The sequence below is a fragment of the Lepidochelys olivacea genome (genome assembly GCF_965140295.1).
Source record: "Lepidochelys olivacea isolate rLepOli2 genome assembly, chromosome: 27".
Taxonomy (NCBI): Eukaryota; Metazoa; Chordata; order Testudines; family Cheloniidae; genus Lepidochelys; species Lepidochelys olivacea.
Genome location: NC_140437.1, coordinates 15,344,703 through 15,481,618, shown reverse-complemented (window position 1 = coordinate 15,481,618; position 136,916 = coordinate 15,344,703). Strand labels below are relative to the sequence as shown.

General features: G+C 57.3%; 5 protein-coding genes across 6 annotated transcripts; 3 read left to right on the top strand and 2 right to left on the bottom strand.

Annotated features, from left to right (window-relative positions):
- The first annotated feature begins 940 nt into the window (after window positions 1–940).
- Window positions 941–24,408, top strand: STAC2 (SH3 and cysteine rich domain 2). Its single transcript, XM_084615554.1, has 11 exons — window positions 941–1,109; window positions 14,349–14,652; window positions 15,715–15,812; window positions 16,264–16,348; window positions 16,887–16,999; window positions 17,312–17,375; window positions 17,504–17,565; window positions 18,123–18,220; window positions 18,644–18,695; window positions 20,759–20,896; window positions 22,537–24,408. Exons 1-11 carry the CDS (start codon window positions 1,020–1,022, stop codon window positions 22,639–22,641), a joined length of 1,209 nt encoding a protein of 402 aa, XP_084471680.1. The 5' UTR covers window positions 941–1,019; the 3' UTR covers window positions 22,642–24,408.
- Window positions 24,409–30,346: 5,938 nt separating this feature from the next.
- Window positions 30,347–43,741, bottom strand: LOC311513572 (transcription factor IIIA-like; the record flags this gene model as incomplete). Its single annotated transcript, XM_084615493.1, is given in 10 exon segments — window positions 30,347–30,459; window positions 38,174–38,412; window positions 38,414–38,568; window positions 38,958–39,011; window positions 39,600–39,844; window positions 40,914–40,994; window positions 41,155–41,270; window positions 42,241–42,366; window positions 43,015–43,115; window positions 43,583–43,741. Coding segments are annotated over 10 exon segments (1,389 nt in total).
- Window positions 43,742–53,563: 9,822 nt separating this feature from the next.
- RPL19 (ribosomal protein L19) lies at window positions 53,564–58,328 on the bottom strand. Its single transcript, XM_084615936.1, has 6 exons — window positions 58,177–58,328; window positions 57,018–57,124; window positions 56,012–56,134; window positions 55,647–55,767; window positions 54,969–55,079; window positions 53,564–53,756 (listed from the first exon to the last, which is right to left on the bottom strand). The coding sequence occupies exons 1-6, from the start codon at window positions 58,179–58,181 to the stop codon at window positions 53,633–53,635; spliced, it is 591 nt and encodes a 196-aa protein (XP_084472062.1). The 5' UTR covers window positions 58,182–58,328; the 3' UTR covers window positions 53,564–53,632.
- Window positions 58,329–66,687: 8,359 nt separating this feature from the next.
- On the top strand, window positions 66,688–96,681 carry CACNB1 (calcium voltage-gated channel auxiliary subunit beta 1). 2 transcript variants are annotated; one of them, XM_084615855.1, is made up of 14 exons: window positions 66,688–66,851; window positions 71,066–71,152; window positions 80,269–80,388; window positions 82,593–82,715; window positions 82,914–83,050; window positions 83,842–83,918; window positions 84,745–84,902; window positions 86,972–87,052; window positions 87,522–87,580; window positions 88,133–88,242; window positions 90,130–90,281; window positions 90,769–90,864; window positions 91,511–91,696; window positions 93,664–96,681. In XM_084615855.1, exons 1-14 carry the CDS (start codon window positions 66,765–66,767, stop codon window positions 94,126–94,128), a joined length of 1,938 nt encoding a protein of 645 aa, XP_084471981.1. In that variant the 5' UTR covers window positions 66,688–66,764; the 3' UTR covers window positions 94,129–96,681. The 2 variants fall into 2 exon arrangements, with proteins under 2 accessions (XP_084471981.1, XP_084471980.1); XM_084615854.1 differs by lacking the exon at window positions 84,745–84,902 and adding an exon at window positions 86,552–86,571 and having other exon boundaries at window positions 66,690–66,851.
- Window positions 96,682–103,669: 6,988 nt separating this feature from the next.
- Window positions 103,670–116,002, top strand: ARL5C (ARF like GTPase 5C). The gene is made up of 6 exons (XM_084616096.1): window positions 103,670–103,768; window positions 107,169–107,229; window positions 108,185–108,332; window positions 110,459–110,542; window positions 111,607–111,758; window positions 114,238–116,002. The coding sequence occupies exons 1-6, from the start codon at window positions 103,723–103,725 to the stop codon at window positions 114,284–114,286; spliced, it is 540 nt and encodes a 179-aa protein (XP_084472222.1). The 5' UTR covers window positions 103,670–103,722; the 3' UTR covers window positions 114,287–116,002.
- Window positions 116,003–136,916: the final 20,914 nt, after the last annotated feature.

Below are 136,916 nucleotides of genomic sequence, written 5' to 3'. Positions count from 1 at the left end.
CCCAGGGGGATTGTAGATCTTGCTGACAGCAGGCAGGGAGGAAAACTCCACCTTAAAGAAGGGAAAATGCTTCCACATATCCCTCCCCCACCCCCCAAATCCATCCAACATGAAGGATCCCGGTTTGCTGCCTTTGCACTATTCCGCCGTGCAAGGCCGGGAGAGTCCAACGGTGCGAGGCTGCAGGAGGACCCACGAGCACCCTGGCTGAGGGGAGATGGCGGTGGGGGGGGGGCGCAGGATAGAATTGGGGAAACCCCCGAAAAACCACCTGATCCCACAGAAGATACTGGCATCCCCCGGGGGCAGGGGAGCTGGTACAATTTGTTTGGGGGGGGGGGTGGCTGAGAGCCATTGAAGCCCAAACTGTAAGCCCTGGATAGGGACCACTTCAAGCCAGGGGGTGCGGCAGCGGGGCAGCCCCCCCCCCTTAGAGTCCCGCACCTCCGCCCCCCAGCTCCCGCAGCAGCCCCGCTGCCCAGGTAACTTCAGAGCGGGGCTGGGGGGCTGAGGGGCAGCCCCGCCCCCTGCCGGGGAGCCAATGGGCGGCCGGCAATCGGCCCCCCCCCTCCCTCATTAGCATAGCCAAAGCCCCAGCGCGGTTAATGAACTTCTGGCGAAGCGAAGGGGGCGGAGCCGGAGCCGGAGCCGGAGCCGGGCAGCCTCCGAACTCAAACGTGTAACCCCAGCCCGGGCACTTCGCAGCCAGCCGGGTCCCGGAGCGGGGCGCGTCCCGGGGGCACCGGGGGACGGGATCGGGACCGGGGGTGCCCGGGACCAGCCAGGGGCCGGGGTTTGCTACGCGTCTTGCGGGGGGGGGGGCGGAGGTTATTGTAGGCGAGTTAATATAAGGGGCGAGCAAGAAGTTTTATTTCCAAGTGTGGACGGGGGAGCCGGGGCTGTTCCCCCTCCCCGGGAGCAGCCAGGCGGGCTTCACTCTTTTCTTGAAAACCAGAGAGGTGGGGGGGGATCTTTCTCTCCCCCCCCCCCCCGCATCTTGACCTATTTGTACCAGCATCATGACGGAGCTAAGCGAAAAGGAGAATGACCCCCAAAACCCAGACGCCCAGCGGTCCCCGGGCACCATCTCCAGCCTTCACGAAACGAAGGTAACTCCCCGACCCATAGCCCCGGGGGCACGTATCTTCCCCACCCTGCTTTTAAAACATTAACTTAAAAGTCTCCCCCCCCCACACACACACACACAACGTGTCATCGCTAGACGCGTCTTGAAGAAGGTGGGGGGGGGGGGTTTCAATGCGCTCCCCCCCCCCACCCCCGGCTCGATTTCCAAATGATGGATCTGATGCCTCCCCGGTGTCAGCCTGCCCCAGACAAGTCGCTGGCTGCCCGGTTGGGGTTGCTGGGGTCAGCCGCCCCGAGCCGGTTGTGGGGACGAGCCCCCCTTCTCTGGGCTTTCCCCGGCCAGACGTGAGCGCAGCCTTGGAATGGGGCTAAACCCGTGTTGTACAGCCCAAGGTCCAAGGAAATCAGATCAAAGCCAAGGAGGGCTGGTTGATCCCCCCCCCCCCCATGCTCTTACTGCATAATTTGATGGCTTAAACTCTTCGCCTGGAAGGGCGGGGGGGGGGGGTTGTTTTGCTTGAAATACAACTAGGTTGTAAAAACGGCCCGTGCATCCGGGCTGGAGCCTGGCTTCCCCCCTGACCTCAGCGATTTGAAAGGCTGATGGGATTCAAAAAGAAACCAGCTCTGGATGTTTGTGGTTCTCTGCTTCCCCCTGGATCCTACGTGGGCGGGTGGGTGCATGGGAGGGGCGGGGGGGGGGGTCTCGCGTCACACATTTGGGGCTGGGGGGCGGGTTCCAAAGGGTTGGTGCGGGCTTGCGTGGGGAGGGCTGGGGAGAGGCCGTGGGGCTGGGTGTGGATCTGGAGCAATGTCACTTGCTCTCCCACCAGTTTAATTGCAGGCTTTGCTGGCATCATCTCCGCACCCGCAGCAGCCGGAGCAGAGCGGGGGGGGGGCCCTTCCTTCCCTTGGGAGCAGAAGCCTTTGGAGGGGGGGGAAGATGACGATGAATTCACTGGGGGATTGAAATGTGGGGGGTTGGGGTTCACGCAGCTTCAAATCAAATCAATTCAAGCAAATGCAGCCACAGGGCAAGACCCGGAGCACAAACCGGGCCTCCGGATTCCCACGCTGACCCCCTTTCTACTACCCCAGATTTACTCGACATAACTCCCTGGAGTTCAGTGCAGTTCCCCGGGCGTAACACCGGCGTGAAGTAATGGTCAGTTGACCCCTCGGGCTTACATCTGAGCTGCAGGGGAAAAGGGGGGTGCAGATTTTACAATGGCCCTTGGCTAGGGGAGCCCCATTGCCGCCCTGGCCCGAGCAGAGGATCCTAATGGGGAAAAGTTTGGGGTGGGATTTGTTTATTTTGCTCTCGCACTGGTATAAATCAGGAATAGCTTCGTTGATGCCAGTGGAGTGACGCTGGTTTTACAGCCGTGTAAATGCGAACAGAATCCGGTCTCGTTTCCCTTTTGCAAAGGGGGCTGTTGCGCCGTCCGTGGAGCTGCTCCACGCTGCAGGTTACGCTCGGCTCTGGACTCTGGTCAGAGTAAAATGGATCGCGTGGGTTTGTGACTTGTAAGGGAGGCTGGGCACACAGCCTAGAGGCAGGGGATTTGGGAGGGGGGCTGGGCATGCAAGCCAGAGGCAGTGGATTTTGTGGCAGGGGAGAGACAGACTCTAAAGCATAATTTTCATCTCTCAACACAGCAAAATAAGAGTTGTGAAGAGATTAGATGCCACAGAGATGGGCACATTGTTTGCGTGGGGCAGGTGGATTCTGGAGCACTAGTCTGGGGGTCTCCCTAGCGGAGTGTTAAAACTCCCCAGAGGAACCGTGTTTGGAAGCCAGACTTGATGGAATGATCCTGGCAAGCGTAGGTGGGAGCACGTTGGGGCAGGGACTGTCTCGCCACTCCGGGGCTGGGTGGGCCCTGGGGCAGCCGGAGTGTTCCCCGTGCCACGCATGCCACTATCTGGGGGCAGGCGGCAGCTGCAGCTGGCTCTGGGCATGTTCCTCATCCCAGCAGGGACTGAACTGGGGCGTCTGGGGGCTGGGTGCAGTAAAGTGTCTCTGGTGTGTAATGAACAGAGGGAGAAGGTGGCTCTTCGGGGGCTTTCTGTGAATCCAGCTGCTGGCATCCGCAGAGGGCTCTGGAGGGGCGATTCCCACACCAGGGCGCTGTTCCTGCCCTCCCTGCCTTGGCCCGTGTTTCCATCTGCTCCGCCTGCCCCCCACATCCCCTCGAGCCAGGGACAGCCCCATTTAAATACCTGGGAAGGGCCGAGGCTGAGAACCCGCTGGCCTAAGCATTTATACCACGTCCGTCACCGTGGTATCTGACCCGAGGCCACCACGCTCCCCATCCCTATCCCTAGGCCTTGGAGGGCAGGTGGGGGGATTTCTCCCGGCCCAGGGCAGGGACAGACCCCTGAGGGCTGACCATTCCCGCGGCATGGGGCACAAGCCGGGGGAGGATGAAATGAACTGGGAGAGGTGCTTTCGTTCTGCCCTCTCCAGGCATCCAGCTGCCCCTGTCCTGAGTACCCAGCTCTGCCTCCCCCACCTGCCCATCAGCAGGGACCCTCCTGCCGTTCCTTGCTCTGGGTGTGTGTGGGGGGAGCAGCTGGTTCCCCTCTCCAATTATTATCCCCTACAGCTCACGAAAGCTTATGCTCAAATAAATTGGTTAGTCTCTAAGGTGCCACAAGTCCTCCTTTTCTTTTTGCGAATACAGACTAACACGGCTGCTACTCTGAAACCTGTCCCCTCCTTGCCATCCCACCGGTTGGGCAGCAGACCCCACCCTCTGCCCCCTCAGTGTTTGTGCCAGGGTAGGCTGGCATTGTGCTGGAGGGGGCTGGGATCCGTCTCAGCCCCCTCGTGCCTCCAATCAGCGCTAATTCCCTAGCTAAAGCCTTTCAGACTCCCTCCTGGGAACAGGGAGCATGGGGCCCGGAGCCACACAGCGCCTGGCACTCCCCAAAACCATGGGAGTGGGGGACAGGGAAGGGGGCTTGAGTGAAGAATCCCAGCACATCTAGTTATTGCCACAATGCTCTGTGGGGTGGGGGTGAGGTTGCCCCACTGCCCAGCAGGGGACCCCCAAATAAATGCTGGATCAGTGCTGAATAAATTCCCACCCCCCAACTTCAGCCTGGCATAAAATGGTGAACAGCATGGGGGAGCTGCTCTGGGGGGTTGGTTTTGGGGTGGCCTGCCGGGTGAGGGGCTGCAGCGCTGATGTCCCACGCTACATTGTGCATAGGGCAGGGAATGGGGTGAGGGACACACGATGCTAAGGCCGGATCTGGGGAGCCTGGCTCCGTGCGGTGGTGGGAACTCCAGGAAGCTGACCCCACAGTCCCATTGATTCTGCCTGGTCCTTTCCCCCAAGGAGATGGGGGAGGGGAGGAAGGCCAAGGGATCCATTGGGATGGGAGGCTGGCAGGAAGTGGGTCCCCAGTGTAAATCCAGAGTAACCCCCTCCCCCCCACATTGGACCCCAATGTTACTGGGAGCAGAGTTTCACCAAAGGAGGGCAACTGGGAAGAGGATCCAGGGATCTGGAGGCCAGTCAGGGGATGGGTCTGTGGGTGGGGGCCTGATGGTGTTGCTTAGAGACCCCAAATTGGTGGGAACCCGTCCCGGCAGCTGGCCCCAGCAGAGACCCCTGGCACGTTCCTTGGGGGCTGCTGGGCTCCCGCTCCCGCAAAGGGCCGGGTGCCTCCACGGGACTCTGATGAACTGGGTTCAATGGGCCCTGAAATTCCCGGCCCTTGTCCCCAGGATCTTCCTCTTGGGTCTCTCCCAGGTCTGCTGCAGCCCTAGGGCCCAGCCGCCCCCTCTCCAGGCCTGGAGCCCCCTGACTCCTCCAGGCTGCTAATCAGCTCACACAATAGCTGATCAGTCCTGGGATCTCTGCCCTGGTTGTCTCTCCCTTTAAAAATCTTTATCTCCCCAGGGACCCAGACAGGGGGGTGGAGATCCCAGCATGGGGGTGGGGGGACTTCCGCAGCTGCTGCAGAAGGGGCAGATGAAAGCAGGGTGTGGCAAGGAGTCCGAATAACCAGCTTGCCCCAGGCTTGAACCTGCTGACCCCTGCGGGGTGGGCGGGGGAGATTTCTGTAGCTCATCCCACTGCAGGCCCCCGGGTCCAGGTGGGGTGTCAGACTCAGGGCAGTGGGGAATTGGGCCCTGAAATCAGGAAGGCCCAGTGACAATGGGGGATTTCAAGCAGAACCTTCGCTTGTGCCCTCCGAACTCAGGAGCTCTTAGCCGGGCAGGCTCACGCTGAGCCCCAACCTGGTGCCCTCTGCCAGCCGGGCGGCTCTGACTGGCCCCATGCGCTGCAGAACGATGGGGACCCCTTGGCAAAATCCCTGCCCACGTTCCCCCCTCCTGGGAGCGGGGTTGGCAGCTCGATGCATGTGTCCATCTCCCCTCGTAGTTACAGCCCCCTTGGCGTGGTGGGTCTGTGGCCTGAGGGTCCTGGGGCCAATACCCCCCGCGTGGGCCGCAGCGCGTTCCAGGATCCCTGGAGGGTAACGCCTGCAAATTCCACCAGCAGCCCGTGGAGCAGTTCTCTGCAGGGTGGGGGGCAGGCTCTGTGCCCGGGGGAGGGGGAAATGGGAGAGGGAGCGAGCACCCAATGGGGGGGCTAGAGGGAAGGTGATATTGCCAGAGCCCTGTCATGGGATGGGGCGGTGCAGTGGCATTAGGGTCCTGGGATCCTGGCAGGATGGGGCGGGGAGGAGGAGGCCACTGACACTAGGGAGGGGCAGGGCCAGGATCAGCCTCTTGGGGCCGGCTGGTGTCTCGGCCCCAGGATCCCTCTCCTCTCTGGGAAAGGAAAAGTTCCTGGTGCTGGTTCTGACCCAGATCAAACTAGGCAGCAAAGCTCAGTGGCTGGAGGTGCTACACTCCCTCTTTCTCTCCCTTTAAAATTCAGGGGCCTGATCCTTCCGGCATCCGGTGCTGCCCTCTCCCTCCCTACCGCTGCCAGCTACCCCTGCCCTGCAGTGGGCGAATCTGCCCCAGGAGGGACTGATGAGCCCTCTCTGATCCAGGTGGTAAATGTCACGATGCAAAATCAGGTGCCCTGGCACATGGGGAGTCGCAGAGGGGCATCCACCCCTTCCCCTGAGCGGAGGTAGCATGCAAGGAGGGCTGCCCTGGTTCATGCTTCTCTGGAGGAACTGGGGCTCTGTGGTTGCGGGGCGGGAGGGGGGGGGAATGACAGGATGCCACGATGCAGCAAGTCACGTCAGTCTCAGTGATCGAGAGGGGACCCAATCCGCAAAGCTGGGAGCAGGAGCCGGGTTTTGAACGTCTCTCGACGTTTGGATCCGGGGGTATTAGTCCATTCTGGGGTTGGGCGCCCAGCAGTGGAGTTTGGATCTAGAACGTCCCAAAGTTGGGATCCATGGCAGGGGGGCTGATCCCGGCCTCATCTGGGCCAGGGCAGAGCGGCCGCCTGGGGTTGGGTCTTGCTCCCCACAGCGCATCCAATGCCCCAGAAATGAGCCAAGCCGCCTGGAGACAATTGGCCACTGAAGGCTGCTGTTAAGGATTTTCAGGGTTAACAGCTATTCACCTGTCTCCTCCCCAACCCCAGCTAGCCAAGAATCCAGTTACTATCTCGACATCGTGCATCGCTGGCTGGCTTGGGGCAGCTCCCTCTCCCCCTCTGCTGGCTGCCCCAGAAACTACAGCGAACTCCTACTTCCTCCCAGACCATGGGTTCCTCTTCCAGCTCCAGGGGATGCTGGTTCGAGTCCCGCTGGCACCCGGCTCCCTGAAAGAACCATGGGATGGGTTGGGTGACGCCAGGTCTCTCAGAGGTGGGGCGTTCCCCCCTCGCACCCCCACCAGCCCCTTGGGGGAGCATCGACTCCATCCCGGTGTACTGATGGGCCAGGGCTCATTGGCCCCCTCTAGTGGCAGGTTTGCGTCTCTGCTCCTCCCTCCAGCTCCCGCAGGGACGCTTCGTACACCAAGGGCTAGGGGCAGCCCCTGCAAGGGGCGCCTGCCAGGTGTGGGGGGCAGTTACATTTCCCGGGGTGGGGAGAGGTTTTGGGAAGGCGTTTGAGGGAGCTCTGGACTCATCCTGTCTCTGAGCTGTGGCAGCTGCTGCCATTTCAGCCGCTCTGTGCAGCGGCATCTAGGGCAGGTTAAAAATAGACCTTAGGGTAGGGCCGGGTGTCAAAGAATATCGGGCTTTATAGCAGCCGCGGCGCGGGCAGGCTCAGGGGAGCGGCTGAGGGATAACAGCGAGAGCTGTGGATGGCTCCCGGCCCTCTCGCCACGGCCTCGTGAACGTCTCTTGCATCCTCGGATGGCAGCTTTGATTCTGGCTTGGCCAGCTCTTTTTGCGAGCACCCAATTAAAGGGGCGAGGGAGGAATCATCTCTGGGGCGGGGTCTGCGTCCTCGCTGTCATTTGCCGTCCTACTGAGACACCCACCTTCCCAGCATGGCACCCATGAGAGCAGCCCGGCACGAAGCAGCCCAGCACTCAGGAGCAACCCTACAATAAACAAAGCAGGGAACTGCGCCCAGCCCGCCCCAGCACCCGCTACAATCGCAAACCGCCCTGCCACACTGCGCCCCCCCCCCCCGTAACAAACCAGCACCTGCAGCTCTAGGGATCGCCGGAGACTGAAACCCAACCCCCAAAGCACAGCCCAGCTCTGGGGGCGACCCGGCACCAACACCCCAGCGCTGAGGGTGGGGCAGCTGGGACTGGAAGGGACGCAGGGAGATTTCACCGGCCCAAGGCACAGCGCCGGGGAGAAGCTGGGGGGGACCCACAGAGAGTCCCAGCCTCACAACCAGCCAGCTGTAGACGCCCACATGCCCACGCAGACGTTAGGCGATTTAAGAAAGACTCTGGGGATTAGGGTTTTAACCAGGCTGTGGGGGGGGATGGGGACGGAGGATCAATTTAGTGCTCGTGAAGGAGTTAAATTGGCCAGTTACCTGAGCATCATGTAGGGGAGTGATTGGCTAACCCCCCCACCCCACATACACCAGCTCTCTCTACCCTGTCCCCCTGCAGCTCTGCTGGTGCCCCTCAACCCTGACTTGCAGCCCCCGATATCCCAGCCCTGCCCCAGCAAGCTCTGCTGATGGCCCCCGAATCCCAACCTGCAGGGGAAGGGTTGTTGGGGGATGGGGGGGGCTTTGGAAAGGGGGGGCAGATCCTGACTGGTGAGCTGCTGTTCCCCTTCCATCTAGGTGGAAATTGTGTAGGAAAGCTGAAGCTAGGGGAAGTTGTCACTGTTTATGACAACGTCTGTTGGGAAGGTATGGGGCAAGGAACCACCCTGATGGGACACCTGCTCTTCCAAGCAAATGATAGCTCTGTAAATGTTAAGGCCACCACCTTGCAAGATACACATTTTAACCTTACCACTGCTGCGAGAAATTATATTATTTATTGGCTTGCAGACAGGATCCTAGAGTTGGCCCTTGGGTTTCAAGTCCCCTTTAATTGGACTATCTTAATACCCGACCGATTCCAAAGCCTACTCTCCCTCCTGCCAGAGGTTCAGAAAATCTCCGAATTGCGAAATCAAATTCATGAGCTTCAAAATATATATATCAAATTGAAAAGCAGCTTCCCATGCTCCTGGAGAGTGCCCACCGTCTGCACTCATTTTGATGTTCTGTGTTACGTAAGGAAGGCTCTGAAACAATCCCAGCGTTGCGGGTGTTGGCCTTTGCATGGCTTTTGTTTAGCTTAGGAATATGTTATTGTTGCTGTAAGAAACGTAATGACAAAAATCCCTTTCGTGGCCACACTAACCGCGCGTTGACACGGCATCCAGCCAAAGCTTCTGAGGCTGATCCACCTGATGTGGAATCAGGAATACAAGGTCTGATGAAATTGGAGGGTTAAGGAGGATGGCTGTGCTAGGAGCACAGAAGGGGGGATTGTGGAAGTGTGAAAGGGAAAAGAGGATTTGTACGCCGCCGCGTAGGTCGGTTCGGAGACAGAGCAAGAGACAAGCTAACCCTAATCCTAATAACGCGAGATTTCTCGAAGCGGGGTGTGAGCGAGGCGGATGGGAAATGACTAGCGAAGCTGCTTCAGCCTTGCCTTGATGCAGCGCCGGCTCCTGAGAGACGCAGTCCTGGAGCTTCTGGGGGTGCTCTAAGAGGGGGCACAGGGTGGCTGGATGGGGGGGGGATTGAGGATCTGGGCTGTGTGTGGGGATCCGGGCTGGGATGGATGCCCTATGATGGAGGGAGGGGGCGTGGAGTAAGGGCCGTGAGCAGGGGGTGGAATCCTGCTTGGGTGCCCGTGACCGGCTGCTGGGGGGGTGGGAATGAGCCGGACTCCAGCAGGGTCTGTTCACACCAGCTGAGGATCCAGTCCATGGTCCCATCAAACGGGCAGGCCCCTAAGGGGAACAGGAAGGGGGGGTACACGAGGGGTCCCTGAGTTTAGAGGGGATAAAGTGTGTGGGGGGGAATATGGCCTCACCATCTCCTTGGATGGATCCAGGTCCCATTTTAGTCAGATCACCCCCCACCCCCTGCCCGTGCTACGTCCCAGTTTGGGGCTGTGTGTGTCCTGTCTGTGGGGCCTGAGCTGCAGGCTGGGATCTGAGCAGCAGAGCTGGTGGGGGGGGGGGAGTGGCAGGTTGGGATTGAGGGGGGAGTCACTGAGCTCTGGGGGGAGCCCAAGGCTCTGCTAGCAGGGGGATGGGGGTTGAGCCCAGGGTTGTGGGGGGAAGGAGAATTTCACCCCTCCCCTTCCCAGGCTGGCATCTACCCCCGCTCCAGTCTAATTAAGATCTCTTGACGAGTCCCCGTGCTTGGTTAATCACCTTTCGTTCCCCGAGGAGGGACTGGGATGCCAGCCAAGCGACATGCCATTATTCTGCCTGAGAGCATCCTCCTGGGCACCCTGCCCGCTGCTGCCAATGCCCCCCCCGAGTTGGGACCGGGTCCGTCTGCAGACAGTGACGGAGCAGACCTTCGGGCCTGCCCACCCACCTCCCGGGGGCTGGCAGTGCCCTCTGAGTCAGCTGGCACACAGGCTGCCTGCCCACCCTGCTTTGCCCGAGGGGGAGGGGGGCGGATAGCATGGAGCACAGAGCTCCAGCTAGCAGAGAGGGAGGGGGATGGGGAGAGTGGGGGGGGTCACTGCAATGGAAAGAGAGACATCCGCCCCCCCCCCCGTGTAAGCCAAGAGCTGCCCCTTACCTTGTGCCCTTGCTGAGCTCCTGATCTGACTCCAAAGCACATTGCCCTGGGGGGAGGGGTGCCCCTGTCCTCCCCCCTCCCCCCAGCATCCTGTAATCTCTCGGCGTGTGAGCCCCGCCAGGATGCACCCCAGGGCTGAGGGAGCTGTGAGGGGGTCTGGGAGTGCTGGGTGACCGGGACGGGGGCATGGCTTCCAGGTCTCTGTATCGCTGTGATGGCGGAGGGGGCTCAGGCCTAGGCTGGGGGTCTCTATGTACCCTCCACGCCTTCCATTTCCCCCTTCCCACCCATGCCAGGAGCTCTGTCTGCCCCCCTCTTCCATACCAGGATCCCCCAATCTTTCCCCCCCCATGGCAGGGGCCCTTTGTGCATGCCCCCAATCCCTCCCCTCATGTCCCCCATTATGATTTGGGGGAGGGGTAAATCATTCGGCGTGTCAACTCTTGCTAGACTCTTGGGAGGATAAGCAGAGCTGAGGTGGGTTATTAGCCTTTAACAGCATCATCAACCAGTTCTTTGAGCCACAGAACCACAGAGGTGCTTGCGGCTTTGCTCATCAGGCGGCAGGAGCTCCATGTGTCCCCCACAGTCCCCCTTTTGGTTTTCTTCTGCCCCCCCTCCCCCCCAAACCAATAGGGGACTGGCCACAGGAGCCTAAAGCGTTGCCTGCCGTTTTGGAATTGACCAGATGCAGCCGTCAAGAACTATTGTGTGGCAGACGGAGAAACTCCATCAAGCTGAGTGCATGGCCCTGCAAACTCAGTCAATTGTTCCCATCTGCGTGCTGGGTTCTGGGCCTCCCCGCACTGCCCCCCAGAGGGCTGTGCCAGGGTGGGGGTATGAGGTATGGGGTACATTGGCTGTAACTCTCGTCAGGTCTCGAGGGTGCTTTGCAAGGCTCCTCACTCTCATCTCATGGATGGGGAAACTGAGGCACTGAGTGGGGGAAGCCATGGAGTTGGGAAGTGAACCCAGGAGTCCTGCTGCCCTTTGTCTTGCTTTGACCAGGTGTGACAGCCCCTTAGGTGGCTCTGGTGGTCGTGGGAGGTGAGAGGGGACCCTCCCTCGGATGCTCCCGGCATAGCTGAGATTGGGTGAGCTGGGCGGGGGACTCTGGAATAGGCCAGAAGTCGTGGGCTATGCTAAGTTAGCCTGGTGGTTCCCCGTCCCCCTGGGCATCCTGCGATCCTCGCGCTTTCCTGTCCCAAAACCTGGCCCCGCAGCTCCTTTGCAGTGGTGATCACCGGCCTCCCCCTTGTTCCCAGTGCGATTCCCCCACCGAGCAGAGCACCCTGCCTTGCAGCCCCATGCTGGCCATGGTGGGCAGAGAACAGCCCTGGGCCTGCCCATGACGGGCGCTGGGACCCCCGGCCCAAACCTTGGAGCTCCCGCCCCTCCTCTGCAGCAGCCCTGGGGTCCCTGGGTGGGACAGAGGTGGGAGCGGGTACAGCCGAGGCAGACGTGGGCTCTGGCATCCACGGGGGCCGTTGCAGCAGGGCTGCCAAGCCCATGCCGGGGACTGCGCCAGACCTTGAATAAATGAAGGGCGAGATACCGCTCCGAGCCGGTGGAGGGATGGATCTGGGTGCCAGGCTCATTCGGAGCTGGTCTGAAACCTCAGCCCCAGCAAGTGGTTATTTCATGCTACTCTCGCGTCAGCCGCTGTGGCTGTGTCTGGCTTGTTATCCTGTGGCAGTTGTGTCTGTGCCCCCAATAACCCCCCCGCCCGACAGGATCAGCCCTGCTCAGCTGTGTGTCACGAGCCCTGTACTGGCAGCAGCTCATGGGGATTCCCCCTTAGCTCAAATGGCGCAGGGCTCGGCTCATGGAAAGGTCTCCCCCGGCACAGCCAGCAGCAAGGCCCGGATCTGTGCCGACAGCGACGTGATGCCCCACGTGGCGCCTGCCTTGGGGTGCGGCGAGGGGTTCAAAGCGCTGAACAGACACAGGTTCGCTCTTCATGCTGGCAGCTCCTTGGGCACCAGCGCAGCTGAGGTTGGACCCCAGGCGTCCTGACTCCCAGGCCTGCGCCTCCCCCCTCGCTGGCTGCTTGCACCCCAGATCCCGTGACGCTGCGGGCGAGCGGGTGATCTCCACGCCGGGTCCCTCGATCCCCGCTCAGACAGGGCCTCGGGGAGCGAGGCCTCAGCCAGAATTAGAACGGCTGGATTCCTGGCAATTAGCTCCGGAGCTGGGGCCTCGGCCGGCTGCCGGCCGCCCCGGGCTCTGTGTGTGTGTCAGGTCCTGGCCATGGCTAATCGCCTTGTGCTTGGTGTCTCTCCTGGTTTATTACCCCAGCCGGGCGGCTGGGGGAGTTGGGGACCCACGTGCAGCAGTGCTGAACTTACCATATGTTCCCTCTCCCTGCGCCGGGGGGGGAGAGACAGGAGACTCGGGGCCTGTGGGAAGCAGGGAGGGGCAGTCACTGGGCTGGGGAGATCCTGCACCCCAAGGGATGTCGGGGGGAGGGAGGCTGTCATAGTGGGGCTGGAGAAAGGCATATGGAAAAGGGAGGGGCCGTGAATGTGGGTGTGGCTAAGGGGTGGAGGCGGGGCCATGGGAAGTGGGCGTGGCTAAGGGGTGGAGGTGGAGCTATGGGCCCAGCCTTGTCCCAAAGGGTTTTAACCCTTGGTTGAGATGAAAAAGGGAGGCGCCAGTGGAAGCGATGGGGGTGTGGCTATGGGATGTGGGGGTGGGGCCATGGGTGGGGGTGGGGGTGGGGCTGTCGGTGGGATTGCCTTGTCCCTGGCAGGTACAGCTGGTCTCCTAAAGGTTCAGAGCTGGATCCTGGCTCTGCTCGTGCCTCAGCTCCCAGAGAGGTGAGAGCCCCAGCCCCAGCCCAATCCGGGGTGGAAAATGCGTGGGGCTGAGTCCCTGGCCTGCTCTGGGGTGCTGCAAGCGCTAAGATCCCGGCTGGCCCGTGGGCACATGCTGGGGGGGGGGCGTCCCTGCAGCTCCTAATTTCTGACGTAGATCAGGCTGTACCTCGCAAGCAGGGGGCTGAGGAGGACAGGGATGGGGTGTGGGGTGCAAGCAGGGGGTGCAAGCGACTGAGGGGTGCAAACAGGGGGTGCAAGGGACCTGCTAACCCATTCCTCTGTGGAGGGGGGAAGGGAGAGGCCTTTGCAGTGGAGGGAGGGCTGGCGCCTCCCCAACGTCACCACGTGGGGTTTATTTTGCCCCCCAGCCCACAGCCCCCTGCCCTCACGCTGGCTTTGCGGGGAGGGGGATTAACAGATTAAACAAAACCATCTTCAAACCCAGATTACGGCTTTTGCTGGCGGAGGCTGGCGGGGGGGATTCCGGGCCGGAGAGCAGGATTCAGAGCCATGGCTGATAGTGGGTCTCCCCGCCCTGGGGTTACTGGATCAGTAGCTCAAAGAGGTCGGGGGGGCAGGGGGGGGACACTCTGCGTAGCCCTGGCGGGCTCCATGGCCTGGTGCCTGGGGCTGGCACATCTCACACACCCCCCCCCCGGCACCCGCCTATTTGCCTCAGTGCAAGGACCCCCCCCAGGATGAGAAGGGAGCTTGGCCTCCATGGCTCATTTGGTCCCCAGGCAACAAGGGGGGCAGCTGGCACCGGCTGTGGTGCTGGTGGGAGGCTCCATGGCTCATTTCCATCCCCCCCGCCTTCCCCCACAAATTGCTCCAGGCCATTCACCACCGCCCCCCCCCACCATGAACGCTTGAAGGCTGGATTTCCCAGCTGGGCACTGATGCCCCTGGGGCCTGTTCCTGGGGGATCCTGGCAGGATGCAGCCCCGGGAGGAGGTCGCAGAGAGAGGGAGCTGGGCTCATGGGGGAGGGATAATCTGAGGGGTCTGGGTGGCTCCCCCCCCCAATACACACTTCCCCAAGGCTCTGCGGAAGGGAGCCTGGCACCTGAGATGGACCCATGGGGAATGGTGCCACGCTGGATGGCGAGGGGAAGAAAATGGGGTGGGGGGGCACTCAGGATCACTCCAGATTGGACCCACTTCTGTGTGCAGGGTGGGGTAGGGGGCCAGCAGTCAGAGCCCCCGTGCCTGGTGCTGGCTCCCCTCCACACACCCCCGTGACGCTCCTCGGGTCTCTGCTCTGCTCCCCCCCCGGCAGATGCAGAGGCTTAAGCGCTCACTGTCCCTCAAGACCATCCTGCGTAGCAAGAGCGTGGAGAACTTCTTCCTGCGATCCAACAGCGAGCTCAACCCCTGCGAGGTGCTGCTCAGCCCCCCGACGCCCTTGCCGCCCCCGTCCCCCCCGCCGATGCCCACCGAGGCCGTCCTGCCCCGGGCCGAGCAGTCGCCCATCGCCTGCCACCAGACCCTGGCGCCCCTCAAGCCCCTGCGAACACACAGCTTCCAGGAGCACGTCTTCAAGAAGCACAACCCGTGCGAGATATGCCACCAGCTTATCGTAGGTGGGTGCCGCGGGCCCCTCGCTCCCAGGGGAAGGGACGTGGTGCTACTCCGGCCCCCGGGTTCCCCCCTCCGCCGATGCCCCGCGATCCCAGCCCCCCTGCTTTCTCAGCCTGGGCTCCCCCATCCCCACCCAGCTCCGCCCCTCAATCCCAGCCCACAGCCCCCCAGCTTTCCCAGCCTGGGCTCCCCCATCCAGCTCGGCCTCCGCTCCTCAATCTCAGCCCAGCCCCTTGCTTTCCCAGCCTGGGCTCCCCCATCCCCACCCAGCTCCGCCCCTCAATCCCAGCCCTCAGCCCCCCAGCTTTCCCAGCCTGGGCTCCCCCATCCAGCTCGGCCTCCGCCCCTCGATCTCAGCCCAGCCCCCTGCTTTCCCAGCCTGGGCTCCCCCATCCCCACCCAGCTCTGCTCCTCAATCTCAGCCCAGCCCCTTGCTTTCCCAGCCTGGGCTCCCCCATCCCCACCCAGCTCCGCCCCTCAATCCCAGCCCTCAGCCCCCCAGCTTTCCCAGCCTGGGCTCCCACCTCCAGCTCGGCCTCCGCCCCTCGATCTCAGCTCAGCCCCCTGCTTTCCCAGCCTGGGCTCCCCCATCCCCACCCAGCTCCGCCCCTCAATCCCAGCCCTCAGCCCCCCAGCTTTCCCAGCCTGGGCTCCCCCCTCCAGCTCGGCCTCCGCCCCTCGATCTCAGCTCAGCCCCCTGCTTTCCCAGCCTGGGCTCCCCCATCCCCACCCAGCTCTGCTGATGCCCCTTAATCCTGCCCTGAAGCCCCCCTGCCATTCCAGCTCTGAGCTTCATTCCTCTCCCTCCTTGACCTTGCAGAGAGGGTGCCCTCTGGGTGGGGCTCTTTCTGACAACCCCCTCCCCACAAGGCACACAGGAAAGCCTAACAGACTGCGATCCTGCCCTTTCCTTCCCAGCAAGGTCCGTCTCTGCTCCGAATCCTGGTCGCCCTCGTGCCCCTCCCACAGCGAGACCCCGCGGGGAGTTTTCTAAATGCTTCCCCTGCCCCATGCCCACCCCCGGCCTCTCTCACCGCCCCCTCTGCGTGCTCGGTGTCTTGCAGGCAATTCGAAGCAAGGCCTGCGGTGTAAAACGTGCAAGGTTAGCGTGCACCTGTGGTGCTCGGAGGAGGTCTCGCACCAGCACTGTCCCGGCAAGACGGTAAGCGCCCCCCGAGCTGTCCCGGGGCGGGGGGGGGCATCACCCTCCTCTGCCGTGCCCCACTCCCTGGCGGGAGGGTAGGCGGGTGCAGGCCACTGCTGTCCGGAGCATCACGCACACGCGTGCCCTTCCGCAGACCTGGAACGCTACCGCCCCCTGCTGGCAGCAGCGCTTGCCAAGTGCAGGGTGCTGCCGTGGCTCAGCTGGGCCAGGGTTTGCGCTCTGGGAGCTCGAGTCCTGACTCCTAGTCCTGCAGTCACCCCCGTGTGCCTGGTGGTATCTGTAGGGCCCCTTGGGGGGCAGGGGTAAGTGAGGCTGCTCTGGAGGTGCCTCTGAGTCTGGGCTACCACAGCAGTGGGGTGGGTGACCCGCTGGCTATGGGGTCACAGGCGGACCGAGGGGCTTGTCCCCCACCCCCATTTCTCTCCCTCTTTCCTTCCTCTCCTGCCAGGCCACCTCCTTCCGACGCAACTTCAGCTCCCCTCTCCTGGTGCAGGAGCATCAGCAGGGCAGCTCCAAGGAGTCACCCCCTGCAGGTGAGATCCCCCTGCCCCTGTCCCACTGGATAGTGTGTGGGGGGGAGGGGGGGGTCTCAGCCATATGAATCCTCAGAGTCCCTTTATCCGGATCCACCAAATGCCAGCTGCAGCAGGGGGGGCGTGACTGGCCCTGGGGCGGGGTCTCTGGGCGTGGTGCTGAAGCAGTAGGGGGACCCCAGGAATGTTCTTGGGGTACTGATCCCTTCGGGGGGAAGGGAGGGGGATTACAGATAGAGTGACAAGAGAGCAAGCGTAAAAAATCAAGATGGGGATGGAGGGGTAATAGGCACTGATATAAGACAAAGCCCCAGATATTGGCCCTATAAAATCGGGACATTGGTCACCCTACCTGCAGCCCTTGCAAGGAAAGAGGGTTAAGCGGATCCTGGGACCATCTGTGGAAAGCTCCTCCCCCTTATGTAGCAAGCTCCTCCCCCTCGTGCAGGGTCTCCCAGCACATGGTTGGGTTACAGGCTGGCTCGGGGTCCCTGACCCTTCCCCATCCCATTCCCCCCCCCCCCCCCCGTCTCCACAGGCCCCAGCGGGAAGGTGGATCCCATCTACGAGACGCTGCGTTATGGCACCTCGCTGGCCCACCTGAACCGCTCCAGCTTCAGCAGCACCTCGGAGTCACCCACCAGGAGCCTGGTATGTGCCAGGGCAGGATGGGGACACTGAGCCGAGCCCAGCCCAGGCATGTCACGGGACCCTGCACCGGTTGATCATCCCAGCCCCCATCTTGGGCCCGGGTTGCAAGCCCCAGCCGCACGCCACGGCCAGGAGACTCTGGGGTGGGCGAGGGCTACATGCATTCGGCTGGACCCCCTAGAGGAGGGAGGGGACGGCACGCGGGGGTGGGGGTAGGGAGATTGCTGCGGGAGGGGTGCAGCTGGTGCTGGGGAGGAGCGGGGGCAGTGCTGGAACAGCCCATCCAGCCCCAGGTGTCTCTGTCTTGCCTAGAACGAGAAAGAGGAGGCCGGGGAGGACGCAGACGGCAGCACGGAGGAGAGCCACGGTGACAGCAGTAAGCGTGGGGAGGGGGACGGGGCAGGGGTGGAGCTGCCCGTTTAATAGAGCCCATGCCCGCTCCCCCACAGGGCCCTGGCCCCGGGGCGACATGGACGTGGGGCTGATTCTCTCCCTCTCTCTCAGTGTTCACGGCCTGCCCCGAGGGTGAAGGTCCCGGCTCAGAGGAGAAGAGCCCTGAGCAGCAGGTGAGCTGTCCCCCAGGTCCCCCCACAGTTGCTCCCCAGGCACCTACTGGCTCCTGTGTCCCTGCCAGCCCATCCCCCATCCTCCCACTGCCCCGAGCTGGCTCCCATGTCGCCAGAGACCCCTCCCTTAAATCCTGCCAGCTGCATGGAGCTGCCCCCCAGGCCCACCCCAGGGCCATGGCTGGCTCCTTCCCCCAACTCTGCGTCGGCTCTGCTCCTGTTCCTTGCAGCCCTGATTCCTTCCACTTGCCCCTGGGGTGGGGATCCCCTGGCTCCTTGAGGAGCCCTTGTACGCCAAGGGACGGCCCAACCAGCTCCCTGCACCAGGCGTGTGGGTGGGGATGGGGTGCATGCCCTAGGCAATGGAGCTGGAGTGCATGTGTGTAGGGGATGGGGATGGGGCATGGGGGGCATGAGCCGTGGGGCGCAGGCCATGGGCAATGGGGCGTGGGCTGTGGGTGATGGGGCGCGGGTTGTGGGGAACATGAGTCCAGCTCGGGCCCGTCCCTGGCCAGCAGTGACTCTGGGCTTGGGGCCCTCGCTCTCTGTCGCTGCAGGCTGCCGGGGGCTCCTTGCGGAAGGATGTCTCCCCCATGTACTCCTATGTGGCTCTCTACAAGTTCCTGCCCCAGGAGCACAACGACCTGCCCTTGCAGTAAGTGCCCGTCCCCTAGGGGGCAGCCATGAGCATGGGGGCAGAGCGCGCTAGCAGTGGTTCCTGCAAAGCTGGCATGTTGGAGCCAGGGGGAAGGGGGCTGCCCTGAGTCCCCGTGGGGCAGCCCCAGGAGGGAGCTGTGGGCAGGTGTTGGCCCCTCACTGACTCTGAATGGGCTAGCTGGGAAGTGGGGAGTGGGGGGTTGCGCCAGGCAGATGTGCCAGGGTCTCGGCTTAGTGTGGCCCTGGGGGTGGTGCTGGTAGGGCACCCCCGGGCACGGGGCAGAGAATGGGGGGCAGCCCTCTCCTCGCCGGCTGCCCTGTGGTGGACAGTGATGCGGAGCATGGGAGGCTGTACGGGGCTGGCATATCCCGCCCCCTCCAGGTTAACACCACCCTGTCCCCGTATCTCTGTCCCCCCCAGACCCGGAGACAGGATCATGCTGGTCGATGACTCCAATGAAGACTGGTGGAAGGTCAGTGAGAGCGCCTGGGGGCTGTAAGGAGGGGGTGGGAGTCGGGGAGGGTGCACAGGGCTGGGGGACAGTGGGGGGCTGGGCAGGGAGGGCTCAGGGGTTCTGGGGTCTTGGAGAAAGAGGCCAGAGATTCCAAAGAGGGGGGCCCCCCAAGCCCACATCAGCCCCCCCCAAGCAACTGCCCGCCCTGCCCCACTCCCCCGGGCTGGGGGGCAGGGCTACTGCATTTCCTGCGGGCAGTGAGGGGCCGCTGGGAAGGAAATAAATGGCGCCATAAACCTATCGAGGAAGCCAGCCAGCGAGATGCTGCAGCAGCCGCCCAGTGCCAGGGGCGGTGGCTGGAAGGGGGGGGCTGCAACAGCCTCACATGCAGCCCCCCTGGCACAGGGCAGATGGGGGGGCAGATCGAGTGGTGGGAGGTGGGCATGATGGGGAGGGTGGAGGGACAGATCAAGCCGGGCTGGGGCAGGAGGAAGGGTTAACTCAGCACATGGTGACTGGGAACCGGGGTCTACACGCCCTTCACCCTGGTGTCGCCCCCTGGGGTCCCTGCCCCCCCTGGGCTTCACTGGCGACCCCCCCGTCCTGGGTGGGGTGCCCCCCCCGTCGCCGTGGCAGGGCTGGGTCCTGACTGGCGAGTCCCCCGTGCTGTGCCACGTCCGGACGCCACCCTCTGCCCTCGGAGCAGGTGGGCAGGCTCCACACACGCCCCGGTGCACGTACACCCCGCAGCCCCCGGCCAGGCGGACCCACATCGGGCTCCCTCTCCCGGTTGCCATGGGGACGGACCCCCCCAGCTGACGCGGCAGCTCGGAGAGCGTGGGTGCCATGCTGCGCGGCTGGCCCTGGCCGCCTGCCAGCAGGGTGGGGTCGGGGGCAAACCCTGCCCTGTCCGTCCCCCCTCCCCAGGGACCCCCGTGGGCCTCAGCTGTCCGTCCTCCCCCCCCAGGGACCCCCGCGGGCCTCAGCTGTCCGTCCCTCCCTCCCCAGGGACCCCCGCGGGCCTCAGCTGGGTGCGCTGGTTTCCTGCCCTTCCGTCCCTACAGCCCACGGGCCCTGTTAACGTGTTACTGGGGGGGGGGGCAGGTGTCAGGCAGCTCCCTGTGGGTGTGTGATGGGCAATGCTGTGGGGGGGTGTTGGGCAGTGTGTGTGTGTGTGTGTGTGTGCGTGCGTTGGGCTCTGTGTGTGTGTGTGTTGGGCAGTGCTGTGTGGTGTGGGTGTGTGTGTTGGGGTGTGTGTGTGTGTTGGGCTGTGGTGTGCGTTGTGTGTGTGTGGGTGGGTGTGGGTGTGTGGTGTGTGTGTGTGTGTGGTAGGCAGCGCTGTGTGTGTGTGTGGTAGGCAGCGCTGTGTGGTGTGTGTGTGTGTGTTGGGCTGTGGTGTGTGGTGTGGGGGTGTGTGTGTGCGTTGTGTGTGTGTGTGTGTGTGGGTGGGTGTGGTGTGGGTGTGTGTGTGCATTGTGTGGGTGGGTGGGTGTGTGGTAGGCAGCGCTAGTGTTGCGGTGTGCGTGTGACACACAGCTGAACTCTCCCAGGCAATGGAGCTGCAGTCTAATAACCACACCTGCCCCCCCGCCCCCCCCCGCACACCTGGGAAGCTCCTTCTCTGGGGCCTGCCCTCCGCAGTTGCCCCCCTCCCAGCTCCTCCTCCCCTGGTTAAACTGGCCACATGTCCCCCTTGGCAGGGGATGCCAAGAGGGACCCGCCAGCGTGACCAGGCCATGGGGGGCGGATAATGGGCCATGGAGTTGCTGAGCGTGGGGGCTGGGTTCACGGCCTGGCTGGGAATTGGATCTCAAGCCCTTGCCCTCAAGGCAGTGCCAGCTGGGGGCACCGGGCTGGGCTGGAGCCCTGCCCCTTAGAGGCACCGCCCCAGCCGCCCCCCCTGGTTCTGGAGCCCGGAGCCCCCTTCTCCCAGCCCAGCCCAGCCACAAGCTGCCATCGTCCTGGGGCTCTGCGGTGCGTCGGCCCTGGGCCCAGCGCAGGGGTCTCCATGTGGCGGGGCAGCAGGGGCCAGGTGCGGTCTGGTGGGCCGTCGACCTCACGGCCCCAACTTGCCCTTACAGGGCAAGATTGGCGACCGGGTGGGCTTCTTCCCGGCCAACTTCGTGCAGAGAGTGCGCCCGGGCGAGAGCGTCTGGAAGTGCTGTCGGCCCTTCTACGGGAACAAGGAGCAGGGACAGATGAGCCTCAAGGAGAGCCAGGTATGGGGGGGTCAGTGTTAGGGGGCAGAACAGGGGAGGTCTCGGCGGGGCAGTCTGTGCTGGCAGAGCGGGGCTGGGCTGGGCTGCAGAATAAGGAAGCCGGGGGGGGGTCTGTGCTGGGGGTGGAAGGAGGTGGGAGGGTCTGTGATGGGGGACAGAGTGGGATGGGGGTGTCTGTGCTGGTGGGGGTCTGTGCTGGGGGCATTAGGGGGGTCTGTGCTGGGGGGCGGAGTGGTGGGGATCTGTGCTGGTGGGGAGCATCGGGCGTGCGCTGCGGGGCTGCGGGTGACCCCAGTGGGGAGGCCAGCGACGTGTCGAGATGTCCCCGTGGCCAGTGGGTCTAGTCTAGCTTCCCACCCCCACCCCCCGGGGCGCTGTGGGAGGTTGCTGTGGAACTGGGACCGGGACGCTCTGTGTGCTCCGGCCCCTCCAGCTCCCGGGGCCACGCGGGCGGTCCTCCTCCTCTTCTCCGGGGGGCTATTGGAGCCAACCCCAAGCCGTGGCAGATCCCTAAGCCTCCCCAAAGGAGGGTGTCGGCTGTCCCCATGCTCCGCCTCCTGCTGCCCCCCAGTCCCGGCCACCCACCGTCCTGCCGCCCAGAGACAACAGCCAGCGGGCCTGGGCCCTGGAGATCAGCGCATCTCTGGCCGAGGCGCCTGCTCGGATGCACGCCGGGGTCAGATACTTTGGGCTGGAGACTTGGCCGAGAGATGCCAGGGGGACAAACCCTTCGGAGCAACCCCTGGGCTGCCCTCCCGCTCAGTGGCAGCTTCCCAGCTGATCCGCTGTGGTGGGGGGCAGCAGCAGGGCTGAACTCCAAGCACCCAGGGCTCTTCCGGGCCCGACGGCCGGGACCCGGGTAAGGATCCTGAGCTCTCCCCCTGGAACACAAGAGCCTGGTACTGGGGAAGTTTCTGTCTCTGACCAGCCCCCGCAGCCCAGGGGTGGGCGATAGCCCAAGGCAGGATGTTTGCTGGGCTTTGAGAGCGAGCCAGGCCTAGGCCTTGAGCCCCGGGTCGGAAGCTGTTACTTGGCAGCGGGGACCAGGGCTTTGGGGGCACAAAGAGCTCCTCACTGGCGTCAGCCCCCGGCTCGCACTCTTGCTGCAACTGAATGAGTCAATCTTGCCAGGCCGGGGTGGGCGAGGGACAGAGAGAGTGGTGGGGGCGGCGGGGAGTGTTCAAAAGACAGCTCAGAGTTCAAAGCGTTTCTTCTAGCTGGTTCACGTTATTGCGATGCCTTCCTCCATTTACCCCAAGAGCAGAATTGGGCCCCTCGTTCTCTCGCTAAGCCCTGGTTACTCCAGTTCCCTCCCTGGCATCTGATTGTAAATCCTGCCCCTGGGGAAGTGAACGCCCGCCCTGCGGCACTCAGAACAGCAATTAGCCTTTGCCGCTTTATCTAGGGTCCAGCCCTTGCTGCTGGCTCCCGATCTCTGGATCAGGCACAGGTGGGCCGGGGGGAGGAGGCTGCATGCTAGTGACCAGTAGTGTGCATGGGCCCTGATCTAGCGCCCTTCCCCCCACACCAGGCTATAGCCTCATTGCTCTGGCATGTGTCGAGCGTGTCCTGTTCTCAGCTGGCTTGTGCCGGATGCCTGGGTCCTGCTGGCATCATGCCCGACTCTCTCTCTCTCTCAGATCTGCGTTGGTGTGGGGAAGAGCAAGGAGACTGAGGGCTTCCTCAAGGTGACCAGCGGCAAGAAACGAGGCCTGGTGCCCGCCGACACCCTGACGGAGATCTGAAGGGAGCAACTGAGCCGTCTGACCCTCTTTCTCCTGGCAGCGGGGACAGGGCCTCTGTAGCCCGCCCCAGCCCAACACTCACTAGCCTGCCCTTCACCGCTTCCCTGTGCTAGGAGCACCTCGGCTAATATTGTTTCCACACTGGACTCAGAGGGGTTTCTTCTGAGGCTGACTACTCCCAGGTTGGCACCAATGCCATCTTGCTGGCCAGCAGAGGGCAGAAGCGGGGTGGGGGATTAATTCCCACCCTCCTGTCTAGGCTGAGCCTGCCTGATCCTACCCCCTCCGGCTTTGTTTTTGTAGCAGGGGTGACAGATTCCCCAGCAGCACACGTGTCAATAGCCCCGCAGCGCAGCAAATGGCAGGAGATTCCCCCGGCTGCATCTAATCTTTCTCCCCATCCCCGCCTCTGTCTTTTGCCTGGTGGGCAGCACTCCCTGGACTGAGCCATGAGCCGGCTGCAGGAAGATGACTCCAGATCCAGCTGGCCGAGATGCCACAGGGAGGGGGCCTCAATCGCTCATAGTGCCCCCCGGCTCCCAGTAGAAGGACACTGCTGCCCACGCCGTCCCGCATGCGTATAATGTGTGGAAACCCAACGGCTCCTGGTTGGCCTTGTGGCTCCGAGGGGCATGTGGACTGTGTGTCGCGTCCGTCTGTCTGTCTGTGCGTGTATCCGTGTGTTAGTTTAATCGCGAGACCTCTTGGAAACCACGCGAATTTGTCCGTTAACCACTCAGGGCCGGGATCGTCCGTGTCAAAGCAAGGGGGCAGGCCTGCGTCTTTGGTGTGACCGAGGGGGAGGCGGGGGGCTTTCTCATGACTCGGCTCTTCCTCCCTGGAGGTTTCTTCGGCACTGGTGGCTCCTCCGTGGACTCATTTACCCGACCTCAGGAATCTTCGGCCAGACCCACGGGAGACTCAGAGCGCAAGGCTTTCCCGGGCCCCTGTTATCCTTGGGGACCCATCCCTCTCTCCAGGGCGTTCCCTGCCCATGCAGGGTCACTGCCAGCTCCTCCTCCCTCACCCCATGGGCTTTGCCATCCCTTCCCTTGGCAGGCTGTGAACACCATCAGCCATTTCCCTGGCCTGCTCCAGGCCAGCTCTCTGGGCTTGCCCGCTGGTCGTTCAGAGGGGGCGGGCACCGGGAGGGGGAGGGGTGGTGCATTGCTTCCCCTCCCCTGTTCGAGCTCTTTAGGATGCCAGTCCTCGTCTCTTCTCTGCACTCCCCCCTTCAATACAGCCCCCCACCCCCGGATCATCTATGCAGCCCCTCCCTGTGGCCGTGGTTCAGGTGGGTCAACAGCCCAGCCTCACCCTCCCACTGCCTCTGTCTGGTTGTCACTGGAGCACCGGAGGGGTGCTACGGAGCACGGATGTGGGGCAGAGCTCGTCTCCTGGGAGGGGTGACCCCTTCCCCAACTCGGGGCCATTCAGCGCTAGATTGCTGGGGAAGGGTTCCCAGGAACACACTATGGGCAGATCCCTGGGATTCCCTCCGTCCTGGTGCCCTGCAGCACCCACACACAGGGGTCACCTCGTCAACATTCCCCTGGCACCAGCCACAAACCCCCCCCCCCAATGTGCAGACACAATCACTGCAGCCTGACAGGGGGAATTGAGGCAAAGCTGCCCCACTCCCAGATCAACTCACCTAAGCAATAATGTCCGGTGCCGGTCTGGACCCAGGGTTGTGGCACGTCACCTGTACATAGAGGATGCATGAGAGCTCGGCCATCGGCCTGGCTGACCTAGTTCCACATTAAATGTTACTATGTCGCATTCATGACCGCGTTGGGTGGTTTGTCTCTGGGCCAATGGGGATGGCTTGCTGATGAGGGACCCCACTCTGCCCTGTCGCTAGCCCATGAGCGTGTGACTCGTCCTTTGCCCGCGTACGGCATCTGAGGCCCGTCAGATACCCTCCCCTCACCAGGGCACACAGGCTTTTCCAGCCCCCTTCTGGGTGGGGAAACTGAGGCATGGAGCGGCAAGAAGGACTTCGGTGGCCATTGGAGCTGAGAAAGGTCACTAGGGCTGGCTTGCCTTGCCTAAGAGTGTCAGCCTCAGGAATAGAACCCAGGAGTCCTGGTTTATAGTCCCCTAGTCTGACCCCAGAGCAATGCACCTTCCTAGCCCTGGGAAAAGATGGATTTTCCTGCTTTAATCATTGCACCATGCTTTTCCCTGGAGCTGGGCCTAGAATCCAGGAGTCCTGGCTCCCAGCAGCCTGCTATATCCACTAGATCACATGCCCCTCAGAGCATCCCATGCCTCCTGTTCTAACCGCTAGACTGTCCTGCTGCCCTGGTCCTGTGCGACAAGCACCTGGCACTGCCTGGCCCTGGGAACTCTGTTGCACAGCGGGGGGGAGGGGGAGCACTGGGTGCTTCAAACCAGGATCAAGGGAACCCAGGGCAGGACTGGCCCAGTGTGGAGGGGGGGGGCTGTGGGGTGGGACTGGAGGGGGCAGCAGCAGAGCTGGGGGTAGGGGACAAGGTTGCGGAGCATTGGGCCAAGCTGAGTTGGGAGGGTGGGAAGAGCTCAGCACTGGAATGGGGGGACAGTGGGGAGGCTTGGGGGGCAGCAGCAGAGCTGGGGAGTGAGCAGCCTGGGGCTGGACTAGCAGGGGACTCCAGGGTGGGATCGAGGGGCATTGCCAGGAGTGCATGGCACCCTGGATGGGACTGGCTCGTGTGGCGGGTCTCGGATGGGAGGGGGGCGGTCAGACAGAGGGGCGTCGATCAGTAGCGGGGTGGGACTTAGCAGACCACCTGCCTGCACCATCCCAGCCTCACGGAGTCGGGCGCTCGGTGCTGAGCTAAGAGCAGACAACCCCAGGAGCCCGTGCGTGAGGACGGGGGGGGGGGGCGCAGAAAGGCCTCACAGCCTGGTGCTAAGAGCCTGGGAGGGCTGCCCGGTCGCTGTCTTTCACGAGTCCCCGGCCTCAGGCAGCACAGGGTGGCAGTCTGGCTCCTGGCCACACCGCGGGAGCCCCCCAGCCTGGCACACGGCAGAACTAGGGCGTCTTCCGAGGAAATTTCGGGGGGGGGGGGAGGGGCATGCGTCGCTCCATCATCCATTGAGCATCCCGGGCCGTGCAGACAGGCTGGCCTGCGGGGAGCCTTTGTCTGAGCGATTTCGAGAGCGTGGCGGGATTGGAAGGTTGCTGGGCCTGCACCCTCCTCTTGCAGCATCACGGCCCTGCTCTGGCAGGATGCCTGGGTTCGTTCCCAGTCTTCGGCTGGGAAGGTGGTGGCAGGGTTAGGGTACGGGCGTGGACGAGCAGGATGCCTGGGTTCTAGCCCCACAGCTCGATAGGAGTGGGGTTTTGGATTAGGGCAAGGGGTTTAGGCATCAGGACTCCTGGATTCTGACCCTGGCTCCCTGGATGACCTTGGCCAAGTCACTTGACCTCGCAGTGTTGTGGAGAGGCTACAGGGTCCCAGGCACGAGCAAGGTTAGCTCCCGCTCAGCTTGGCCTTGCCCCCGCTGCTTTGTCCCAGCTTGATGAGAGGATTACAAAAAAGCCCCCACAATGTCTCTGCCCAGCACGTCCGCCTCAGCGCTGACTGGGACCCGGGGGGGTGGGCGGGGGGGCAGGGGGTTGGGGGGTAGTAGCCTGGCAAGGCTCAGCATTCGTCCTAATACCCTGCTGCATATCCATAGCAGGCATTTTACAGATGAGGAAACTGAGGAACGGGGGGGGGCATCCCCTAATTTGCCCAAGGTTCCACAGGTAATAAGTAGCAAAGCTAGGAATAAAACCCAGGAGTCCTGGCAAGCAGGTGCCTGCTCTAGTCCCTATCTAGCTTATATGGCCTCTGTTACCCTGAGCACCGCACGTGCTTTAATGCCGCACTGCTGGGCCGCAGGACAGGGCTAGGAGTGCCTTCATACAGATGGGAAACTGAGGCACAAAGAAGCTAAGTGACTTGGCCAAGGTCATACAGGGAGTTTGTGGCAGAGCAGGGACTTGATCCTGGGTCCCAGGCTAGGCCTCTAACCACTAGACCCACTCCCCTCCTGGAGCTGCAACTAGACCCCAGGAGGCCTGAGTCCCAGCCACCTGCTCTAAACAGAAGATCCTGGGGTGGGGGTGGGGCCCTGGGCTGTGGGGTGAGTGAGGGGCCCAGGATAGCTGTGGGGGGCGGGGGGGGGGGGGTGCAGAGAGACCTGAGCTCCTTGGATGGGGCCCAGGATAGCGGCTCAGCCAGGAAGGAACTGAACTGTCCCGTAACAAAGCCTTGCCGAGGAAGGGAGAGCGAGGCAGGCGGCTGGTGACAGCAGAGCGATAACTTAATTAGCCCGGGTAATTGGATCTGTTCCGGCAGGGACAGGCCAGCAATGCTAGAGCCAGCCTGGGGGCTGCAGATGGGGCCGTGGGGACACCGGACTCCTTAATGGCCTTTGCCAGAGCCGCTGGGCAGCAGCAGAAGCCAGCGCCGGCTCTGCCTGTGGGATGGAGGGGGGGGCGGTGTCTGCAGGTTACTGTGACTGAGCGGAGACATCCCCCAGCCCCCCAAGGCCTCAGCCAAAGGCCCCCAGCCCCCCCTTCTCCACCATGGGCTGAGCCTTGTCCCCTGGGGACGCTTGGCTCAGACTCAGTGGCCCAACCCTAGGCTGGGTGAGACGCACTTTCTAGGCTCTGGGGCTTGGCAGTTCACAGAGCTTTGGTCCCAGCGATCCATCATTCTGCTATCACACCATCCCGTCCACACCTGTTGCTCTATCCAGCCCTAGATCTACCCTGCTAGCTAATCTAACCTGGCCACCCAGCCCCATACACACTCTCTAACCTGCCCATCACCCTGGTCTCTGCCTGGCTTGAGCTCTCACTCATTAGCCGCCCCCACACTGCTCTGGCACGATGGTGTTTGCGCTGGCCCCCAGTGGCAGGGCAGGTGTTGGCAAGCAAACCCTAGCTCCCGCCCCGTCCTTCGCAAGTGACCTCTCCCTTTGGAATGGCCTGGCTCGCTCCTGCCTGCCCAGACCTCTTATGACCTGGATGGCAGGGCAGGGGGTTGAAACCCACCTTTGACATTTACAGTTTGAATTTTCCAGGTGGGGAAACTGAGGCAGCATGCGGCCAGAGCCCCTGTGACCTCGGGGCCAGGGGATGTTCCAGTGATGCGTGATGATGCGCGAGCACAGGAAGGCCATTGGAGCCAGACTGGGGCTTGCGCCCTGTCCCAGTCGCAGTGGGGATCTCTTCCCTAAATGCCCCGTGCCCCACTGAAACCAGCCAACCGCTGAGCCATGGGGTAGGGACTGGGGGTGGGGAAGCTGTGTGACGAAGTGGGACTGTTCTTAATGTTTCCTCTGAATAGTGTGGGGGTGCCTCAGTTTCCCCTAAACAGTTCTTAAGTATCTAGGTGGTGGGGTAAGGGTGTATGATCATTGCAGAGCCCTAGAGGGCATGTGTGTGCAGGAGTCTGGACACAGAGAATGGCCAACACCCTGTTTCCTGGGAACTGATGGCCTGGGCCCTTCCCCCCTGCAAGGTGAGAGCTAAAGGGTTGGAGCACAAAGGAATCCAGTGACCTCCTGGCCCGGGAAAGGAACAAAGCCCAGAGAAGGAGGGGCTGGAGGGAGTTTCAGTTGGGGGCTGGCTGGGACATGGAGTGAAGGGCAGATGTGGTTGTCTGGCTCACTGCCCCCCAAAATGGACCCAGCTGAGGGGTCCTGTTCTCTGCACCTGCAAGCTCTGTTTTGGACCATGTTCCTGTCATCTAATAAACCTCTGTTTTACTGGCTGGCTGAGAGTCACGTCTGACTGCGAAGTTGTGGTGCAGGACCCTCTGGCTTCCCCAGGAGCCCTGCCTGAGGGGACTCGGGGAAGCGCACGGAGGGGCAGAGGATGCTGAATGCTCCGAGGTCAGACCCAGGAAGCTCTGTGTGAGCTTTGTGTCCTGAAGACAGGCTGCTCACAGAAAGGAGACTTCCCCAGAGTCCTGACTGGCTTCATGGGGAGCAGTTCCAGAGCATTGCCCAGGGACTCCGTGACAAGCTGATTAGCATTTGGGACCAGCATGCTCTTCCCCACATTGCCCTTCTCGGACCCCCCCCCCCACTTGCATCCCAGAAAACCCACTGCCACAGCTGGGTGGAAAGGCCAAGGTGTGAATGGGTCGTGGTGCCTGGAACACCTCCCAGAGACCAGTGTGGGGCACTGCCTTGCCCTATGGAGAAGAAGAGCCCTTGGAGGCTGGCAATCCAGCCCCTGTGCTAGATTGCCTCAGCGAGGGCTGCAGCCATACAAAACTCCTGGAATATTTCATAGCCCCGGCCCACCCCGAGCAAAAGCCCTCCTGGATCCCGCGCTGAGAGGCCCAGTCTGGCTCCCTGACAGCAAAGCACTCGTCTCTCTGCGCTGTGCCATGAGCAGCGGAAAGCGGTGTAGGACCAGGTATGGGCAGCTCCTCTGGGCCGCGAGATAAAAGGGGTTGGGGGGTAGCTGGCACGAGGCCAGGTGTGCGCTGAGTGGCACGGGCCTGCGTTCTCTGCCCACTGGGTGTCTGGATGTTTGCCTGATCTGGTCATGCAAGTGTCCCAGCCTGGAGGCCAGCTATGCATGTCTGGTAATCCTTGGCATTCCAGCGGTGCACATCTGATAATCCTGGGCGTTCCAGCTGTGCACGTCTGGTAATCCCGGGCGTTCCAGATGTGTGTCTGGCACTCCTGGAGGTTCCAGATGTCTGTCTGCCCCAGCTAGGTGTGTGACGCACACATGGAGATTCTGGCCTCCGGCCCGGCGTGCATGGTGTCGCAAAGTCTGGATCCCATTTGTGTAGGTGGCCTTGGGTAGGTGCCGGAGCCCAGCTGGGCGTGGATTATAGTCCTGGGGATTCTGGCTCCCAGCTGTGGGTCTGGCACCCCACTGCAGCTTGTGTCAGTCTCTGACCGCTGCTGTGAGGAACACCCGGCTCAGCACATCCTTTGGGGTAAGACTAACGCACACACATGTGCAAATGTCCATGTACAGACATGCCCACGGACAGCCACTCACACAGAAATACACCCCCTCCACACACTCAGACGCCCCCAGAAGCAGAGAGACACCTCACCCCCCAACAAACACACGCACACATGCGATTTGTTTGCACTCAACATGTCTGTGGCGAGGCCCCCAGCGTTCCTGTCCCCGTTTCCGAAAGCCGGGCAATACACTGTATTCCAGGGTTAATAATTCATCATTCATTCCAGTGGGTTGATTTGTCTGTTAGGTCGCCAGAGGCCCGAACCCCAAATTCAGATCCGGGTTCAGATTCCAGCCTCCCCCTGGGGTTCTGATCCAGGCCTTGGACTGGGTCCCATTTCTAGGATTACTGGGATTGTTATGAACCTCTCTCTAACCCAATGAAAGCCGCAGGATCGGCTCCATTTCCCAGCCATCAAAGCCGCGAATGCTGTGAATCACAGCAGGGAAATGCGCTCGGAGCAACGGACATCACATTAAATCCATCTCCGGGGAGTTCAGACGCCACGTCCGCAACATGCCTCGAAGGTTTGCAGCACAGGGCAGCGAGCACAGGGCAACAGGGGCACTGCCTGGGGTGGATGGGGCTGGAGCGTGACCTGACCCCACAGCTCCTTTTCCTCTACCCCCGGCAGCTGTTGGAGCAGACGTGAGACTCAGAGAGCAGGTGCTGTGTTTGCCATGGCCCAATCCTTCCCCACTGGAGTCAATGAGATGGGAGCCAGCTCACAGCCCAGGCAGCTGCTTGGCAATTACACGGCACGTCTTCCCCGCTAACGAGGCCGACAGGTGCTGGGTAAACCCCTGAGAGGCTGACTGCCCTGAGAACAGCCACAGTCCTGCAATGAAGGAGAAACCCCAATAGAGGAGACAGCTCCCCCCTACAACAGCGAGTGACAGGCATGTGACAGCAACAAAGCACCAACCAACCGTTAGCTCACCCTTGGAGGCAAGTCGGCATCAACAGCCACAGATGGGGAAACTGAGGCACAAAGGTGCACACAGACACTTAGGGTGGCAGGGTGAGAAGTCAGGGAGTCCTGGCTCCCAGGCCATATGCAGTCCACTGGTGCTGATCAGTGCTAGGGCAAGCCAGTCCCAGGCACCACCCGGTCGGGAGATCCCAGAGCTCTGCATACATGTGTCAGAGCAGGCCATATCTTCGTGCCGGTGTCATGGTGCCCACCTTCCCCCTGAGGTGGTGAAGCAGGGGCATTGCTTGGCTGCCCAGGAAGGGGGGGGGGCGCTGCTGCGTGGCACCAACCCTTTCATGCCAAGCGGAGTGGGGACAGAGTCTGGAACTGCCTGTGTGGAAGTGCATTTTGCTGTCCAGAGAGCCAGCCTAAGGCAGGCCTCTGGGGATCCCCAGCATCTTGGCCCCCAGGCTAGGTGATGACATTCCTCCAGCAGCTGCTTTCCCAGTCCCCTGGCTTGCTGCCCAGGGCTGCTCGGAGGACAGCGTTCCCAGCGCCTGGCTGCAGCCAGCCAAGATCTGCCCTGGCCCCATTACACCCCACGCCCCGCCTCTGAGCCCTCCTGCTGGCTTTTCTTCACCAGGGGCTGCAGCTGAGCCTGGGGCAGGGGACTTGTGGCCGTTCCCACGGGCTCGCCCAGCCCAAACTCCTGGGGAGACTCGGCTCGGGGGCAGCACCCAAGCCCTGTGCTTTGGCTAAATCAAGAGCCCCCAGCACAGAGGCCACAATGCCTCATCGCCCTCCACAGTGCCTCAGTTTCCCCAGGAGGCAGCACACCCACCTTGCTCTCTTTGGCCATGCAGCAGGTTTCCCGCTTGGCTTCCCTGCCTGCTCCTGCTTTCTCCTGGCTCTGGGGCTGGCTTGGCCCCTGACCGGGCAGTCAGCCCACCCCCTGCCCTGTCTCCGCACTGGCTCTCGGCTCTGCTCACAGAAGCCAGGTGGCCCCTCTTCCCGAGCAACTGGCACATGGGCACCATTCCCGGGAGCGCAGGGCCTGTTGGGTTGGCACATGGAGAACGTTTGTGGCTCCAGGCTGAGCCCAGCCACCCTCCCACCCCTTGGGAGTGGCTGCGTGGCTTCAGGAGTTGGGGGGGCCCACGGGAGGAGGAGCTGAGGTGGGTAAACAGGAGCGAGAGGCCAAGAGCAGGTCTGGCAGTGCCCGGGTGGCCCCTCAGAGCCGGGTGTGGCTCGTGTTTCTGCTGGGAAAGGCTGGTTCCCATGGGTGGAGCTGAGTCAGGGCTGGGTTACGGAAAAGTACCAGGAGCCAGGAGGCAGCAAGGGCCCATCAGGCTGCGTTAGCATCTCCAGCCTGGGCTGGGAATTTTCCATCATCTCATGTCACATCGCATTGATATTTACTTCCACTCATAGGACAGGGGAAGCAAAGCCACAGGGAGGCTCGTTCGGTCTCAGCAGCTGCTTGGAGGGCGGCTCCCGGAGGGGCTGGCGTGACGGGTGCAGCAGGTCTGTGGCCGGGGTCTGGAGCTGGGCTGGAGCTCGGAAGCCACTCACCAGGCTGGAGCATCCCTTGGTCGGCCATCGACCTCATGGAGCCAGGTGATCTTGGTAACGGGGACGGGGGTGGGAGGCTGGTCAGAGTCACTGGGCATGATATGCACTGCGCTGGGCGCCATCAATGTCCCTCCAGGAACACCGGGCCCCGTACGCACTGGGTGTGATACATCCCCTGCCAGTGTCTCTCCAGTGCACGCCCCGGCCTGAGGCCAGAGGCACTGGGCACTCTGCCTGGGGTACCCCACTGGGCACCGCAGCCAACCACTGCAGAATAACCTGACAGATCTCCAGCCCCTTGCACCCTCCCTTCCCCCCTATAACTCCAGCCAGACAAAGCGGGAAGCCCTGAAACCAATCCATTTGGAGCTCTCTTTCTTTTTTCCAATTGTCATGCAAATGATCCCAGTTAGTGCTGGCCAATCCCAGCCAGAGCCTAGGAAAACCCATCCTGAGACAGAGAAATCAGAAAAGCCCTGCGGACTGCTAGCGTGGTGAAGGCCTGTGTGGGGCAGAACCGGGGTGAGAAGTTTAAGGGAGAGATCCCAGCGCTGCAAAAAGAAGCAGGACCAAGCGAGTGTGTGTCCCCCCCCATTAATGGTGCAGATCACGAGGGATCTAGGGCTCTCGGTTTCCAGCCACACCACACAGCGTGGGGGGCTAGGATTTCAGGCCAATACATTGAGCACCAACAAAAGAAAGCACGGCTCTGTTCTGTGCACTCCGCTGCAGGGAGAGGTCACTGACACAGATCCCAACCAGCGGCTCTCCAGCTATTAATAACATCTATCGCCCCACAAGACAGGGCCAGCTCACAGGGAAGCAGATCTCAGGCTTCAGGACACAAGGGGTCAGGAAGGAACTGATGCTCCAGCCATGTGCCCCGCTGTGCCTTTGGCCAGGTGCATTGTGGGTTGTTGGGGCAGAGGGAAGGGCTGCCTTCCACAGCAACAGCACTCGCCGACTGCTAGCGTCTGGGGGAAGCAGGAGATGGGCCCATTGGTCTGATCCAGAGCAGCAGGGACGGGGGGATACCAGGGTAAATGGGCCCTTGGTTGGCTCCAGGGGAGCAGGGGTGGGATCCTGGGGTAGATGGGCCCAGTGGTTGGCTCTGGGCAGTAGGGGTGGGATACCGGGGTAGATGGGCCCATTAGTTGGCTCTGGGGCAGCAGGTGCACGGCCCTTTGGATCTTGCAAGGGCAGCGCTATGAGGCAGCATAGGGATTCCTCCGTTTGCAGCACCGAGCACACACCTGCCCACCCACCTCACCGGCACCCACCCACAAGCCCCCTGTGGTTTGGGCCCCTCTCCTCCCCAGCCACCCTGGCTGACAGATTGGGAGCAGCTGTGGCTGGAGCTGGCCCCTGGCCAGGGCTCTGGGCTGCGCTGGGGCCCTCCTCTCACCTGGGGGCAGCTGGGAAGCGTCCCGACCTGTCAGGATGCATCACACTCAGGGCTCCGGCCAGGCAGGGACAAGCACGTCTCTGCCCGGCTACAGCCAGGGGCTGGGAACAGAGACCTCAGCCTCGTGCTGGGCTCAGAGTGGGGAGCGCTGGGAGTGGAGACAGCCCCTGCCCTCACAGGGGGGCTTATCCACAGGGCAGGGCTGTACCCCCTCCTCCCAGCTCCAGCCTGGAACGTGCCCCAGCTGGAGACGCAGCCCCCCGGCTCTTCTGCACCTGGGCACCACAAGCCAGCACTGACTGGGAGGGGAGTAGGGTGGGGTGGGACAGGGCCCTAACCTGCTCTCTAGCACCCCACTGGGGCAAGTGCTGATGCCGAGAGGAGAGCACCTCCTCTGGCTCCCCCTTTCCCTCAGCACAGCACTGGCTAAAGCTGCACTGGGGCATTAGGGCCCGCACTGACTGCCAGGGGAGAGCGCCCCCTACTGAGCCCACAGTGCCCCCCTGCACTGCGCTGGGGCAGTGGGGCCAGCACTGGCTGCAAGGAGAGGTTTTCCTTGGAGCTCTCCCCACTCAAGGACTCTCCGTGGCCCGGCCTGCTTGCGAGTTCAGCCCAGATCCCAGCCCCCCAAGAGCAAACACCAGGAGCTGGGCAAAACCAGCTTAAAAAGCATGACAACCTGAAAGCATTTCAGTTCCTAGCATGAGCCGCCTTTAAAAGGGAAAAGAATCCGACCATGGAAGCAAACAAAGGCTGGAATAATGGCAGCATGTTCACTGGGTGATCTCCACTCCCTATGGTGCAGAGGGGCCATGCCGGACCACCTGCAGTTGCATAAGGGGGCTGGGGAGCGAATTTCCTTCTGCCCAGAGCCACTCCGTTTGCTCACCAAGGGCTTCTGAGAAGGAAGATGGGGAGGGGTGGGTGTTGTCAGTGAATGTTGTTACCCTTTGTATTATTGTAGGGCCTACAGGACCCTTGCAGGTCCAGCCTCCCTGTGCGCCAGGCACTGTACATGGCCACAGGAAGGGTCTGAGGGTTGTTTGGAGTTATGCACTTGCCCTACAGGTTTGGCTCTTCGGAGCCATTGACACTGGGTAGACACGCAGCAGAACCATGGGTGGCAGGTTGGGCTAGCTACCTGCATACGTACCCAGGGGTCTGGGGAAGGTTTGTTCTCGGGTGCACCTGGCTAGGCCAGCTAGGACACATGCTCCCAGCTGCTGTGTAGACGTGCCCTTAGAGGCACAAGTAGAGCGAAGCCAGTGGCCTCAGCCCCGTTTCCTCACACCAACCCTGCAGGGCTGTGCAGCTGTCCCTCAGGGCGACAGGGATGAGGGGCTAGGGGGAGACACCCTGCTACCTGCCCGTGCCACCCCCGGCCCCGCTCAGCCAACGCACCTCGCTCCTCGCCGGGCTGGAGCGTGGCACCAGCGAAGGGTTAAACGGCCAAGCCAGCCCCTGCAGCCCGAGCTGGGAAGGTGCCAGAGCAAGGGAGGACAGGACCGTTTCCAAACCACTAAGCAAATGCCAGGCCCATTTGCATTAGCCGCAAAGTGCGGCCCCCCTCAGAGCTGCCCGTTACAGGAGAGCGGAGCACTTCCCTGACACATGGGGGGGGGGTTTACATGCGTGGATGTGCCCAGAAAGCCGCTCCAGCCTTTGCCTCTCCCCACACGATTGCCTGGTGGAGCTGCTGAGACCAGAGACCCCCAGCTCCCCATGCACCCCTCCAGACGCACATCTCACCCCCCCTGCCCCTATGCCTAGCCCACCTCCACACACCCCAGCCTCACCACATCCTCCAGCCCTGCACCCTCCCATCTCCTCCCCACGCCCCTATGCACCCCCCCACCTCACATGCCCACCATACACACTGACAGACAAGTGTTCCCCTCTCTCTCACACCCACCCCATGATCCCAGCCCTAGCCCCCACCCCCTTGCCTTATCTCCACCCCCCCACAGTATTCTTGTCCCCATAACCCCCCCACCCCAGGCCCCCATCCTCCTCCCCTCATCACTGGCTACTTCTGCTCATTCACATCCAGGCTTTAAGAAGAGTTGCTTGGCATTAACCCTTTCCCCACACTGACACTACCAGTTCTGGGGGAAGCGGCCAGCAAGGCATTCGTTAATGTTAACCCTTACCCCCACCCCTAATCCAGCCTCATTCATCTCAAAGCCCCTTCCACCCTGGCAAGCCCCACTCCACCAGAGGCCCCACATTGCCCTGCCCCCAAACCCCCACCCACCAGATATAGCCATCCTTCACTTCCTGTCCCAAACAGCCAAGCACCATTGCTGTGCACTGTTTGCGAGCTGCCCTGTTCCACACCAGAGAAGGCTGCATTTCAACCCTGGGGGAAGCAATTCCTGCATATCCAGCCCCATATGCAGTATTGGGAGGCTGGAGCACGCAACGTCCTCCCAGGTACTGCCTCTCGGGCTGGGCAATGCCCTGGAGAATACCTCCCTGCCACTGGCCCACATGCAAATTGACAGCTGGCCAAAGCCCTGAGGCCCTCACTTGAAGCAGACCGCTGGGGGTAGGGGACAGCCCCGGTCTGGGATGATAGAGGGCACGGCTGTGGGTCAGGCTGGAGGAGCATCAGCTCTGCACTTCTGCATCTGTACCAGGGGGCAGGAGGTAGTCTTCCCTCCAAGGGTGACCAGACAGCCTACTAGAGCCTATGACTTATATAGGCACCTATACCACCCCCACAAAAGAAAAGTGTCCTGATTTTTCACACTTGCTGTCTGCTCACCCTATGCTGGCCCACGGGTGGAGAATTCACACCCTAGGGGTAGCACTTTATCCCCTGCCAGCACTGAGCCAGGGCTGCTCATTTTCCCCTGCCAAAGGGGGCAGGGGGGACGGACAAGCCCTGCCTAGGGGAAGGGGGGCTGGGAAGAAGAGCAGGGCCCAGAAAGATGAGAGCAGCTGGGGCTGGGAGGCTGGTACAGCACAAGGCCCAGATTAAGGGCAGGTCCCCTCCCTGTGACAGCTGAGTCAGAGGCAGCCGCCCCCACGGCACTGAGTCACCTGCCTGGGGAACGCTGGAGGGGGTAGGCAGGGGGAGGAAACAGACAATGCCCCCACTACCTCTTGCTCCTGCTCTGGGCAGGGAGGGGGGGGGGGGAAGGAGAAGAGAACTTGGCCTACACCTACTGCCCCCCTGGAGACAGACCCCTCATCCCTGGAGGGGGCAGGAGGCTGCAGCTAGCAGGGCCCTGCAGCCAGCTCAGCCTGGGCAGCGTGAGCTGATCGCAGACCCTTGCTACATGGGGGGCAACAACGCCCGCACCAGTCCCACAATGGCCCCTTCAAGGCAGCTCAGAGTCCTTCCATGGGCCCCTCAGCTGCCCTTTGGGGCTGAACACAGCAGAGCCCCAGCTTAATGGGGGCTCCCTGTTTGCACCAAGGCTTCCTCTGAGTGCCAGCCTGGCCCACCCCCTCACATTGCTCAGTGAGGAGGAGTCCCGGGCTAGCCCCTGCAATGCACGTGGCCCTCCTAAGGTGGGGAGCAATGCTGGGCACCTCACCCCCCCTCCACTAACCCTGCACTCACTGCTCAGCAAATGAGCATTCAGGGCAGCGCTGTTTGCTGGGCACTCCCAGGACTACCCCCCTCAACTCCCCCCACCCCACACTCAGGGTCTGAGCCAGCCGGCTCCATGCACCAGCCCAGAGAGGGCACAGGAGGGGGCATGAGACAGCTCACCCACGCTGTGAGCAGGGGCTGTTCCCCACCCTGACAAAAAAGTCCCACCCCCCCAGGGCCTGTCCCCGGGGCTGGACAGTGAGGAGAGGCCTTGCTTGGTGGAGGGCCAGAGCTGGATCAACCACAGTCCACATCCCCCCCCACCCCACTGTGAATGCACCAGCAAGGCACCAGGCTGCCAGCCCCTCCCTACCCATAGAGCCCCTGCCATGGGGGGGGGCAGGGGGGGAGGCTACCTCCCACCCACACAGGGTCCCACTTCCCATGGGTGACCTACAGGGGGCTCTACCTGTGCAGCCTGCCCCCTCAGAGGCAGGAACTGGAGATCCCCAGAGGCTCAGGGGGTGGCAGGAGATGACCGGTCCCTGTACCATGGGCTCAGGAATGGCTGGAGGGGGAAGCGGATTCTAGCTCTGCTCCGTGACCGCCCCGCTCCCCAGTGCTTGGGGCTGGCTCTGGCCACAGCAGCCCCAGCGCCTGGTAACAGTTCCCAGGAAGAGCCCAAGGCAACCCCCCAGCCCTAGGAACACAGCGGGGGGGGCCCCCCCACAGTTAGCACCTCATGCCCCCTCCACCCCCAGCGGGCCCTGCGAGCCTACAGACCGGGTGGGGAAGAGGAGGAAAGGCCAGAGGAGACAAGGGCTCAGCTTTCCAGCAAGTGTTTATTGCTCAGTGTTTGGCCCACTTGTCACACCTGCAGGTGGGCACAGGCCAGGCATCCCCCAAACCCCGCCTGTCCTTGGAACACAACCCCCCTACAGACTTGCTGGGGTCAGGGACAGCCCTGCCCCCTGCTTAAACTCAATAGACACCCTCTGCTTGGCAGGAAAAAAACCCCAACGTAAAAGGGAGGTTCATTTGCCTGGACCAACCTCTTCCTGCCCCAGGGAGCTTCCCCTTCCACCCATTCCAGGGGGAAAAAGAATTAAAGCAAATACCAGCTGAAAGCCATGGACAGCCCAGCCTCTGAGCTCTGGGGGCCCCCCGCCTGGCACCAGGCAGCATCTCCCCGGGCTGGATGTTGTCTCTAGGCCACCTCCTGGGGCCCGGTGGCAGCTGGAAGAGGGCGCTGAGGTTCACCTCGGGCTCCACAGCGTGGCGGCAGGGGCGCTCGTTGAAGAGCCCCGACAGGTCGCTCTCCAGCTTGGCCTTGGCACGCAGGAGCGGCAAGGGGCCCAGGGCCGTTCTCGCCTGCCGGGAAGCCCAACCGGCTGCGCTTGAGCCGCACGTAGAGCTTCTGGCTGAAGAGCGGGCTCAGGTTCTCTTCCACCAGCACCTGCCGCTGGGTGCCCAGCCGCTGCTGGCTTTTCCTGCTGGGCCAGCAGCGCTGCGGCTGCAGAGAGGCCTGGGGGCTTATTCCCCCTCAGGGGCTCCCCCAGCACCCTGCCACCCCAAGCCCTATGCAGCCTTGCCTCGTTATAAGGCCCCCCGTGCTCCCCCAGCCTCTCCCCAACAAGCTTCTATTGCAACCACTGCCAGCAGAGAGCCGCACCCCCGGAGCGCTCAGGGCAGATGCCTCCCATGGCAGCCCCTGTGGTGGTTTGATGTTAGAGGGTCTTTCCTAGCTAACCCTGGGTTTGAGCCATTGGGGAGGGTCACACCCTACTTCCCACTGCAGTAGAAGACCCCCCTCCAGTTTGGGACCAGACCCCAGCTTCAGTGACAGATTTTGCTACTTCAGGAAGGGCCCGTGACTCACCCACTCCAGCATGGGCCAATTACCTTCAGTTTCTTCTTTGTGGGGTCATGGACCGTCAGGTGCCGGATTAGACTCTCCTGCCAAGGAAAGAGGAGTAAGTCACCGAGCACAAACCCCTGCCAGAGGGCCCCCCCCCCCAAATCCCTCTTATTCAAATATTTTAGGGTTGACTGGGTATTCTAGTGCAGTGCCTCATGGGGGTTTAGTTTCTCCTGATTCCTGTCTCATCTATGGGCCACGATCACCTGCTGGACTACATCTCTCATGATGCAACTGCTCCCCCAAACATGAGGGGGAAGATGGTGCATCATGGGAAATTTAGTCCACCCAGGGACCCCTGCCTGGAGAGGCCAATAGGAGCATGAGGAAATGGAACTACAACTCCCATGAGGCACTGTGACAGCATTTCCCAAGTTAAATATTTGGGGGGGGCGAGGGGGGGGGAATTGATTTTTTGCCAAATCAAAAAAATTGATCAAGTTAAAAAAGCTTCCTAGAACTTTCCCAGGGAAAAAAAAAGCCCATTTTCAGCCAGCTCCCTGCACAAACCCTTCTGCTACTGCTAGTAAAGATGCCTAGAGCCAGCTCTATGCCCCACAGCCCCCCCGCCGTTCAGCTCTATGCCCCCCCTTTCCCAGTGCCTAAAGACCCTGCTGCTTCCTCACCCGCATGGCGAAGGCCTTCTCGCAGCCAGCGAAGTAGCAATGATATTTCAGCAGCTTCAGATGCGCCGTCCGGATGTGGCTCTCCAGGTTGAAGACGGTGGTGAAAGAGGCCTGGCAGTCAGCTTTGGGGCACAGCCACCTGGGCTTCGGCAGCGCCCGCTTCTGCCAGCTGCGGAAGGACTTGTGCTGCCGCAGGCCGCCTGGCTTCTTGAAGAGCTTTGGACACAGCTGGGACTTGTACTCCGCTGGGCGGGAGAACACAGGCTGAGCCCCCAGACAGAACCAACACCCCAGCGCCCGGCTGCTTCCCAGGAGTTCTGGGGGATTCATACCCCTGCCCCAGAGAGGATGTGGAAACAGAGGAGGGCCACTTCCAAGTAACTTCTGTGGTGTGAGCTGGGAGCGGAGGGGTGGTTGGAGCCGGTCTCTGATGGGACAGGTTCTACTGGCTGGAGGGACACAGGACTAGCCCCAGACCAGTGTAACCAGTATCCGATGGCCCCCACAGAATCCAGAGCCCCAAGGAAGGGCAGAGGCAGCTGCGGAAAGCCCTCAAGAACCCCAGGAGGGCCATCAGTCAGAGGAGGAGGGGCAGGTTATGAAGAATCATAGAAGGTTAGTGTTGGAAGGGACCTCAGGAGGTCATCTAGTCCAACCCCCTGCTTGAAGCAGGACCAATCCCCAATTTTTGCACCAGATCCCTAAATGGCCCCCTCAAGGATTGAACTCACAACCCTGGGTTTAGCAGGCCAATGCTCAAACCACTGAGCCCATCTGGAGTACAGCAGGGGCAGGAGAAGAGGTAGGGCAGCCTTAGGACACAATTGTCTCCACTTGCCTGGGGGAGGAGGCCGATCCCACTCTTCGCTCCAGCCTCCCAAGCAAGGTGGAAGCACCACCAGGGGGGCATGGTGCAAGGATGCCAGGTGTGGCCAGGCTGGCCTGGACTGAAGGTCAGCAGGACACTGGGGTTTGACCTACCCCCAGGTCCTCCATCATTTGACTCCACTCTGAGTCACCCCCACAAGCCATTCGTGGCCCCCCCCCACCCCTACTGGTGATGCCCAGAGAAAGGGAGACCCTGACTAGGAGAGAAAGGAAGCCCTGGGCTTCTCAAGTCACATTTCCTCCCTAGCCACAGCCTGGAGAAGGAAGACCTCTCCACCACCACCTGCTGGGGCTGATAACGTGACCTCCCAGCCTGCCGATATTACAAGCTAGCCATGTTTGATTTGGGATGCCACCCATTCAGTGCTGGCCCAGCGAAATGCAGGCAGACTGGAGGGGAGGGGCTCCCCTACACCCCTGCCTTACCGGGGTGCTGCTGTAGGTGTTTCTGACGCTCCGTCCAGGTGGGCAAGACAGTTCCGCAGTCTGGCTTGGGGCACCAGTATCCTAGAAGAGGACACTGAGGGGGATCAGCAGGTGCAGAGATGCTGAACTGGGCTGGAAGGAGCCACCCCAGGACAACAGGAGTCTCCAGGTGGCTGCTGAGCCCGGCCTGCAGTACCGGTGCCCTGTGCTCAGAGCCGCTCTCCAGCGGGGCGCCTCCCACCACGGAGGTGCTGGTTCGCCTCCAGGCACTGGCATGCTGCGTCCGGGGGCGGCTGTGCCAGTGAGAAGCAGGAGCTCCAAAGGATGTCCCCATCCCAGCCTGGGGGCAAAGGTCCACTGCAGATGGGGAGCCAGAGACAGTCAAGTCAGCAGCCTCAGCTTCCCATTCAGCAGAGAGCTCCCAGCAGTTTAACAGGAGCCTGTCGACACCTGCGTCAGGGAATCAAACATCTGCTGGTGCCGTTTAGAGCATCCCGCATGGAAGGGAAAGTTTCTCTCTCATGCTAGCCATTTTCGGGCAGTTTGAACTGACCAGCGGCCCTGCAAACCCCAACCAGCTCCAGGGCTGCAAGGCCAGGCAGGGTCTGGGAACGCCCACGCTGGCTAGGCGGGGGTAACAAACCAGGCTCGGGGTCCCTGTAAGGGCAGAGGGGGAAATCGCTTCTGCGGGCCCATTGCACGGCCTCTGGGGAGGATCATTTCACACTTGTGCCAGGGGCTTTGCCGGGCCCTTTGCTAGTCTCCCCCCACTTCTTGCCATCTTACAAGCACAACCAGAGCCGTGACCTCTGGCGCCCTCATGTGTTCACGGAAGGAACAGACTCCCCCAGCTTCAGGAGACCCAGAATCTGGTCCTGCCCCCCAAGTCCCACTGTTCACAGCTTGGCTAACACTGAGTTGCCCCCCGCCCCATGCACCAAGAGAGGGGCACTGGGACGATCCCCACCCCCTCTCCCCTAGCCGTAGCTCCTGCTGCCAAGGCTCACCCCCCCCCCCCAAAATCAGGGTCACCGAACAGATGAAGACCCCGCCCCACAGAGGTGCTGCTCCAAGTCACTGTTCAGAGAAAGGGAGAGTCAGCCCAGAGAAGGGACTCTGTTGGCATCACACCCTATGCCTAGGGGGCTATCTGGGCTACCAGAGCGATGGCCCACCAGGCCCCCAGATTGAAAGGGGTGGCCCAGGCATCAGACCCAACAGGAGTCAGAGTCCAAGAGCCCATTCAAGCCAGTTGTGACCAGACCCCTATCTGCCCCCCTCCACCCCCCATCACGCACCAGCTGTTCTGCCTCACCCAACACCCCACCTCATTAACTCCTTGCCACCAGCAGGCACTACCTGGAAGGACTTCTCCGCACCATGCTGGGCCCTGCAGTGCTTGGGCAGGTGGTTCTCAGGCACAAAGGCAGATTTGCAGTCAGCATCCAAGCAGCTGGAGAAACGTGGAGACACGGCTGATAGACAGGGGTTAGCGCCAAGCCAAGCCCGATGGGGCCCAGGCTCAGCACAGCCCAGGCCAGTTAGCCAAAGGAAAGGGGTGTGTAGTCAAGAACATAAGGCAGGGACAGGTGCCCGGGGGGGGGGGGGGGAAGGAGAGAAGAGAAGCGGGGGCGTCTGGATACTTGACCTGCCCACAGCCTGGCCAGTTCAGTGGCAGGCAGCACAGCCTAGTGGGTAGGGTACTGGACTGGGAGTCAGGAGACCATGTTCTACTCCCAGCTCTGCCACTAGGCTGCTGTGTGGCCTCATGCAACTCCCTTCCCCTCTGTGTGCCTCAGTTTCCCTCTCCCTTGGTCAGTGGTGTCATTTACACTTATCTCCTCCAGGGCAGGGATTCTCACTGTGTTCGTGCAGCACCTGTCACAATGGGGCCCAGAGCTCAGTTTGGCACCAGGGCACTCCTACCTCCTGCTTCCCTCCCCAGAGGGCTCACCAGCCATGATGGGCTCATTGCTTCCCCGAGAGACCCGCTAGGGACCACCAAGGCCCATTAGACACCAGGGGAATTAGGGGGCCTGAGCAACAGGAGGGGAAGAGAGAGAAAGAAGACAAGCCACTTTCCCCAAGCCCCCCACCCTACCTGTTCAGCCTGGCATCACCCTGCTGCAGCTTGGGCATCTGCAGGGAGCTTCTGCGGTGGAATCGCTTGCCACAGCCGTCCTGGTCACCCAGCTGAGCCATCTGCAGAGACGTGCCTTTGTGAAGGACTGGCCACCCTCCCAGGCCCCTTCACACTCAGGGATGGGCCATGTACAATAATCAAGGAGGTAGGGGCAGAAGGATTAAAGGAGTCCCAAACAAACAAACAGCTTGTACGAGACACCCAATGCAGGAGGGCTGGTAGCCAGGCACTCAGTAGTCATGAGGTACATGCCACTCAAGAGTGACACAGCCCAGGCTCACAAAGGGTTAATCAGCATGTCTCCCCCCTGAGACAGCTCCACCTTATTAGATCTGTTACTTCTAGGATCAAGAGAAGTAGCCAACCCACCTGCTTTCAACCCCTGCTCAGGCAGGTCAGCCATAGGCTGACACAGGCAGCTCCGGTGCGCCTTTCCCCATGGAGAGCAGGTAACAGGCTCTTTGGAGCCATGGAGCAGGGCAGCCCTCTCCCCACCTTCCTAGAGGGGTGCAGGTCCCCTTCTTACCTCCCCCATGTGCACAGAAAGAGGATTCTGCAGCCTCCTCTCCTTGCTGAGCACAGCATCACACTCCTCATGGGGGCAGGCAAAGAGGTCAGAGGCCAAAACACCCCCCAGGGAGGTGCTGCGTCCCCCAGCCTCCTCCTGCAGCTTTGCCTCAGCCATAGGGGTTGGAGTTTTGCAGCACCCCTCTCTCTACCTGGAATACTCTATAGCCCCTCAGTTTGCTGCTGAGCTGCCATCTTTATACTCTCTGCCTCCCACGGGGGCTGCAGCTGACTCCCATCCCATCAATCAGGGGCTGAGGGGGGGAGCAGGGTTAATGTATCCACATCATTAGTGGAAAGCTGCCAGGGGTGGACCTGGGCTCAGCATCCCTAGGGCATTCTCCCTGCAGTAGGCTTGAAAGCAGAGGGCCTTGGGGGAAGCAGGTGTTTAGGTGGCTTGTTCTTATTAGCTTCAAGGGGAGTTAGGTGCTTTGCCTGCTTTTGAAACCCCCCCTAGGGACCACTCTGCACCTGTAGAAGCCCTAGCCCCAAGCTCCTGTGGGGGGAGAAGGGTCCAAAGCAGCATCCCTCCAAAACTGGCTCTGAGCAGCCCCACTGCTACACATAATCCAAACTCAGCCGGGGATCTAAATGGATCAAACCAACCCCAAGCACCTCCTGGTTCAAGGGGCTGGATTCTGAGTCAGGAATTCTCAGCTTGGGCCCATTTGTCATGATAAGGCAGCATGGTTAGTGGTGAAGGTGACTCAGGACAGCTGGGTCTAACCCTAGCTTTGCCACTGGCCTGCTTGGTGACCGCAGGCACGTTCCTTCCCTGCTGTGTGCCTCAGTTTCACTCCCCATAAAATGATGCTGACTTCCTTTGTAAAGGGCTCCCAGCTGTTGGCATGACAAGCCCTGCAGGTGTTGGGTAAATCCTCCTTCTGCTGTTTCTCTTCCTATCCGTTATCCACCTGGATGGTAAGGCCCTGATCCTCAAAGGTATTTAGGTGCCCAACTCCTATGGATTGATGGGAGTTAGGCACCTAAATACCTTCAAGGATCTCTGCTTGAGCTCTTGGGGGTACAGCTGGGCTCTCCCTGCAGTACCTAGCTCGACAGAGCTCCAGGTGCTACTGTAATATACATCATAGAGAGCAACCCTGGTAAACCTGCCAGCCCTGCACTCGTTTTGCTATGGAGACAGCGCCCTATGGGGAGGCTCGCCTGCCCCTTTGTGACATCAGGCTGGAGGGAGGGGGGGAGGTTGTATCCTGCTCTGCTGGCTGAGGATGAAGGAAGGGGCTGGGAAGCAGGTGCTTGGCAGTGAGATTGGGAGAGGGACAGAGAATCTGATCTACAGCAGCCCAGGGGTTAAAGGGACACATGGATTACAGTGCCTGGCGTTCCTCCCACCCTAGTGATCTGAGCACAGGCCCGGGAGCCAGGAATGCCTGGGTTCCATTCCTCCCTCTGACACTGATGCGCTGAGCGACTTGGGGGCTAGTAACACTGTGCCTCAGTTTCCCCACAGGGCTAGTAACTCTGGTTTGCTGTGGGCATTAATTAGTTCATTAACGGACAGAGGTTTACAGGTGCAAATGGCAGCACAAGTTGTCTTTCGGCATTGAAAACATGCCAGTTATTAGTGGGAGGAGATGGCTCAGGCACTAATGGAATCGGGAGATTATTTGCCGCTGGATCACCAGCGTGGAACCAGGCCCGGACCCTGCAAGCCGCTTCCTGTGGGTGGATTCCCATGCCCACACTCAGCCCTATTCAAGGCGTGATATTCCCAGGGATCCTGCTGTCCACGATCAATATCAGCCTCCAGCAGCTGCTTGGCCATCAGTGAGTTGGGGGCATGCTGGCCCAGTGGGCCAGCAGGCCCCCCCCCCACCAAAGCTGCCATCACAATAGCCGCTGACTGGCCACCACCTCGGGACCCTCCGCAGGGAGCCCCAACTTGGAATGAGCCTTGGGGACGGGGGCATGCTGCCCCCAAGGCTCGGGGGATGGTGCCCCGGCCCCTTTCACTGATGCCTAGTCCCTTCTGCAGGGCAAGGACATCTTTGCACTCCCAGAGCGGAGCTGGGAGTCCCGAGCACGCCACACCGGACCTCGTCACGGCTGGAACCCGGCGTAGTGATACGGCCACCATGGAAGGGAAGCTGGTGAGGAGCTGTTTGGGCCAAGCTGTACAGTGGCCATGGAGCCACAGAGGATCCTCGGAGGGAGGGAGGGAAGCCGGGGAGCCGTTTCCTGACTAGGCCGAAGCCTGAGACTCAGCCACGGGTCGTGAGTCTCCTTTTGTTGGCCCCGCTGCGCTGCAGGGCCTGGGGCCAGACTCCTCAGAAGTCCCGTCAGGCACTGTGCTGGCTACTTTCCTGGCGCCAGCTCCATGCACCCACCTCCCAGGATTTCCAGTAAGGCCAGGGTCAGGGGGAAGAGCGGAGGAGCAGCAGCTGGAGCTCGCCCTTGTCCTACAGATGGGGAAACTGAGGAAAAGACCCGCCCAGGCTGAGTCAGCGCTGGAGGTGGGGACGGAACCCTTGTCGCGGCTCCCGCTTCTGACCTCGCCCCCGAGCCACCCCGGCATCTCTGATGTCAGAGGGCAAAGGTCATGGCACTCAGTTCTGAAGCGTGGCCGCCCACGTATCAGAGCGAAGTTCCCAGCTGGCTCCACTGCTAATTCCTCGCCCATTCGGTCTCTCCAGAGCCCCCTTCTCCATCGGCTTTGCCCCAGCTGAGGTGGAGTGACCAGGACTAACCAGACGGCTCCAGCTCAGGCCACCCCATCGATCCCCATCTGGGCTTTAGGATATTCTCCGAGCTATTTCCTAGCCTGTTCCTCATGCCCCTTCACATCCTGTTTGCATCCCCAACTGCTGCTGTGTTTCCACTGAGTGATGTCCAGGTCACAGCCCAGCAATGCGTATGAACGGCTCAGACTGGTCCTTCCAAGGCTGAAGGTCACCCAGTCGGCTGGGCATTGCTCTTGCACTGGGTCTCAGATCCTCCAAGTCCCAGCGGACGATGCACTTGTGCACACACGCCCCTTGTGATCAGTCACGGGGGAAAGCAGCCATTTAACACACACACACCTTGTGACACAATTGGGCCTTTAGTTGAGTTTATTTTCCTTGGCGTTCTCCAGGGAAGGCCTTTTCCTTGTATTTCATTGGCCTATCTGTGTAGCTTGGCTGGGTCCTGGAGTCCCCCCTCCACTGCCCCACTGGCCTAGAGAGGTTGGAAGCCCTAATGCTATCTCAGTTAACAGAGGTAAAGTCCTTTGTCTTTGGAGTGATAGATTCACTTGTGACTGGGATGTCTCCAGCCTGTAGCACAGACATCCCCATCCCCTGACCTGTGCTACACACTTGACCCCCTCCTGCTTCTCCAAGCCCCATATCTCCTGTTCTGGAGCTCTGCTCTGGTTTGTTCCTCTCCCTCAGGTCGTAGAAGATATCGAAGAGCTGGATACAGAAGAGGACAAGCGCATGGAAATGACATCAACTGACAGCCATGACGACAGCACTGGGGTGCTGGTGCTAAACCTCAGCGGAGAGGAGGAGGAGGAGGCCTCGCTCGGAGCAGGCCAGCCCATGGGGATAACCATGGTCCCAAAGGCTCCAGGGGAACATCTGCCCTGGGTCCAGAACAACGACAGCCAGGAGCGCCTCGTGAAGCTGATGTGCCACCTCTTGAAGGCCGCCCCAGTGGACATGGTGTGGACTTCGGGGGAGCAGATCAAAATTGTGGCCGCCAAGCAGAACGCTGGCTCCGACTCGCCCGCCAGCCACCGGGGCTCGGAAGGGGGAGTCCCCGAGGCAAAGGGTGCAGAACTGGCCACACGCTCGCCATCTGTGACCTCAACCAAAGAGGCCCTGGTGGCCACAGAGGATGAACTGCAAGCCAGCCTGGGGAAGACCCTAGAGCCCAGGATCAGGGACCAGAGTGGCTACAACATCATCAGGTGCCTGATAGGGGGAAAGAGCCCTTCCAGAGGTGAAGATGACACAGAGAGTGGGTATGAGCGGGACCAGGAGGGGGCGACTCCACAGCAGGGCCCAGCATCACTCGGCGCGGATAAGATTTTGCCTGAGAACGATTTCAATCAGTCGAGAGAGGACGGGGACCTTCTGCTGCAGGAGGGATGGGGCAGCCCGGGAGTTAGAGTGGAGGAAGTGCCACCCTCATCAGGCAGGGCTTCCCGGTCCTTCTCTCCAGAAAGCATCACCCTCTCCCGGCTGACCGGCTCTCCCAGCTTGGATTCCCCTGGAGCACTGCAGTGCAATCCCTCGCCTGAAACCTCTCATGAGACAAGGACAGAGCCTGGGCCCAGCTGGTGGCTTCATCCCAACCCTGCCTGTCAGCTCTGCAGGGGGGGCCTCAGGATCTTCAGACCCCCTGACTTGAAGGGGCCGGAGGAGGAGCTAAGGCAGAAGCTCAGCCGCTGTCACAAATGGGGAGCAGACGCACACGGGGCCATCTTCTCCAAGGCAAAGAGGCTGTTTTCCAATTACCGCCTCTGCCCTCCTGAGGACTCCAGGGCACAGGCCTCAGCAAGAGAGGTAAGGAAGCCACTACGAAGGCTTTTCGGCATCCGCATTTCGAATACGGCCATCACCATAGAGTCTGGGCACCCTGTACAAACGTAGAGGGACATCATTCTCTCTCTACAAAGAAAACCCCTCCCTCCAGCTGTGTCAGGCCTTGGCTGTTGGCAGTTCTCATCCCTGACCAGTAAGAAGAGGAGGGGAAAGGCTGGATTAGACAGGAATGATGGCCTTGTGGTATAGGCTGGGGATCTGGATTTAATTCTTGGCTCTGCCCCAAATTCCCTGTATGAGCTTGGCCAAATTGCTCAAGCTCACTCTGTGCCTCAGTTTCCGCACTTGTAAAATGGGGACAATAATCCTGCCTTTCATCCACCCTTTGTCTTGTCTATTTAGCTTGTGAGCTCTTCAGGGCAGGCACTTTCTCTTATTCTATTTACGTACTGCGCCCAGCACAATAGGATCCCCAGTCTGTGTGCGTGCGTGGAGGGCTTTTGTGCCTCAGTTTCCCTATCTGTAAAATTGGGATAACAACTCTTCCTTTGTCTGTCTTGTCTGTTTAGGTTGCGAGCTCTTCAGGGCAGAGAATGACTCATAGTCTATGTCTGTGTGGCACCCCGCACAACAGGGCCCCAGTCCCTGCTGCTGCTGCATATAAACAATAATAATTCCCACAGCAGGCTGAAGAAGAGGGACTAGGAATAACATTTAGTGCTTTCAGCCCATCCAACAGTCTGTGAGCCCTTTGCAAACACAAATGGATTTCACCATGGGGTCGGGGCTCAGTGATCACCCCCATTGTATCCAGGGGGAATTCGAGTGCCTCACATAGAAAGTCAGTGATGGGACCAAAAATACAACCTAGAAGTCCCTGCTCTGTCTTGCCGCTTCCAAAGTGAATTAAGCTAAATCCAGAAAAGGCATTTTTACTCCAGAATAGGTGTCCCACATGGGGAGCTATTGCAGAATAGTTATTCTGGAGTAACTATGCCAGTGAATTTCCCCATGTAGACAAGTCCTAAGGAGTCTGACTTTCACAGAGTCCCAGACTTTAAGGCCAGGAGGGACCATTCTGATCATCTAGCCCAACCTCCAGCCTAGCAACAGGCACCTCCCACAGTGCATCACGCTTGTGGTTGAGCTACAGCATAATGATTGAAAAGGCATCCGGTTTTGGTGTGAAGGCTCCAAGTGATGGGGAAACCCCCACATCTCTAGGTAAATTGTTCCAATGGTTAACTCCCCTCATTGTTAAAAATGTCTTCTTTTTAGCCCAAATTTATCAGCTCCCAGAACCGGTTATGTCTCCTCTGCTAAAGAGTCTATTGGATATCTTCTCCCCCTGTAGGTGCTTGAGCCACCTCTTAACCTCCTCTGGGACAAAGTAAAATAGTCTGATCTCCTTTGGGCTTGTGAGCAATTCAGCCTTCCGAGCTGTAATTGTCTTTCCTTTGGGACTTCTAGGCTGTTCTCCAGGAGAGCGCAGCGGCTGCCCTTCAGAAGACGACGCTGGTCAGCACCAGGCCCTCAGCCCACCTGAGATGCACACCCACCCTCCAGGCTATGACCTCTCAGCACAAGCATGGTGATTTCTCTTCATCGTTCCTCCAATGGGCTCTCCGGAAGCTGAAGATGTTGGTTAAAAAGACAGCCCCCAAATCCTAGCTGAGACTCTCCTCCCCACAGATGGCTGCCACCTCTATTAAAAGATCAGCCCTACCATTAAAGTGAATGATCTCCTGTAGCACAGGGCTTTGAAGTCTTGGCTGCACTGATCACAGCAGCTGCGACACCAGATGAAACGTTCTCATTGGCTTTTTGCCTCCGGGCCACTAATGGGGGCAGAAGAAATCATTATGACCCACCCTACGCATGGTGCTTCAGGGCACACAGAGCACCTAAGGGAGCTGAAGAAAAGCTGCTTTCATGTAGGCAACCTGAAATGTTATTGTATTGCCTTAGAAAAGAACCTGACCTGGTCAGTGGAAATCTCCTGTGCAGGATGCAGAGGGGTGGAGGAGGAGTTCCCATAAGCTTTCAGCGAGGGGAAGAATCTGTACTCACATATAACTTTCCTCCAATGCTTCAGAGTTGAATGTTTAAAAACCTAACGCTGGGGTGCCGAACTCCCACAGCTTAGGAGTTGTAGGTGCTGATCCTCCTCTGAAAAACAGGCCCAGAGTTTTATGGGCTGGAAAAAAAAAAAATCACTTCCTCCCCAGTCATGTTTCACTGTTGCTCTGTTTCTGTAATACAATAATCTCCATAGTCTTAGCAGACACATGACCTGAATATTTAGTGGCAGGAAAACAGGCAGATTTGAAACACCTTTCCACCATTCTTTCCCTGAGCTGGTCACCCCCAGGGGCCATCTCTAGCAAGCCCAGAGCAACACCCTGATCTTTGCCGCACCTGCTTAGTCTCTAAAATGAAGGTCTCCGACCCTGAAGCTCCCACAAGAGGCACTCCCATGAGTTTGCAGGATCAGACCTATGTTTATACTGTACACACCTTAATGGCTGTTCTAGTTACCATTAAATCTAGGCCATCAAGTGCTTACAAAATGGATCCAGCCACAGCGGACTGCTGCCCCTAGTAAGTGCTATAAAGAGACCCTGATGCATGTTGTCATACCAGGCTGCATTGCAGAAAGAGGCAAAGATGGTTAATTATATTTGATCTCACCACACGCCCACTTGGCTTTTCCTAGGGAGAAGTCTTGCTACTTTGAATTCTCAGGGAAAACTCTGGTTGAAACTGAACAGTTGTAGTTTTGAAGACCAACATTTGGGATGCATAATATGGAAATCAAGGCAGGTGCACTGGGAAGCGCATCCACTGCCTTCCCCAAGAACGTTCCTAGGCCCTTTCACTTTCTTCCCAGGGTAGAGGCGTACCAACCACGCAGTCATTGCAAGGAGGAGCTTGGCTAGCATGTCCCATCTGCTCTGCCTGGATAGCAGTGATCTCATGTGTTACTTGGGACTTTGCCCTAGTACCTTTTCCCAGCATTCCCTCCCCCACAGTGAGACAAGGGAAACACCACTCGGTGCCATGTAGCCACTGCCCCCTTTTCTGAGACACTTGGGATTCTACAGTGTGGAACATAGACTTTCCAGATGCCTGTGAAAGAGCATCGCACACTGCACAGGTCAGAAATATGCAGAGCTTTTAAAAAGGAAAAAAACCCATGAGTACCAGACTGCAGAAGTGGTGTCATCTGACTAGAGAGCTGGGCTGAGCTCAGACCCAGCTGGAATGGGTACTCTGCACATTTAAAGCTCCTTACTCAAAACTATACCTCTGATTTCTGTCTCCCTCACACTGCCATGCTTTCAAGGTCCGGTTAGGGTCCAGAGAGAAAAGTTACATCCTTTGCATTGAAAGTTCTAACCATGGCAGGCTGGGATTTCTAAAGCTGTATTACTCTCGTGCTCACTAGATGGGCTACAGACAGCCCTGCCGACTGATGTGCTCCATTTATGCATAAAACAAGTTTCCACATGCTGCCCTACTACCTAGGGCCTAGAAGACATGAGAAGAGATTGTCCCTGGCCTCTAATGAGATTGTCAATTGGGGCAATTTTTGATGTGGACACTTCTCCATAGATCAAGACCTGATTTCATACGGATCTCTCACCCAGGAGAGGGGGAGGTACTTGCTAAAACTTTCAGGAATGTTTTAAACATTAGGGTACTTGCTTGGACCTTTCTCCCCTCCTCCCACAGAAACCAGCTCTCCCCACCTTTCCTCCCTGTATATGGCCAAGGGGGCCACTGCCCCCCATTGCACCTATAACACCCATCCCCAAACAGGGAGAAGGGAAGGATCAACCCCAGGAAAGTTGCCCTCCTTTGCCATATAGAGCCCTTAATTACTGTGGCTTGTCATTGGCCTGGCCCTCCTTCCCAGGATGCTCTTTCCTCCTCCGCTGCCTCCTCCTGCCCCTCTGGCTTCTCCTCCCCTGCAGCATGAGGGTCCGACAGGAGACAAGCTGCAGCGATAATTAGTGGGGCACTGGATTCCCTGACCAAGCCTCAGGCTGCAGGTTAGAATCATAGAATATCAGGGTTGGAAGGGACCCCAGAAGGTCATCTAGTCCAACCCCCTGCTCGAAGCAGGACCAATTCCCAGTTAAATCATCCCAGCCAAGGCTTTGTCAAGCCTGACCTTAAAAACCTCTAAGGAAGGAGATTCTACCACCTCCCTAGGTAACGCATTTTAGTGTTTCACCACCCTCTTAGTGAAAAAGTTTTTCCTAATATCCAATCTAAACCTCCCCCACTAGGTTGTCCACTAGCTGCCCTGCACGGACCATGCCGGTGCACTCTAGGTACCCAGAGCATGTTAACACAGCCCAGCAGGGTCTACAAGGGAACTGAATCTTGGGCAGGGAATTCAGCAGCACCCCAACCCCTATAGGCAATTGCTGCAGCTGGCCTCCTATCAGACCCTCACTGCACAGTCTGAGCATGTGTCACAGGGGTGGTGGAAAAAGAACAGCCCCCCATGGCCAGTGCTATATGGGGTGTTCAGCGGATCCAAGCAGTGGTGTGACACTTTTGTGTGCGCACACACACACAAAATTAGCTTTGCTTGAAGCCTGAATTAGTAATTTTGGAATTACATGTAAACAAGCAGGAGGATTACTGAAAATGTAGGGAGGCATCTCTGCATGTGTGGTCACGTCTGGAGCGGGGTGGTTTCACCTAGATGTGTCCTGCTGCTTACTGAACACCAAATGCTCACAGGCCAAGTACATGTCTGAAGCAAGCCCGTTGCCCCCCGTTCCTCAAGACAATCAGGCCTGTAACACTGTGGGTACAGATTCTTAACACTTTCCTTTTCTGTGTGTCCTTTACCAAAGTTTGGGGCTGTTACAGGTACCCATTCCCAGGCTTTGGACAAGCTGCCTATGTTCAATGAAACGTTTATCCCCTTGGATCATGCCATGGATAATGAATAGCTGCTTCCCCCTGCCCCCCAAACAGGATTTCCACACACAAAATCCCAGACTGACCTTTGCTTATGAAGGTGCCACTTGGCTCTAACTTTTCTACCTGGTCTGAGATACTACACTGCAGGGATGCAACACTTCCATGGAGGGATTGCTCACACGGGTGGTTTCTACTGCATCTTGCCCCCAGGGTGATCTACAAAGACTTCTCCTTTGCTTTCACCCCCAGCTCAATGATCTTCCTCTGGCTGTGAGTCCCTTTGCCCTGCTCCTAATCCAGAACGAGTCGCTGTACGGACAAGATGCACCCCACAGCGTCCCAACGTTCAGTGCAAGTTACGAGTAACCTGTCCCCAGACCTGTCAAATAGAAAGTCTGTGTCAGAAGTTTTACTGTATCGCAGGAGGCACTTGTATCCAGATGGCAAAACGACCTCAGCGCCCTGAGACCCTCAACTAAACCCGATGTAGGCCAAAGACTAGGTTTGGCTGTGGAACGTTTATTAATTCCCTTTGATGGAGAGCACTATGTACACAGAACAGCCACAGAAGGTTACTTCTTGGTTTCCTCCTCCTTGGAGAGAGTCTTGATGATCTCTTCCTTCTTGGCTTGCAGACGTTCTTCACGGCGCTTGCGAGCTTCCTTGGTCTTGGACCTGCGAGCTTCCGCCTGGTCACTGAAGATGAAAACAGTTTTCATGAACATGGCCTCAGCCTCAAGCAACCCAGATAAACCCACCCAGCTTTTACCCCCACCTCTATTTTTCTCCAGCCGTAGGAAGCTGTGGTAGAGAGATGAGGTGTGAACACACATTTCACAAACACCTCATGCACCATCAACTGCTTTACAGCTGCTGTTTATCAGGTTACTAAGCCCATTCACTTCCTCACTAGCGCTTTGCAATGTAACAGAGACATAAGTGCAATTTAGTATCTTGTTCAGTAACACCCCACTGGCCTACTAAGTAATATAGGCAGGCATGAATGGGATCTACCCTTGGCCAGGATTTGGACTGAAACAGGTCCTTGGACCAAACGACAGCACATGGGCTTGCTGTTGTCTTTACTCCTTCTCCAAGGACACCACACAGCAAACTTGTTTGTTAGACAGTGCCCTTGAGATCTTGACAAAACTGGTCAGACCAGTGATTGAAGTTAGAAAGGAAAAGTAATGCATGATCTGCCAGAACCCATTTGTCCTTCAATTGTCTTAACTTTGCCTCTTCTTGAGAATGGATCCTTCAATGGCAGGGTCTTTGGACAACATTCTGCAAGGGAACTTGCCCATCCCCTGAAGATGTGTGTTATTTCCTGGGTGTTTAAGTCACACAGAAGGGCAAAGCTTGTATAAAGGGGGCATTCAGGTCACACTTGGATTTATTTACACCATTAAAACCAAGCCATTAATATCCAGATCTGTCAACATTTATGAAGTATTATTTTGTATTCCACTGAGCCTTAGGCCTTGTCTACGTTAGAAAGTTTTGCTGCTCTAACCATACTGGTATAGTAGAACACTCCTAATGTGAATGCAGTTATACTGATATAAGAGGGCTTATACTGTTATAAGTTAAGATAGTTTGCACCCATACCAAACCTTAAACCAGTATAGCTATAGGAGTAAATAATCCCCTAATTGACAGAGCTATAGCAACATAACTATGACCAGGCTTGGATAGTGAAGAGATGTTAGTGAATTTCATTTGTTTCCAGTCAGTTTCACTTTACAGGATGCCACAATAAGAGAATCAATGTCTTTGTAACCCAGGTGCTGAAAGCTCATGGAATCACTTGAACTAGTACTGAGCACTTTTAAAAGCTCACTTGTGCAAAACTTAAGTCTCAGACCTGTACTGAGCTCTAAATCGCTTTAATAATCAAACACTTACGCCAGGAGCTTCTTGCGAGCCTTGTCTGCTTTGAGTTTGTGAATGTGCTCCATCAGAATCCGCTTGTTCTTGAACACGTTACCCTTGACCTTCAGATACAGGCTGTGATACCTAACAAAAGAGAAGGGACCAGGTGAGGTGAGAGAGCTCACTGTGTTGCAGGAAGCAACACTCATTTGTTTGATGGTGCAAAAGAGGAAATACGAACTGTGCAGCTTCCAAGACATCTTGAGTGACTCAAGATAAACAGCAGTTGTGTCTTGTCTGCAGTGGACCACACAGTGACCTCTGTGTCCCAGAGTTTTAAAATTAATTTAACCCTTCTTCAGCATCTTAATCTACCACCACACACGACTCCCTTGTCCTGCCCTCCAGTTTCAGCAGAGGAGCTAGTCCTGAGAAGCACTCGCTAACATCAAGACCATTCTGCAGCAGCTTTCCAGTGCCCTTATCCACTGCAAGGGATTTATCATTTACGTAAAAGGTGTGTTTAATCTCTCTTAGCTTTCCCCTCTGGCATCTGTTGGTTCAGGTCTAAGGTTATGGAGCCTGCTGCAAAAGCCTTGAAGAGCAGAGGCTGGTGTATCCAGGCGGATGGGGACCCTGTTCCCCACCCACCCACCCACACCCACCAGCAAAGCAGCAGCAAGGCAGGATTCATTTGGCTCTCAGACTTACATATGGCGGTCGATCTTCTTGGACTCCCTGTATCTGCGAAGCAGACGTCTCAGAATTCTCATTCTCCTCATCCAGGTCACCTTCTCGGGCATACGAGCATTGGCTGTACCCTTTCTCTTACCTGGAGGCAGACAGAAAGATGTTACAGAGCTGGAACACAGCTAATTACCAGTGAGCATCCTTGCCAGTGTGCTTAACACCTCTGCTTGCCTCAAAATCCAAGGAGTATGATTAACAGCCCAGCTGCTTTACAAGGCCCCTCTTTGGTACATAAGGCAGTCTATAAATCCACCCTCAGCAAAGGTCTCTAGAGTTTGACAGACGTTTAACCCCAGTTATCTAGAGCGAAGCCAGCCATCACTTACCGATGCCCATATGCCTGCCCTTTCGGCGGGCCAAGGTGTTTTTCCTGCATCGGGCACGGGAGTGAACAGTCACAGGCTTGCGGATTATCAGACCATCCTTGATCAGTTTCCTGATCTGCTGACCTGGAAACCAGAAGAGATGTTCCATGTTGAAGACATCAAATGGAACAGAAAATGGACAGCATGAGCAAGGCAAGAGACCAACACGAACAAATTTTACTTTTCAAAAGGAGTTTTTGGGATGGATTACAACATTTAAGTCTAAAGGAATTTAAGAAGATTTTGACCTTCTTTACAGAGGCCCCTTAATTAAGTTTGTTTTCCTCAGGCAATCCTGTTGTAGTCCACCACAGGCCTACATGAGAAACTTTCTCCCAGTCACTGCAGTGCGGACCTGAATGGAATAAACATATTTTATAAAGATGTCCTTTGGGTCCAGCTTCTGCCTCCATTCTATCTGCTGGATCTGCCAGCTCAGTTAACACAAAAGGAAGCCTAGTCCGTGAGAAGGAACAAACTGTCTATTTTTCAGTGCTCATAGTGAACTGTATCTCATGTATTTCTGCTCTTCTTTCTTTTCAATCGTGCATCTCACCTGTTCACCACTAGATATCCCTGTGGTTGGTCTTTGACTAGATAGTAGTAACTCCCGTCCCCCCAAAGAACATCCACACTTGTCATCACATTCTTGTGTGAATTCTTTCAGTGTGGGTTTAGCCGAATTCTAGAATTTGGTCATTTACTGCTTCCAGTTAACAAGGGAAGGCAATTGCTACACACCTGTAAGTCAGCAAAACCTTTGAATATAAAAAGGCCCATGAAGAAGGCAATTCGGTTAACTACTATTAAATTAACCTTTCTACTACCGAGCCTGTAACAAAGACAAATTGAGATCACTGCCTCTTCTGCAATATTCAATAATTAGCAAGGCCCATCATACCAGAAGATAGCACTAGCAAGTCACTTAATTGCCCAATGCCCATGTGGAAGAGAAATGGTTACTTACGAGAATTAGCATTGGCAATCTCATTGGTCTCATTAGGATCCAACCAAACTTTCTTCTTGCCACAGCGCAAGACGCTGGAGGCCAGCCTCTTCTGGAGCCTGAGCATACTGAACAAACCAACACACATGGCTTAGAACAGGCAGCCCCCAGTTTAGTGCAATGAAAGATCACAAAATTTTTCACTGTTCCAGGAATGCTCAAATTGCAGTCTAGCTTTATTTAAATGTATAAAGGGTCTTTCATTGGAGAGATTACAAAGCCTAATGCAAGTTAATTACATATGGTACTGCTGAAATGTCGTCACCTCTGAAGTGAAAGGCAGCAATCACGTGGAAATCCGGCATGTGGCAAAACAGTGCGAGTGGAGAAATTGCGGCCAGTGATGTTGACCAGATCAAACTCTTATTAAGGAGGTTTTCACTTGTGGCAAAAGCTCAGAGCCGAAGGTGGCGGGTGACCCATTAAACAGAAGATGGGATGAAGTTTCTAACAGCAACTAGTGATTCTGGGCCCCGGCCACTTGCGGTGCCTCATGCTGGCCACCCAAAGGTCACCGTCACTTTGGGAGTGAGGCCCAGCTCTCAAGTGCCCAGCGGGATCCCCCTGGGGTGGGAACAGTGGGGAGATCCAGCAGAGCGGGGCCTTTACTGGGGCACCACCCCCAGCGCCCGCGCAGCCCCCCCCGCTCCATTCCAGCCCCCCCAGCGCGCGCCCGCGCAGCCCCCCCGCTCCATTCCAGCCCCCCCAGCGCGCGCCCGCGCAGCCCCCCCCAGCGCGCGCCGCGCAGCCCCCCCGCTCCATTCCAGCCCCCCCCAGCGCGCGCCCGCGCAGCCCCCCCCCGCTCCATTCCAGCCCCCCCCATGGCGCGCAGCCCCCCCGCTCCACGCCGGGGGCGCCCCTTATCGCCCCGCTGTCCACCGCCCGGGTCCGGGCTGAGGGGACGAGCGAGGCCCCGGATGGGGGCAGGGAAGCGGCTCCTCACAGCTAGGCCCAGGCCCACCCGCAGGCCCGGCACCGGCCGCTCTCCTGAGGCGAGGCGAGGCGAGGCGAGGCGAGGCCAGGCCAGGCCCGGCCCGGCTCGGCTCGGCTCGGCCCGGCCCGACGCGCCACAGGCCGCAGCGCCCAGTCCCCGCCGCCCCGCGCCCCGCGCCCCGCTCACCTCATGGCGGCAGCGGCCCTAGCGCTGAAAGGAAAGGGGGACAGTAGCGCCGGCCGCTCCCACTATCAGCGCGGGGGTAGCTGGGTGGGACGTACCATATCACCCCCTCCGCTCACAGCGCCTCCCCTCCCCTCCGATCCCGGCTCGCTCCACCCCTGAACGGGGAAGAAGGGGCCAGAGCTCGGTTCCGAAGGAGAAAGTGCGGACGGAACCGGGAGTCTGAAACATATCTCCCCACCCCCCGCGTCTGGGAATGGTACGGCCCGGGGCGCAGCGGCGCCTGCGCAATGATCGCGGAGGCGTGCTGCCCGGACTAGTCCGGCGGAGCGTTCGCCTGCGCAGTGGAGGGAAGCTGCTCAGGGCACCACGTGGAAGGGGGGTGTTGGGTGATCTGCGGTCTGGGGAGGGCTGGGCGCACGGAGGAGCGTAAGGGCAGGCGTGGGGTGGTAGGTGCTAGGGGCCTTGGGGCAGATCAGGGCTGGGGGGCAGTCAGGGGGTAGGAGCTGAGTTCATGGGGTCAGGGGGGGAGTCCTGGGGCATAGAATATCAGGGCTGGAAGGGAGCTCAGGAGGTCATCTAGTCCAACCCCCTGCTCAAAAGCAGGACCAATCCCCAACTAAATCATCCCAGCCAGGGCTTTGTCAAGCCTGACCTTAAAAATATCTAAGGAAGGAGATTCCACCACCTCCCTAGGTAACCCATTCCAGTGCTTCACCACCCTCCTTGTTAAAAAGTTTTTCCTAATATCCAACCGAAACCTCCCCCACTGCAACTTGAGACCATTACTCCTTGTTCAGTCATCAGCTACCACTTGCTGATGTTCTGTCATCAGCAGGCTTAGGGGGTGACAATGGATCACAAATTGAATATGGATCAACAACCTGATGAGCTGAGGAAAAGGCTAGAATCATTCTGGGGTGTATTAACACGCATGTCCCTGTGTAAGAGGCGGGCGGTCATTGTCCCGCTCTGATCGGCACTGGGGAGGCCTCCGCTGAAGCACTGTGTCCAGTTCTGGGCACCATGCTTTAGGAAAGATGAGGGCAAATTGGGCTGAGTCCCGAGAAGAGCAACAAAAATGATCAAAGGTTTTGAAACGCCGAGGCGCTTCCACGGAGGAAGGTTAAAAAAATTGGGTATATTAGTCTTGAGAAAAGAAGACTGAAAACAATCTGCAGGTAGGCTAAGGGCTGTTATAAAGAGGCTGCTGATCAATTGTGCTCCATAGCCACTGAAGGTAGGACAGGTTTCAGAGTAGCAGCCATGTTAGTCTGCATTTGCAAGAAGAAAAGGAAGACTTGTGGCACCTTAGAGACTAACCGATTTATTTGAGCATAAGCTTTCATGAGCTACAGCTCACTTCATCGGGTGCATGTGATGTAGCTCAGGAAAGCTTATGCTCAAATAAATTTGTTAGTCTCTAAGGTGCCACGAGTCCTCCTTTTCTTTTTTTGAAGGTAGGACAATAAGTAAAGGGGCTAAGCTGCAGCAAGGGAGATTTAGGTTAGATATTAGGAAAAACTTTCTAACTATAAGGGTAGTTAAGCTCTGGAATAGCTTCCAGTGGATCTTGTGAAATTCCCATCATTGGAGGTTTTTAAGAACAGGTTGGACAAACACCTGTAAAGGATGCTGTAGGTTCACTTTGCCCTGCCTTCATGCAGGGGGTTGGACTTGTGGTCCCTTCGAGCCCTACATTTCTGATTCTGTTCTAGGCTGGAGGATAGCTATGTCAGATTGGAAGTTAGCCGTGGGGTAGGAGCTAAGTTAATGAGGGACAGTAGAGAAGTTATGGGATAAGGTGTACTAGGCTGGGGACCTGGGCCAGATCAGGTGTGGGGGTAGCTATGGGATAGGCTATGCCAGGTTAAAGGCCGGCCATGAAACAGGAACCAAAGCTATGGGGCAGGCCATAATCACAGCTTTGCAGGTAGCCATTGGGCCTGTATGTGCTTGTCCTTGACCTGTAGATGGTCACCACTAACCCAAACTCATACAGTGAACCAATGTTAGACCTTGGAATGGTACCCAGGAGTCCTGACTCCCAATCACCTCTTATCCCTGCCTTCTGGCGCTTTGCAAACATTAATTAATCCTCACAGGCCCCATGTGAGGTTGGTAAGTATCAGTGTCACCGTTGTCCAGCTAGGGAAACTGAGGCACGAGGGGGCCTAACTCCCCCCTCATGCAATGTCAACCAGGAGCATCTCCATGAAAAAAGGGGTAATGTAAAACCAGAGTCAGATTCAGGCCCAGAGAGAGTCACTGATTTACCCCATGTCCAAGAAAGTCTGATCCAGAAAGGGGCTGAAATTTGTATGAATTTGGGGTGTTCAGAACTTCTCCAGGATCTCAAAGCTTAAGAGTTCTTGGAACAAGAGGAGAGACTAACAAAAATATAAATGTATAAATGGTCCTGTTTCTTTAAAAAGTGATTCTCCAATTGCCTCGTTTGCAAAATATAACTGAAGCTCCACTTTTAAACTGATACAAATTCCACTCAAGCAAAAATGTCACTTTTTTTTTTAGAGTAACAGCCGTGTTAGTCTGTATTCGCAAAAAGAAAAGGAGTACTTGTGGCACCTTAGAGACTAACCAGTTTATTTGAGCATGAGCTTTCGTGAGCTACAGCTCACTTCATCGGATGCATACTGTGGAAACTGCAGCAGACTTTATATATACACAGAGAATATGAAACAATACCTCCTCCCACCCCACTGTCCTGCTGGTAATAGCTTATCTAAAGTGATCATCAGGTTGGGCCATTTCCAGCACAGCACACTTTTTATAAACTAAAAGTTGAAAAGCACCCAAATCCCCACTTTTTGCAGCGTTTAGGCATATTTCCTCCTTTGAAAGTCATGTCTGAAAATTGCAATTGGCTAGAAAATCAGACCAAAGGCTAAGGCTGCTTGTTAAATACTCAGACTAGATTCCATCTCATGGCTCATTTGGAATCTGGCTGGTGTAAAATGATCAACATATGGTAGGAGAAGGAGACCTGACAGGAACAGATTCTTGGTTCATTAAGCGAGAAAAACACAGATAAACACAGATTTAGGGAGTTTAAAAACCGAGTTGTTGTTTTCATAAAACAAACTCCAAACCTGGAAATACCTGCTAAAGGAACGTGTGTTGGAAACTTGGCTCAGACCCACTGGCTCACCAGTTCCAGGATCCTGCCTCTAGCATTGGCCACACAGGCTGATGCCAAAGAGAAAGGCAAATAAAAATACATCCCCATAACACATTTGGTCAGACCCCTGGGTCTGTACAGGGGAGGGGAGATAGTTGCTTCCCAGCTCCTGTGGAAGAATCATGTTTTGCCCTATGCTCTCCAGGGGAATTCCCCTAAACTGGAGGAATTCCCAGGTGGGGAAATCTGGCTGTTTTCTCACATGGTGCAAAAGCACCAGAATGAAGCCTAGAAGTGGGGTTGCAGCATTTATAGAATGCTGCGGGGGTTGGTGTGATATTGTTTATGCCCTTATCTCTCCTAGGAAACAATGAAATTTGCCAGAGGTTCCTGTCTATGTGTTTTCAAATGTCTTCCTTAGCATCTTGCACTGGGTTTTGTTTTCCAGTGGATCATTGCTCACAAAAGGTACTCTGCTCTGCCCCAGAGGTGGCTGCATCTATTTGTAAAGAGCGCTATGGGGGGAAAGACATCTCCTTGAGGTAACACCTTATATTGCTGGCATTTAGGATGGGCCTGAGGCCATCCCTTGCTGCCTCACAGCAGCAGTCCACCCAGGGGCTCCACTGGCATTCCACCATCTGCTTGCAGTGTTTACTACTAAAATGTGGAGGTGGTGATTAAGTGCGCCTGGCGGGTGGAGAGGCTCTGGCCATGTAAAGGGAGATCTGTAATTGTGTTATACTCCCATGCAGCTGCCTGCTGTCTGTGTGTTCACCTTCCCTCCAGCAGCTCTTTCCCTTCTGCTCCCCCCCCCAGCCCCATCTCCCAATCTATGGCTCCCTCTGCTCACCCATCATCTTTCTCCCATCCCCCCACTCCCCTCTCCCTCCCACTCTTCCTGCCCAGCTTCTGTTCGCTGCCAGGGTCCCTGGGGGGGATTACGGTTGCTGGTGGGTTGTGGGAGGAGGGAAGGGGGGACAAGCTGGAAAAACAATATCCAGGAAACAGCTGCAGCTGTCCGAGATGCTCAGTGAATTGCTCCTCTCAGGAAGGTTAGCTGGATGGTGTCTTCACAAACAGGCCGACATGGGAGAGGGGAGCCTCCAGGCTAACCCTCCTGGAGAGGCTGCTGCACTGAAGCCCAGGTAAGACCATCTCCCTTGTCCTAGCTGGAAGCAGGATATACAAGGAGTTTCTGGTCTAGAGAGGTCATTTCCAATCTGGCCTGGCATCCCCATGTCAGGAGAGGGGGATGGGTAGGAGTCACATCTGGATGTGTGGGACTGCTTAGATACGGGTTTTGGTCCAAGCCCATCTCTGGGGTCTAGTCTGGCAGGGAGGGGAGAGATGAGAACACAGCCTGCTCCATGCACTGGGAGGGTCATGTCCAGGGGGAGACTCTGAATGGTGGTGGGACTGTCTGCATGGCCATGATCTCCAGCCTCCCATCTGCCCCTAACTTGGGATCCCTAACTCGGGTGTCTCATGACATCATGAACGTCGGGGAAATGCTGGAACATTGGGATCCTTCTGCAGATGGGAAACCTTGGGAGAAGTCGCGCCCTCTGGGGACTCTAGGATTTTCTGCTTCCAGCTGGGACAAAAATCAAAGGAGAGCAGGCTCCCACCTCATGGCCTGGATGTTTCACTGCCAACTGGAAGCAGGAATGGGACGTGCGGTGCGATGGGTGGGAAGAAAAACCAACCAACCAACGTTGTATCGATTCAGGGCTTGGTTTGGAGTTTGGGACGAAGAGGCCGGGGCAGTTCTGATGTCACTGGGACATTCTGGGCCCAGTGAGGGGTTCTGTCACTGTCTGCCTTAATGCGACAGTGCTGTGTCTCAGAGACCTGACACCATTAGCCAGCACACAGGCCAAAGGTCTCACCCTGGCTTCCAGCAACTTAGTCACTCTTTGCAGGGCCCTTCCAGTCCCAAGTCTTCCCCATTCCATCTACCCCGAGTTCCTATCTACCAGGCACTCGGACTTTTCCCTTCTGGTTTGTCACCCCCGAAGGTGTGCAAAGAGCCCCCAGGTATCAGTTCACTTTGGCGGACCCACTCCACCCAGTTCACGCACCAGAGACCTGCTGGGGGCAAAAATTAACAAAAAGCATATTTAATAGGGGAAAAAAAGTCACAGATTCAAAAGTGAAACAGGAAAAGCAAACGCAGACCAGTCACACAGAACAAAAAGAGGCAACTTCAGACTTTACCCTTCTATATTAGACAAATCCCCTTTTCTACTATAAAGTACCTGTTGCCTCCAAATGGTTTCCCAGCATGCCCCAGCCATCATAGAAAGACCCAGCGGTTCAGGGACAGCTTTGCACTTAAAGGCAGCCCTTCAATTTCTGGGAAAAAACCTCAGACACAAACCTGGTTTTAAAAGGCTTTTTTTTTTTCTTTTCATTCCTGGCATGGTGACTCTTGGGTATTCAGAGTGGGGGGAATTCCCAGTTGTCTCCATGTCTTTCCATTAACTCTAATGGTCCACCATTGTCTTTTCCTGGTTGGACAATGAAGGGGTACTTGAAGTTGGTTTCCTGTAAGCAACTGGCTTGGTGCCCCTCCCATCTCTGCCTGACCCCTTCACCACCTGTTGCGAGGTGACGCTGTAGACGCACCACAGTTACAAGGTTCTACACGTATACACATGCGATGACATGTACCTACAGTCATACCCTGCATGCAGCTCTCCTGGTGCTCCGCAAGTCCAGAACATCACAAGCTTTCATGAAAGACCTTCCATGATGTATTCATCCACCATCACATTGTATAGAACCAGGTGAGTCAATTGCATATTCTTTGGGGTTCAGACCCCCTTTTCGCCCCTTGGGGTGTCTGGACTCGGATTGTCACAGTCATCCAAGCTGGATCCCCACCCTCCAAAGCTGGGGGAAGGCAGCGTGGTCTAGTGTGGCTAGAGCCTGACCGGATGCCCGGGTTCTATTCCCGGTTCTGCCACCAATTAGCTGTGTGACCTTGGGCAAGTCATTTCTCTCTGTGCCTCATTTTTCCAGCCTGCAAAGTGGAGATTAAATATGATTCAGTGCTTGGGCACTGCCGTCACACCTCAGCCCGTCAGTGATAGATGGGTTCTAATCATGGAAAATCTCTCTTGCATCGGGTGTCCCGTGTTCTTGGACAGTTTGTCTCTCAGCTGCAGAGGCCAGGAAGGAGCCAGCTCCCTGGAGTGAATCCACAGCTCCCTGCAGAGAGGTTCATTTTTAACCTTCTAGGGCCTCCGTTCGGCTTGGGACTGGACCTCTAACCTCCACCCTGGCAGAGGGGATGTGGGTTGATCTGTCCCTTCAGATCCACCCCCTCACTCTCCAAAAGCAAGGAGATAAGACTCCATAGCCACCTCGGGACAAAAGCAAGCTGAATGGTACGGGACACAGGGACCTTCAGCAGTCTGCTCAAATCCAGTCTTGGGCAGTTGTGGTTGAAGCCGATTACTGCCTAATTGCTGAGGTGAGATGAGTGCCATGGATCTCAGCTCAATTCTAATTGGACACACGGGCACTGGTCAGTCTCAGTGTTGGCATGCTCAGCAGAGAAGACAAGCATTGAGTAGGTCGTTCATAGGGAGTCAAGTCAAAGTTCCCCCAGCCAGGGGCTCACTGAGCTCACCTGACCAAGCCGCGTCAGTTTCACAGCCAATGGTACCCAAGGGAACAGCCCATCTCACCACCTTTGCTGGCCCTGCCTTGATGGATCAGGCCCTCGTTTTGAAGCTAGGTGGACTGGATGCAGCTTTTCAGTGTGAGATCAAGGGAGACTCGCTCACCATTCAGCCACCACACCTTATAGGGCGGGTTGAGAGCCACAGACGGACCATATGGCCAAGGGGAGGATTCAGGCTCTGGGGCTGCCCAGTGGGCCCCTTTCATCGAGCTGGACACAAGGGTTTATTTGCTGCACTTTGGTTTCCAGAGCTGTGCATGTTATCTGGGTAGCCAGCCCAGCCCAGACCTACGTCCCTCTCCACTCTGGTGTTGGCGCATCCCAATGCTCAGGCAAAGCCGCAGCCCAATTAGGAGTGAGACAAGGGAGGGGATGGGGAAGCGCAGACCCAGGTCCCCATGCTTCATTCCTAATTAGCCACAAATCCCACCAGCCATGTGGATTTTCTCCCCTATCGTCCCAGGGACATTGATGCAGCCCCATTTGCTGCTTTGCCCCTGCCATGGTGCTCCCTCTGTGCTGGGATGTAGAGACTGCATGGCATGCGGTTGGCTCTGAGGATCATCAGGGCCTGTTGGGAGCCCCCAATGAGCCCTGGGGCAGGTGGGTTCTCAGGAAGGATCTGGTGGGGGAAAGGGGTTGGGGTGAAAAGAGGGTGCAGAGTGAAGTGGGAGCGAGGTGAGAGGGTTAAGAGCCACAGAGAATCTTGCACTGAGGAACAGTCCAGGAGAAGAGCATTGGAGACCCAGGCCAGCCATCGCTGCACAATAGGGCCAGCTAAGCAATACAGCTGGTCGCTTTCCAGCAGGCTGTTGAGGCAGGGGCTCTGGGAGGCTGTGACCTATTCCCAACCAAGCTCCCCTGGCTGCACGCACATCCCGGCAGCATGGCACCCATGCCTGCACTGACCCTGTGACCTGACGGGAAACAAGGCAATCCGGCCCAGTGGGGGATCTCCGCCTTGGTGCCCAGAAATCTCTCTCAAGCCACACCAGGTTACCACATGCTCTCCAGCTGGGGTGTGGGTTGGAATTGATATGTCAAGAGCCCTCCCTAGGCACACTGCCTACTAGGGGCAGGGACAAGGAATCCCAGCCCTTTGTGGGTCTGGAATAGCTGCCCAGCAGGGCAGTAAAATACCCATGGCCATATCTGAGCAGGACCTGGGGGAGTCGTAGGGCAGTGGTGTCCTCAACCCCCCAGAGCAAGCCAGAGCCATCTGGGCAACAGGGAGGGGACTGATCACTGGAGCCCCCCGCCCAGCCATCGCCCTGGACTCAGGGGGCTTTGTGTGGGGGCAGGGAGGCATAAGGCCACCCCCCAGCCAGTCCTTCACCCCCTGGGAGTCCCCACTCCAGGGCTGACCTTCCCTGTCATCTGCCCCCCCCCCCCCGGCACTGCTGGGCAGCCAGGCCCCTCAGTAGGGGGAGATGGGAATCGGGGTGTGTGGGGGGTCTCCTGGCTGTATAGGGGCTGGTTGGATGGGGGGGGGTTGTCTCTCCTTCCAGCCTCCTGGGCGCTCCCTTCTCCAGCCCCTCCCATCGCTCAGCCCCTCTGCTGGGGGAGGGGGGCGCTTGGACCACCCCCCCCGGGGGCCGGCGAGCCCCCGAACCTCGCCGCGCCCCCCCCCTTTCCGCCCGCCCCGCCTGCGCATTGTGTGGCCGCCCCCACACGCGCCCCCGCCCCGGGCTCCTCCTCCGCCGGGGCTGGCTTGGGACACGAGTCCGGGGCGAGCCAGGCCGAGACGCCGGGAGCCCGATGGTTCGGGAGGGCGGCATGGCCCGGACACCCCGCAGCTCGACCCAGGAGATCCAGATGGACGTGTTCGACAACCCCGGCCTCCAGGTGGGACCGCGGGAGGGGGGATAACACCCCCCCTGCCACCGCCGCTGGGGGGGCGTCTCCCGCAGCCGGGGGGGGGAGCTTTGTAGCCAGAAATAGCGGGGGTGGGACTGGACCCGATCGGAACCGGAGGGCGGGTGGAGCCGGCCAATGACTCACTGGTCTCTGCTTTTCCCGGGGTCGGGGTGAGTCTTGCTGGGGGGGGATTCGAACCGATGTGGGGGGATTGGAGGAATCTCCGCCTGGCTGCGGCTTTCCGCCCTCCCCTCCCCGGGGATCAGCCCTTCCCAGCTGCCCTCGGCTTTCAGCCTTAGCACAAAAGCCCTGTTGGCCCCACCGGGCTCCTGCTGCCCCAGCCAGGCCAAGCGGGGTCCCCCCACCCCATGCCCTACATCCTGCAGGTGTCCCCCGCATGCCCAGAGATCACAAGGGAGGCGACCCCCAAACTTTGCAATGGGTGCCAAAGCCAGCCGAGAGGAGATGGGAGGGGGGGTCCTAGGGGTGCCTCCCCCGGAGCTGGAAGAGTGCGGTCTCCTAGTTAGAGCAGGCAGGGGACGGGGCGTCCGGGCACCTGGGTTCTAGTCCCCACCCTGCTGTTCGTTTGCTGTGTCACCTTAGTCTCCCCAGCTGGAAATGTGGGGAATGATCCCGAGGGGTTTGTGGGGCTGGATCAGTCCCACTGCGTAGGGTGCCCTGGGCTGCTGCCAGGAACGGCAGCTAGCGAAGGGCAGGTGTCGCTCCGGGAAACTTTGGAACATACAGGATAATTTGGGAAACCCTCTCCGGAGTCACCACACCCCTTTCCCGCCCCATCCCCTTGCCAGTTGGTACCAGGGGACTTTGCCTCTGCTGGAAACAGGCCGTGAGCCAATGTAGCAGGAGGCGGGGATGCCAGCACAGATGGGCCATTGCTCTGATGTACTCAGGTGGGGATCCCAGTGGCAGGTTGGACCTGTTGGTCAGGGCTAGTGAGCGGGGTGGGGAGGGGGACAGGATAGCAGTGGCAAGATGGACCCACTGGTCTGACCCAGCTCAGCACATCCTCCCAGTCACGTTGCTGGGTGTTGTCCACACGCAGCCCCTTTGTCCCCCAGCACCAGGCGATTTGGAGAGGCAAGTGGGGAGAGGCTCCTGGTAGCACCCAGACACCCTGGCAGTGCCAGGCCCTCAACACAGGGCTGGGAAACACCGAACCAGCCTCCACCAGCTTAGGATCTGGCTCTGTAAATGGCCATGATTAACCCTTCCCCACCTGGAGAGCTACCAACCCAGTGCTTAATTTGTGCCAGGGCTGAGCCCGGACCCCTCTAGGCTTGGCGGGTTGTAGCCCCAGCACCTCTGAGCTTGCAGTGTCGGTACCTCTTTCGTTACAAATTATGCCCTGCACCAGCCCTCTGGATGGGGGATCCCAGCCGCCCATGGAGGCACAGTGAATGTGACGGGGGAGGGGCCCCGATTGGAAAGATGGGGGTGGGGAAGAATCCTAAAAATACCAACGCCTGCCCTGCTCAGAGACCACGTGTCTGTGGGTTGGGCAGCAACTGGGCCCAGCTGTCCCTCTGGGATGCGCCTGGCTCATTCCGAGACCTGCCCCAACATGTCCTGACCGCTTGCCCTGTGCAGAAAGGCCTCACACTCACTGGGAGCTTTGGGAGGAACCCGTTGGAAAAGGACTGACGCCCCCGGGCTGTGATGACCCTGCCCGCATCGGGGTGGAGGGAAGCAAGACTGGGCCCTCAAGGACAGCAGCAGAAGGGTCCAGCAGCAATTGACCTTCTGTAGGGAGCACTGGCTGCGGGTGGGGTGGAAATCTTGGCTACTCCAACCCCAGCCTCTCCCAGCAGGAGGTGCTGTAGAGGATGGTGCAGGAGCGCGGGCTGTAGGGAAGCTCCCAGCTGCTAGCTCCTTCTGTCTAAGTCTTTGCCACCAGCCGGGTATTTGGAGCCTTTGCCAGGCTCTGTTGGAAGAGGAGCCGCTAGGTCATGGGATGACTCAGTAGCAGCAGGTGTGTTGTGTGTGCGTTTGCATGGCTGCTGGGGCCTGCGTGGGTGGGAGGAAGGAGAGCACCAGAGCCTGTGCACGAGGGGGAGGAGTGGAGGTGAGCGCTTGTGTCACTAGGGAGGTGTTTGGAGTGTGTGTGTGTGTAGTAAGCTCTGATTGTGTGGGGGTGGGTGTGTGTATAGTACGTTTTGTGTGTGTGTGTGTGTGTGTGTACACAGCTCCTTGCACGGAGATAAGGGGGTGTGTGGGTGTACACAGCTCTCATTGCACAGAGGTGGTGTGTGTTTGTACAGCTTGTTGCATGGAGGTAGGGGTGTGTGTACAGCTCCTTGCACAGGGTAGGGGTGTGTGTGTGGATCGCAGCCCCACCCCCTTCATCTCTTTGGCAGCTGGGGGCCTCCCCTGGAGGGTCCATGAGCCTGGGACTGGAACCCCTTCCCTGGGCTCAGCCTCTGCCCCTGTGGATCCCACCCCGACCCTGGCACAGAGGGGACGGCTCTGGGCAGCAGCAGGGTGATCTCTGGAGCCCACACTGCCCCCACCCTGGTTGTGGGGCAGGGAGAGAGTTGAGTGGGCACAGACTGGCTGCAAATCCAATCAGCCCCACATCCTCTCTCTCCCCCCCTCTCCCTGACGACCAACCGGCTGATTCAATCCGAGGCCCCTGAGGATGGCCCGAGAGCTGCTCCATGCTGAATCAGTTGCCTTTGCTAGGCCCAGTGGGTGTGATGTGTTAAACACCCCACACCTCTGCACGCAGACTGAGCCCCACCATTACCTGGGCACAGGGGGAGCTCTCCGGATCTCACTGGAGAACACAGCTCAGGCCCCCACCCCCTGTACATCTGTCCGGAGCTCGGCCCCAGCCCTGCAGCACCCATGGGGACAGGTGGGCAGACGCCTCACCCCGCCCATCGACACGGGGCAGTAAAGCTGCTCCCAGGCTGTCTTCCCCACAGGGGCCTCTGATGGGCAAGCCACTTCCCTCTTCTGTTCCTTGGTTTCCCCTTCAGCTAGCTGAGCATTTAGCTCCCCCCCACCCCGAATATGCCATGTGATCGATGGTTACCCTATAAACATGCTGCTGTCTGTGGGGTAGGGGGGTGGGGTCCCCCCCACAGTTCTTGAATCCTCCCCAGAGCAATATGGGGGGGCCCCGGCAGCGGCTGCAATAAAGGCCCACCCCGGTCCAGTGCCGTTTGCCCTTGACTGGCGCGCGCCTCCCTGTTTCCATCGGGGTGAGCTGACATGGCCAGCATTGCAATTAGCTCCCCCCCCCCAGTGATTAGAGCCTGGCTGTGACGCCAGATTGGTTGGGAACCCAGCGAGGCTATTAAAGCCCTGGAGCTGCCTATTGATTGGCACCCGCATCAGGTGACCGTGCGGCGTTGGGAGCCAGCTGCTTCCCTGGAGGGCGACCCCGCCCTCCAGCCCTGCCTCCTGCACTCCCAGTGTGCCGTGTGAGTGCCAGGGACCTGTGGGGGTCACTGGCTCCTTTGTGGGAGACTCAGCAGCCCCATAGGGAAGGGGATCCCATAGCCAGGCCAGGCCCAGGTGGGTGTTTAGATGGGGACATGTCCTAAGGGTCTGCGATCCGAGGGATTTTCACAGTGGAATAGACCATCTCAGACCATCTCAGCAGGATGTTTAGCCTGGGGTCCATCTGTCCCCAGCCGCTGGCCACAGGGGAAGGCAGCCTCCTTGTGGTGTGATATGCTACCGTGAGGGGAGAGATTCCTTCCTGGCCTCATGAGCTGATGACCTGATGCCCTGAAGCATTAGGCTTGTCATCTGTATTCAAGCAGCTCACTCTATTCTCAGCCATACGGATGTCTAGTGTGGTCATAGGACTGTTTATAGGCTCAATTGGAGTGGGGCTCCTGTGTTCTGCTCTCCGCTTTCCCATTGACTTGCTGTGTGGCCATGAGTAAAGCATTTTCCCTTTTTGTGCCTCGGTTTCCCCCCAGCGGTACAGTGGGGGTAATGATACTCGCAGGAGAGGAATGAAGTTTAATTAATTTGTGCTTGTAAAGTACTTTGAGATCCTCCGATGGAAGGCGTGGCAAAGCAGATTTCAGGGTAACTCCTCCATTAACTTTAGCAATGTCCCGCAGCAGGGAGTTCCACAGGTTTCTGGTATGCCATGCAGTTGTCTGCTCCCGCCCCTCTGTAAGCACCTGCATGCTCGTTAACCAGGCTGTCCCTCCCTCCTCCAGGGGAAATACAGCAAGCGGAAGAGCAGGTTTAAACGCTCTGATGGCAGCACCTCCTCGGACACGACTTCCAACAGCTTCGTCAGACAGGTAAGGACAGCGGGGTGGGAGCTCCCATAGCCTCGGCATCCCGTGTTCAGGAGAGGGGACAGAGCCCCAGGGGTCCCTCGCCATGAGATGTGGGATTTAACTTGCTTTGCACCATTGATTCGGCAGCTGGGAGTGTTGGAATAGATGTAATACAGCAGCGTAGGGCAGATGGTCCCATTGCCCCCTAGTGGCTAGCCCCAGTTGCTGTAACAGTCTCCTCCTTGCTCTCAGTTACTCCTTTAGCTTGAGCAACAGGGTCTTGAGGGTTCAGTGCTGAGGATCCTGGGTTCGATCCCTGCCCACAGCCACAGCATCGTGTTCCCAGCTCTTGTGCTGTTCTGTTTCCATCTGCCAAGTGCCATGGCCGGCCCCTTTCAGTCTAAAGCAGCTACAGAGTGAGGAAAGGAACAAGAAAGAACTAACGTCAAGTGCCCATGGGAGAGAATAGGGTGTGTGCGTCACCCTCAGCAGTGCGGAGACCAAACCAGTGCCTACCTCTGCAGGCCAGTGGAGAATCCACCCTCCCGCCCAAATCTACAGTTCGGTTTAATCTGCTGTGTTTCTTTAAGGGCAGAAATGGCATCTTAGTAAGACCGGTTTGTACCGCTGGAGGGTGATGGAGTTGGGGACACAAGAATTGCATGGTTCCCTTCCCCTTTGGTACGCTGACTCTAGGCCTGTAGGAGAGGAACCTGGGCATCTGGGGGAGCCCCAAGTCAAAGCTGCCCCCTCCCCCCCCCGAGCGGGGGAAAGGTCACAGGAGGGCTGGGATCAGAGCCCTGGGGTCTCTTTTCATCCTGGGGCTGATGTGAGCTGTGTCCGTGCCCATGCCCACACAGCGTGGCCATAACCCCTTCACTGCCAGGGATTATTGCCCGCACACATCGGGGGGGGGTGGCAGGGCGTGCTTGGCTGGGGGAGGAGTGGGGTGGGGGGCTGGCTGTAGCTGGCAGGGTCAGGGGAGGGAAGGGGTTAATGTGCCCCCTTTCCGCTGTACAGCACAGCTCTGCTATGGCTCTTCTGATGCTTCTCCCATCCCATTCTTTCTGCTCCTGCCCTGATCCCTGCAGCGCCCCCTGCTGGGGAGACCAGGGCTGGAGTCGCCGGGAGCTCCTCCAGCCAGCCCTCTGGCCCTGTTCCCCACAATGCCCCCCACACCTGGCAAAGGCTCCCCACAGTGCCCCCCCACCCCCTGCAGAGGCCAGGACTGGACCAGCTCTGGTTTTCTCCCCATCCATAAGATGCACAGAGCCAGCGCTCCTCCCCCTTCAGGGCAGGGAGGGGAGCTGGCTATCGATCCAGCAGCGTGGCTGGGACTGGAGTTGACAGCTGGGTAGATCCTGCAGCGTTGTCTTCCCCCACTCCCTTTGCTGTCACTCCCCCCACCCATTCCAGCCACCATCACTCTGCGTCCCCGTCCCTCCCCATCAAACAGCCCAGAAACATCTCCGAGCCGGAAGCAGCGTGGTCTCCATAGCAACCCCCTGTGGGGGAGGCGGGGGGGGGGCTGGAATAGACATTAACTAATGAAACAGCTGAGTCCCTGCGAGATGGATGGTTTGTGGGGGGCAGCATCCCGGGGCTAGGCCGCTGGGGGGAGAGTGGGGTGGTCAGTCCAGCCGGCGCCTGTCTGTCTAGAACCAGAACCCAACGGCTGCGTCTGGGCAGGCCTCCAAGGACCCAGCATCGAAAGCTTCAGCCCCTGGAGCTAACGGGGTGATCGCCTGGCAGCCCCCCCCCCTTCCCCGGTTCTGCCCTATGGGGAGCCAGCCAGTGGGGAGACTCCGAGAGAAGGCACTGGCTGGGCTGGATGGAGCTCGATCTCAGGCGGGGGCGAGGTCATCACCCCCAGGGGACGGGACAAGGCCCCAGTGCTTGGGACGTTAGATTTTGCACTGGACTGAGCCCTACACTGGAGGGCGGGGGGCTGGAAGTCTGGGCTGGGGTGGGTGTGGCTTAATCCCCTCCAGCGCCCCCCCCATGTGTGAAGGGGAAGGGGATAAACAGCTGGAGAGAGGGGTCCTATGACCTGTCCCCCCAGTAGAGGGGGGTGGGTGGGTGAATGGTTCCCATGGCAATGACATGGGAAGATGCTGGAGGTGGCAGTTACCCTGGAGAAGGTTCCTGGAGCGAGGCCCCCATGCAGAGAGAGGATTTAAAGGGCCAGCTTGCCTTGTATTTCCACCCTCCAGAGCGAGAGGGAGAAGGCTGGAGAGGTGCCCTAGGGAAAACTCTGGGCCTGGCCATTTCCCTGCTGCCCCCTGGGGCGATGATGAGGCTGCTGGGGTCACAGACCTGGGGCCTGGGGGACACGCACCTGGGCTAGCGGGATTTTCCCTGTGCCCTGGGCTCATTCACGGGCTCCCGAAAGGCCCTGAACCCTCCATCCGCCCGAGGGAGGGCTCTCCGCCTGGCGGTAGGCCGAAAGCAGAACCTTCCACCCAAAGAGACAGACCCAGTACCCATCGCCCCTGGATCCTGGATCAGAACTGGCCAAAACCCAATGGAGGCGCTTCTCAAACACCCCAGAACTGAGTGGGCCCGTTCTCTGTGGCGCTATCATGCGTGAGCCCCCGCAGTGAGGCTGGGAGGGCTGGTGGAGGGTGGGCTGAGTGGCTGTCTGGGGCGGCTCAGGTCGCCTGTGAAGGGGGTGGGGGATAGATCTGGAATAGAGGTGGGAAGGGGCGGGGGGATCTCCAGCTCAGAGGTTGAGCCCTGCTTCAGAGAAACAGCCTCCGGTGGTACGTTATAGCCCCAGCCAGGGAGGCCATGAGGGTGAATCCAGGGGCTACATGCCTAGGAATATCTGATGGGACGAATCTCAGCCTGATTCCCACATCTTGGGGTCCTGGGGGTGCAGGTCCTTTCGGAGAGCCCTTCCTAGCCTTGCCCGGCAGAGGGCAGCGTGGGCTCATTCATGGTAGTGGGGTGGGTTCTCAGCTGCCTGCCCCACCCAGGAACAAGCCCAACCCGATGAGGAGGGAGAACTCCCTGCTGGCTGTGGGGCTGCCCACTGACAGCTCCCTGCGTTGGGGGGCTTGGACCTGGCTGGCAATAACACAGTAGCTTCTGGAGGCTAGTAAGCGTGGAGGGTGATGGGACGGAGGCTGGAATGGGGTCAGCACCTTGCTCCAAGGTCAGCTGAGGTTTGGATGGGGGCGAGAGAGGCTGGTACCTTATGGGGCCCCCAAAGAATGTGGAACCAGGGTCCCCCGGAAGCTCGCACTTTGTGGGGAGGCTGGGAATTGGGTGCAGGGACTGCGGAGGCCCGGGGCAGGGTCTAGCTCTATTTGGGTGTTAGCAGTTGGGTCATTCATATCTGATCTCCCCCAGGAGTGTTAATTGGGGGGGGTTCCCAGTCCCTCCTCCCCCCAAAGTGTGTGCGTGTCTGCCGGGCAGTCGAACCTGGCGCTGTGCTGCCCTCTGCTGGCATGGGCTGTGAATAGGGGGTACAGAGCTGGGCTCTGCAAACCCACCTTCTCCCCTCTTCTGGCTTTTCCTCGGGGCTGAGGTCGGTCCAGGCCATTGTCGGGGAGCCAGGACACCCAGGTCCTGCAGCTGAGGGGATCAAGGGCAGGATCCCTGAAATCAGAGGCACCAGAGGGAGCTGGTACAGTTGGGGGGCAACATATAGCTCAGCTGGGGGCTGCTTTGGCAGGAAGATCAGGGAGCGGGAGATGGGCGGTGGGGGGGCCTGGGCTGGGAGGAAGGGGCTGCTGAATTGGCCCAAAATATGCGGGTTACAGACCCCATTTAGCCTTAACCCATCCCAGAATTTGACCCGGGTCAGAAAGCAGCCCCAGAGCCCTGCTCAGTGCTTCGGTCTCAGACAGGGGTCTGCAAGGATCAGGAGGAACCTTGGCCCTTTGACAGCTTCCCCCCACGCACCTCACGAGAGGCATGCTCTGCGTGTGCTCCCTGCAATGAGCGTCTGCGCCCCCGGGACTACGCAGCGTGCCCCTGACTCTCCAGCCGGGGTCTGCTGTGAGGAGGGGGCTAGTTTTGGGGTAGCAGGGGGAGGACTGTGGGTCAGGATGGAGGGGCCTCGGCACAGCTGGGGGGCCTGGAATAGCAGGGGGCAGAGGGGCACCAGCACGCGGGTGGGGCTGCCTGGCTGTTTTCAGTCCCCTCCGGACCCCCTGAGATCGCTTGTGAGCAGAGAGTGTGTGCCCAGGGTGGCTATACCCGAGGCTGACCCTTGGCTCAGGCCAGCCCCCCTCGCTCGCCCGCCCCTTGCACTGGGCTAAATATACCCTGGCAGGTTGCGAATGTTGCACTGTTGGTGAAACATGAGCCCCGGCAGCCCAGCAGAGCCCCCCCTCCGTGCTGCCCACTCGCGCCCAGGCCCAGCCAGCGCCGGCAGCATGGAGACGGCCAGCAAAGGGCACCGGCCCGTCTTGGTGAGCGTCCCCCAACCCCAGCCCTTGACAGCTCTCACTCTCTCCGGGGGCCTGGGGTCCCCCTGGCTGCTCCCCAACCCTGACGCTCTCTGGCAGGCTCGCTGCCCTTCATCCCTTCCCTTGTGCCCCCCCCCAAACACTTGGGACCCCCCTCAGTATGGGGCCACCCATGTAGCACCCAGCCAGCCCCAATCACAGTGGTTCCAAGGCCAGCTGAGCTGGCAGGGGTTCCTGCACCCCTCCACAATCCCTCCCTCCTGCACCCCCTGCTTCTGCCACCCCCGCAACCTTCTTCTACCCCCTGCTTCCTCCTCGCTCCATTCACAGCCTCGCTTCCACCTCAGCCCATGCCCCCCCACCCCCTGCTTTTTTCCCACCCAGAATTCTCCATAACCCCTCTGCCCCACTCTCCCCCCAGATGCCCCTCTGCCCTCCCCTCCACATTCCTGTCCATCCATGATCTCAGTACAGAGAACCCCCCACCCCGGAGCCAAGGGTCTGGTGGGGGTGTTTCTTCTGGGAGGTTGGGGGCTGAGGCTCCGGGCGGGGGAGGAGCAGGATGTGCCATGGCAGGGGGAGGCACTGGGGGGGATTCCTGGTTGTAGGGAGCAGGCTGGAGTTGTCCCTCCTCCCAGTGGGTTGAGAAATGGTTAACTTGGGCATCAGGGAGTGAGAGGCGACGGGGCGCTCTCCCTTCTGGGTCAGTGCTGACCCCAACACCCCAGGGTGGCGCCATGCTCCGGGTGAGGGGCTCAGTAGGAGCCATCCTGCCCATGGAATCAGGGCTGACCCCAGTTCCAGCTGGGCGCTAGGGGGCGCTCTGCTGTTCGAGGGGCTGTCTCTGGAGATGTAAAACCTAGTTCCTGACCACGCACGGGGGGGGTTCAGACTCCCCCGTTGCCTGTTTGTTGCTGAGCGCTGTTAAACAGCTGCCTCGTTCCACTCCGAGGTGGCTGCATGGCGGTGGGGTGGCAGGGCTTCCAGAGAGCTGTGAAACATGTTGGGAATCCTGTGCTGTCAAGGTATCCGTGACCCCTCCCGCCCCCATGAATTTGTGCTGATCTCTGTGTTTCTTCTCTGAGGGGGTTCTCTGGTCCCAGACCAGCAACAGACTGTGCCGGCTTCACATTTACAAAGGAATTAGTGGGGCGAGGGGGAAGTTCTTGGAGGGCTGGGAGCCAGGAAAGGAAGGGTTGGGGGTCTAGGCCTCAGGAGATCTATGTTCGAATTCCGGCTCTGCCGCTGAATCTCTGCGGGACCTTGGGCCTGAATTTTCAGGGTGCAGCACCCATGCTGGGGGAGGATTTTCCATAGGGCTATGCACTTGGAAATCTGGTCCTGTGGGGGAGGTGCTCTGTGCCTCAGTTTCCCCCACTGGATCCTGACTCACCTCTTGGAGTTCATTAGCATGCGGCAGGTGCTCGAATATTCTGGGTCGCGGGGCTGGAGAAGCAAATAAGGGCCGCTGGGGAAGTCTGGATCCAGACAGTTCTCCCTCCCCCTCTCCCCCGTTCTCATTTGTCTTGGCCCCAAGCACAGCACCCAATGGCACAACCAGGGCTAAGTGCCATCCCTGGCCCCCGATCCAATGCCTTTGCTCCGTGGTACATCCCACTAGCTGCTCGCTTAAACCCCCATGTGCCCAGAAATCCCTCTCAGCTGGGTGGGTTGTTCCCCTCCCCCCCGGGACAGGGCTCCCTCCCAGCCCCGCAAGCACCCCCTGTTCCACTTTGCAGGGCTTCAGAACAGCGTCTTCATTCTGAAAGGGCTGGCGACCCCCCGCACACGTACCCAGCTGGGCCACATGCCGGCTGCACTCATATCTGACACTCGCTCGGTCACTGAGCCAATTGCGTCCAAGCCCCACGTCATCCGCTCCTGGCTGCCTGTCTCTCCGCTCCGGTCCGAGGCAGGGGAAGCCGGGCAGCCGTGCCTCATGAGCTTGCCTCCCCCAGCCCTGAGCCAGGGCGGATGGTACCTCTGCGAGATCACCCCGAGGGCCTCCCACCCAGCCCACCCTGGGGTGCTGATGCCCACCCCTGAAGCCCTTGATACTCAGCAAAACTGCGTTGTGGCTTCCCCTCCTTGCCTGCTGGCCTCGTCTCCCGAAGCCCTCCGCCCCTCTGCCTGGGGTCCCCCCTCCCAGCCGGGCTGCCCCCCTCCCCTGTGCGCCCCCCGCTCACGGCCGGGATGTATCTGTATTGGCTGGAAGACTCGGAGGAGGTGAGTACGCTGCTACCTTGGCTTCGAACCCCGTCTGTCTGGGTGAGCTGCCTGGCCAGAGTTGGGGGCCAAAAAGGGGAGACCAGAAGGGGGAGGGTTTGCATGTCTCTGCGGGGAGGTGGTCCCCCCTCCAGCCGGCTCCAGCTGAATCATCTCCACTCCTGACTGAGGTTAGCCCAGGCTTGCAAAGATCCATCCATCCTCACACAGCACAGGCTGCCCCCCTCAGCAGGGGTCCCCCCTGCTCCACGCTGCCTCCCTCAGTGGGGGCTCCTCAGAGGATGCCTCTGTGTTTGATCCAGTGAAACCTGCTGGTGTGTTTAAACCCAGCTGGGACCGAAGGGCACCTGGAACGGCCCTGAGAGGAGGCTGGCACGGTTTGAGAGAGGGGGGATGCTCTGTGGGGCTCTGCAGCAGCCCCTCTGGTTGGCCTGAGCATAGCCCCCTGCCCTCAGCTCCTGGCCCCTTGGGGTCGTTCAGTTATTGGGATTGCGGAGAAAGCAGCAGGTTTGATTTAGATCCCAAGCAGTTGAGTGCAGAGCCTGTGATTAAAGGGGAACCCCCATCAGTTCCCCGATCCCCTCTGAGCTGCCAGCCATGGGATGCTGCTCCCCCCATTCCTGACACAGCCGGGGAGGTAGATGAACTCACTGTGTGGCATGAGAGCTGACTAATTAGCGCTGATGTTTCTGGGGCCCGGGCAGAGGCAGCTGAGGGCTGCCATCTCTGTCCCCGGGGCCCGGAGACTTGGAAGCGAGCTGGGAACCCCGCTGCAGGACTGGAAGGGGAGGGACCCCAAGAGAACACGGAGTCCCCAAGCCAGTCAGGGAAATGAGTTTGCTAGTCCTCCCCTTCCCCTAGGATCCCGATACCAAGCCATTTGGTGATGCAGGGTCATTAGCAGGCAGTCTCTGCTCTGCGGGGAGCTGGGTCAGGATTCAGGGCCTTGGCAGACCTGGGGGGCAGGAATTGGCACAGTGGGGCAGCTGCGGGTCGAGATTGAGGGGAGTTAGGAGAACAGTGCAGGAGGCCTCTCTAAACTGCCCTTCACGGTTAACCCCCCTTCCTTGGATGCCCCGAATTCCTGAACAAACCCGGCCCCTGAGCCCAGTGCCCACGCTCTATTAGTATGACTAGGCGAGGCTGGGGCAGCGCCAAGCCCAATGCCCCATGGCAGCAGCTGGGACGCCTTGCACTGATGCCACCCGGAGCCCTCGCCTTCTCTCTGGGCTCCTGCTCACGCGTTCACTGCCCTGCCAGGGCTCTCCGGTGACTAGGAAGCTCCATTCGTCACAGGCAGGGCCGAGAGCCTGCACGCTGTCCTGTCTCCTCTGCACTGATCCCCAGGGGGACGTGCGTCAGGGTCCACCAGAATGCAGGGGCCTGCCCCCACAGAAGACAGATGCCTCCCATCCCCATGTGGACTCTTTGCCTCCTCCCTTCCCTGAGTTCACTGCCAAGATTGGTGCCTCAGTTTCCCCACCAGCATCGGAACCCCCGAAGCAGAGGCGCCGGGTGGGGGCAGAGCACTTTGACTGCTTCATTAGCAGGCCTCAGCCTGCGGGTAAGCGGCACATGCTGGGGATGTGGGACAGGCCAGGGATCGTAGCCCCACTGGATCAGACAAGATCAGGCCCCTGAGTCTCACTCACCACCCCACTCCTTGTTGGTTCTCCTGCCCCTGCTCCATTTCCTCTCGCTCACAGGCTGCTCCCCATTAAGGATGTGGGTTTCCAGGCCCCTCACCCCAGGGGGACTGTCTGTTTCTAGGTCCCCCCCCCTCCCCGCCTGTGGCCCTGTTTCTCTTGCCAGTGCTGGTGCTTTCATGTGGTCTGATGCCACCCCCCCAGCCTGGCACTGCCCTGTCCCATCCCCGCTATCACGTTCCATCCCAGAGCGGTGAGAACAGCTGCACCTTGTTCCCTGCCACTCAGTTTAACCCTCGCCGCACTAGGGGGAACCGAGGCACAGAGAGTCAGCGGCAGGGCCCGGAATGGAACCCAGGAGTCCTGACTCCTGCACCATAGCCACTACATTGGACCCCTCTCCCCTTCCAGAGCTGGCAGAGCCCCAGAGTCCTACAAACCCCTGTGCCCTGCAGGGGCCTAAGGTCCCTTAGGGGCTCGTCTCTCTAGCTCACACCGTGGAGGTTTTACCCCGTGCGCCAGAGGCGGGGGTTGTTACAGCCCGGGATGGGCTGTGCTGGTCAATGGTTTGTTTCTAAAGTGCCCAGAGGCCACGGTGATGGGTCCATAATGAATGACATCCAACCGCCTCTAGCGTGGCGGGCAGCTGGGCCCAATGCCAGGCTGCCTGGCCAGCCCCTGTCCCCGCGGTTTCACAGGGTGATCAGTGCATGGGGAGGTGAGAGCATCCCCCTGGGTATCTCCTGCTGCTCTAAATGGGCTCACTCGGCTGTGTGGCCATGGCTCTGCCTCCACGGGGGAGGCTGCAAAGCCCACCCGCCTCTGATGTGGGTGCTTGCTCCTCCAGGGCTCCGCGGATTCCTACACCAGCCGCCCCTCAGACTCAGATGTGTCTCTGGAGGAGGATCGCGAGGCACTGCGCAAGGAGGCTGAGCGCCAGGCCCTGGCGCAGCTGGAGAAGGCCAAGGTAGGTGCCAGGGCTTGTGCGTGGGGGTGGGTGGGGAGGTTCCTTCACTCCCGTTCGGTCTCTGAATCCTCTTGTGCAGGCTGCAGGGACTACGGGTCCCTTTCTGTACCCAGCCCACAGGGTGGACGCTGATCGAGAGGCTGGGGGGCTACGCAGGGAAACACGGGCTGTCCAGCAGCTTGTGGCTGGCACTTTGCCTTCCCACCTGCTAAGCCAGCGTGGGGGGGGGTTGGTTCAACTTCTCCGTTCCCAGTTTCGCCTCAGCCCCACCCCCAGCGCCAAGCTGCCCTGGTGCTAGGAGTTCATCCCCCAGCTTTCTGGCCTGGCCCCTTTCCCGTCTGTGACGGATCAGGTTGCATTGCTGTGCGGATGCCCTGAGTCGCCACCCCGTTCCAGAGAGCCCCGCTCTGCAGGGGGAGCCCAGTGCCAGGGAACCCTGGCTGTTCCTTCCCTCCCCGTGCCCAGTGTACTAGCTGTTCTTGCTGCAGCTGGCCCCGGGCCCAGCGCCGCCCGTAAATCCCGCAGTCCTGGGACCACCATCAGCTAATTCATTTGGCTAATCTTGATGAAACGTCTCATTGACCCGGGCTGGGCTCGGGAGAGTGCTGGTGCCAGGAGACTGCCGGCTGGTGCTGCCTCAGCTGGCGGCATCCCAGCCCTTCCATTACACCCCCTCCCAGCCAGCTAGCACCGGCTGCCAAGTGGGGGAAGGGCCCCCCACCTCATCCAGGGACTGCCGCCGCCCTGCCACAGGTGGGTGACAGGGACGCACCCCTGCAGCCATATCCACACGGGGGGTGGGCACGCTCTCTTCCTCTGGTCAGAGGCCCTGTGGGAGGCTATCCCGTGGGTCACCCCACTGTCTGAGCTCGCAGGAGGACACCAGGTCCCAAAATCACTTCCTGAGGCCCTCTCGGGGCTGGGCACAATCAGGGCTGTGACATTGACCGCTCTGGGAGGGGAGTGTGGACTAGTGGTTAGAACAATTGGTATTTGGGCGTCAGGACTCCAGGGTTCTATTCCCAGCCTGACCTTGGGCACGTCTCACCTCCCCGCACCTCAGTTTCCCCTCTGTACAATGAACATCAGGCTTCCCAGGGGCCTGCTGGGACCCTCTATTCCAGGCTGAGCCTGGGCGGCCCCTTGGTGCTCACCTCTGCCCCTCGTGCTCTTCCCTGGCCTGAGCGCACACCTCTCCCCTGCCCGCAGCCAGGCTCCCTGGGAAGAGGGGAGATGTTGGCCCTGCCCTGCTCGCTGGCTGCGCAGTCCGGCTGCCATTAGCTAATGAGGCCCCTGTCTCTCCCCGCCCCCCATGGTGCAGTGGGCTCGCACGCTCTGCAGCCGCAGCACCCCCTCGCTCTGCTGCTGGCAGCTGAGGTGTAATGTCCATTGGGAGACGTGCCAGCCCCTCTCCCAGGCAGGGCCAGCCCTTTAGCGCAGCTCTGTGCGTGAGCAGAACCAGGGCACCATGGACAAGGACAAGGCCCTGTAAGGCTCTAGCTACCAGATCGGCATCGCTGGCAGAGCAAAGGCCTCTGTTTATCGCCCGACCAGGCAGGGTTTCCCCATCTCCCCTGGCGCTGGCAGGCCCCTCTATAGGTGGGACAGCTTGGTTGCCCAGGTCCTCTTTTGGGGCAGCCGTTGTGACCAAGAACCACCCGAGTCATTACGCACACGCCTCACCCTTCGCACGGCAACACCTCTCTCCTCACGGCCGACCTGGCCTGGCTCTGGACCGGCGGCCTCAAGGCACCAGGCATCGTAGCCCAACCCCTGAGCCAGCCAGTCCCCGGAGCCGTTCAGCTCCATCTCACCCATGGCTCCTCTCAGGGCCCTGATTGTGGCCCCCTCCTGGACTTGGGGGACCTGGGCTGGTCTCCCTGCCTGGCTCGCTGCCCCGTGGGGAATTTATTCTTGGGGTGGGGGTCCACTCCATTTCTTGGAGGAGGGACCCCTTTTCCTTGGTTCCTATGGTGGGGAGAGGAGGGGAGGGGAGGGAGTTGGCTGGGGCTGTTCCGTGTTCCTGGATCAGGGGTGAGAATTTGGCCCCGGATTGCTTACCCCCTTCCTGGCTGGTCTCTGCAGCCGCTAGGTAACAGCGTTCTCTGAAATGCCAGAGCAATGCAGCCTTGTGTCTGAGAGACCCGGGCCCCTCCAGCGTCTCTCTCCTCCCTCCCCGCACCGCTAACCCGTCTCCTGAACAGACCAAGCCGGTGGCATTCGCCGTGAGGACAAACGTGGGCTACAACCCGTCCCCCAACGATGACGTGCCGGTCCAGGGCATGGCCATCTCCTTCGAACCCAAAGACTTCCTGCATATCAAAGAGGTAGGGGCCGGCGCGGGCCCAGGCCCGGCTGAGGCTCTGCGGAGCGCCGCGGCAGGGGGACTGGGGCTCGGCACTGTGTTGCTGGGTGTGGGTTTGGCATGGAGAGGACACGGGCCCAGCACAGCATTGATGGGACAGGCTCGGCGCAGGGCGGGGATGGGCACCATGTCTCAGGCCCTTCTTCTCTCCATCCTGCAGAAATACAACAACGACTGGTGGATTGGGCGCCTGGTGAAGGAGGGCTGCGAGGTGGGGTTCATCCCCAGCCCCGTCAAGCTGGAGAACATGAGGATGCTGCAGGAGCAGAAGATGAGGCAAAATCGCCTGAGCTCAAGGTGGAGCAGCCAAGCTGAGGGGATAGAGGGGGAATCATGGCTCCTGGCCGCATCCGTGTGCAGCCTGGAGCCCTGGGACCCCCCAGGGCTCGAGAGCAGTGTGTTATGGGTAACTGAGGCAGGCCCAGGTTAGCCCTCTGAACAAATCCACTCCAGTGAGACTGGGAGTGGGGGGAGGAGGATCAACATCCCCTTCCAGTGGGCTCACTACTGGGCACCTTGGGTCATCATTCCCTTTGCTCAGTGGTAAGCTCCTGCACAAGGGGCCAGGCAGGGGAGAACCAGCTCCAGGATCAGCAGTGACACCAGCTGAGGATGCAAAGGGCCTTCCATCCCCATGCTGCAGGGCAGAACCTGAGTACTGGCTGGGAAGGGGTCAGGAGGAACGTGCAGGAGTAGATGGACTCATTGGTCTGAACTGGCACAGTAGGGAGAATAGCTGGCTAGATAGGCCCTTGATCGGATCTGGTACATCACTGGGTGAGTGGGAGAGCGCTGGACTCTGGCCCCAGTGGTCTGATCCCAGCTGGGGGAGGGGAATAGGAGATACCAGGCTAGATGGGCACATGGCATTGCCCTGGTGCTGTGGTTCCAGATTTAAGTCTCTCACAGAATCTGGGTGTGGAGGCCAATTCCCCCTTGCTCAGAATTTGCCGTGGTGGGGCCCTTGCTTTCCAGACTGATGTCGTCCGTCCCCGTCCCCCCACACCCCTCCCTTTGCCCCCTCCACCAGCCCAGGAAATTCCCCATCTCCAGGCACTTACTGCTCCTTGCCTTTCTGCTCCACGCAGCAAATCGGGGGACAACTCCAGCTCCAGCCTGGGAGATGTGGTGACGGGGACCCGCAGACCCACCCCGCCTGCCAGTGGTAAGACCACCCCCTCCCTTTGCTGTTTGACAGCGGACAGCCCCCAGCTGGCAAAGTTTACTGGACCACTAAGAGAGACTGATGGAGAGGGGCTGATTCTGGCTGTGGCCTTGGCAATAACAAAAGGGGCTGAAATGCCAGGTCTCTTCCCCCATTATGCCCTGAGACCAGCTAGCGCCCCAGTGTCAGAGAGACAAGGGTGCTGGCCTGGAAGTGCCCAGCTTTCTTCTCAGGAATCCTACCGCAGATCCTGGAATCTCCGCGTCCTCTGCAAACGCAGGCCAGGGCTGAGACACAGGTGCACACACAGCACACAAGAGCTGGCGGGGAGCACTGGGCTGGGAGTATGGGGCCCGTCGTTCATGCTGGCGTGCACATGGAGAGTCTTGCATTTGTATGGATGAACAACTGGGCACAGGCAGAAGGGCGTATACACAGGCATGCTCCAGGTATGCCCACCGGGGCACAGACATCCCCTAGACATGCCCACTTATGCCCACTTTCATGGCATGCAGAGGAAACCTGCTACCAGCTGCCCTGTCACTCTTGCAGGTGGGGTACCTGATGGTTCTCCCCCCACTCTGACCCCCTCTCTACGTTGTCTGCAGGGAAGCGACAGGTTTTTCCCCTTCCTCTCATTTTTCTCTTTCGTTTACTGAATCATTTTTTCCTCCTCCCTTTGGTACATTTTTTCATTCTTTTGTTCTTTTCAGCTGTTCCTTTCTTTTTTCTGTTTTACTTTTTCTTCCCTCCCTCCCTCCCTCCTTTCGTTCATTCGTTCTTTCTTTCTTTTTGTTTTCCCCCTCCCCACAATCTGCCCCCCCAGGTACTCTGGACATGACTAATTTAGCTTATGACCTAGACGCCCTTGACTTAGAGCTGGAGGAGGCCGAGGGCCTGGAGAACCCCCAATCCCCTAAGGCTAGCATCAGCAGTGTCACCACGTCCCCCTCCAACGTCAAGCACATCCCCTTCTTTAAGAAGGTAAAGGAGCCCGGAGTGGGACTCTGCACCCGCCTGCCGCACCCTCGCTCACGCCTGCTGCTAATACCCGTGATTCACCCTGTGTATGGGGCTCGCTGACTTGGTTGGGGAGCTTTGGGTTTTGGGGGCGGGAGGGGGGGCAGGAAGGGCCATGGTTTGGACGTGGTCCCATTGTCGTTCAGCCGCTGCTCTTGGTCAGCGCTGTGGGGCACACTATGGGGTAAGAGCATCATCTCACAGGCACCAGGGGACCTATAGCCAGGGCTGGATGTCCCCTTTGCAGGCACTTTTGGGTGTGTTCCCCATCACACCAGGAAACCCCGCCTCCAGCGTGGCTTGGAAAGGGGCAGCCCTCGGGGGTGTCCCTTCTCTGGCCTCCCCCCCCCATACGTGCACATGAGGCATGAGAATGGTATGTTCCAGTGATCACACACACGGCCCATGAGTTGAGAGCATTTCTGCCAGTTGACACCCTCCCCACATGAAGCGTGGGAATGGAGCGGTCCAGTGCTGCCTCGCCCCTGTGAAATGCGGGAGTGGAACATTCCAGCGGTTCCAAAGCCCCCAGCATAAAGCATGGGAGTAGAATGTTCCAGCACTGCTCCTCCCCCATGAGACATGGAGTGGAACGTTCCGGCAGCTCCTCACACCATGTGAAGGCTGAAGCACTGGCCCCCACCCCTCCATGTAAAGCATGGGAATGGAATGATCCAGTGTTGGCCTCCCCCATGAAACTTTGGAGTGCAAGGTTCTGGTGGTTCTCCAAGCATGGGAATGGAATGTTCCAGTGCTCCCTTCCTCCCCCCCCATGAAACTCTGGAGTGGAACATTCTAGCGGTTCTCCAAGCATGGGAATGGAATGTTCCAATGCTGCGCCCCCATGTAAAGCATGGGAGTGGAACGTTCCAGCGCACACTCCCCCTCCCCGCCCCCCCCCCCGGAAACATGGGAGTGGCATCGTCTGTCCCATCCCACCCTACCCCCATTAGATGGTGGGGGGGGGGCGGCTCCCGTCGGGGGCCCATCCCGCTCCCCTGGGGGCAGCGCCCCTGTGGCCTGGAGGTTGCTGCTTGCTGAGCAGCCCGGGGGCTGCTCTAGAGTACACGGGTAGGGGCTGCAGCAGGGTGTTTCCAGGACATTCCTCACCAAGGGGTCCCCAGTGAGCCACAGAGCTGGGGATCAGTCAGGGGGGTGGTATTCAGTGCAGGGCCAGGGGGGCAGTCTGGGGGCGAGGGCCTGTGAGCCAAGGGGGCAGGGGAGGAGGGCATTGCTGCTGCCAAGCAGGGAGGGTGTTTGCAGTGCCAGAGGGTGTGGATTGAAGAGGGCGGGTGTGAAGTGGGGAGCAGGGCCAGCGCAGGGGGGAGCTGCGTAGCACCTGGGGGACACCCGGGGGAGCCACGCCATCCCTCCGATGTGGCCACACACCCTCCCTTAGATCCTCCTCCCTCCCTGATTCCACCTGCAGCCTGAGCCAGGTTTCAGAGCCCCCTCCCCTGCCTGTCCCCATTTCCCACACACTGCCGGCTACAGAAACCTCCCCGCTGCTGCTGCGTGTCTGCTGGCGTGACCTGTCAATAACACGCATGCCTTGTTTGTCTTCTCTCGCCTGCCCCCTCCCCTGCCCCATTAATGGTGATCACTGGACATAGCCAAGCAGAAGCAGAAATCGGTGAGTAAAAGGGCTTTACTTGACCTGCCTGTAAAGGGTGGGGGCGGGCCTGGGCCCCCATAATGATCCTTCCCCACCCGGCTTCTCCACCAGCGGTGATGGGCCGTGTGAGTGTACCAGAGCCAACAGCCTGGGTGTTCCCATGCCATCAGCTCCCCTCTCCCGGGACCCAGTGCCACCACCCGCACTGGGCCATGAAGGTACGAAGGCAGAACCTCCCAGCTCTCAAGCCAAGGGAGCATCAGCATGAGCTGGGTAGCCTGAACCCAAGAAGATGCCAGCTCTTCCCCCACCCTGCAGGGCACTTGGGTTTTGCAGTGCCCCCGTGGGGGTAGGGCCCCCTGCTCCAATGACTCCCGCTGGGTACATGTCACACCTTGTCTTTTGCCCTCTCCGGCAGGCAGAGCATGTGCCGCCCTATGACGTGGTGCCCTCCATGCGGCCGATCATTCTTGTGGGGCCGTCCTTGAAGGGGTACGAGGTGAGCCCGGGGCGGGTGCATGGAGTGGGGGGGGGGCAGGCTGGGGAGGTGGCATTTTCAGCAGCTTCCCGGGGAGCAGGTGACCCTTGATCTCATTCCCTCTGTTTCACCCATCCCCATCTGTCTGTCCATCCATTCGCTCGGCCATTCCCTCTTCCCCTCCCCTTCCGTCTGACCGACAACCCCCCCCGCCCCGTCTTGCCCCATTCCACCTCTGCATCTGCCCACGTCCTCCTCTCTCCATCTCCTCCGGGACCCATCTGCTCTGTCTCCTGAGGGCCTGTGCCAGGGGGAGCCAGTGACATCTGATCTCTGAAATCACTGCCCACCCCTCCGATGTCCATTGCTCTCTCTTTTTCTAACCCCACCCACCCACCCCCACGCAGTCACACCTTGATGCAGTGAATCCCGACTCCCCCTCCCTCCTGCCCCCCAGGTGCCTGACTCCATCGTCACCCTCTCTCCCCAGGTGACGGACATGATGCAGAAAGCCCTCTTCGATTTCCTGAAGCATCGCTTCGATGGCAGGTGCGGGGGCTCCTCAGACAGATGCTGCCAAACACTCCCCCACAACCCTCCCCACTGTGGCCCTTTTTGGTCACCAGGGAAATGGTGTTTTACTCAAAATCCCAGTTTCTGGGAGTCGCCCCATGCAAGCACCTGGACACCACGGTGACAGGCTCCTTAGGGTCTGACTGAGAGAGATCCCAGCAGGTCAGCCACACGCTCTCACTCCAGCCTGATGCAGGACACTCTCTCTCTCCCTCCGCCCGTCCCTAGCCCTCTCCATCGGAGGATCTCCAAGCACTCTGTAAGCATGAGAGCCCAGGAGTCTGGTGCTCTGGCCTTGCGTCCCCTTGCTGGGCAGGCAGCAATGAGCAGCGCAGATGGGGTGGTTCCCCGTATGGGGATTCTGCTGCCAAGGTGCTGGGGTTCACACCCTGACTTCTGCCCCCAGGGCTCCTTTGGGGTACTGTTGCCTGACCCTGGTGGGGTGGGCGCCCTGCTGGGGGCCACAGCAAAGGTCGGGGGGCCCCCCCTCCCGCCTTCACGCTCTCTTCCTCTCTCCGTCCCTCTCAGAATCTCCATCACACGGGTGACGGCCGATATCGCCCTGGCCAAGCGCTCCGTGCTGAACAACCCCACCAAGCATACCATCATCGAGCGCACCAGCACCCGCTCCAGCCTGGGTGAGGCCATGGTGGAGGGGAAGGAGAAGCTGTGGATTTAACCCTTTCCTACATCCCAGCCCCGCTTGGTTATTCCAGGCCTCTTTGTTTTTTGGCTGCCTCTCACTTAGACTGACTGCTGGGCTTTGGAGGTTGAACCCTTTCAAGCCTGCCTGGCTTGGATCTGTATCCACTGGGAGCTGCCCTGGCTTCCTGCATCCTCCCTTCCCTCACCCCCAGCTGGCCCTGGAATGCCCACCATGCCCCGGGGCATCCCTTCCCCTCACCCTGTCTGGAAGGGCTCTCCGGGCCCATGCTCCCTGCCTCACCCGCTCCTGGGCAGGGCTTGGTGGCTTGCTTTGCTCTCACCTGCTCGTGCTAGATGGAAAGAGAGGCCCTGGGGTGAGGCTCCTGCCCCGAGGGATGCTTGGCCACACCAGGCAGGGACCCCCAAGTGCATGCTGGGTTGCGACGTGCCTTGACTCCCACTCAACAGGGCCAGGGCGTGTTTTCAGGTCCCCTGGGCACTGGTGCTGTCGTGTAGTGGGGTGACTAACAGGGCTCGTGTGAGCTGCGGCTACTGACCGCCCTGGGCTGGGCTGGAGCGGGGCCTGACGCACTGACTCCTGGGATGATCAGTTCAATTCACTCCTTTTTTCCCTCCCCTTTTTTCTTTCTCCCCCCACCCCTTCCCTCCGCGCTGCTTCCTTCCTCCCTTGCTCCTGGTACAGATGTCCTGGGTATGTAACCTTTAACCTCTCGGAGACCTGTCCAGACCGCTCCCTACCGTGCTGCTTAACCCCGTGGGATCCACAGCGTGCCAGGGGCCGACGTGTAACCTCCTGCTCCTACTGCCATATGGACTCAGGGTCACTCCAGCAGGGGCCACGAGGCGGGCAGCAGAGCAAGATAGCTGCCCCGCCGATGCCCCCTGGCTCAGATCTACAATGAGCTGCTCCGTGTGTGGGGCCGGAGTCAGCCAGGGCAGGAATCCCCTCCCCAGGGGTCTGTCCCACACCCGGCCTGATATGAGGTCTCAGGATTGAAGATGAGCTCAGGACACTCATCCCAGATCCCAGTGTCCCCAGGGTCCAGGCACGTGGGGATCTGGGTTTTGCTTTGTCCCCTGCTTGGCGCAAAGTGGTGTGTGTGTCCCTTCCCCACTCTACCGTGCCCCCAGCTCCAGACCCTGCCCCGCCTCGTGGCTTGGTGCTGGATGATCTCTGGTCCATACTGGCGGTGCACCCACCCAGGGCAGCGTTACACGTTGGGCACGCGCCAGGCGTGGGCTCCGCCGAGCGATCCCACTGCCCAGTGTGCAGCACGGCATGAAGGTACCTGGCGTTGGGGACCCAGGAGACACGTCCCTCCCGCCTCTGGGAGGAGACGGAGCTGCAGTGAAACCCATGTTTCTCGTGTGTGTCTGGGGGGAGGGGAGGGGGAACTGTCTTTGGGATACAGAGACCCCAGTGTATGGCCTCTCCCTGTGGCTTTCCGCAAAGCTGTTCCCCCACATATACCCTCCATATCTCCCCCTTTTCCTCCACACAAGGTCTGCCCCCTTACTATACCTTGCTTCCCCTGTTGCTATCCCCTCTGACATCTCCCCCACCCACAACGTACTGTGCCAGGATCCTCCCCACCTGGCCCCTTCCCCCCAACCCCTATCCAGGCTCTGCCCCCCCCCCCCCCCGCCCCGGTCTCTCACTGTCTCTCTACTCCTGGTCCCCCACCTGGTCCTTGCTCCCCCATCTCTGAAGGTTTCTCTGCCTCTGCCCCCCGCTCCCCACAGTCTTTCACTGTCTCTCTACCCCTTGCCCCCCATCTATCACGGTCTTTCTTCCCCTTCCCCCTCCCCCCCAGTCCATGACCTCCCCACAGTCTCTCACTATCTCTCTGCTCTGACAGCTGAGGTGCAGAGCGAGATCGAGCGGATTTTCGAGCTGGCCCGGACGCTTCAGCTTGTGGCCCTGGATGCCGACACCATCAACCACCCGGCCCAGCTGGCCAAGACCTCGCTGGCCCCCATCATCGTTTACATCAAGATCACCTCCCCCAAGGTCAGTGCATTGGACCTTGCAGAGGGATGGCCCAGCTCTTGTGTTGCTGCCTGGGGACTCACTGCCCAGTCCTCCCATGCTGGTCAGAACAAAGTGGTGGGGGGGGGAGGGATAGCTCACAAGTGCAACGAGTTGTAGGGTCTCAGCCTTGTCCTCTGAGGGACATTTCTCCACATTCAATGCAGAGTGTTTGCTTAAGAGAGGCCCAAGGCTGGGCTGGCGGGGGGCTGCGGGTAGGGACTCAGGGGCATCAACAGAGATGGGGGTTGGGGAAGCCAGCATCTTAAAGGGGCAGAGTTTGTAGCTTTCCTGCCTGAGCTCTGGGCTCAGACCCTGGCCCGAGCCGCAATGATACTTCATTCGCCCTGAGTCAGACCCCGCCGTGCCCAGCCCCTCTCCTCGGGACTGGAGAGGAACAGAGAGCGGGGGACACCCCAGGGGGATCCCTTCCCCTGCGCTCACCCCCCCCCGCCGCCTCCCCCTGCAGGTGCTCCAGAGGCTGGTCAAGTCCCGGGGGAAGTCCCAGGCCAAGCACCTGAATGTGCAGATGGTGGCGTCGGATAAGCTGGCACAGTGCCCTCCAGTGAGTACCTGCCCCACAGCCTCGCCCCCAGTTTGCCTTGCCCCACAACTGCCCCATGCCCCCAGCTCAGCCAGTGAGTACCCACCCCACAGCCTGTCCCGCCCCCCACGCCCTCTGCTTGCCACACCGCTGCCCCACACCCCCAGCTTGGCAGAATACCTGCCCCGCCCCACTGCCCCATTCTCGCAGCCTGGGCCAAGTCTCTGCCCCCCCCGCAGTGAATATCTGCCCCACAACGTGCCCTGATCGGCCTATACCCCCATTACCTCTCACTGCTAGCTTGACCAAGTACCCTTCTTTGCCCTGCCCCTCCCCACTCCCCCAGCTTGGCCGAGGCCCCATCTTCTGCCCCGCCCACTGCCCCTCCCCACTCCCCCAGCTTGGCCGAGGCCCCACCCTCTGCCCCGCCCACTGCCCCTCCCCACTCCCCCAGCTTGGCCGAGGCCCCACCCTCTGCCCCGCCCACTGCCCCTCCCCACTCCCCCAGCTTGGCCGAGGCCCCACCCTCTGCCCCGCCCACTGCCCCTCCCCACTCCCCCAGCTTGGCCGAGGCCCCACCCTCTGCCCCTCCCTCTGCCCCAGCTTGGCCGAGGCCCCTCCCCACACCCCCAGCTGGACCACCTCACACCCCTCTCTCTCATTGCAGGAAATGTTTGACATCATCCTGGACGAGAACCAATTGGAAGACGCCTGCGAGCACCTGGCTGAGTACCTGGAAGCCTATTGGAAGGCCACGCACCCGCCCAGCAGCAACCCGCCCAATCCCCTCCTGAACCGCACCATGGCGACCGCCGCCCTGGCCGCCAGCCCCGCCCCCGTCTCCAACCTCCAGGTACAGGTGCTCACCTCCCTCAAGCGCAACCTGGGCTTCTGGGGCGGGAAGGGCAGCCTGGAGCAGGGGCTGAGCGCCCAGCCCAGGGTGGAGGAGCACGTGCTGTAGCTTTAAGAGGAGGAGGAGGAGGAGGAGGTGGTGCCTTCAATGAACACGGAGGAAGAAATCTTCATGGGAAACCCCCGGCTGATTCCCCGCACCCCTGCCTCTGCTGCTGCCCCCCCCCATCCCGCTGCCCTGCGCATGGAGGGACTCCCTCTGCCTGCCCAGCATCGTTCGAAGGCTCAGGAACTGGGGGCATCGCGTCCATGGGGGGAACCTGGAAGGATCTCCCCCCCCCCCGCCCCGGCAGCGGTGCCTGAGCCTTGTAGCGGCGTCACAGGGAGCCGGGCTTTGCCCAGGAAGTGCCATACAGCCATCGGCCTCCCCCCCCACTCCCCCGGGCTTCTGCGTAAAGGCTGCCCCCTCTGGAGAGCTAGGTCGAGCCCATCAGCCGGCTCTAGCTCAGGATCCTGTTTGCACGGGGCTCCTTCCAGTCACCCCTCTAGCGGGGGACCCTTGGCCCTGCTGGGCTCTGCCTCCGGCGCAGTGCATTCTGGGGTTCCCACAGCACCGTTCTCAGAGTGGGAGCAAAGGCCGCTGGGTGATTTCCGAACACGAGGCTCTGCAGTGCAGGATGGGGCTGTGAGGCGGGGGAGTGCTGGGGCAAGGGGGTGACTCCCTATCCACATCAGAGGGCAGCACCAGCGCAGCCAGACCTGCGCCAGAAACCCCGGCGCGGCTGTCGTGCAGTGCTAGGCGTCCTCTCGGCTTGTCGTACCATCCCCACTAGTGTAGGTGGGAGCCATTAGCGAGGAAGCGTCTCACAATTTCCTCACCCTGGCTAGGAAGTTGGACTCCTTCTCCCATCTCCTCCCTTTCGCTGTCCCCCACCCCCAAGGCATCCCAACTCCTGCCTGCAGGCTGCCCCTGGTCTCTGAGAGCACCGAGCTCACAGGCCTCTGTTCAGGGCACCCTGACACACCATGTCTGTGCCCGCTCCTCGGGATCCAGCCTGCCTGGCCCCTCTGTCCGCTCCCCACTGCTGCCTTAGTGAGTGGCTGGTTCCCCCTGGGCACCACCCCATAAGTGCGAGTGGAGGTTCTCCAGCTGCCGGGGAACCTGCCCCAAGTCGTGCCCCGCCCTGGTCAGGTGGGCGGGGCGGTCAGGGCATGTTTGTGTCGTGGTGTCTGTCGTTTGTAATGCTCGTTGGATAGCTGAAGAGCTGCGGCTCATGGCCTTCTCCTCGTTTGGGCAGGCAGGAGCCGGGCCTGCTTCTCTCATTCACCACCCTGCCAGCGCCCCTCAATCCAGCCCACAGCCCACCTCTATGCCAGTCCAGGGCTCCCCATACACCGCCCTGCCAGCGTCCCTCATTCCTGCCCCCCAGTGCCCCTCAATTCCACCCACAGCCCCCCCCGCCGCTATTCCAGTCCAGGGCTCCCCATTCTCCACCCTGCCAGTGCCCCTCAATCCCCCCCACAGCCCCCCACTATGCCAGTCCAGGGCTCCCCATACATTGCCCACCAGTGCCCCTCAATCCCGCCCACAGCCCTCCCCCGCCCTCCCAGCTGCTATTCCAGTCCAGGGCCTCTCCCACACACAGCTCTGCAGTTGCTGCTCAGTCCTGACCCTCAGCCCTCACATCCCAGCCCTGAACCCCACCTGAGCAAACCATCCCACATACTCAGTGTTACAGGCATAACCTCCCCCAGGGGCTGGGCTGGGACCCCATAGTTTCATCTCCCCTGTGGCCCAGACTGGGATTGGGGGCCTGGGCTCAGCAGCCCAGAGGCTGCTCTCGCTGCGCTGACGATATACGTGTCTATTAATCGGTACTGAGCTGCCAGTGTCACCCCCTGGTGGCCAGACTAACTCTGCCTTGTCTTCTCCCGTTTGCATGGTTTGTCGCTACTTCTCCTAACCAGAGACCCTACCTAGTGCATGGGGAGCAGACGCGTGAGGGGGAGCGCGCCAGCCTGCACGACTACCCGGGGGAGCTGGTCAACCGCGGCCAGGGGCGGCCAGGCCAGCAGCACGCCCGCCTGGCCAACCGCGGCCTGTCCCGCCAGGACACCTTCGACTCGGAGATCCAGGGCAGCCGCGACTCTGCCTACACCGAGCCGGGCGACTCCTGCATGGACATGGAGACAGACCCCTACGAGGAGCCCGAGCCCCGCGGTGGCACCCCCAGTGCCTACCCCCGGGGCCTGGGCCGCCTCCACCAGCGCCAGGGCTCCTGGGACGAGGCCGAGCCCGACCACCAGAACCACAACCGGCAGCTGCGGGGCCGGAGCAAAGGGCGCGATCGCTACTGCCCCAGTGAGGAGGAGGCCATGAGCCGGAACAAGAACGACCTGGAGGGCTGGGGGCGGGACGTTTATATCCGCTAGGGGGTGGGGCATCTGGCTGCTAGGGGCCCTGGGGGGTGGGGCTTCGGTCAGCTAGGGGCCCCTGGGATGGGGTGTGATCTACTGGGGGGGCAGGGTTCAGTGTGTCCTGTGGGGGAATCTCTCTCCTCAAGGAGCCTCTGAGCATAGCGCTCCCCTGTGAGGCTGGTGTGGTTCATGCCCCCTAGCAGGGTTGGCCTGAGATTGTATGATGCTCCCCCCCCCACCTCCATGGGGATCCCTTGCCAGCAGTGCCAGGGGGGCCCTCTGCCAGTGGTGCCCCCCACTCAGCCCCCAGAGGGGCCCTTCTCATCTCCCATAAGATAGTGAAGATTCACCCCCACCTTAAACCCCTCCTGGGCCTCAGGGGACCCCGGGGGTGAAGGGCAGCCCAGTGTTTCTCGGGCTTTCCCCGCCCCCAAAGCTGACCAAACTGGGACCCAGCTTGCTCCCCCATGCCTGCCCCACTCACGTGCAGACGTGTGGTGTGAGGCACCGTGCCCTGAGGCAGGGCACCTTCTCCCCCCATTCCACCCCGGGAAGGAAAGCATGCTCAACCCTGGTATGTAACCGATCAGCCACCTCCTCCTCGCTCCCTGCCCTGGTTCTGCTCCCCGCTCACCCCCCCATCCCATTGTATTTCCATGGTGCTCTCTATGACCCAGCCGCCAGGGGAGTGGGACGGCCGGCGCCCCCCCATCGCTGGAGAGAGCCCGTCTCCGGCACCCGGGGTCCCTGCCCAGCGCCAAGGAAGCTCCTCTGCGGTCCAGTGCCTACAACAGAACCCAGCCCCTTGACCACCCGGCAGCTCCCCCAGCTCAATTTCGCCTGCCAAGACGGAGTGGGTTGGGGAGGGGGTGATGCATGCGTGTGGGGTGTGCACTGGGGCCTGCCGTGAGTGCGCCCCTGCCTGCAGAGCCGCATGTGAGTGCTGTGTGGGGTTACCTGGGCACCCTAAGCCTGAACTGGGCTGGGAGGGGCGGGTTAACACCCTGCTCTCTGAGGGCAAAGCAGCCCCTGGGCTGAAATGCCCCCCAATCCCCGAGGGGGGGGAAGGGTTGGAGGGGGCGGCATCTCCCAGCTGGCTTGGGAGGGGAGGTGTTAACAGCTTCTTGAGGCTCAGCTCTGGCCTGTCCTGTTCTCTTGCGCCCACTTCTGGGGTGGGAACCAGTGCTCATGGGCCTGCCTGTTGGGGCCCTTCGCTTCTGGGGTATTTTTATCTCAGCCGGAGCCCATCCCCTATCCAAAGGCCCAGGCCCTTCCCTGCCGTCCCCACTGGGGCTCTCTTCCCTCCCAGGGCCTGGGATGGTGGAAGCTGGGAGGAGGGTGGGGTGAAAGGGATCTGGATGGATCAAGCCCAGACCTCTGACTTTCTGGGCAGAGCTGCTTCCCCCCCGCCCCCGCCCCCTACCTGGTGCCAAAACCTGGGCTGACATGAAATGCCCATGGCTGCCCAGCGCCCCTCCCCTCCCCTGTGCAGTGTCTTGCGTCCCTGTGGCTGTCTGGTGTGTGTTCAGTCCTGTCTTGTCCGGCCATGGTGTGTCCATGTGTGTGTGAGCACGTGTCTGTCCATCCCCCCGTTCCCTCCCCCCCAACCCCCCAGTGCCAAGCTGGGACCCGGGCAGGGCCTGGCTCTGCATAGCACCTCTTGGATGTGAGTTCCCTGGCGCTCTGCCCATCAGACACCGCCCCCCCCCATCACATGCGCGCCTGGAGGGGCCTGCGCCAGCCTCCCCAGCCTGCACGGTGGCTGTGGATCCAAACCACCCCCCACCTGAAGGGAATGTTAAGCTTTGCTCTTAGTCAGTAAGGGTTGGGGGCAACGCCCGCCCCCCATTGGGGTATCACTGGAAGCTTCACCAGGGGAGCCCTGGGAGGCACTGCCTTAGACCAGACCCATGGGCCTCCCAGTCCCACATCTGGCATTCGCTGTAAACCCTGATTGTGCAGCACCATCCTGGTTTCAGTGGCCTCTTGAGGTTGATTGGCAGCTGTCTGTGATTCCTGCAGTGCCATCTCGTGGTTAGAACAGGGGCCTGGGGTGCCTCAGGTCCACACCCAGCTCTGCCATTTTGTCAGGTCACGCTCCTTTTTTGTGCCTCAGTTTCTCCTTTCTGTAAACCGGGGGGATAACAAGCGAACCTCCACTAAGCACTAAGAAATCCGCACGCTCTAGCCACATCAACGTGTTGTCGATACTGCACTTCATGGCTCTCTGTGCTACTGCTCATAGCTTCATGGTGGTAGCAGGCCTAGGACTCAGCACACAGGCCTCTACCAGTTGAACTACAGGAGAATCTCCTTTGGCAGTATGGGGCCTATGATACACTATTGAACCCAGTAGAGGGTGGCGGGGAGGAGGTGTCTGTGAAATGGACACAGCCCGAATGTGAGCAAAGCCACTTGAAAGCAATGAACCGTCCTGTATTTATGTCATTTAACAAACTATTTTAAAAGCAAATATTTTATTTATTTATTATCGTTCATTCGGGGAGGGGGTAACGTTCTCCCATTCGCTTGATTCTTTGTAATAAATATTTCATTGAGACCTCTAAAGACGCTGCTGTGATGGGGCGTGTGGGAAGAACACTAGAGCCATGTGCTTGTGAGTTTTTAATGCCAGATGAGTCCCCTTCCACCCTTATCAGTTGGCTACCTCTGCAGTTGAGTCCATTTTAGATCGTTTTTTCTTTTAAAGTGACAGATCAGCCACGCACCGTTTGTCTCCTCCATCCCCTGTCGTATAATTTGATTCTTCTGCTGTGAAAGCTCCAAAGACCCAGCCCCATTACAGTGGAAGTGGAACAATTTTGTATAATCAGCCTGCGCTCTGGTTGTGTGCAGCTCACACTGGCCCTTGGTGGTTCTGCAGGGAAGTGTCTGTGAAGCTGCATTTCTGGCCATTCCTGAGCTTTTGGGGACAAGTGATCAAATGTTTTAATTGCTTTTCCTCAGCCCCACTTGCATCATTTTTTAGGCATAGGGAATCAGGACTCCTGGGTTCTACTTCTCCCACTGGGGGGGCCCTAAAGTCTAATGATGAGCATGTGGGAGTGGGACTTGGGACTCCTGGGTTCTATACCCAACCCTTCTGTGTTTGACTTTGGCCCAGAGCCTCAAAGTTTCTCAGATAGCCATGAAGTGAAGGTTTTGAGGCTCTGGGCCTTTGTGACCTATGTCAGGAAGCACGAGATGATACTTCCGGTGCCAGTGTGTGGGTGTGTCTGCAGTGGCCGTGAATTTTCAAACATCTGTTTGCCCTTTTCCTCTATCCAAGCCGAAAATGGAAACAATACTGCACCTGTTCTGGCCCACCTATTGCCCCACAGTTGAGAAACTTGAAGGGACCGTGACACAGTTGGTGGGAGAAAATTTGCCCTTCCCTTTTGTTCCTCTATTTAATGGCAAACGCCATTCTTCCCTTTCACCCCTTTCTGTTAAGGAAATGGTATTGCCCAGCCAGAGCACTACAGTGTGTGTAGGGGCGCATGGTTATGTTCGTGTTTGGGCCCCTAGGAGCACTGGCCAACGTGTGTTCTCTCTGGGGAGGTGAGGGTTAACGTAGACTTAGCGGTGTGTCCCTGCCACCTGCCCGCTGTTATGGGTCACAACACTCCAACCCAGGCTACTACTCCGCTGTCCTGGGCACTTCTGGTTGCAAATGGCATCTACGTCCTTCGCTGCTGAAATGCAGCTGCCTCTGGGGTGTGCTGTGCTGTCTATGCATGAGGACATTGGAAAGAACGCCAGGGGATCTTTAAATCATTGCACGCAGTCACAATCTCAGGTACACGTCTCATCTGAAAGACGGCGTGGTGCTTCAGAGAGATGGTTGGGGCTGTTTTTCAGCCTACTTGGGCTCCTGAAGCATTTGTTAAACTTTGTTGCACTTTGAAAATTGGACAGCGCGCTGGACTGGACTCAGGAGACCTGGGTTCTCTCGTCAACTCTGCCATTGGCCTGCTGACTGACCTTGGTCAAGTCACTTCACTTCTCTGTGCTTCAGTTTCCTCATCTGTAGCATGCGGCTAATGATCCTGACCGGTGTTGGAAAGCAGTTGGGGGCCTACTGATGAAAGTGCTATACAGGAGCGAGGTGCTATTGCCCTGCTACGATTGACAGGGACCCTCATTTCCCCACCACTGCCAGTGCCCCGGATTTATTATGACAAGATTCCTGCCACCAAAGAGCTTGCTGACTAAATACCATCTCCCTCTCCTGCCCCCGTTGGCTACTGAGGACCCCTTGCTGCATCCACTGACAGCAGGGCACCACTAAACTAGCCAGTGTGGATTAGTAATTCCACCACAGAGATCTTGAGCGAGAGATTTTTCTCTCAAGACATCCACGTCAATTTTGCAAGAGTCAAGAGGGGTTGGAGGAGGAGCTAAAGTTCTGGGTGCTTATTGGAGGAGGAAGGGCAACCCCTGGGGTCTCCTAGATGGGAGAGGCCCATCTTTCCAGTGTAGATAGTTCCTGGATATCACAATACTGGCTGCTGTGGAAATGCTTTTGACAGATTAGGAGACATAAGAAATAATCTGATCTGACTTCCTGCGTGAGAGGCTGGAACATTTCACCCAGTGCGTCATACATCCGGCCCAATAGTTTATGGTACCGCTGGAGCGAGCCGTCCGCTCTTGATTTTAAAATTCCATGTTATGGACAGTCTACCATGACCCCATGGTCAGTTCTCCTCAATGCTAAACATTTCCAGCTTGAATTTGTCTTTAATACTGTAATTGTACCTTCCTTCAGCAGCCAGCCAACGGATCTTACACCTTTGCCTGCTAGATTAAAGGGCCTCTAGCATAGAAATCTTCTCCCCATGGAGGTGCTTCTGGATCACGATCAAGCAGTCTCCATCAGGTGATTAGGCGGAGATTAAAGAGAAGGCCCCAATACAGCCACTTATTTCAAAAGCCTCATCTTACAAAGAAGTGACGCTGGCCTAGCTCCTCAGAGGTATTTAGGCGCCTAACTCCCACTGGAATCAGGCACCTAAATAGCTCTGAGGATCTCGTCCCTTTAGCCTTGGTGTGCACAGGGGACAAAGGGGGGTTTCCGGACCATTACAGCACTTTCCGAAATAGCGCAGAGGAAATCCTCAGCCATTACAACACCAAGTAGGTGAACAATTCACCAGGTTCCTGTATTGCAACACCACTCTGACCGCACAAACCCGTTCCTTCCCGAGCAGCGGAGCAAATCATGTTTCTGCCTAGCCAGCGTTTTCTACACTGTCATCGGCCCTGTTCTCAGATGTCACATGGAGGGATTTTTCTCAGTCCAAGAGCGATAGGTGAGGTGAATCATGGGAGCTGTAGTTTTTCCGGGGTCCTTTGGTTGTTATAGAGTACTATAGCTGGGCATGGCACATTAGAGATATTTAACAACCCACGTCCAAATCAGTGGACACTAGGATCCTAAATACCTTGTGGATCTGGCCCATAGAAACTACACTGATGGTAATGTTACAAATACCTAGATTAAAAGTAAGGTGCCCTGCTTTAATCCTGATAGGGAAAAGTCTAAAGAATGTCATAGAATATACTAAGGCCTGTCCAGAGATCTTTTTTAAACCGTTCTAGGGAATTTAATAACTCTCTCTCTGCTGTGAAATTCAGTCAGATGGTTCCAAAGACCATTCTCTATTCAATTCTGTAAGTCTGGAGAGCAGTTTCTTGAGAACTTAACTACATTTCTGTAGCAGCCTAGGGGGTTCCTCGCTCGTAAATTTGACAGAACTTTTCCATAAGGAACTTCTAACGTATTTCATTGACAAAAATCTAGAAAGGTTCTGAATTCGCACTGGCAGCCTAATGTCTGCAGACAGAGAAAAAGTGATTGGGAGAACTTTGTCCTCCTCACTGTTTATCCTTCACAGCAGAGGAAAGAGATGGAGGGTAAAATTCTGGCCCTGTTTATATTATAGTAAATGGCAAAACTCCCAGTGACTTCCATGTGGGTAGGACAGCAGTCAGTCAGGTTAAAGTGAAATACAGAAAGGAAAGTCTGGTTTCAAAGACACTGTTGATTGGGCTACATTTCTGTGTTCACTTTTTCTTTTTTAATACAAAGACAGGTGTTTTCATGACATTTTAAATAAAGTGAAACGGGGATTTTCAGGGAGGAGAATGTAATTAGTTCCCTGGAATTCCAAGAACACAGTGGATTGGCAGCTTCTCCCTCTCTCTATCTCTGGCTCCCACACACTCACACACCTAAGCAGAAATGGATCGTTTTCCTTTTACAAACTGATTCAAATTGTTGCATCACTTTATTTTTCTCAAGCAACTGAGTGTGTGTGTTGGGAACGATGACGACTGGAAACTGACTAATCTTTAGTCCGTTGTTTCTCTCTAACCAAGGACTGTGTCACTGGGGTTGCCAATCCGATCAGGCACCCTGGTGCTGCGGTAATGGACGCTAATACAAAACCATTATACAAGTAGACTGTGAGCAGTTTGATGGTGTGTTGATTTTGCTTCAGCATGTTCTTTGTGGGATATTAAGGGTGTTTGGTGGGATTTCTGAAGTGGGGGAGGGAAAGGGGGGGAGAGAATGGGAATCAAGCTCTCAAAGTAATTTTTTAAAGACGCTTTAGGAAGGTCTTCATGAGGAGTGAGAGAACTAGTTCCGATAGTCCTTATCTCCACCTCCCTCTGTTGTACAAAGCTGGTCAAAAAACGGAATAACCAAAAGTGCCAATGTTATTTATATTGCAGTATTTTAATCAATATTGACTTTTGTTTGTTTGCCAAAGCTTGTTTTTGCGAAACAAAGAAATGTCAGTAATGATCACAAAAGTTGTTGTGACAACAGTGTTTCTAGAACTGTCAATTCAAATACCACAATAAATGGAAACTTTGGATAAAGGCCAATATTTTGTTTGCAAAAGGTTTCTTCTTCTCTTTTTTAAAGGCTCTACTTCAATTAAGAACGTTTTGTGGGAAAACATTTCTGCCCAGCTCTTTGGCTAAACTCCTCCCCCAAAACTGAAGCAAAGCTCTTCCTGAGTAATAAATATATTTGGTTAAAGGGACACAGTCAGTAATAATCAGAGAGCGGTAATATGGTCTGGAGGAGAAGAGCCCAGATTATGATTTAGGAGATTTAAATGCTATTCCTCTTTTTCTGACTCACTGTGTGACCTTAAACAAGCCACCTCCCCACTCTGTGTCCCAGTTTCCCCATCTATAAAATGGAGATAATGCCATTTGTCAACCTATTTTACAATGCTTTGAGCTCTACAGATTAAATGCATTATAGAATCCAGAGTACTATTTAATCATATTAGTAAAACAAATTCTTATCTGCCTAATTATGAACACGCTGGGGTATTAAAAAACAAAGCTGGTTAGATCTAATTTACTTTCCATACCTAAAGCTGCTTCTTTCTTTCTTATTGTGCTTAAGCTGATGGTACTTAACTCATGGTCAGTTTCACTTCCAGTTGTAGTCAGATTGATTTCCAGGTTGGCTATTCTTTTGCAGTATGTTCTTTTGGGTTATAAAAACACCAGGGGAATATTTAAATCTGACCCAAAAGCTGTTTGCATTGGAGTTTAACAACAAAAATAGAAATCTTTCTGTTCAGCAAAGAACTGATTTTTTAAAACTTTGTTCTTCCTAAACATACATTTAGGATGGTGATGGTAAAACACCATCCATAGATAAGCAGAAAACGCTCTACCTTGCATCAGCTGCTTAATCTCTCTGTGGTTCAGATCCCTGTTTGTAAAATGGGGCTGATGAGCATTCTTTGTTTCTGCCTCCTTAGTCTGGAAGCGGTTTAGGGCAGGGACTGTCTCTCCTCTGTCTGTGCAGCGCCCAGTGCAATGGGGTGCTAATCTCAGTTCGGACAGGTAACAAACAGCCCGTCTTTGTCTAATCACCACATGGCCTATGCCCATGAACGGTGAAGAAGAACAAGGCTGTGGACGACGTGCCAGCTCTTTGCAAGGTTGGCTGGGGTTGGTTCTCTCCCTTCATTCAAAAGGAGGACACAGTCCCATGCTGGCCCAGCTGCTGTAGATTTAAAGTCCTCTCGCCTAGGCTTACTGCTCTGCCAGTGCGAGAAGGGGATGGATGAAAGTTTTACAGTCCTGTTGGTCAGCACAGTGGATAGAGTCTGAGAAAGAGCATTTCAGGGAAGCTTGGCTCAGCTTCCAGATATTTTCATTGCTGTTAAATATTTGCCAAGGGGGAGCAGCTCTGGGTAAATCCCCCTATGGCGCTTTGTTTGCCGCCGCGGTTTCTGTTTCAGGAGCTTGTTTTGGGTGTATCAGTTCCTGTAAAGTAAGAACCAGCCTGGACCTTCACCCCCAAATCAAACATCCCTCCTTCCCAACAGGCACCGAAAGTGATTTCATTCTGTTTTCACGCTGCTTCTGAGGTTTCAGGTTGAGGGGGAGAAAATCCTAAAACACAGTGAGCAAAACTTTGCCAACCCACAATCCTGACACACAAGTGAGTAAAATCCTGAAACACAGTGAGCAAAACTTTGCCAACCCACAATCCTGACACACAAGTGAGCAAAATCCTGAAACACAGTGAGCAAAACTTTGCTGCATCCTCCGAGGAGAGGCTAATCCGGAGAGATCTGCATCCCAGATCTCTGGACAGCAGAAGTTTGGATAGTCTGGATCAGATGTGGCTAAGCATCAGAAATGTGTGTGTGTGTTTGCGGGGGCGGGAAGAGTGTCTTTCTTGGGGCAGAACCTTTGCCCCCCCCCCCCATTGTGGTTTGAACCATGCTGCTGTGTGTGGGTGTAGTTTTTTGCAGTATTATTTGTTTTGTTGCAGCGCCCATGAGCCCCAGTCATCAACCCCAGGCCCCGTTGCGCTAGGTGCTGTACAACCACAGAACTGAAAGAAAGCCTGTCCCTACTTCAAAGATCTAGAGATAAGACAAGTGACAAGAGGCGGATACGGACAGGGGGAATACGGGGAAACAATGTGAGTCAGTTGGGAGTCTCTCTTTTCCAGTGCAATCAGAGATTGGCCAAAAACTCCAGCCGGAGCGAGACGTCCCTCCCGGCTCAGGGGTAGGCAAAATCCGTGGGTGGGATCTTGAATTTTGGGGCTGGGTCCAATCAAAAGGTCTCCCCTTTGCCACAAGGGCTGGTTGTGAATGAGGCCTGGGACCCCCAGGCTGGGGTGGGAATGGAGCGGGGCTAGTATGGGCCTGGGACCCCCAGGCTGGGGGTGGGAAGGGAAGGAAGTGGGGCTAGTATGGGCTTGGGACCCCCAGGCTGGGGGTGGACGGGGAAGCGAGTGGGGCTGGCATGGGGCTGGGACCCCCAGGCTGGGGGTGGGAAGGGGAAGGAGTGGGGCTGGCATGGTCCTGGGACCCCCAGGCTAGGGAGGGAATGGGGCTAGCTGGAATTTCCTCTCTGCAACCAGCATCAAAAACCATCACCCCCCCCCCCCCCCCGCGGCACTCGGTGCGCAGCGGCCCCATGGGAAAACCCCCCAGGGGGCGGGGCCAGGCCGGCGCGCTGACGTCACGGGCGGAGGCTATAACCGGGGGCGGGCGCGCAGCCCGGCCAGTAGCTGCAGGCGGCGGGTTCGCGGCGCGGCGCGGCGGCGCCATGGGGCAGCTGTTCGCCAAGCTCATGAGCATCTTCGGCAGCCAGGGTAAGGGCCCCGCGGGGCGACCCTCTCGCCCCATTATCCCACCCCCCCGGGTCCAGATTCGCGCAGCAAAGGGGGCCTGCCTGGGACCCTCCACCCCCCCGTGCACCTGGCGGGCTGGGAAGGCTGGGGGGTGTAAGTAGGGGGCGGCTGGGGCAAGGAGATTGGGGGTGTAGGTGGGGGGCGGCTGGGGGAAGGGGGTTGGGGGTGTAGGTGGGGGGCAAGGGGGTTGGGGGATCTAGGTGTGGATCCGGGCTGCTGGGGGGCATAGTTGGGGGCTGCTTGGGAAAGGGGCCTGGGGAAGTGGGGGGCGGCTGGGGGAAGGGGGTTGGGGGTGTAGGTGGGGGGGAAGGGGTGGAGGATCTAGGTGTGGATCCGGGCTGCTGGGGGGCATAGTTGGGGGCTGCTTGGGAAAGGGGCCTGGGGAAGTGGGGGGGCTGTGGGAGTGGTTGGGGGTGTAGGTGGGGGGGGCCTCTGGGGCAAGGGGGTTGGGGGTGTAGGTGGGGGGGGCCTCTGGGGCAAGGGGGTTGGGGGTGTAGGTGGGGGGGGCCTCTGGGGCAAGGGGGTTGGGGGTGTAGGTGGGGGGGGCCTCTGGGGCAAGGGGGTTGGGGGTGTAGGTGGGGGGGGCCTCTGGGGCAAGGGGGTTGGGGGTGTAGGTGGGGGGGGGCCTCTGGGGCAAGGGGGTTGGGGGTGTAGGTGGGGGGGGCCTCTGGGGCAAGGGGGTTGGGGGTGTAGGTGGGGGGGAAGGGGTGGAGGATCTAGGTGTGGATCCGGGCTGCTGGGGGGCATAGTTGGGGGCTGCTTGGGAAAGGGGCCTGGGGAAGTGGGGGGGCTGTGGGAGTAGTTGAGGGTGTAGATTGGGGGCCTGCTGGGGGAAGGGGTCGGGGGGGGAGACTGCAGGGGGTGGGCAGAGGGCTGGGGAAGGGGCTTGTGGGTGGGGCAGGGGGCTGAGCTGAACAACAGATGGAAGAAGAAAGTTTCTTGCAATAAGGAGCCCAGAGAAAACAAAGGAACTGGGGGGCGGGAGCCCGTCTGCTCTGGGGGGCTCAGCAGTTGGCCTCCATGGGAAAGGCTCCCCTCCTTCTGGGGCCTGCTTTTAACACTGGGGCAGAAAGGAGGAGCTGGGGCCGAAAGCTGCCTTCTGGGGGATTTTAGACATGGGTCTCTTCACCCTGCGGGTTGTATCTGAAATCACCCCATAACACTTCTCGGGGGGGGGGGCAGGCCTGGGCCTGGGCCCCAGGTGGAAGATTTGGGGCTTTGCCAGGAACAGAACAGTACCCGTAAAGGTCGTTCCCCCGCCGCCCTCCCTGCTGGGGGAGCTGGGATTTGACCCGCTTTCCCCACCCTGGCTTTGCACTGCTCCGGCTGCTCTCACTTTCCTGCCCTGTGGGCTGCCCCTGTCCTGCAGCCAGGGTGGGACTGAGAACAGCCTCGCTTCCCTGGGCGCTCCAAACTCTGGCCGGCCATACTTCTGGCCTAGGCTTCCAGACAATGCAACAGCGCGGCCCATTGTGTGGGCGTCTGGTCTGGAGAGAAAACAGCTTCTTTTGATTGTGAGCGGAGCCCAGAGGGGGAGATGGCTGTGCCGTCAGTTTCCTTCCCTTCCCCTGGAGTCCCGCGCTGCACGCATGCCCTCCCCCCACAGAAATTATTTTTACTCTGGGATTGATGTGCCTGCCAGGATTTTTCCTGACTGAAGCCGTTTCAGTTCAGAGCCACTGATCTTTGCAGAAGCCTTGGCTCCTCTAGATCAGTGGTTCTCAACCAGGGGTCTGGGGCCCCTGGTGGGACCATGAGCAGGTTTCGGGGTGGGGACTGCCAAGCAGGGCCAGCATTAGATTTGCTGGGGCCCAGGGCAGAAAGCTGAAGCAGCCCCCACCACCTGGGGCTGAAGCTAAAGCCTGAGCAACTTCGCTTTGTGGCCCCTGTGGCATGGGGCCCGGGCAGTTGCCCTGCTTGCTACCCCCGAACGCTGACTTTTGTATGCAGAAAACCAGTTGTGGCACAGGTGGGCCGTGGAGTTTTTCTAGCATGTTGTGGGGGTTGGGAAGCCGCTTGGAAAGGAACAGGTTGAGAACCCCTGCTCTAGATCCTTCGCCTCTCCTGCATGCAGGGGCTGGGTGCCCCTTACATCACAGCTGTTCCCAGATGTTGCACGGTCACCCTACTGTGACGCTCACATTTCATACACTGAGCAATTCGTGCCCAAGGATAGGTGTCCTGCCTCTCTCTCTTTCCCCCTCCCCTCTGCCAGCTCCACAACCGTCACTCTCAATTCACAGGCTTGGTTACACACTCAAACTCCAGCGGAGGAACGTGTGTTGGGGAACTTTGCTTCCAAGGGGTTTTGCTTTGGCTGGGGATGGATTCTGGAGAGCACCAAGATCCGGGGGTAAAGTGAAGCATGGGATGGAGGGAGTTTGGAGGAGATGTTCCATTTGCACCAAAGCGTAGCATTCCCTTTGCTACATTGCAGATGGTCCCTCTGTTTCCATGGAGTCGGGCTTATTGGCCTCTTGGCTGGGATTTTCTTCTTTTCTGCTTCAAAAAAAAAAGATCAAAACCCCTAGTGGATTTGTAAATGTCTGTCTGTCTCAGACGTGGCTGTCTATGATCCTTCTCTGGCCCCCATCACCACAATAGCTGTATTCATCCCCCGACTCCCCTGGAGGGAAGGCAGCGCTGTGGTCCCCGTTCTAAGCTAAATGCTAAATGGCTTTACTCGGGGGCCAGTGGCAGGGGGGCGTGTTGGCAGAGCAGGGAATTGAACCCAGGTCTCCAAGTCCTAGGCTAGACTCTAACCACAGCACCCACCCTCCCTCCCGTTAAACTAGTTAACATTTATCTTGCAATAGCATCTAGATGCTCCACTGTCCTAGGTGCTGCGCAGACACAGCATAAGAGAGAGTCCTTGCCCCAAAGAGCTTACAGTATAAACATACAAGACAACATGGGAGGGAAACTGAGGCATGGTGCGGAGACATGACTGGCCCAAAGCTACACAGCAGATCAGTGGCAGGGCTGGATCCCAGTCCAGTGCTCTATCTACTAGATCTTTGGAAACTGTCAGTCCCTCTTTAGCCACAGTGCTGTTCCAGATCCGCTCCCTGCGGTGATCCCAGCACAGCATAGACGGGAGCCTTGGAATCTCGCGCCGCTCGGCTCATGGATTTTTATGCCCCTTGTGTTTAAAACGCTGCTGCTCAGCACCCCCTTTCCGCTTGTCCCTGATCAGAACCAGCCTGCTCATGGAAAGCCATCTGATTTTCCAAGTGTTGGGCGGGAGGATGGGAAACTGGCGGGGTGAAGAAGCTGGGTTACACCCCGGGTTGGCAGGATTGGCTGGGTTTCTCTGCCTGACTACTAGTGTCCTTCTCATCCTGACTCTTTGGTTCTACAGAGCACAAGGTGATCATTGTTGGCCTGGACAATGCAGGGAAGACCACCATCCTCTACCAGTTGTGAGTATTCCCATCCCTTCATCTCCCATTCAGAGTCAAACCACCAGCCAGATGGCTGAGTGGGGAGATGATGTATTCCTGCCCAACCCCCCTGCTGCAGAGCCTCCCCCAGCAGGCAGCAAATGGTCGGAGCAAAACAAGGATGCCTGAATCCCATCTTCGCATTCCAGAAGGCAACCGGGTTAGCATGAAATCAGCAAGGGGGGTGGGGCTCCACGGGGGGAGGCCAGAAGCCTAGTCTGAAGTTGTTTCTATTAAGCCTAGAGGCCCCAGCTGAGATCAGGGGCCCATTGTGCCAGGCGCTGTACAAACCCATAGTAGGAGACTGATCCAAGTACAGTAGAACCTCAGAGTTACGAACTGACCGGTCAACCACACATACCTCATTTGGAACCAGAAGTACGCAATCAGGCAGCAGCAGAGACCAAAAAAACCCAATACAGTAAATACAGTGCAATGCTGAGGTAAACATAAACTACCACATGCCAAAAAAAAAAAAAAGATTTGAGGAGGTAAGGAAACCGTTTCCAGTAAGGTGACTAAAAGCAGCATTGTTCTTCTGCGTTGTAACGTTTCAAAGCTGTATTCAGTCAACGTTCAGTTGTAAACTTTTGAAAGAACCATAACGTTTTGTTCAGAGTTAGAAACAACCTGCATTCCCATAACTCTGAGGTTCTACTGTAGATGACAAAGGGTGGGAGGAGGGGAGTATTACATGTGGGAAATTGAGGTAGAGAGATACTAAGTCACTTGCCCAAGGCGTCTGTGTCAGAGCAGGGAATTGAACCCAGGTCTCTAGGATCCCCATCCAGGGCCTTAACCCCAAGGCCATCCTGGTTCCATGCTCATTTGCTTCTTGCTAAGCACCTGGTGTGCCCCAGTCTAGGGGGCAAGGGAGGGTCCGGCGTTGGGTTATGCTGGGGCGGCTCTGACACCTGGCCTGTGCCTCCCACAGCCTCATGAACGAGGTGGTGCACACATCACCCACCATCGGCAGCAACGTGGAGGAGATCATCCTGAGGAAGACCCACTTCCTGATGTGGGACATCGGGGGGCAGGAGACACTGCGGTCCACGTGGAACACCTACTACTCCAACACAGAGGTAAGGGGCCGGGTGGGAGGAGCAGCACCATCTGGCTCCCCTCCCAGGCTGGCTGCGATGGCCCTGTGATGCTCGCCTGGGCTTGGTTTGCTTGGCAGATTGGAGAAGCTGGTGGATTTCTTGTAGTTACAGAGGAAGGGAGAAGCTGATTGGCCACGATGGCTACCAGATGAGTGCGCAGATGCCCCTCGGCCCCGACCCACAGCCCGCCCTGCTATTCCAGTGCTGGGACCCCTGCATGCAGCTCTGCTGATGCCCCTTCATCCTGACCCGCAGCTCCCTGCTATCTCTGTGTTAGGGTAGCCTCCCGCAACTCAACCAATGCAGAGCCATCCCGACCCACACCACCCCTTTCCTGTTGTATTCTTGGGGACCTGCCAGTGCACCTCGGTCCTGACAGGCAGTCCCCCTGTTACTCTAGTCCTTGATCCATAACCAAGCAGTTCCATGTGCTACCCTCTGAGCAAGAGGCTAGCTGACCTCCTCCCTTGCTTTCTCTGCCATGCCTCCTCCTCACACCACAGCCCAGTGTCCGGGATTCCCCTGCTTTGGGATGTGCTCCGGTTGTGGGCACCCGGCAGCAGCTGTCTCTGCTCCAAGAGGTGCTGGGAGCAGGGATAAGTGGCCTCACGCAGACAGGCACTGTTAGATTTCCACTGGAAAAGCTGATTTGATCAGGTTCTTTTGCTATTTCAGACTCTTACACTTGTATAGCAGCATCAGATGGGATTTTCATAGGCGACCAAATCCCCTTGGGTTTGCGTTCCTAATTCCCCACGGGTACTCGGGCAACTCCAGCTTAAGCGCCTGATCCTGCATAGCAATGCTTACTCGAGCGATCACTTCCATTGATGTTAGTGGGGCTCCTTGTTGGGAGTAAAGGTGGCAGGATCGAACCCTTCCGTTGTAACTTGATGTTGAATATTGCGCTGCTCCTTTAAGAATGGAGAGGGTGGCTTTGGAGAGTGAACAGATTTTCACTAGGGCAGGAAGCAGGTGGGAATTTGGGGGGGAAGGACCCAGGGGGGTGCCGCTTCTCTAAACAGGGTGGGTTTTCCCCTTTTGTCGCAGCTTGTTTTGAATGGGATTAAAATACTGTCCCGGAGGGAAGAGCACCCTGGCAAAGATCCCCAGCTGTTTTGGCAGCGCAGAGAGAGGCAGGGATCTGAGTTCAAACACGTCCTTTGTCTTTCCTGCCTGGCCAGCATTCCTGACATAACTCGAGCTGGAATTTCTCTCCCGCTGCCGTTCGGGTTTTGTTTCGCGACTTGGAACAGGTCTTGCCCAAGCAGCAAGAGTGCAAGATTGCTGTTAACTTTCCACCAGCTCCAAAGCCCCGAGCCAATTGAGTTTGGCTGTGACATTACTATGAATTATTTGTACTGCGGTAGCACCTAGGACCCCGTGTGCTAGGTGCTGTACAGCCAAAGAACAAATGTTGGCTTGGCCATTAATGAATGGCTTCTGCGGGGAATCAGTGTGATTCCTGGGTACCATGGAAAGTTAGTCCAAGGGAAGCTCTTAATTATTTGTATTCCAGTAAGGGCTAGAGGGGCCAATGATTGGGGGCATCATTGTGCTAGGCGCTGTACATGTACATAGTGGAACAGTTCCTGCGCCAATGAGCTGTAATGTACAGACAGGCCAATCTTGGGAGAAAGAATTATTTTCCACAGATGGGAAAACTGAGGCACAGAGGGGTTGCGACTTGGCCAGGGTCACCCAGGGCATCTGCGGCAGAGGCAGGAATTGAACCCAAGTCTCCCGAGTCCCAGCCCAAGGCCACGCTTCCTCTCAAATGATTGTTTCACTTCCTTGGAGTCACTGGTGTCATGCCAGTTCTCCAGTCCTCCGCAGAGCTTCTCAGGCTAGACGTGAGCTGAATTTCTGATGTAAAATAGCAGCTGGAGAACGTGTTTATGCAGCATCTAGCGCAGCAGGGTCCGGCTCCATGGCTAGGGCTCCGAAGGGTTCCGGTAATACACCTGATAAATAATGTGCTGTGCCAAAGGGCCCGAGCTGGCTCCTGCTTCACCTGCAGCTCTTGAGCCAGGCCTCAGATGTTAGCCCAGGACTGGGGTGTTTGATCGACATCTGCTCTTTCCACCCCCCCTTACCCCTTCCAGTTTGTCATCCTGGTGATCGACAGCACCGACCGCGAGCGACTGACGGTGACGAAAGAGGAGCTGTACAAGATGCTGGCGCACGAGGTGAGTTTGCGGCAGCGTCCCCCTTCGTGGCCACGGCCTCATGTCCAGAGTAAAGCCGCTTTTGTCTAGTGAGTTGGAGGCAGATCCCTGAGCGATGTTGCTGGGAACTGCGCGACGCTCCGTCCCTGTCAAGAGGGCCTGATGCGTTAGCGGCAGGGTACCCAGCTGTTTCAGGCACAAGGCCCCAGCCGTCCGTAGCATGGAGCCCTAGCTGCGTTATCCCCCGTGCTCTGTAGAAATCCCTGGGTTCGTTTTGCAGGTAGCCACTCTGCTCAGTGTCTCCATATTGCCCACCTAGGGACTGATGGCTCATAAAGCAGCACCTCTCCTTCCTTCGGGTGCTGAGCGTCACACGAAACAAGTTTGTCAAGACTCAGTCCAGTTCTGACTAGCGTCCGCATCGCAGTTGATCCATTCAGAATGGGGTTTAAGGAGTGTTCTGGTTTAATATAGTTGCACCGAGAGGCCCCAGCTGAGATCAGGACCCCATTGTGCCAGGCGCTGACAGACCCTGTGTAGATGAGGTCACAGTCTAAATAGCCACAGGGTGGAAGGGGAAACAGAGGAAGTGACTCGCACAGTGTCACATAGCAGATCTGTGGCAGAGCCGGAAACAGAACCCGGGTGTCCTGACTCCCAGCCCAGTGCCCGGCCCACATGGTCACTGGCCACACTGTGGTGGCTGGATTCATCTGGCCCTTGTCACTCTAGTATCAGTGCGTAGGGCTCAGGTTAACCAGAGCCCTTCAGGGTCCCTACGGTTGCCAGCCCGGCACCTCTAACAAGTGTGCCGATCTCCTGGTCTTTTCATAAATTGGGAGCCTCTGTGGTGTTTTATTGCAGTGCTGGGGGTGGGGGCTGAGGTTCCTCCAGTGCCAGGAACCTCAGCCAGCGATTGTATTAGGAACCCAGGCTGGTGTAATGTCTCTTGTCCCAAGCGGTACCACCTTGGTACCTGCACTGCTTCCCTGCCCCTTAGCAGCACCATTGGGCTGGGGGATGTTTGCGTCGGGGGGATCTGAATGGAGTGGGGAGAAGGTTAATGGTGGGATCTCTCTCCCCAGGACCTGCAGAATGCGGCAGTCTTGATATTTGCCAACAAGCAGGATGTAAAGAACTCCATGACTACCTCTGAGATCTCCAAGTTCCTAACCCTCAGCTCCATCAAGGACCACCCATGGCACATCCAGGGCTGCTGCGCCCTCACGGGAGAGGGGTGAGTGCACCACAGAGTAAACTAAGCTGCCCCTTTTGGTGCTTAAGTGTCCTGTGGATCTCTGTCCCACAAGACAGAAGTGAGGCACAGAGCTTAATGGCATTTATCAAAGGGTTAGGGGTATGGCTGAAAATTTTCTGTCTACACTGGTTTTGGTGGAGAATTGGATTTTTGGTTAAAGGATACTTTTGAAAAGTGTCTGCTTTACGCCTGAAAGCCAAAACATTTTGACTTGGAAATGCTGTCCCGGTGCCTCATGGGAGCTGTCATTTAGTTGCTTCCTGTCCCCAGTCTTCTCTATGGGTCAGGCTCCCAGCCAGACTACATCTTCCATGTTGCACCATGGCCACAGAACCTTATGATGCAAGAGGGGAGCCTGTGATGCATCATGGGAGATGTAGTCTGACCTGGAACCTTGTCTATAGAAGTGAATGGGAGCATGAGGCGTCTGAACTACAACTCCCATGAGGCACCTGGGCGGCTTTTCCAATTTGAAGTATTTTGGTAATTTAATTGCTGCTGAAAATATACTTTCCATAGGGAGAAACCCCAGAAGCAGCTCTAGGTGGAGACATACAGATAATCAGCACATCTGCTGTCTTGTTAGGCTGGATAGGACTATCTAAGGGCTTGAACCCTCCTGTGTCAAGCCATGAGCTGCTTTCTCCTGTAATTGTTCGCTAGGGGGTTTCTTGTAGCTTCCAGTTCTGGCAGGAGACTGGGCTAGACGGACAGCATAGCAGTTCCTGTGGGCTCCCTTCTTCCCTGGCTTGGCCCTGGCGTTTGGAGGCACCTTGCAGCTGATTAGCTGGGGAAGTGCTTGGCTTGTGGATACTCATGTAATGATCTACGCTGGCTCTACTGGGGGTCGCTCTGTCCTCTTATCCTTCAAATGGATCCCAACCCCCTGTGTGTATTTACACGAGCCTGGTGCACCCCCAAAAGGCCCGACAGCCTGACCGGCACTCACCCAACGACAAGCATCGGGCTGTCCTGCTGGCTCCACAGATCCGTAGCACTGAGTTTGGGAAAGAAGTCAATAGAAAGTCAGGTGATTCCTGTAAGTGACTAGAGTTGCTGGGGCCCAGCAGAGCTGGCACTGGAAGGGAAATTCTGGCCGCACAGACGTAGGCAGGGTCCCCACACTCACGGCCTGGGCAAACGCATTCCCAGCCCTGACCTGCAACCACTTGCGTCTAAATGTTCTGGCCACCTCTAAGTGTCTGTCGTGTGCAGCTGGCACCCTTTTACCTGTGAGGCGCTGGGTGTAGTGGTTAGAGCAGGGGACTGAACTGGGACTCCAGTGATCATCTGTTGTGAGGGGAGTGGGGTCTAGTGGTTAGTGTAGAGGGCTGGGAGTCAGGACTCCTGGGTTCCATCTCCATGTCTGGGAGGGAAAGGGGAGTAGTGGTTAGCACAGAGGGATTCCTGGGTGCTCTCTCCGCTCTGTGCCTGAGCGAGTGTGACTGTGTGCGAGGCACTTTACCTCTGACTCAGTTTCTCCATCAGTAAAGTAGGAGCCGCTCCTAGGAGTTCGTCACTTTATTTTTTCCAACCTCTTTGAACACCTCAAACAAAAGGCAAAAGCCTTCTCTCTGCCCGGAGCGCTCAGGTAGTGTGACTCACGCAGCCAGTATGCTCCCAGCATCAGCTGTGCTGGCTTCGTGTTAACACCCTGGGAATAGACGCCAGGGGGCATGACAAGTGTTTGCTCAGTTTGCGCAGACGCACGCTCCGGGGGCAGGTGCGCCTGTCTGGGTCGCCTCCTGGCGGGCAGGCACTGGTGACTGGTGCTCACTGAGCTGCAGGCTGAGTAGCTGGGGCTGGGTTAACCAATGACTCACTGCTCAGATGAAACTTAATCCACCTTGTCTCTAGCCTCTTGTCTCACCCCCCCCAGCCTATAAAGGGGCCCTGCCTTTCTCTGTTCTCCTCAAGGCCTTTCCATAGCAGGAGGTTGACTCAGCTGTGACTGTGGGATAATCAGGGACTTCTCAGCACCTGGGAACCAGTGTCTCCCCCAAAGAGGAGCCTGTTCAGAGGCACTGGCTGCTGCTGTTTGCTTTGCCAATGATAGGACACCCTGGACAGTCCTTGGGGGACTGCTGTGTGGAGAGCCAGGGGCTGGAGCTGCTTGCATTGTATTGAAACAGAGGCAGCGTGATCTAGTGGTTAGAGCAAGAGGGGGTTGGGTTAGGATCTGTGGGTTCTGCTTTCAGCTCTGGGGAAGCAGTGCATGTAGCAGTTAGAGCTGGGAGTGGGGTTCTGTGTCTGACTTTGCAAGGGGAGTGGGATCCAGTGGTTAGAGCAGGGGGGCTGGCAGCCAGGTTTCCTGGGTTCTCTTCTCAGCTCTTGCTAAGTCGTGCAGGCCAATCACATCCTTGCCGCTGGCCTCAGTTTCCCCATTGTGTAACCCTCTGGCAGGTGGTATCCGTGCAGAGCGTGGTTATTAATGCGCGTTCTCTCTCCATTCATGCAGCCTGCCAGCTGGCTTGGAGTGGATGAAGTCTCGAGTAGCTGCCAACTGACACATCTGACCAGACATGACGGAACAGTGCAAAGCTCTCAAACATCTTATTTATTTTTTTATACCTGTGAGTTTCAGCCTGGACTTTCCTTCTAAAGCAGCTGAAGCTGGGATTTTGTACGGACAGTGTATTTCAGAACCCGGGTCAGCGTGGGAACTGGTCCCTCCTGGATTGCATGTCCGGAGGAATCTGGATCATATCTACTGGGTGGGAGGGTCCGTTCTGGATCGTGTCTCTGCGGGGAATCGGTTCTGGGTCCTCTTTCTTCTGGATCACATCTGCAGAGAGGGAAACCAACAGGAAGAAATCTCTTCGCTCCAGGCCGGCACTTCAGTAAAAGCTGGAACAAAGAAGCCTGGTGCCTGGGAATTTTACGCACACGCAGGCCCAGTGCAGCTCCCAGCAGATTTACCGATAAGCTATGAAAGGAAGAACCTCACCCTCCGGAATCCAGTTAACAGAAAATGCCTTAGGTCTTCAGACGGGGGCTGGGGATAAACTTTGCTAGAGGGCAGGGGAGGGGGGTGACCTTTAAACCCCAGCTCCCCTCTGAGCGGCGCTGCCTATGCTCTTCTCCAAACTTGGGTGGTGTTTGGGGCAAGGATCCGAAACCTTGGGGACGCTAATGTTTCCCAGGATTTGCTCTCCAATCATCCCTGGGTTGCTCAGCGATGCATTGACCAGCGCACACTGGATGTTTCCTGCCATTGGTGCTTTCCCTTGGTCCGTCAGATCAAGGCCTTGAACATCTTGTATTTTATATTTTTTAACCCAAGCAGGAAAGGGCCGGCTCTGTGGCTCTGTTCCTGAGTATTTCTCTCTTCTGCCACGGCCCTGGAGCAAGAACACAGATCTGGATTCGGGCCCCTCCTCCAGCGCTGTTGGAGGGCAGGGATTCAGTGAGGGGGGGGAAATACGAATGGGTGGGAAGAACTGCCCCAGCCACACCCCAGGGAGCAAACTTTGCCCTTTCACAATGGTTCATTCCCATCTCTTCCACCAGAAGCCACTAATGGGCCTGGCCTAGCAGGGCCAGATCCAAGCACCGCTCGATCTGTGTGGGACCTGGCATCGGGACCAAATCCAAACCCTGGATCCGGACTCAGGGATGTTTGGGTCTGACCTATCCAGCCTGTGTCCCGTTTCTACTGAAGATCGAGTCTCACTCCAGAGGCAGCAGAAGCTGATGGTCAGGGAGACCCACCTGGGTTCTGCTTTAGCAGACTCGTGGGGAATGACTTAACTCTTCTGTACCTCAGTTTCCCCCTTTGGCAAGTGCTTGCCTTTGTAGAGAGACCTGGAATCCCTGGATGTGAAGGATGCTGGATAAGCACAAAGGACTGGGGGTGGGGGGTGTCACTATCAGGGGTTCCACTGTTCTCTGGTGCAATGCTCTAAACTGGTGTGACCCCAAAACCCACTGGAAAGTTGCCCGTTGAATCCATTGGGCTCTGGATCAGCCCCTTAACGAATCTGCTTCAGTTAAGTGCTTTTAACTAATTAAACTTGTCCCATGAATTTGCATTTGCACAGGCCCCCCTGCTGGGCTCTGAGGAGTGGGACAGCTCATTACAGCTTCCTGCCTTGGGCTCCGATGGGGGTTTTTACGATTTCTGGGATGATCCCTTTGACTCTCCAGTTCTGTATTTTTTTATAAAACTTGTGTCTTGTATTTTATACCTGATTAAAGGCTCCACTATTTAATTTTTTGCACAATCAGGGTCTTGTCTTTTATTAGTAGCTTTTCCATCCTTGTGGATAAGGCACTGGGCTGGGATCCAGGAAATTTGGGTTTAATTCCTAACTCTACCACAGACTGCCTGTGAGATCCTGGGCAAGTCAATTAGGCCCAGATCCTAAAAGGAGTTTAGGCACCTAACTTCCACGGATTCAGTTGGAGTTAGGTGCCTAAATATCTTTGAGGATCTGGATCTCAGTTCCTCCGTCTGTGAAATGGGTATAAAAAAACCCTTCCTTCCTTCCTACAACTTGATCCCTATGTGTTGATTTGTTTTCTTTATATATTGTGCTCATCACAATGACATTGGAGCCCCTTCCAGTAGTGCGTTAAGCAATTTGACTAATGTCTGTCACGTGTTTTGTTCTTTCATCTGCTCCCCCTGGGGAGAAGTGTGCAGTGGAGTGTTTTATTTTGGAAATCTTTTAATAATAAATCTGCGCACGTTGCTTTGTATTTATGTTGCAGATGGACAGGTCAAATAAATGCACCTTGCACTTCGAGTGGAAGGTGAGGGAGTTTAATTTCCTGGCGGGAGGAGGGGGGTTCATTTCAGTCTAGGGATGGCCCCTTGGAAAGTTGTCTCCTGCCTTATTGATATTTAGCTCTCTAGGGCGGGAGCCTGTCTTACTAATGGGCCACGCTCAGCACAGGGGCATCCCAATCTCAACCGGCGTCTGTAAGCACCATTGAAAGACATATATCATTGTTCCTGGTTCCAGCATAGAGCATGAGCCAAAGAGGATTATATTCATGTTTAGTGCTAGTGGTGATTGGTAAGGAAGAAAACCCATGATGTTTGCATGCCAAATTCTGCATTCTAGCAGAGCAGCCGCTCTGATGTAGTTAAGGTTGTGAAGGCCATATTGTTTTAAAGGGCACCAAAATCCACAGGCTGGCTTGGATTTCCATAAAAATTAGTATGCCTCATGGGGGTGCAGGAGAGGATTAGTGATCCAAATTTGGGGTTGGTGGAACAAGGGGTTCCTGAGATACAGCCCCCCCAAACATCACTTCTTAAAGCTGACACAGTCCACCAATGTGTTTTTGTCTGAGCTGTCAGTTTCTCCCATTGCCTTTGATCAGCACCACAGAAATCCATCCCATTTCGCTCATGGCCTGCTGGGCTTTGCCCTCTTTGGGACCCTAGTCAGCAGCAGTAAAGTGCAATGACAAGATTCCTTGCCTCTGTTGTCCATTTCTAGCACTTCCTTCCTTGCAGTCGCATCATCGTCCACTGTCCAGCTCAGAAAGGGTTAACAGGGAGCCGGTGGGGCAGAACCTGCTGCCATAAAAAGTTTTATTTAGATCAGAAGAGGTTCAAGTCGAGGTTGCTGGATAACTGGTCGTCACTTGCCCTGTGGCCTCTTCCTGCCGGGCGATTCAGTGGGTCAATCACCTGATTTGTACGGCGGTGAAATCTAGAGGTCTCAGCCAGGAGCATGGCCCCTTGCTGGGTGCTGCACGGCCAGTGAGATGGGGCAAAGAGCTTCCAATCTCAACTGGCATGACAGAGGACACATTCGCCCCATTTCACAGAGTGAGAAACTTGCTGAGGGTTTCCCAGAGACATTTCTGTCTGGCATACTTATCTGGCCTCCCATATCCCTGTAGCAGCTGAAGGCTAGACAGTTCTCCCCAGTGGGCAGATGGGGAAACAAGTGACTTGCCACAGGGGACTGCCGGATCATAGACTGACCCCCTTGTACGTCACAAGCCTCCAACACCTCCCAGCACCCAAACTATTACAGCCCAGGTGCATCTGAGCTATTATGTGCCACAGGCCAAGAAGGTCAGGCGAGAAATTTGGCCAGCCGGGGAGCTGAACCCCACTCTTGAGTCCTGGCAAGCGGCGGCGAAGGGATCTGATGTCAAGGAAGAAACAGAAGCCTCAGCTTAAAGGAAGCACAGCTCTATGGCTGTTTTTAGCCTCGGCTTGTTGTGCCATTTGCAGCGAAAGGGGATGTCTCAGTGCTTGCCGCCGGCCTGCCCATGCAAACTGAGCATGGGGCTTTCCAGTGACTGAGTGTGTCCTTCCTGGAGCTCAGAGCGAGGGGAATGGCTAGAGCCTGTTGGACTTGTGGCCCATTGAGCCCATTATTGTGTCTCTCTGGTTAGGACACTGTCCCAGACTCCCCCCATGATTTCGGCAAATTGCTTCATCCGTGCCTCAGTTTCCCTGCGTATAGCATGGGGACAGTGCTACTTCTCCTCCTTCCGCTCTTTAGCTATTTACACGGGGTGGCCCAGATCCTCATCTGTATTTAGGCTCTGAACTTTTGAAGCTGGGGACTCTCTCTCTCTCTCTCTCTCTCTGTGTACAAGGGCCTTGCACCTTGGGGCCCTGAGATGAACTGGAGCCTCTGAATGCACCTGGGGCTCTAAGTCAGAGGGGGCCGACGCTGGCTGTGAGGAGCGTCAGTGAAACATAATGGCATTGGGGCCAATAGAGGTTGAGCCCTGGGCTGCTACTGACCTTATTCCTCCCCCAAAGCTGTAGTGTCTGAAACCTAGAGGGGGAAGTGCTGAGGGCAGGTGGGTTCCGGAGGAAGGGCAGCTTGCGGGGGGTCCCTTCCCAGCCAAGTATGTGCCCCAAGCGTTGCTCTCTACAGAGACCCCGATGGAGAGGGAGACTATCTTGCGGTAGCTGCTGGTTGTGGCCAGTTGAGTGGTGCATAGGGCAGTCCCTCTGTGCAAGAGCCAGGAGCTATGGGGGACAGGTTCCCCTCTGCCTCGGGCATGTGGACCCCTTGTGTGACAGGAGTGGGTGAGTGTCTCTAGGGCACTTTGCTCTATCACCGGTCGGGCGGCCAGCCGGACCGGCCTGTAGCCGGACTCCTGAGGGCGTTATACGGTTCCTGTGTGGGGTGCGTTCTCCCAGCGGCTGGGCTCGCACACTCAGCGCTAAGGCTTGCGGGTGACACAGAGCTGATCGGTGCTGGCCTAGGAGCTGAGTCAGCAGGACTTTGGGCGGAGTCGGCTTGTGGGGCAATTTTACCACCCATGTGAGAGAGGAGCTGTGCGTGTGTCTCTCTCTGACAGTATGGAAATCCCATGAGCTCACAGCTGTACCTAGACCTCAGGGAGGCAGCTGGGCCTAACGACATTACAGAGAGAGACATAAACAGGAAGCCCAGGGAGGTGCTTTGTAGAGGAGGGATCTGTGCAGCTGCAGCTGATCATAATCAGTGTGTTGATCCGACCGCAACAAATGCGGCACCTCCAGCCAGGCAACCCACTGCCCCTCCCTCTGGCAGATCTCAAAGCACTTGCTGCACATTGGCTGGCCAAGCCTCCCACATGCCCTGGGACTAGAGGGGGGTGATTGTCCCCACCTCGCACAGAGGTGAGTGTGGGGCTAAAGGAGCTAACTCAAATTCAGGTCTTCCTTTAAAAAAACATTGCCGGGATCTTCCACCTGCCTTTGGGGGAAAGGTCAGCATTGCTGTCTAGGAAGCTGAGCACTAGACTCAGAGTAGGGCCAGGCCTAAGTGACTTTACCAAGGACTCACAGAGTCACCGGGGGACCTTGGAATGGAACCCAGGAGTCCTGACTCCTAGTCACCCTACACTTAAGTACTGGATGTTACGTGATCTGGAATTGAACTCCTAGTCTCATGCACTAAGGCCTGGAATATGCCCTGCTCTCACATGCTGGGGAAGTGACTCTGATGTGAGCAATTAGTTAATTAACACAACTCAGCCACTAATAAGGGGAGGACAGGTAAACAAGCTCTGGTGCCATGGGAGAGGCAGTGTGCCCAGTGCCTGGTAAGAGCTGTCTCATATACACAGGATTCTGTATAGCCACATCTGCTGAACTTGTCCTAGAATCCGCCTCTTGCCACAGATCCGTGGCCTGGAATCCCAACTTTAATATTTTTTTAACAAGCATGTTCCTGACTGGAAAGAGAAGCTTCCTGATTTTAATTGCTGGGGCATTTGTCTTCTTGAGTCTGCATGTGGCCTGAGACAATAGCTTAGAGAGGTGTGAACTCTCAAATTAATGTCAATGTTGTGTTAACTCTGGAACCTACTGATGGTCATTTAAATCTCAACACTATTAACTGTTTCACTGCTCATCGTTTTAGCAGAAACATCAAGCAGCACAGAGCAGGAAGTTAAGGAGTTTGATTGTGCCTGCAATAAGCAAGTGGACAGAAGGGATCAATTAGATTCTTTCTTTAAGTGAACTCTCAAAAATGCAACAGTTCCCATTTTAACTTCATTTCTGTACTGAACCTTCCTCTGCCTGAGCGCCTTTCAGTGTTCTCATGCATGTACTGTGTCTGCTCCCACCTGCTCTAGTCAATAAGCTTTAGATACAACACATGAGCCCCTCGCTGCTGCTGCTGACTCATCTCCTCAGAGAAGCTTGAACGTGTGACCCAGCAAACCCAGAAGGCCAGTCCAAAGAACCCACAATGGCTTAAACATCATGCCTGGTTTTTTTCTTTTTTAAATACAATCTCTTGATTTTTGCAGAATTGTGAGCACTGGGGCTGGTAATGTTATTAATCTAGTAGAGAAAGGGAGAAAAAGCCAACAGCTGGGAGCTGAAGTTGGGGGGGAAATCAAACTGAAAGGGGACCCACATCTCTACCCGTGAAGGCAATAGGCGATGAACTGCTGAAATAGTTCCTCCAGGGATGTGCTATGGCTTCTTAATGCTTGTATTATGGTAGAATCAGGATGCCCTTTCATAGCCCAGCCCTAGACTAGTGGCATGATTTCCAGAGGTAAAAAAGTCCCATCCAAGGGGCACTTAGATTTGAACCAGGAACCTCTTGAGCTGCAGTCATATGTCCTACTGCTGAGCTACCCCCCTTTGTACTGAGGAGGTGCTGTGGTGTCCTACAGAAGGCAGCTAAACCTGCATGCGTCCTTTGCACTTCAGCTCTAGGAGTCCGGGATATGAAAGAGGCACCTTGGCTCAGATCCTCAAAGGTATTTAGGCATCTACCTCACCAAAATACCTTTGCAGCTCTGGGCCCTTGTGTTTTAATTACAGAATTGTGTAGCCACTGGAACCATGACTAAGTGGTAAAGACCAAAATTCCCTGGTTTCACTCTAGGGCATGCTCCAAACCGTGCCTTCTCTCTGTGCAGGCTCTCTAAGAATCAAACCCTGCCTGCAGATTGCTCTGAGCTGCATTTACCTATACGTGCCGAAGTGGTGGACAGCTGTGTTAGCCATGGGGCTACTGGATCTTTGTAACACTGAGCCGCTTTTCAGCTACCCCTCCCCTGATTAACATAACTACTAGGCCTAACTTATTTGTTCGGACACGCTGCATCTCCTCTGCTCACGCTGCGCCAGACAGTCACTAGGCAACAAGGAGATAGTACTTATTGCCAGCTGGCCTTATGAACAGGTAATGTAAGCGGTAAGGCAATGGGGGAGATGTGGAACCCAGTGGTAGAGCATTTGACTGCAGATCAAGAAATCTCTGGTTCACTCGCAGGTCCTACCTTCTTTTCTTTGCATCCTTTTTTCTGGGAGCAACTAACATCCCTTTGTACTGATCGCCACACAAAGAGAAATTGAATTCTGCAGGCTACGATGCCGGTAATCAAATATCAGGCTTCCAGTACTGCCCTGATTGCCTTGGGCGATATAGGAAGCAGTGTGAGGTCTCCCCAATATAGAGACACACGCACACAAAGAGTACAGGAAAGCTGTGCTCGTGCACACACACGCAAAGGGAGAATACAGCAATCACACACACACAGCAATGTGCAAAACTCAAGGGCATTATTGCAGGGAACAGCCAGTGCTTCGAAGCATCAGGTCATGTTATATCTCAGTGGTTTAACCTGGTGGCTCAGAGCCACCACTGACAAAAGCCAGCCCCCTGAGTGCTGAAGGATCATACATGTTTATTTGAGAGCAGGGCTATGTACATGCTATTTACAGAGAATAAATACAGAGCTCTTGTCCTCAGGGAAGGATGCACAGTCACCTCCTCTCTACAGCAAGGGCTTCATGCATCTCCAGTTACTTTTATCCTGCCAGTACTCGAATGCTTTCCTGGAGGGGACAAGAAGGGAGCGATCCAGGGGTCAGAGGGTGACTAGGCTCAGAACAGGAATTTCTGTTCTGCCCTTCTCTGCCCGATACTGGAATTGCACAGCATGCGCTGGGGGTGGGTGGGTTTTATCCCCATTTTAAAGATGGAGAAACTGAGGCCCAAAGTGGGGGTGGAACTCGCCCAAGGAGTCAGTGGAATAGCACCCAGAAAACCTGCAAAATTCCCCTACTCTAACCATCAGACCTCATTGCCTCATAGGGAGCAGGATGGAGTTCTGGCTCCCAAGCCCTGTCTCTAATCACTAGACCACACTCTCCTCCCAGAACCTGGGTTCGGACCTAGGAGTCCTGGGTCCCACGCTCCGGCTCTGATCATTATAACCCACTATCCCCTTCAAGTAAAGAGCAGGGGCAATGCATCCAGCATTGCCAGGCATTCACTAATGCCCCTGCACCTCCTGCTGTATTCTGTCCCGGCAGGTCTGATGGCATGAAAGCCCCTATCCTCCTCCTTGTCCCAGAGTCCTGCCCCGGACCAGGCAGGATGTCCACAGTACCTCCAGGACCTGAGCACACCCGGTGAGCATCTCCCCACACTCACTCTCGGCCAGCAGCCCCGGTCCTGCACACCAGCCCCTCCTGGCAGGGGCAGACCTGGTTGATGCTGAAGGCCAAGCCTCCCTGGGGCACAAAGCAGCTCTCGTCCAAGGCCAGCCTCTTCTTGCAGAGCAGCTCGCCATGATGGCGAGCGCAGCAGGTGGCCACACCACAGTCTTTGTCCTGGCGGCAGCGAGCACCTGGAGGCAGACAGGGTGTGGGGGGGTGGGAGATAGGTAGGCACGAAGGGGCTCCATCCGTTTCCCCCCCACCCTCCGGGACCCCACACCCTGTCTCTCTTGTTGCTCTCCTTCCCACCCAGCATAGCACCCAGTCCCTCCCCTCTTGTGGGTGCAAGGGCCTCCTCCTCTGCAGTCTGGACCAGCCTCCCACAGAAACCCCACTCCTCTGGGTGCAGGAGCTGGACCCCCCTCAGCTGTGCCTTGCCCCGCCTCCTAGGGGAGGCACGGGGCGGCGGGGGGGGGGCGTGGCTGGAGCACCCTGCCCTTAGCTCGTCTCTGTCTCCCAGTGGCCAGGTGTAAATTACAGCAGCTGGGAGGCTGCTCCGCCTTAACGCCAGGGGCCCACGCAGGCCCAGTAGGCGCTCCTCCACCCCAGCCACGCCTGAAGCCCAGGGATGGGCTGAGGGCGACTCAGGCCCGGAACGCGGCTCCTCTCCATGCCTTACCCTCCTGCCCGCCCAGCACGGGCCTGTGGCACCTGCCAAACATACAGCTCAGGCCCCTGGCGCAGTGGGTGTCGTGGCGACAATACCGCCCCTCCTGGCGCAGGGGAAGGCACAGCCGGAAGTGCTTATCGCAGAAGAGCCCCTGGGTGCAGCGTCGGTCCTGACTACACGGTGTGGCCGCCTGGGGGGAGAGATGATGCAAGGTCAGATGGGAAAGGCGTGTCCCCGTTGCTTCCTTGGCGGAGGAGGCGGGGGCGGGGCTGAGTGGGGAAGCAGCCCCCACAGCTGAGCTCCTATCCCCGCATTTCCCATAGCAATCGCAAAGCCAGCCTGGATTCCAAATGTCCCAACGCTAGGGGGTGCTGAGACCTGGCGGGAGGGTTGGTTCAAGGTGTGAGAGAAATAGGGGCAAGGTGTGGACTCAGGCTCAGCAAGGCCCCTGAGTTCCCACCCAACCTGTCAACCCCGAATCAGATTAATTTTTGACCTGTTGGGACATCCTAATTGCAAACCCTTCTGTGAAGAGAAAAGGCCTGGTTAGCTCACGATTTTCCAAAGCCACCAATCATTTTTCAGGGAAGGAGTTGGGGAGGGAGTGGAGGGCAGGCGGATTCAGTTTTTCTCCCCACTGGAGATGCCTTAAAGGGGGTCTCATATTCAGTAAGCACCCAGCCCCTGCAAATCAGGCCAGGCCCCTTGAAGCTGGACACCTAAAATCTTGAGTCACTTTTGGAAATCTTGCCCAGAGATATCTGGCTGACAAGGATTTTCTAGATCCAGATGCCACACTCCTTGGCCCATCGCTGGAAGGCAGCCGAGGAAAGGCTGAGATGGGACCCCTGGGTTCTCTTCCCAGACTAGCAGCATGAACTTGGCCTTAGTTTCCCTACCTTGAAATTGGGGTTAATAATTCTTCCCTCCCAGGGGCTTGTGAGGGTTAATTAATTTATTTAGCACATGAGTTCTTTGCGGGAGGGACCATGTTTTGTTGTGTTTGCCAAGCACTCAGCATCATATGGACCTGGTCCATTACTGGCACTCTTAGCACAGTCAGAATACTACATAGTCAAAATAATAATTAAGTCCTTGAGAACCTCTGTACTAAGCGTATGGGTTAGAGCTGCTCAAAGCCAGCAGGCCACTCCTGACAGAGACAGTTTGTATAAATCACTCCAGAATTTATGGTTTGTTTTAAGCACTTGTGTATGAGGCTCTTTCTAACCAAGGCACTGTTAGGAAGTTATAAACAGCGATGTAGGTTTAGTAGAAAAAATAGTTTCACATGAATAGCAATGTTTTCTTGGTTTTCTTTTTTAAAGAATCCGTAAAAACAGGGTGAGGTTTTGTACGGTTTGGATTTAAACGCTGCAATGCTGAGTTAGTGCATGAGAACCAGGAAGTGAAACTTAAACAGAAAATAAAGTGAAACACACCGGCTACACCTGAGCTGTTACTGGCTGAAAATTTTCTGTCTACATTCTTTTTGTAACAAAAAATTGGGGGTTTTTTTTGATGAAATGAAAATTTTCACAGAAAATAAGTTTACAATGAAATTTGGCATGGGAGGGTTTCTTTGGGGAAAAAAACAAAACAAAAAAACAAAATTCCTCTCCCCACCCCCACTAACATTTTTGGTTTTTCAGTGAAAACCTGAACATTTTTGAAGAAAAATTTGAATGAGCATGGACAAAAAATTAGTGTTTGCAGGAATTTTTACAAGGGGGGGAAGCATTTCCCAACTTAGATCTATTTTTGACATTCCTCCTGGGTTAATAACCTGAAGGGCTTCTAATAACACAGCTCAAGAACTGATTTTGAGATATCTAATATATATGTGGCTGTGTCCCCTTAAGGATTAAAACACCCAGCTAGGGAAGCTTTTTACAGTCATTAATTGCTTAAAGCTCACACACCCCTTATGAGTGTCCATTGATTTTTGAGGCCAGAGGGACCCTCTTTTGCCTGTTTGGATTCATTGGACTTCCTCAAAACAGGCCAGAGAATTCCATACCCATAAAACACCTGCTCCAGGTGAGGCTCGAACTCACAACCTCAGCATTGCTCAGTCAAGTACTGCTTTATAAGTACTGCGCGCTAACCAATTGCGCCACGGGAGCATCTGCAAATTCATCTTCTCTGCCTCTGAATTGGGATTGTCACAGCAACTGGCGCTGCTCTTTCAAAGCATGCAACGCTCCTCTGCTCTACCCACGAGGCCAGTGGTTTTGCAAAGTTTTTTTTCATTTGCGGATCCCTAAAAAATTTCAAATGGGGTTGCGATCCCCTTTGGAAATCTTAGACATAGTCTGCGAACCCCCAGGCGGCCACAGGCTGAAAACCACTGCACTAGGCTGTCAAAGGGCATCAAATGTACTGCTGCACTGGCTACGAATTGCCCTTGGGCCAGCTGCCTGGAAGCCAGCAACGCTAACTTCTATACCTCTCCTCACTGTATTTTCCACTGAATGCATCCGATGAAGTGAGCTGTAGCTCACGAAAGCTTATGCTCAAATAAATTGGTTAGTCTCTAAGGTGCCACAAGTACTCCTTTTCTTTTTGCGAATACAGACTAACACGGCTCCTACTCTGAAATCCTTCTATACCATAAATGCACCTGTTTTATAGCAGGGGAAAATGAGGTACAGCAAGATTACAGGGCCTGATTCAGAGCCTGTGCAGTCAATGAAAAGATTCCTGTTAACTTTAAGGGGCTTTGAACAAGGCCCCGATTTGTCATAGGTCATGCAGTAACAGTGAGAGATAGAACCCAAGGGTCCTGGCACCCCAGGCCTGGTTCTAGCTAATACTGCTCACACCTTCCCATGAGCAGAGAATAGAACCCAAGAATTCTGATTCTTTCCCCCACCCAAAAAAATCCCCTGCTCTAACCACTGGCCGTAAGTACCCCATATTACACTGCAAAGGCTGGCCTGTTAGAAGCAGGATGCACAAGGAGAAATAGAGACCCCTCCCTGTCTCTGATACTTGGTCCCTGACAGTCAAACCAGGCAGGCTGAAGGCTGCGGGGCAAGTGCCCACCCATCCCTTGCTTACCGTAATTTCCTTGATGTCGGCCAGGGGGCTGGAGCTTTTGGAGAGGGCAGCCTCATCTGGGGCGTGGTAGGGCATAGAGTACATCCATGCCCAGATGTAGCCATGCGCAGCTGGCAGGGGCCACAGGAGCAAGGAGAGGAGCCAGAGCCTGGCAGGAGATGCCCACATGATGATCTGACAAATGGTAGGGTGAGGATCTTCCCTTTGGAGTGATAGGAAACCCAGCACCAGCCCCTGGGTTTATATAGCCCAGAGCCTATCTCAGCCCCTGCTGCTAAAGCTGTTTGACCATCTAATGGGAAGGAGGAGGCAATCAGGGGTTAAAGGATTAGCATAATCACCGGCCTTCCCAAAACAGCCCCCAAAATAAATGAGCCCCCAGCAATCTGGCTCTGGGCTCACTGAGCACACGAGGGGCAGCCCCAGGATCCAGCTAGCTCCAGCACCGCGCCAATTAGCCAGAGTCCAGCTGCTTAATGCTTTCCGAGGGGGATGCGAGTTGCAGGTCTCAATGCAGATCCAGCGTGCTGCGTACAAGGGCTGAGATTGCACAGAGCCAGTGGCTCAGGGGTGCCGTACTGGGGATGCGTCTGAGGCCCTAATATACATTGGCTTATAGAATGTAGGGCCAGGCAGGCGTATTCTGATGGCATTCTCTCCCTCTGTGTCTGTACAGCACCCAGCACCATGGGGCCCTGATCTCAGTTGGAGCTGCTAGATGCTACCATAATATAGCTAGTAAGTAATAATGGTCATTAACCCGTGGTGCTTTGCATAAGAGTCAGGGCTTTGAACCCGGGTGTCCTGGCCAAATTCCATCACGTGGGATTATACCAGGGGCACAGACACAGTCACAAAGAAAACACATAAATTTGGGTCAGTAAGTGAAACAGAAACCAAGAATGTCAGTTACACTTCTCTGACCAGAAATATGTTTGGATCCGTCTGTTCCACTACAACCGAAATGTTCCAGCCACAGCATTGTTATTATCAGCTGCCTTATCTGTAGGCTTGGAAGGATTTGATTTCTCCTGGGAAATGTCAATTTCACCGAAGACACTCAAACCAAGGAAGAAAATATTTCCACTGGTGGTAATCGAAATTGACAGATAAGCAAAGTAAGAAAAGAGCCGCTTGAGAACTGATCGGAGGTTGACTTGTGGACAGTTGCTTCCTATATTTGGATGTATGATATTGACTACTTGTGCTTTAATGGTTATAAAGCTTTGGAATCTCAGTGTCTATTGTCATTAAATAATTTTTGTCTCTCCCACCACCCGCTCCAAATTTCCTGCAATTCGTGAAAACTGAAATAGAAAAAAGAATAACAACGATGCTTAAAACGAAACACCGATATGATCTGTCAAAATTATAAAAAAGTAAAAATGGAATTCTGCCAGGCCTGAGTATATCCTGGACTTGTAAAGACAGCTCCATCCCTAAAGAACATACAGGCTAAATAGATGAGGCAGACTGCCCCCATTTCACAGATAGAAAAACTGAGACACAGATTCTCAAAGCTATTTAGGTGCCTAACTCCTAATGATTTCAGTGGGAGCAAGGCACCAAAGTGCCTTGCCTGAGGTCACACAGGGCAGCCTGTTGCAGACAGAGGGATTGAATGCAGATCTTTTGAGGTCTAGCAGGCAAGGCATAGCCATAGAGTCTGGATCTAGGCTTTAGGGATGTTTGGATGCTGGGCCTGGTTTTCTGCTCATTTCCAGTCAGAAGCTGTTTCTATCAGCTTTCCAGCCCAGGGTACTTGGGGGCTAGGCCAGAGGATGGCTTGGCTAGCTCATGACTCTAATAAATCCCAAATCCCGGACAGGGAATTGGGGCTAGTCTTGGCTAGTAGTGGCCGTGGGATGACCAGGGCCTTATCAGGGAAGGGAGTCACTATTAAGGATCTGTCATGGGTCCAGCTGGAGCCCAGGTCCCCGTCCGAGTCTGTATATGCTTCTGTGGTTTGCAGGTACATTACGAGGCACTGTTCATCCCAGTCTGCAAGGCTTTTGTGCAGACCCTGCCAACACCCCCTCAGTAGATCACAGAGAGCAAAGGAAGGATCCTGAGCAGAGTCCATGCCTGCCCAGCTTCTCTGCCTGTTAGAAACCATCCCATAGGTGTGCACAGTGCCCTGATACTTTCTGTCCTGTTTTGGGGCACCAGACTGGGCGTTGGAACACTTTGGATCTATCCCCAGCTCAGACGGGGAAGGTGATCTAGTGATGGGAACTGGCAGCCAGGACTCCTGGGTTCCCTTTTCATTGATTCACTGTGTGACCTTGAAGGAGTCACTCCCTCGCTCCATGCCTCAGTTTCCTCGTCCTGACGAAACAGGGCTAATGATGCCATAAAGCGCTTTGAGATCCTCTTGGTCTGTGCAGCATGTTATTAGCCCCAGCTCTCTAGACGTGTCCTTTGGGATAGTTTATCCAAGTGCTCCCGGCCTGTCACCTCATCCTTCTGACAAACCCTCAGAGTGACATGCTTAGCACTTCCCCTAATGGGTTTGCAAATGAGCGTGTTTGCCTGGCGCTGGGGACCTTATCTTCTGCTCCTCTGGACAAATTGGCCCAGCTGGGGGGCTGAGTGGAATGACCAGCTGTGGGCAAACAAATAAATGCTCTCCTCTGAGAGGATTCCTCAGGAGACAATGCTGTCTCTGCTTCCCTCAATCAAGAAGGTTTAGCAGTGGCTGATTTCCCCACACCCCATCAAGTTTCTGACTCTTTAATATATTTTACAGTAAGTAAAAATACACCCCTAGGCCCCACCGATGTTCTGCTTAGGGGACATGAGGGACAGCTAGGCCTTGTACCAGCTCTCTGCACAGGGGGTAAATTTCATCCACAGCAGCTAGCTAACCAAGAAAATAATGGTTATGGTGGGTCATCTCCTTACCCTCTAGGTTTAATATCCCCAGTCCTGAAGCTTCTGTTGCTTCCCTGCATAGACCTCACTCAAATTGCATTGTCCAGACTTTCTTCATTTCCTCTCCTTCTTCCTGCTTATATCTTCTCCCGCTTGGCAATTTCCTGCCCTCTAGGATAGTTACACCCTTTGGTGATTTGGACTCGTTATGATGTCGCCAGCTAATTAGGTTTGGTTTTAAAATCCCAGCTCCTAGAGTCATGTGATTTAAGTGAAACTCTCAGGCCTGGTCTATACCTAAAACTTAGATCAACCTAGCTACCTTGCTCAGGGCTGTGAAAAATTTCACACCCTGTGTGACATAGTTAAGTTGACCACTGTAGCTTTGCTTTCAAAGTAAGTTTTTGGCCTTCATGGTGGTGGAGGAAAGTGGGAAACATCATGCTGCCAGCTCAGAAACCATCAGTACGCTAAACAGAACCCCAGCTGTGTTACTGTTTGAAATCTCGTAATTTGTAAATTGATCTTGTGATTTTAGCACCTGACTCATGATTTTTGAGGGGGTCGGAATGGACAATGCTGCTGTTATGCTCACTGCCACTTGGTCACGAAAAGCCGGGAATGTCCCGAGTTTAAGGGAGCCTCTCACAGAGCCCCTCCTGGAATGTCGCTGGATCATGCACTTGTGAGAAGCGAAATTAGTGCCTCGCCAGAGGGACTGCCAGCTCTGTGGCCTGCTGGATCCAAAGGGCCATAGCCAAAACACCCTTAGCTCTGGGCCCTTAAGGAAAACAATATGTACTCATTAACTAGCTGCCAGTGTGGGGTAACGTCACTAGGGCCTCTTTTGTCCTGGAGCTTTGTGAGGGGAGCTGTGCGGGTGGGTGGGGTGGGTGGTAGGCCAAGGGTGAGCACCAGGAGACAAAAGCACTGAAGGAAAGGAGACAGAATCAGATTTTTTGTGTGATTGTCTCATTTCCCATAGAAAGGAGTCCAGAGAATTCTGTGCTCAGTCAGCTGGTCCCATGTTACCCAGCTTAATAAGATGCTCTGCTACCGGTGTGTGGCATAGTACTAGGGTGTCAAGCAAGCTGCCCTGTATTCCTTGCTCTGTCACAGGCCAGCTGCTTGGCCTCAGTTTCCCCGTTTGTAAAACAGGGTGATGTTCCTGCCCTCCTCTTTAAAGTGTTTTGAGATCTGCTGATGAGAGGCTCTTACACAGATCTCTTACAGGGATTACAAATAGCAGGGTCTCCAAAGTATGAAAAGGAGGCCAACTCCTGAGGTGTTGTCAGAGGTTGGCAAGACCAGCACATAGGAGGGCTTCTGTTGAAGTTAGTGGTCCTCCCCAATTTTGTGGGTGTAAATAAAATGGGATCCAAATCTAGTTTTAGGTTTGAGCTGGCAAATATGCCCCTTCCCCTGGCGGCTCCCCCCAGCGGCACTGGAGCAATATCCACTAAGGGGACTGCTCACTACAGACGGGTGATTCTAAGAAGTCTTTTGAAAACAGGCTCTGGCAGCAGAGTCCTGGCACGGGTAACAGGACACCTGGGTTCTATTCTAGGCTCCAGGAAGCAGAGTATCTAGTGCTTAAGGCAGGGGCTGGGAGTCAGGACTCCTGGGTTCTCTCAGCTCTACTCCTGATTTGCTGTGTGTGTTTATAGAGAGTCTTAAATAGCAAATATTTATTTAGCTTCCTAGGGCATTATCACTGATTAGGGCAGTTTCCCTTTATCAGTCTCCAGCTGGGCGTTTGTCCCTGTCACATTTGGTCGAGGTCTCTGCAAAATCCTGGTCCCTGATGCATATCAGCTACAACCAGCCATTTCTCTGTTAGCTCCCAGGGCCCGCACTGTAACCAGCACTTGGGCAGCAGGAAGGTCAGTAGCTCTGACTGCACTGGGTTGGTACACTCTTCAGATGGGTTAATAATCTCCGCTCCAGAGAGCACATCTGAATCTAACCCCTGTTGGTTCTTTTATCTTGATGACTGCTCGAGGCAGGTTTTCCTCTGCCCCCGACATCTACCATCAGGGTCGGATTTAGGGGCAGGCAACCCAGGCGAGCGCTCGGGCTGGGGGGGTTCTGTTTTTGTGGTTAGCGACAAAAGGTGAAATAGTATGTTTGAAGTCATATGTTTCAGGTGTTCTGCAGGTGGATTCATTTGTCACTAAACTCCTGGAATGTTCTTGACCTTTGTAGAATCTTGTGGAACCTTCCAGACTCTCTAAGAAAGACATTTGCTTCAAACCTTCTAGAACAGCGGTTCTCAAACTTTAGCAACCTGAGGACCCCCATTTAGATTTAAACATTTTCATGGACCTCCAACCCCTCTGCTCAGCCCCAGGCCCCACTCCCCACTCCCCACTCCCACTCCACCCCTTCCCACAAGGTCCCACCCCTGCCACACCTCCGCTCCACCCCTGCCCCACCTCTTTTCCACCTCTTTCTGCCCCCTCCCCCAAGTGCCCCATCCCCGCTCCTCCCCCTCCTTCCCAGCACCTCCTGCACGCTGCTGAACAGCTGTTCCCCTGCATGCAGGAGGCACTGGGAGGGAGGGGAAGGAGATGAGGGAAGGGGAGGAGTTGATCTGCGGGGTCCAAGTACAGGTCGGCGGACCCCAGTTTGAGAAACGCCGTCCTAGAATGTGGTCAGCCACGCCCTTGCGGGTATATCGGGCAGAGCGTTGCCACTCAGTCCGTGAGATATAAGAACAAAGTGAAGTGAGATCCCAGCTGTGATACTATGAACCTTGTTTCAGTGGGTAAATGTGAAAGTGTACTTGCGTTTTTAAGACTTGAAGAAGAGTGTAAGTAGTGCCTAATAAAGGACATATTTAATGGGCCGCCAGAGATATTTATCGAACCCCTATCTACACAACAATATAAACTGGAAGGAGGCACCGAAGATGCTCCTCACCTGGGACGCCATTTGGCGTAGGGCCAGCCCTGTCTACCATTCTGTATGTATGAGGTCTTTTTAAAATGTGATTATCTGGTCTTTTCCAAGCAATCACTAAGGGGGCAGGTGGGACGAGTGATGACATATATTTAAAGGATGTAAGCAATGAGTGGGGGCAAGAAACCACAACTCTTTATGGCCTGGCTTTCCAGTGCTGACATGAGTCTTTATTTCCTGGCTTTCCGAGGCCACCCTTTGAGGAATGAGGCAGCCCTGGGGACCCTTAGTTCTAAGCTAATGAAATTTTTGGCTGCAAATAACTAGGAACAAAATGAAGTCCCCAGGGAAACTTCCTTAGTCGGATGAATCCGTCGGTGGAATTGTCTCACGAGGAAAGGGGTGGGAACCCCCTTGCTTGGGACAACTAGATTCAAAATCAGCCAGTCTGGTACTAGAAGAATGTGGGCAGAGTTCAGAGGTTGCTTAAGCCAGAGTGATACCTATTCAAGATACAGCTAGTGAAGCTTCCACGGTCTATGTAATTTCTCTGACAGGTTCATTTACCCGCCAGTGAGGAAAATACCAGTGTGGAAAGAGTTAAAGGTCTTGGGTTATTTTCCTCCCTTTGTAAATGCCATGTTATCAAGTGCTTTACAAAGGAAGTCAGTGGCATTATCCCCATTTTACAGATGGAGAAACTGAGGCACAGAGAGGGAATGTGACTTGTCTGGGGCCAAAACCCATTTCTCCTGAGCCCAGTGCTCTGTCCACTAGGACACGCTGCCTTTAAGAATCTGATTAATGCTTTGTGCCCTCTCTGAATAGAGGACCTGCTTCCCTTTGGCTTGTGACAGAATGGCCATTACACCCCTGAGTCCAGACTCTGGCTGGGGCCTGGCAACGCCTCTCTTATAGGGGGCACGCCACATACCAAACAGGTTCTGCTCACCCCTTTCAGAACCCCACCAGCCAGCTACAGGTTTCTGGGCCGGGAATATTTCAGCAGCATGTTTTGGTGGCTGCCATGTAACTGATGTCTGTCGGTCCCTGCGGGTTTCACGGCCTGCAGAAGCTGCACCCCAGATGTGGAGCGGGGTGGACGGCTGTCTACAGATAGACTTGCTCTACTTCAACCCAAGGTGATTAGGTTTAATGCAGGAATCTCTGGGGGGAATTCTCCAGCCTGTGCTATGCAGAAGGTCAGACTAGATGATCAGACTAACCCCAGCTGGCCTTCAAAAATGGATAAATCTGCTGCACATCAAGAGTGATGGTGATGTGTAACATCCAACAACCCAGCATTCATGAAAAGGTTTAAAGTCTCCCCCCCAGGCTGTTGCTGCTTAAAGCTTTGCTATGCAGTCTGAGTCACTCCCTGTGCAAACACTCCCCATAGCACAGCGTCCACCCATTGTGTGGGTGGGTGTTTTAGGAGCTGGCTGTAACACATCACCGATACCCGGTTAAATTAATAGCTGGGCTTGTGCAATCCACTCTATAAGGAAATGCTTTCTTCCCTTTCACTCCAGCAGAGGGGGTATAGCTCAGTGGTAGAGCATTTGACTGCAGATCAAGAGGTCCCCGGTTCAAATCCGGGTGCCCCCTCATTTTAAATACTTAACATTTTTTTACACAGGATCCCCACTGGACAGGGCAAATCTTGTAATGGGAAATTATTTTTGTAGTTCCTACAGCATCAATACTGGGCTTAAAATTACCCATCCTATCTCCATTTAACAGGTTTTTTAAAGGGAATCATTTCACTCCATCTAAAGAATTTTGTAAAACCAAAGTAGAGGTGTAGGGGGAGAGAGTCTGTGGAAATGTTTAATCAGTTTCATTTTCTGTCTTTCTCCAGTTCCAGCCCAATGGCAAGAAAGGCAGGGGTTGCTACAGAAAATATATCTCAGTTAGACTCATGTGAGCCTGCAGTTTTCGCAGTAAGTACAGTCAGGGTCCAGCTGCCAGCACTGGGATCCACAGGGGTTCTCAGGAATTAGTTCTGTTTTTCTTCTCTGTTTAGTGCCCCCAATGCACTGGGTGCTATATCTGGCATGGGAGATAAAGACAGCCTGGAACAGAGAGGAAGGGGACTCGGAGCCAGCCCACCCTGTTCCATGCCATGGAGCAGGTGTTTCGGGGAGCTGCAGACAAGATGGGGACAGGGGGCTACCTCCTGAGCAGGATAAAAAACCCAGCTGTCCGGTGACTCTGACGAGGGCAGGGCAGGTAGTTTGAAGGGAGAATGACTGGTGGGCAAGGAAATTCCTGAACCGAAGGGAAGCTGGAGTTGAGTCCAGAGACTTGGCAGGATGAGATTTGGGAAGAAAAGACTCTCTAGGGGCACCAGGAGCTGCAGTGGGACTGAAAGCTCCCTGGTTCAGAGATGAATGGAGGGAGACCTGGGAGCCTGGACTTCTGGATTGAGTGTGATATTGGAAACCACAAAATGGAAGGGCTTAGCCTTGACAGTGCCTGTGTACACTAATTCCAAAAGGCTTAATCATGGAACTGTAGGGCTAGAAGGGTCTCTGTGACCTCATCAAATCCAGCCCCCTGTGCTGAGGCAGGACCATGTATACCAAGAGACCATCCCTGGCAGGTGTTTGTCCAACCTGCTCTTAAAAACCTCCAGTGATGGGGATACCACAGCCTCCCTGGGAAGCCTGTTCCAGAGCTTAACCGTAGAGTGAGAGAGTTTTTCTTAATATCTCACCTAAATCTCCCTTGCTGTGGATTAAGCCTGTTATTAGTATATTGAGCCCCAGGAAGGGGGACTTTAGTCTAAGGACTCTGGGCTGTTATTGGGAGCAGTAGGTGGAATGCCTGCAGGGCCATGCTGTGGCAGGAAGGGTGTCCCCAAAGAAGCATTATGGTCTACAGGCCTCGGCCTGCTCCCTTGGAGTCCAGGGGAGTCTTGCCACTGACTTCCAGAGCAGTGAAGTCAGACCTAGAGAGACACCTAGACCGGAGGTGCATTGGGAGACCCGGGGCCGGTGCCTTGTGGGGCTTGACGTGACAGGGGAGCTGTTCTCGGCCACCTGTCGCAGTGGGGTGAAATACAAGGGGACAGGAGTGGGAACAGGGTGTTCCCCTGTCCCCGCTGGCTGAGTGGAGCAGAGCAATCTGCTTTAGAATGGCACAAGGGTTCTGGCACAATATGTCTCTCAGCCCAGCCCTCCTGGGCAACCCTACAATAACAAATGGGGGTGTGTGGAATCAAAAGCTGGGCAAGACGTAGCAGGACATCTCGTCCCTAGCCTGGACAGTGCTGGGTTATTCCCTGTTGCCAGCATTTTGCTTGGTCTGCTCATAAGTGCCCTATGGGATGGGGTTCCCACCTTTCCCTGGAGCAAAGACCCCAGCTCCACCCATCTCTGCCAAGAAGCTTTCCCTTATATTCACTCTCAATTGTCCCCTTTTTAAATGCCACCCTATTATTCCTAGTCCCACCCTTCTTCTGCTTGTTGATTTGCTGGGTGCCTAGGTAGGGCTTATGGGGCCTTGCCAAGCAGGCTGATTCTCTGCTTTGCTGCCAAGCCACAACTCCTGACAGCAGCATTCTCTGAGAATCAGGCCAGGCGGGTTGATCTGGATTTAGGTGCTTCGCTTTCGAATGAGCATCTGGGTCTTAGCTCTCTTCTGCCTTCTCCTTTTCCAACCCCAGGGTAACGTTTTTGCTGGAAAAAGGAACAGTGGCATGATTGCCGCTCATGTTTAATATACAGTAGCGCCGAGAGGCCAACTGAAATCAGGGCTCCCAGAGTAAGAGACAGCCCTGAAGAGCTCACAGTAAAAGGCTGTGCTAAGGAAGGAGGTTTTGGTTTCTATTTCTTGGGAATGGGAATGGAAGAGGGGAAGGGGGGAATAGGGAAGTGGGGTGTGGAATATATTGCATGAAACACAACCAAAATAAATGAAGAATGATGCTTTATTTCCCTTCATGCCACCAGGGGGCAGCAGGACAATGTGAATGCCAGAAGCCAGGAGCCATGTAGGCTGGGTTGCAGAGTGCGGACTCTGCCTTGCCGGGGTGTCAGCGAATTGTAAAGCATGAGGCCAGGACGCTGCTTCCAAGAGCAGAAGGGAGATTGCAAGAAAAGGGGTCAGGCCAGGCCTGAGGAGCAAAGCAAACACTTCCTTCAGTTCTTCCTGGAGCCCTAACTGCTGCGATGACTGATGACTGACCACCCCCCAGGCTGAGCCAGGTGTCATTCTGTGCAGATTCTCTCCCCACGCTGTCGCTGACGACCTGGGGCTGGTGTCACAGTCAGTGACCCTTCAAGCTCTGGGTCCCTCCGGGCCCTCATGTTGGGCTGGGACGGGGCAGGGCTCTCCTCTTCCTTCCCTGGTACACTGGCACCCCCACCTCCGTGGGCAGGCTTGGGGGGGTGGGGCACATCCCAGCGACGATGGCCTCTTTGGCCTGACATTACCAAGCAGGGAAGTGGGGCTGGCTCAGGGCCTGGGGCAGCCCAGCCTGTGGTCCTGGGCTGATAGACTCTGATCATCTGTGCCAGAACGCTGCTCGGAGAATCAGTGAGGCAGGCAGCGGCTTGGCCGTGTGTGTGTGTGTGTGTGTGTTGGGGGGAGTGTCCCCATGGAGTTATTCAGCAGGGGGCTGGCTGCGCCGCTGGCCAAGCTGATTGTGTGCAATGGTTGCCTGGGTCCATAAGCAGGGTCCAGACAGGGAAGGTGGGGCGGGTGTGATGCTGTGCTGCCAGGCAATTGGGGTGGGAGCTAA

What these genes read in the sequence shown, in the direction of transcription:
- ARL5C (XM_084616096.1), top strand. Translation starts at nt 103,723, where the DNA reads ATGGGGCAGCTGTTCGCCAAGCTCATGAGCATCTTCGGCAGCCAGG. An exon ending in GAGCATCTTCGGCAGCCAGG is followed by an intron (nt 103,769 to 107,168) that starts GTAAGGGCCCCG and finishes TTGGTTCTACAG; the next exon opens with AGCACAAGGTGATCATTGTT. An exon ending in ACAAGATGCTGGCGCACGAG is followed by an intron (nt 110,543 to 111,606) that starts GTGAGTTTGCGG and finishes CTCTCTCCCCAG; the next exon opens with GACCTGCAGAATGCGGCAGT.
- STAC2 (XM_084615554.1), top strand. Translation starts at nt 1,020, where the DNA reads ATGACGGAGCTAAGCGAAAAGGAGAATGACCCCCAAAACCCAGACGCC. An exon ending in AGCACTGTCCCGGCAAGACG is followed by an intron (nt 15,813 to 16,263) that starts GTAAGCGCCCCC and finishes CTCTCCTGCCAG; the next exon opens with GCCACCTCCTTCCGACGCAA. An exon ending in TGAGCCTCAAGGAGAGCCAG is followed by an intron (nt 20,897 to 22,536) that starts GTATGGGGGGGT and finishes TCTCTCTCTCAG; the next exon opens with ATCTGCGTTGGTGTGGGGAA.
- CACNB1 (XM_084615855.1), top strand. Translation starts at nt 66,765, where the DNA reads ATGGTTCGGGAGGGCGGCATGGCCCGGACACCCCGCAGCTCGACCCAG. An exon ending in CCAACAGCTTCGTCAGACAG is followed by an intron (nt 71,153 to 80,268) that starts GTAAGGACAGCG and finishes TTGCTCCTCCAG; the next exon opens with GGCTCCGCGGATTCCTACAC. An exon ending in CAGCACCCGCTCCAGCCTGG is followed by an intron (nt 88,243 to 90,129) that starts GTGAGGCCATGG and finishes CTGCTCTGACAG; the next exon opens with CTGAGGTGCAGAGCGAGATC.
- RPL19 (XM_084615936.1), bottom strand. An exon ending in GATTGCCAATGCTAATTCTC is followed by an intron (nt 56,135 to 57,017) that starts GTAAGTAACCAT and finishes TCTGGTTTCCAG; the next exon opens with GTCAGCAGATCAGGAAACTG. An exon ending in GCTCGCAAGAAGCTCCTGGC is followed by an intron (nt 53,757 to 54,968) that starts GTAAGTGTTTGA and finishes TTTCATCTTCAG; the next exon opens with TGACCAGGCGGAAGCTCGCA.